The following is a 144179-nucleotide window of genomic DNA, read 5'->3' as shown; positions in this document are numbered from 1 at the left end:
GCTTGCCAACCACTTTTACTGGCCCGGGATGAAGACGGACGTCGGTTCCTTTTGTAGATCATGCCAGACTTGCCAGGCAAGTGGCAAGGCTGGAGGGAAGTGAAAAGGCCCTCTCCAGCCTTTTCCAGTAGTGAGCACCCCTTTCGAGCAGGTGGAGATAGATATTGTGGGGCCACTGGACCCCAGGACAGCCTTGGGCAACAGGTTCATCCTGGTCCTGGTGGATCATGCCACCCGGTACCCGGAGGCTATCCCTCTCAGGACAACCACAGCCCCGGTGGTGGGCCGTGCGTTGATGGGGATCTTTTCCCGTGTGGATTTCCCCAGAGAGGTGGTATCTGACCGGGGTACCAACTTCATCTCCAGGTATATGAAGTCTCTGTGGGAGGAGTGTGGGGTAACTTATAAGTTCACCACTCCTTACCACCCTCAAGGAAATGGGTTGGTTGAAAGGTTCAACCGGACCCTGAAGGGCATGATCATGGGGCTGACAGAGCCCATGAGACGGAAGAGGGACTGTCGCCATGTGTTGGGTCAGTTTGCATCTCTGTTCTCCCTGACCCCGGTATCACCAACTGGTGTGTCCATGATGTGGACACTGGAGATAGCATGCCTGTAAAACAAAAGTTTTACCGGGTGGCTGACAATGTCAGGGCCAGCATCAAGAAGGAGGTTTCTAAGATGTTGGAACTAGGGGTGATTGAGCCCTCCAGCAGCCCCTGGGCTAGCCCAGTGGTACTTGTACCAAAAGCTGCTGCGCCAGGTGCCACTCAGGAACTTAGGTTTTGTGTGGACTACCGTGGGCTCAATGCGGTCACGAAGACTGACGCACACCCCATCCCCAGAGCTGATGAGCTTGTGGATTGGTTGGGAGCTGCCAACTACCTCAGTACATTTGATTTAACTTCTGGGTACTGGCAGATTGCCTTAACTGATGGGGCCAAAGAGAGGTCTGCGTTTTCAACGCTAGAGGGGCACTTCCAGTTCCGTGTCATGCCCTTTGGGTTGAAGAACGCCCCTGCCACATTCCAGAGACTGGTCAACCAGGTACTGTCCGGGTTGGAGCAATTCAGCGCCGCATATCTGGATGACATTGCTGTGTTCAGCTCCACTTGAGAAGAACACTTGCAACACCTCTGCGCAGTGTTGAAGGCTCTGCACAGTGCATGCCTCACTATCAAGGCCAGTAAGTGCCAGATAGGGCAGGGTTCAGTGGTGTATTTGGGACACCAGGTAGGAAGCGGCCAGGTGGCGCCCCTACAAGCCAAGATAGATACCATCCGGGCTTGGGAACCCCCCAGGACCCAGACAGAGGTGAGAGCCTTCTTAGGACTCACTGGGTACTATCGCCGTTTTGTCAAGGGGTATGGCACCATTGTTGCTCCCTTGACAGAACTAACTTCCAAGAAGTTACCCAAGAGAGTGATTTGGACCAGTGCCTGCCAAGAAGCTTTTGATGCCCTGAAGGAGGCCATGTGTACAGCACCTGTACTCAAGGCGCCTGACTTCTCCAAGGAATTCATAGTGCAGACAGACGCTTCTGAGCATGGATTGGGAGCAGTGCTCTCACAACTAAATGATGAGGACTTGGACCAACCTGTAGCTTTCCTTAGCAGGAGGCTACTTCCCAGGGAACAGAGGTGGAGTGCTATTGAGAGGGAAGCTTTTGCTGTGGTCTGGGCTCTGAAGAAGCTGAAACCCTACTTGTTTAGGACTCACTTCCGGGTTCAGACAGACCACAGGCCCCTTAGATGGTTGATGCAGATGAGGGGTGAGAATCCTGAGCTGTTGAGGTGGTCCATTTCCCTACAGGGGATGGACTTAACGGTGGAACACCGTCCCGGTACAGACCACGCCAACGCTGACGGTCTGTCCAGGTTTTTCCGCCTTAGTGATGAGAACTCCCAAGAGGGTGGGTAGTTTTCCCCACATTTCAGCTGGAGGGGACACGTGTTGGACCTGGCATCTTTTGGCGTGGTTACCCCTGACTTTTTGCCTCTACCTCCTGTATTTTTGATGCTATGCTGGATGTCGTTTTTACTGGTATAAATGCTTTGGGCACTTTGCCACTGCTGATCAGTGTCAAAGTGCAAGTGCTCCCTAGGGAAATTGTGATGTAATTGGCTATGCATGTTTGGCATATTTGTTCTACCTGTAAGGCCCTAGTAAAGTGCACTGAGAGTGACAGGGCTGGTAGTACAAATGCTACTAGTGGGCTGCAGCACTGATTGTGCCACCCACAGGAGTAGTGCTAAAATGATGTCTTAGGCCTGCTTGCAGTGCCTATGTGCAGTCCAGGACTGCCATGTCGACCTGGCCAGTGCACCCACTGACCAGGCCTTATCCTTCCCTTTCTGTACATGTAAGGCATCCCTATGGTGGCCCTAGGTACCCCCTGGGCTGGGTGCAGTGTATCTGAAAGGTAGGGCATGTACTGAGGTGTGTAACATGCCCTGGTAGTGAATTACAGCCATTGTCGTTTTTCACTGCTGAGAGGCTATCTTGCCCATAGGACAGAATGGGGGAGGCTGTTTACATGCCTATCTTCCCCTAAATGCAAGATAGAAAATCCAAGTTTGGTATCTTTGTGTTCAGAATTTATTTATACATCTTTTTAGAAAGATGGTTTTTAAATTCACTGTGTGAGAATGGCACTTTTTAGAAAGTAGCTATTCTCCTCTTTAACCTTCCTGTGTGCCGGTGTGCAGATTGGCTGACTGGTGTCTTGTGATGGGCTAGGTGGCTCCAGGAGTCTGGATGAGTCAGCAGCAGGGTGAATAGGGAGATCCGCTCTAGATGGGTGGGAGGAGTAGCCCTTGGGTTTGAATAGGGCTGCATTTGCCAGCACAATGCCGCCTCCACCCCCAGCTGGCCAGGCTGAGGACTCTGCCTCTGCCAGTACAAAGAAGGCTCCACCTCCTGCTGAGCGCCTAATGACCCTGCCCCTCACTCTGAAAGGAACGAGGTGCTCCAGGGCAGAACATACCCAGGAACCGGTTTGAGCAGGGGAATCCCCCCACTGAAACAAAGAGAGACAAAGACTTGGAGGTGTATAAGAAGAGGACCCCAGACACCTAAACTTTAGATCACTGTGGAACTAAGAAGGAACCTCTGCCAAGGAGAAAGCTGGAAGGAACTGAAGAGGAGAAAACTGCCTGCTTGCTGTTTTGCTTTGCTGCCAAGGAGAGGGGGAGGACTCTGCTGTGTCCCCTTCTTTAGATTCTGATCTCCAAGGGCCTGAGGAGAGCTGGCTCCCTGTTAAGAAGTCCCAGGAACAAAAGGACTTCACCACCAGCTCCCCTGGAACTCTGCTGAGGGGGTTCTGACCTGCCTTGGAGTGCTTGCCTAGTCTGGGGACCTCAGGAGGTCGTTTGGCTGTGTTTGGGAGCTGGAAAGCAGAAAGCGTGAACAAGAGTAACTGGTACCCATCGCATCATCCGGTTGAGAGTCGCAAGATCGAGAGTGCGAGAAGAATTTCATCGCAGCGTCATCGCAGCACCCAGAGACCCCGCATCGGCGAGTGCGTCAAGCATCATCACGGTGCGCGAAGATTTCTGACACTGCGAAGGTCATCGCAGAACCAGTTTGCAGGCTGCAGAGTCCCGTCCCGTGGCGCATCGAGGGTTGTGGCGCTAGAAGTCAATGCTGCGCCGCGCATCGCGCCGCATCGCGCCGCATCGAAGATCGTCACCATCCACGGTCGTCGCACCGTACCTGTGTGTGAAGCTTCCCCCTAAGAAACCTACGCAACGAAAGCCAAAGTCATCGCATCCTCCCCCTACAGATTGGAGCCGGCGCATCCACCTCTGCTGCGTGAAGCAGGGCTGCTGCAAAGCCTCCCCAAGGTCTCAGGAGTATCGCAACACCTTTGCCATCTTCATTGTTATAGCTTTTGGGAACCTTAGCGCAACTACAGGTACTGTTGGGCACGAGAGTGTCGCATTTTGTGCATTGAGAGTCGCATTGTGCAGGACCCTGATTTTTACATCCTGGAGTACTTTCTACAAACTCTTGAACTATCTTTAAAGTAACCTTTTTAATTGTATGGTGGTTTTTCTGTAGTAGTTGGTCTTGTGAAGTTTTTAGTAAAGATACCTTATTTTTCTAAAACTGTTGTAGAGTAAATCTGTGGTGTTTTCACTGTGTTGCTGTGAATGTTGGTACAAATACTTTACACATTGCCTTTGATAGCCTAGACTGCTCAGGCCAAGCTACCTAGACGGTGAGCAGGGGTTATCTTAACAGTGTATCCCCCTTTCCCTGACTAGAAGCAAGGGTCCCTACTTGGACAGTGGTACCTACCCTGCCAAGTGGAGACCCCCAGATCTAACACCTGCCATAGGAGTGACTTATAGGTTTTATATGTGTGTGCAATGGTAGTGATATAGATAGCATATACCACTGTAAGGGGTGCAAACATACCCTTACCCAGGCTGCAGTAGAAGACCTGTGGTGCCAGTTTGGAGTGCTTCCAAGGGGTGGCATAATACATGCTGCAGCCCCTGGTAGGCCTTTGAGGTACCTATGCCCTAGGTACATAGTATACCATATACTAGGGGCTTTTAAGGCACTCCAGAATCCAATTAGATATGTACCTAATGTACATGGAAACCATTTTAGAGAGGAAGCAGCTAGGCTGTGGTCTTGATTAGCACAGCCACAGCCAGACTACGGTCGAAAAACAGTGAAACACCAGCAAAAAGTGGGGGTTCTCATGTGAAGCAGATCCTACTCTCCTACAGGGATGATATGGAATGGTGTTAAAAAGGGTGCTGCATCCAAGTTTGTGCCTGACCATATATCAAGAGGGTGGATGAGCTCACAATTCGCGATGTGTCTGTGGTGATGCAAAGAAACCGATCTTTTCCTCTGAAGGCTGCAGAGGGCAAGCTCATTATCTTGGCACATAAAATCCATCTCGTTTAGACCATAACCATGACCAAGAACACCTCATGAAAAATGTTGTTGGCTGAGGCTACAGGCACATGTCACAGTTAGGATTGTTGAATGCAGAGTTTTCAAGGAGGGTGGGGGAATTGAGAATTCACAGCATGTGCAGGACCCAGGAGTGCTCAGGGTAAAAGTTTGTTTGAACTGTAGTGGCCCATTTAGGGGTTTGCCAAAGTATTGTTATGCTGCTGTGGCACTAGTTGTTTCAAAATGTTATGAGGTAGTGTTTTTGAACTCTATAACTACTTTCAGCACTATTAAGGTGTATACGGATATTTTTTCTATGGAGGGCGTGACTTCATACATCATTACTGACAGAGGCACCCTGCTTGTCTCGATTGAGATGAGGGAATTTTTGGATGGTTTGGGAGTCAAGCAGATCAAGACTCCTGTGTGCAACCTCAAGGCTCATGTTCAGGTTGAGTTAGCTAAGGAATGTTTGAAGGTGCAATGGAACTGACTGTGAGGAATGGATTGAAAGTAGGCTATGCTGTGAAAGGTCCGGCTTAGGCCTATTGTACTGCAGTCAATGAACAAACAAAAATATCTATATTTGCTCATTTATGAGGAGGACAGCAGGTTTGAACTTGGTTCTTTACTGGTCGAGGGAACTTGTGAGTGTGTAAGGGTACAAAGTTTGAAGACAGAACTGCACTGATGAGAGAATTGAGTGAAGGTTAAGTCAGGTAGACTCTCAGCTGGATTCTCCAAATTTAGATTACCACGAGAATTTAAGTCAGCTTCTGGAATTTGGGTGGAATTGGGCAAAGGTGAATTTGAGACTTATTGCACTGTATAAGAAAGGTGCTGTATGTTGTAAAGACACAGACATTGAGAGGAGTTGTAGTGGTTCCTTGATGATGTCTGATAGTGAGTTGACGGGTGTTGCGGTCAGTGAAATTGAATCTGCAGTTGGGCTGTCGGGTTGCAGGATGCCTTCTGGTGCTGTCAGTGTGCCCGGTGGAAGTGGCAGTGTGCTTCCTGATTTGCGTAGGGTAGTCTGCATGGGTCATGACCATGGTAGGTCATAAAGGCCACCTGTCTGTTTTGAAAATCATGTCTCTTGGAAGATTTGTTTTTATCTTCTTTCGTGTTCCTTGTGTTGTGGAGCAGCATGTCTAGTCTTAGAATTATTTGTATCTTAACCATGTTTTCCCCTATTTCACTTCATATAGGTTCGACTACATTGCATTCATCTTTGTTTTGTACTTTGTGTTCTTACTGTTATTCTCTACTTCCGTTTTCCACTTCCCCTTGAATATTGAACAAAGGAAAGCTGTTGTAGCTTTAAGTCATGCCAGAATGTTCAGTGTTTGAAATTCTATGCATCTTTCTTTCAGTGGTGTTCTCTGTCCTCTAGGAGGCACTAAGGGCTCTTGCCAAAATACAGTATCTTGCCTGTTCTGCCTTCGTCCTGTTTTTGACTACAACATTGTATCTTCTTATACAGGTGACACTTGAATTCCACCGATGTGTGATAATTACTCAGGCTAAAATTAAATTATATTGAAGTAACTAATCATATTTGCATATATATTCATATGTGAATGCAAATTGATATTTTCCTAATAAAATTGCAATTATATTGAGGTAAATATATTTCTGTACTAGGAATGTTTCATCACTGACAATTGACCATTTTTAAAAAGGGCAACAAAGATGACCCTCAATGCTACCGCCCTATTTCTTTGATAGATGTTATAGCCAAAATCCTGGGAAGAGTAATCCTGAATCGACTGACTGAGTGGGCCGAGGATAATAACATCATTTCAGATGCCCAGTACGGTTTTCGGACCGGTAGGTCCACCAGCGATCAATGCCTGAACCTATACATGCTGGTCGCAAAGTATACCAAAACCAGCAACGAAGCCATGTATTTGGGGTTCATGGACTTGGCCGCTGCGTTTGACCATGTCAATAGGAATAAGCTATGGGTAATGATGAACCAACTCAGAATCGACCCAGGGATAATCTGCAGACTGAGGGAATTGCATAGAGAAACCTCCGCCAGGGTACGTTATAACAAGGATGGGGGACTGACAGAATCCTTCAGCTGTACAAGTGGCGTGAGGCAGGGATGTATTTTAGCTCCTTTTTTGTTTTCGTTATATATTAATAATTTGAAACAATCTCTTAATAATCTAAATACAGATTGTCCAAGGGTAAGGACACGTAACATCCCAGTGCTGTTGTACGCAGATGATGCGGTTCTCCTGGCACGAACCCCTAAAAGTCTGCAGATCCTTATTGATGGGTTCGTCAAATTTATGGAGGCGATAGACCTGTCTGTCAACCTAAAAAAATCATATGTAATGACAGCAGGCCACAAGCCATGGATTGGCTTCACTTACAGAATTGGCACCCATACACTGGAAAGGGTGCAATGATTCTCATATCTAGGTGTGCTCTTCGATGAGTCACTAAAATTCACACCCCTCGTGCAGAAAAGGTGTGGTAAATTGGTAGCATCATCTGGGGCCATTTCTGGTTACGGGAGGAGAGTTGGCCGCTGGTGTCCGGAACAAACAATGAACCTTTATGGCTCAATGTGTTGTCCAACAACCATGTACGGCTCAGAAGTATGGGGATTTATAAATCTCGATGGACTACAAAGGGAAGAAAATAAAATACTTCGTTCAGTATTGAAAGTCCCTAATTGTACACCAGCTCTCATAGTCCACAAAGAACTAGGAAGACCCTACTTAGAGGATCTGATCAAGTTTAGACCAATCCTGGCTTGGCTTAAAATATGGACGAACCCGGAAGCAGCACTGAGTAGGTTGATTATACAAGATTGCCTTGGTAGAGATAAACACCTGAATATCCCATGGGTCAATTATGTTAAGACTAGCCTGGAAAGTATGGGTTACCAAGAGCTGTACTTAAACCCCTCACTGATCACTGCTCAGGATAAGCTTAACCTGAAGAGAATTTTCATGGAATCAAGAGTATCGGGCAAGATTACAATAGAAGGGAGCAAACCTACAGTGAGTATCTACAGTAGGCTTGAAACCACTGCAGGGATGGAACCGTATCTTTGTGTCCTGTACAATGCCCAAGAAAGGTTTTTAATGTCACGTTTTAGGCTCAATTTTTTACCTTATTTGTTATCTGATCCAGCTGGTTTTAGTAATTCAATTGAGCAGAAGGGTGCCTGCGGCTGGGACAATAGGTCTCCACAGGACACCCTTCATTTTGTACTTTTATGTCCCATATACACAATCCCAAGACGTAGATTCTTAAAAGATATTCTAAAAAAGGCAAGGTTCACTCGAGCCAAAGAGGCACTGACCTTTCTACAAAGGGCTAGTGACCCGTTAACATTATGTGCGGTGATAAGTTTCTTGAAATTTGCACTCAGACTCAGGACAACTAGAGGCCAGCATTAATTATGAACACTGTAGACTTGTCAACTTGTTAGTTTTAGCAAGCTACCAACAAGGATTTCCTGTGACTAATGAATTATTTGCATGTACATAGATTCATTCAATGTTCTGTATATTGATTTAATACTGTTTTAATTGTATATATGTGTATTCTTTTATGATGGTTTTTAACCACCGAATAAAGAACTATTGAATTGAATTGAATTGAGTTGACGGGTGTTGCGGTCAGTGAAATTGAATCTGCAGTTGGGCTGTCGGGTTGCAGGATGCCTTCTGGTGCTGTCAGTGTGCCCGGTGGAAGTGGCAGTGTGCTTCCTGATTTGCGTAGTGTAGTCTGCATGGGTCATGACCATGGTAGGTCATAAAGGCCACCTGTCTGTTTTGAAAATCATGTCTCTTGGAAGATTTGTTTTCATCTTCTTTCGTGTTCCTTGTGTTGTGGAGCAGCATGTCTAGTCTTAGAATTATTTGTATCTTAACCATGTTTTCCCCTATTTCACTTCATATAGGTTCGACTACATTGCATTCATCTTTGTTTTGTACTTTGTGTTCTTACTGTTATTCTCTACTTCCGTTTTCCACTTCCCTTTGAATATTGAACAAAGGAAAGCTGTTGTAGCTTTAAGTCATGCCAGAATGTTCAGTGTTTGGAATTCTATGCATCTTTCTTTCAGTGGTGTTCTCTGTCCTCTAGGAGGCACTAAGGGCTCTTGCCAAAATACAGTATCTTGCCTGTTCTGCCTTTGTCCTGTTTTTGACTACAACATTGTATCTTCTTATACAGGTGACACTTGAATTCCACCGATGTGTGATAATTGCTCAGGCTAAAATTAAATTATATTGAAGTAACTAATCATATTTGCATATAAATTCATATGTGAATGCAAATTGATATTTTCCTAATAAAATTGCAATTATATTGAGGTAAATATATTTCTGTACTAGGAATGTTTCATCACTGACAATTGTCTTCTTTTCTCACTCACAGCGTTGGCAATTATTCAGCTGCCTGTTCTGAAAAGAGCAGGTCTGCCAGAATTTACAAACATATAAAAGAGAAAATGACAAACGTATTCTTGTTTGGCTATGATTGATGTGGTTTCATATTCAATGTTCAGACGTAGCCACGTGCTGCAAGGACTGGGTCACTATATGCAGTGCTCTAATGAGACGGAGTGCGAACACTTGGGGGCTCTGCGGGCAAGGCTTTAATCAGGGAGCGGGAAAACTACAAGACGGATGCACAGAGGAATCAGATCGAAGCAGAAAATAACATGCTCAATTTAGCCTCTAAGGGTGGGTTGAACAAACCTTGGTGATGTATTGCAGCGTTTGCTGACTCCAAGTACAAGCTGTACGATGTCTGTTTCCGTCTGCAAATACAAATCTCTCACTCAGCAGGCATAATCAGAGCTAAGTTGAGGGGAGAAATAACAGAAACTCAACAGCCCTTAGCAGCACAGCATGGCATAGAGGGATTTTAGATGCTGACATTTTATCTTTATCAGTATTAAAATGTATGAAAACATCTGAACTTTGGAAGTGCAAATATGAGTATGAAATGCAAACTAACACAAAATATAAATGTACAGCAATTGCTCAATAGGAGCGTGCAGTGTTCCAGTTTTCTCAATAAAATACATGATATACGTTTATTAAATTAGCTTTTTTTCTGGGAAAAGCGACGGTGCTACATTGTAAAAGGAGTATACAGTCCACGATGCAAGTCAAACAAGCCTATTGATGTGTGCTATTGTAGCCCACCTTCTGCTCATGTTTTATTGACAACAGTCCAATTTTATTTTTCCTAGGTCAACCTGACGTGAGCTAATCTTTATTCAAATTTCTCTATAATGACACAGAAATGTTTACAGGAATCAATTTTTACAATACAATTTCTTATTGGTTGAAACATATGGTGACTAAAATATTTTTAAAGTGGAGAAACCCATCGAGTATCAGAAACCATCAGCCACGCTGCTTGCCTCATTTGCTTCGCCTTATTATTTACACCATTTGATTATCATGCATCCCAACCATTGACCGAAGGAATTCCATGAATGTATGACAGAAGTTGGCACCTGACGACTTAAAGTTCTTGAAATTTAACTCAGGCAAGACACAGATGGCTTATTTGCCAGGCTGATGAGTTTTTAAATACTCTCCCCATCAATTATTTGGCTTTCACAACTTGACCCTTCTTCTCCCTGTAGCGATGGTTTGTAATTTAGGGTTTTATTTGCATGCAGATATTTCCATAATTAGTGAAACCTATCAGTGGTATGCTTTAACCAGATGAGGGTTCTGCGAAAATGTCTTCCCGTCTTCCAGCCCAGATTTGTGCTAGTATTGACCTTAATACTAGTGTGTCTTGACTACTGCAACTCTCTTTTCTTAGCCTCAGGCATCGGCTAGTTGTCTCGGCTGCAGCGTATTCAGAATGTGACAGTTAAGCTTGCTACTCAAAGCGCCATAGCTCCTCATCTACACTAGCTTCATCTACACTAGCTCTGGATGCTCAGCAATGGCTACCGGTTTCCAAGCATATTGCACTCAACACTCAGATACGTATTTCAGTTCTTCAGACAATATAACCCTCTGTACCTGAAGCAGAAATTCATCAAATATGTTCCCAAGCGTAGGCATCGATCATCTTCCAACTTCCTGGCAACATCACAAAATAAAATGATGGACGGAGGTTTGAAAATTTTCAAATACTCACCCCCAGTAATTGTAATTGTAATTGTAATTGTAATAGGTTCTTATATACCGCAAATTGCCACCCTACGGGTATCCTGGCGCTTAGACGTGAGTATGACCGTCATTTGGGCAGACCGGAGTAACAGGAAATTGGAGATCAGTCCTTAGGAAAGAGCCAGGTTTTCAGACTCTTTCTGAACTCAGTCAGGGAGTTGGCTTGTCTGATGCTCTGGGGTAGCTCGTTCCATAGATGTGCGGCAGCCACACTAAAGGCCATCCCCCCCATCCTCTGGCAGTCGTCATCAGATTTGCGTTGGAGGAGCCGAGCTGCCTCTTAGGATTATACTAAGTAAACTTCTCCTGCAGTGGGACTGGGCCCAAATCATGTACTGCTCTGTATACTGATGTAGCGCCTAAAGGTTTTTAAAATTTGTAGGGGTGCATCATATTCACCGTTAGTTGGCACCCGCATATAATCAATGTATATTTAGATGTGTCATGCGAAATGTATTAAGAAATGTATTAGCTATATCGCAACATAGAAGTGTTAGAGATGTGAACACATATTGTGAATGTATTCAGTAAAATGCATGACGATTAGTTTCCGTTCAATGCAATGTATTAGGTTAAACGTTTGACATGATTAAAATTACTCATGTAGGTCGCTTATTCATGTATATGAAAGTAAAAGCACTAATGCTTAGAATGTGATTTAATAGCGTGTTTAACCGAGTAGAGGCCCGAATGCACATATATCGTTGAGAAGAAAGGCCTGTTATTTCTTATGTTGGCTGAATGCGGTAGGCCGCAAATGATTTATTCTGGTAGAGGTTTCGGGCTGCAGTAAATTGTAAAGTTAAAAGATGCGAAGTATTTCTCCATCCCATGATCTCACCGCAGGTGCAAGAACAGTTGGTTCGTTAGTAGAAAAGGTCTTTGTCTAAGAGTTGAATTATGGGGGAAGCCAGACATGGGAGTACTTTGGAATGTGCCAATCGCAACTCCTAGTGCGGACGGTGTCTGGGCCCCAAGGCCAAGCTGATGGACGATGGAGAATGGACAGCTCTGGATGGAAAATTACTGGAAGAAGACCTGGTCGAGGAGGTGTCCCGGAGGAAGTGTTCTATGATTTGGGGTTTTGTATTAGGGACAGCGCCCCGTGGGTGAGACAGAGAAGAGGTGGGCGAGGAGCTAGGAGGAGCACTTTAGATCAAGCTCTCTCTAAGTGAAGACTTCTTAGGAAGTTTCACTTCTGACACCTTTTCACGATTTCTTGGGTCTTAAGGGAATGATAAGCAGGGATGTCATCTAGCATAGAGTAGGGACAGAGAAGCTTTGGATTAATGATTCCTAATGTTGACATTGGTTTGGTAGTTATCTACCTCATGCTTTTAGAAGTTGTACTTTTGTTTATATTTAGTCGAATGCGGATTCTTCGTAGAGTAGCATTTGTGTTAGTGCCTATTTACCTGTTGTGCCTTGTGCTAAGGTGTCTATATCTGCAGATGCTTATGTTGATAATAAAATCCCGAGAGCAATAGAGATTGGATTTCGAGTCCTTAATTATGTCAAATTGCGGAAAATATTCTCTTATAATTGTGTTTGCTCCCTCCACGCTATTGGGCAAGTAAAAAGGTTCAATTGACCAGAGTGGGTTCTTGGAGATAAATGGAAAACAAGAAAATTGGGCCCCAGCACTACCATGCAGAGCGATTTAAAGCAGACCCTTACCTTAATAGGTAGCCAATGGAGATCTCTCAAGGCCAGAGTAGTAGAAGACCTACGTTGACTATTTAGCGCCAACTTTGCTGCCATGGACTGGACTCTCTGCAGCCGCTGGAAGATGTATTGTGGTGCTCCCAAATACAGGGAGTTGCAGTAGTCCAGCCTACTCAGCACTATGTTCCTCACTATAAGGGAGCGAGAGTCCTTTGGTAGTAACGGGAGAATCTGCCGTAATATGCGCATCAAAGAGAAGCATACGCTAACAGTTTTGTTGACCTGCGACTCCATTTAGAGATTACTTCTACCAAAACACCCAGATTGCGCACCGTGTTAACTGGAATCAAAGGTTCCACCTCGGGAGTGAGCCTAAACTCCAGTGGTATATGCTGGGACATCCTAGCAGCAGAGCAGTATACCACCTCTGTTTTCCCCCCATTAAATTGTAGAGAATTTTTCTTGAGCCAACCAGCAGTCTGACGCATATACTCCTGGAACGTATCCATGGATACTGCATGTTTCCCTTCCAGGGAAAGCACCAGTTGGGTTTCTGGGTTGACAGATCTGGCTTTAATCCATCGTTATTTTACTCGCCACGTCACACCAGTTTCCACCCAGTCATAAGCAAATAAATCTTGACCCTGCTCCCCATTTTTTTCTTTTTGTGTGCAGATTTATATAGTGTGAATTCGACCCGAGGATATTGGAGCGCTTCACATGAGCACCAGTTATGTTACACAAGGACACATTCTTTTTTTTTTTTCTGGTAGTCACAGGGTGATTAAGTGATTTGCCCAGAATCACAGGATGTGGAGTCGACCCCGAGGCTTGAACATTGGTATCCCAGCTCCATGGTCGGCATTCTAGCCGTGAGACCACAGTCCAGCCTAAACTGCCAAGCCAGCTCCTCCCTGGACTGGAAACAAGCATCCTGGGACTGGTTGAGGGGTATCACCTATGTTGGTTATGTTAGTTGATCAAGTGTTATGAATGTGTTTTTTGGAGTGTAATGTGCTTTTGCGGGTGGGTTATTTATATTACTTTACAGGTTTTTTGTCTACGATTGTGTACTATGGTCATTGGAAGTTTACATTTTTTTTTAGGAAATCATTTTTGGTTTATAGTAAACCAATGCTTTTAATTTGATTTTCTTTTTCAGTTTTCCTGGAGCGTTAATTTTTTAATACACTTTTACAGGTTTTTGTAATGGTTCCTACATACTTTGGATTGCTTTGAATACATTTTATTGGATTCAATTCATTTTTAAATGTGTTCTGTCTTTTTTGGACAATACTTTTTCATATTTGTGGTGGATTACTATTTTTTAATACTTAGATACAAAAATATCTGCAGCTACAGAATTACATTTATTATTTATTATTACTACATAATTACATTTATTGTAGTAGCTTCGGGTAGTAAATGTAATTTTAAAATGTTTGTGTTAATATTATGTGACTGTTATGTGGAATTGTTTAGTTTATTGTAATATTTTATGTGATGGTTTTGATGTGTTTTTTAAATTTAGTTTCCGATTGTTACATTTTATTTTAAATAAGTGATATGTAATTTTCTTATATCAGTCTTTATTAACACTAGTATTGTAATTGATTTTTGACTGATGTAAACATATTATATTTATAATTTAAAATAAAAAAAGTTTGTTTTGTTCATTTAGAATGTATCATAGTTTTTGAGGATTTTGGTAGTTTACTATTCTTTTTAAAATATTTATTTTATTTATTTGATAAATAACATGATTATACACACATATCATAAATACACAACACATATTAATAAATCTCAGTACATAAGTTCATCAATATTATATACGAGTAGTAAAAAGTTAAGCATCAAAACATCAGGCACAATGTCTAAAAGATAATATAGCAGAATATGTCACTTAATCAAAGATTAAAAAGATAATATAAGAATGGATTAAAATGTGTAAAATCAAACATATGTTGAAGAGAGCTAAAATATTTAGTTTACGACACTAGGCTCGCATCAGGGCCCTCACTAGGATTCCCCTCTACTTCAGAAGTGGGGGTTTGTATAACCGCTTTGGACCTCAGCCACCAGGCATATAAAAAATATCTAGATAAGGTAAAAACAAGCCATTTGGTTGTGTCGGAGCTAAATACACGCAAGGCATCTGAGGGACGGGGGAATGACAGCACCCGGCATGCAGGAATAATCAATTCTTTCCTCAGTGTGACATATACAGGGTAGAAAAAAAGATAATTATCAATGGTTTTGATAGCAGAGTTACAGGACGGGCACGTAGTAGTAGTGGTAGAGTTTGTCCACCTGCTTTTAATAGCATTTAGAGGAAGAGTGCCAAATCTGAACTGTATATAAAGTGCACGTGCTTGTGGTGGTTCTACATCATCCATATACATTTCACAATTAAAACAGCTTTTGACATTTAAAAACTGTGTAGTTAAAGTGCCTAATGACCTAGATTCAGCGCAACCAGTATTAATGAAATTCCAATACATTATTATTAAATGAGGATTCATTTTTTTTGTTATGTGGCGCAGGTTGTCCCACAGACAACCCAACCCTGTTTTAAGGAGCCACCCCTTAACTTTTCCAGACCAGGGCAAAAGACCTGATTTCCTTTGGAGAGATAATAATTCTTCCACAGCATCTTTTACGGGTACTTGGGTGTTACTGGTCCAGTGTCTCATCCAGAACATAAGCACCTTGAGGACAGCACAGTGGGAGATGGATTTTAGCCCAAGGTCGAGGCGTAGTGGTGTGTTCTTTGGGATATTTAGGGGAACTCTTAAAAATTGCTTTTCAGCAACTTCTAATTGTTTGGTATCCTCAAGACCCCACAGTTCTGCTCCGTAGAGTGCTGTGCCCAAGCCTTTGGTCCTGTGTATTTCTATTACGGGGGAAATAGGGCGAAAAGCTGAGCGTTTAACTCTTTTCACTATTGCACAATCCACTTGCTGGAGTGTCAAAACACTTTTCAGGATTTAGTGGGACCATGCCAGATTATCGCTAATTCTAACGCCTAGGTAATCAAATGCCTCGACCTGTTCTAGTAATTGGTCTTCCAGCAGCATGTTCCCCTTGGCCATTTGATAGGGGTTGAAAACCATGTTCTTGGTTTTCATGCAATTAATTTTCAGACCCCAGGATTTACATGCTTTCAAAAAATTTGGTGAAAACATTCTGGATGCCCATTTGAGTTTTGGATATAAGTAACGTATCATCGGCAAACAGGAGTGATTGCATTTGCTTGCCTCCCAGTTTCGGTGGGTAACCTCCACAGTCATACAGCTCATTTATAAGCTCATCCATGAATAAGGTAGGCATAGTTGGAGCCAACACACACCCCTGGCGCACTCCTTTCCCAATTAAAATATTTTCAGACAGACTCCCATCTTGATTTCATGTGACTCTGGCATAATTACCTGATTAAAAGGTGAAGTAGGGCATGGGGAAGGCCCATGTCCCTCAGGGCAGTCCAGAGCCTAGTGCGATCGATGGAGTCAAAAACGGTTTTGAGGTCGACAAACACTACATAGAGATGGCCTTTCTTAAGTTTGACCTCTTTCCAGATGAGCATTAGGAAACAAAACACTTGGTCTAGAGTGCTGGTAGCAGCTCTGAACCCCGCCTGCAAGTGCAAGAGTATGTTATTGTCCTCCGCCCAGTTTTGGAGGCATATTAGAATTAATTTGCTAAAAAGATTTCTGGGACACATCTATAAGGCTGATAGGCCTATAATTAGCAGGGTCCCCTTTTTCCACTTTTTTAAATATTGTGATTATTTTGTCTCCCTTCTACGTTCCCGGGATGTCACCTCCATGTGTAATGGCATTAAAACTAAGTGGAGTAGAGGGCCCCATATATTGGGTTCTGATTTATATAGATCTCCAGGGAGTCTATCTAACCCAGGGGCTTTGCCTGTTTGAAGTGAAGTAATTGCATTCTTGATTTCCATAAGGGAAAAGCTCACTTCTTCAATTCAAACAGACACATCATTGCAATCCCTAGGTTCCTCCTCTGCATCACCCACAGCCTCACCGTCCTCCTCAGAGTATAGTGTCTGAAAATACTCTTCTCAAATATGCGGTTGAATGTGGAAATCATTTTCACTAACCTGATGGATTACCCCCTTAGAAAAAAGATGCCAGAATAGCGGGCAATCCTTTTGCCTGAATGCCTCAACTAGGGTACGCCAACTCTCTATTTTCCAATTACATTTGGCTTCCCTTTGAATGCTCTTATAAGACTTCCTTTTATTGTATATCTTGGTCCTCATCCCCTCCTTTACTGTCTCCATAAGTTCAGCTCTTGCCTTCCTGCATTTCTTGTTAAACCATGCAGCATTTCTAGGTTTTCGCAGAAGTGACTCTTCCTGGCTTCTATAATAGGGCAACATATTATTCGAGAGATCATGGTAGTTGGCTAGAATAGCGTCATCATTTATAGTGGCATTAGCCAACTTCACAAAAATCTGTGCCACCTCTTTATAAACTTAAGGGAGAAGCTTACCATCAGCAACGACATTAGCCCACTTGACTCTCCTATTGTTGTTGGTTGTTACTACCTGAGCCTTTGTTAGATTTTGCTGGGACTTTAAAACAGGTAACCCAGAGAAGCTTAAAAGTAAGGCATTGTGGTCGCTATCATTTCGATTAAGAATGGCCATGTTGCTTACTTGTAACCAGAGATCAAGATCGACCAAGATAAATTCTATTCTGCTTTTAGTGTTCTCCCTCTTGAATGTGTAATCTGCACTAGGGTCTGAGAGAGTCCTCCCGTTACATGCCCACACCCCCTGAGCAAGAGTAAACAATAAAACTTGCTGCGCTACACAGGTGCATCTTTTTAGTGTTGGAATCTGGAGCCTTTTGATGCCTATGGCTTCTTCCTTCTTCAGGACTATTTCCTGCACATAATCCACAGGCTCATACGTTGTGTTAAAATCTCCGGCTATAATGAGGGAGCATTCATTATTGTCGGTTTCAAGGAAATTAATTAACATTGACATGGTGTCTGATGGTTTGTGGGGTCTTTTAACCCCTTCGCTGCCAGGCCTTTTCCCCCTCCTGTGCCACACCTTTTTTTGGCTATTTGGGGTAGTGCACAATGAGGCCCCTGTAAATTTTTTGACCACATAAGGTATCCACGCAAAATTTGCTTCCTTTTATTCCAACATCATGGGGATTCTAAAGGTACTCAGGGTTTGTGGATTCCCCTGGAGGGGTCATAGAAATGAGCCAAAACATAGCAAAATGTTGTTTTTTTGGGGAAAAATGGGAAAAACGGGCTGCAAATGAAAGCATCTGGGGTTTTCCCTGCAAATGTTATCAAGAAAGGGTTTGTGGGGCTGAAATCACCATTTTCCCAGCTTTTAGGGGATACCAGACTTTTGTCAGAAACCCTACATTTTTTTACACAGTTTTGGCATTTTTCTGGGACATAGCCTATTTTTGCTATTTTTTGTGCTTTCGACCTCCTTCCAGTTAATGGTAAAAATGGGTACGAAAGCAATAATGGATCCTGTAAAGCTATACATTTTAGAGAAGTAGACAACATTCTGAATTCAGCAAGGGGTCATTTGTGTAGATCCATCTAGGTCTCTTTATAGAAACTAACAGTTAAATATAGGATAAATTGAAAATTTGTTGAAAAAAACAGCCTTTTGTGTCAACGTTTTTACCTGTAACTTCTTCTAATTATGACAGCTCTCTGAAAGCAATGTACCGTTACAACCGCTGAACGTTACTGGTTGTGGGGATATATAGGACTTGTAGGATCACCAAGAACCCGACGAGCCCAGAGCCAAAAACTGAGCAGCAACTTGCAAAGGTTTTTTATTATGTACCGGGTATATAGTAATTATTCTGTAAAATTGTGTACATGGAAAAATCGGCATGAAAGACACCTATGTATTTCTGAAATGGGAACAAAATATAGAGTTTAGAAACAGTAGATATTTGCACATTTCCGAAATTGGGAATACTCATACTAGCATGAGAATTATCAGTCATTTTTTATAATGACTTCTTTTTTACACAATGTCTTTCATTTGGAAGGCAGAAATGCATCGAAAGTCAATAGCTAATAACAGTTCCTTTACAAATCTGAATTACCCTAAATCTCCCGATAAAAATGGTACCTCACTTGTATGGGTAGGCATAGTGCCCACGACAGGAAATGGCTCAAAACCCAACTTGAACACACCACATTTTCACAATGCAAAATTACCCTTTTTTAGCAAAGTGCCTAGCTGTTGTTTTTTAACCCTAGCTCTGCCGGCACCTAGGCAAACCTAGCAAACCTATACATTTTTGAAAACTAGACACCCAGGGGAATCCAGGATGGGGTGACTTGACTGCCTCTCACCAGGTTCTATTACCCAGAATCCCTTGCAAACCTAAACTTTTGTAAAAAAAAATAAAAAAATTCTCACGTTTCTGTGGTGTAAAGTTCTGGAATTTGCGTGGATCCACAAATTTCCACCCACCCTGCGTTCCTCAAAGTCTTCCGAGAAATATGGTACCTCACTTGTGTGGGTCAGCCTAGTGCCCGCGACAGGAAACGGTGCAAAACGCAACATGGACGCACCTCAATTTCGCAGCGAAAAATGACCCTTTTTTGGCAAAGTGCCTAGATGTAGTTTTTGAACCATAGCTCTGCTGGCACCTAGGGAAACCTAGCAAAACTATACATTTTTTAAAACTAGACACCGAGGGGAATCCAGAATAGGGTGACTTGACTGCCTCCCACCAGGTTCTGTTACCCAGAATCCCTTGCAAACCTAAAAAAATGCCAAAAAACCCACATTTTCCCCACATTTCTGTGGTGGAAAGTTCTGGAATCTGCATGGATCCACATATTTCCACCCACCCAGTGTTCCCCAAAGTCTTCCAAGAAATATGGTACCTCACTTGTGTGGGTCGGCCTAGTGCCCGCGACAGGAAACAGCGCAAAACGCATCGTGGACACACCTCAATTTCGCTGTGAAAAATGAACCTTTTTTGGCAAAGTGCCTAGCTGTAGTTTTTTAACCATAGCTCTGCCGGCCCCTAGGGAAACCTAGCAAACCTATACATTTTTGAAAACTAGACACCCAGGGGAATCCAGGATGGGGTGACTTGACTGCCTCCCACCAGGTTCTGTTACCCAGAATCCCTTGCAAACCTAAAAACTTGCCAAAAAAACCAACTTTTTCCCACATTTCTGTGGTGGAAAGTTCTGGAATCTGCGAGAATCCACAAATTTCCAACCACCCTGTGATCCCCAAAGTCTTTCGAGAAAAATGGTACCTCACTTGTGTGGGTCGGCCTAGTGCCCGCGACAGGAAAAAGCGCAAAACGCATCGTGGACACACCTCAATTTCGCAGTAAGAAATGAACCTTTTTTGGCAAAGTGCCTAGCTGTAGTTTTTGAACCCTAGCTCTGCCGGCACCTTGGGAAACATACCAAACCCACACATTTCTGAAAACTAGACAACCGGGGGAATCCAGGGAGGTAAGGCTTGCGTGGATCCCCCAACGTTTCCTTGCCCAGAATGCCCTGCAAACCTCAAAGTTAGCTGAAAAAAATCACCTTTTTCACACATTTTTGTGTGGGAAAGTTGTGGCATCACCGGGCTGACACAAATTTCCTACCACCCAGCGTTCCCCCGGGTCTTCCGATAAAAACGGTGCCTCACTCGTGTGGGAGGCCCAAGTACCCGCGACAGGCAAGGGCCCACAACGTAGTGAGGCGACATGAAAATTGCCTATCTCAAAATGACCTGGTTTTGCAAGGGGGGCACTTGGTTTTTTGGCCCGGTGCTCGGCGGCCACGTAGGGAAACCTACCAAACCCACACATTTCTAAAAACTAGACACCCGGGGGATTCCAGGGAGGTATGTCTTGCGTGGATCCCCTAACGTTTCCTTACCCGGAATGCCCTGCAAACCTCAAATCTAGCTGAAAAAATCACCTTTTTCACACATTTTTGTGTGGGAAAGTTGTGGCATCGCCGGGCTGAAAAAAATTTCCTACCACCCAGCGTTCCCCTGGGTCTCCCGATAAAAACAGTGCCTCACTCATGTGGGAGGCCTAAGGACCCGCCACAGGCAAGGGTCCAAAACGTAGGGAGGCGCACTACATTTAGGACCCTTGCCTGTTGAGGCGCACTACATTTTGGACCCTTGCCTGTCGCGGGTACTTGGGCCTCCCACACGAGTGAGGCACCGTTTTTATCGGGAGACCCAGGGGAACGCTGGGTGGTAGGAAATTTGTGTCAGCCCGGCGATCCCACAACTTTCCCATTGATTGTTTTGCTTCTATGCTAAATGAGGTGAAACCCACCCTGTGGATCGGTATGGTAGCCCAGGTTTCTGGAAAAAAGACACATATGTAAATGTAAATGTTGTAGACTTGTAAAGTGCACAGCTGCCCCAGCAACGGGGCGTCCCGGCGCTGTAGACCGCTGGGGAACCCGTCCTGGCTATCCCTGTGAGATGGTCCCTTTCTGGGTATCTCCAAGGTGAAACCAGGCATCCCTGGCATCTGTGGGGGGCCGTTGTAGAGATGAGGCAAGCTTAATGCCCAGAGTTACCGAGTGTGTTGCTGGTTAGAGTAGGTACCGAGGCGAGAATTATCGAGTCCGTTTTGACCCTGGTCCACGACCCTGCCGCTTCGGGAATTGAACCCTGGTCCCTGGCCGATTCTCTGCTTACGGGTCTGCCACCTCTAACTAGTGAGCCACACCTCTCCACTGCCACATATGGCAGTTGTCCACAAGTGTACCTCACTTAGGGTCATTAAGTTTGGAATGTAACATTGCAATATTCCATGAAAGGAGGTACAACTGCTGATCAATAGGGGATCCTCCCTTCAGTGTCTATCTTACTTTGTGGCTAACACTTATTGTGGGAGTGGGGTTTGCCCTATTGTCGGATGGTCTAACTAGAGTGAAGATCTCTGATTCAATAGGGTGGGAATATATCTGCACCTCCGCTAGAGAGCCGGCCTGAGTGGTGTCCTGAGGTATCATGGGGAAGTCTTTATGGGGCTCTAGTCAATCTAGTTTATCCATGACTGATAGTGTCTCGAATCTATTGCTAATTGCAAAGGGGCATTGTACGACTGATTGTGTCGTATTGGTCGGGGAATTTGTAGGTAAGTTGGGCCGCTAGATTTAAGATGTCTATTAAAAAAATCCCAGCGGTATTATGCCTATCCCCTTAACTGCACCTCTTCTGGAAATGTTACTCCCACTCCTGATTATAGACCCCGCAAGATCCGGACTTCAACAGTTTATCACAACACACTCTCCGTCGATGGACTTGCATACCATCAGGATGTCATTGTAACTTGAGTTATCATACTCCGTGGAGTGTGATAGTCAGTGACAAACCTTATTTTTTAGCTGGCCTGTAGATTCTTGAAGGTCGGCCTGAAGTACAGGGACATTAGTGAGTATAACAACATAGAGACAACATTCTGGTGGTAGATCCAGGGTATATAGACAGCAGAGGGCCCCTGAATGTAGTATATAGTGGGGTAGGAGGGGAGGGGAATTCACTAAACAGAAACAACAAACCTACCCCTCTTAAATCATAAATGGGTAATACATCCAAGGATCATGATGCGCATTATTGTCCCACAGAGTATATTTAAAAGGATTTATTTTATCAAAAGGAAACAATTTAAAGAGAAAGTGATATACAAATCTGTTCAATTTCAACAATTCCTGGATATAGATATCACAAAAACAGCCCCATTAGAACAAAGTATGACATAGAAGTATCATAGGCAAAAATGCAAATACAAACACATGACAAATATACCAACAATACTTAAAGAGAAGAAAAGAGAGAAAACAGGAACAGATGCATATCTGTTTATGAAAATAAAACTAATAATAGTAAATAAAAAGACACATTTTCAGACATAAAGAAAGATAAATAGTTGACAAAATGCGCCGACGCGCGTTTCGGAATGGACAAGGAGTCCAGCAGTTCCTTCGTCAGGGCTCAAAAAATATAAGTCATCCAGTGGTCAAACGTCCAATCCCCCAAAAAATTCTTCCTTTCTGTATATATATATATACATACAATACGTTCAGGGGGCTTCTTAGTCACACAATATCTGACTATTATATAATTTCAAAAGTGACTGGTCTAGATGAGCCAACGATGGAGCTGGTAGATCGAATCAGATGGATCAAGTATAAATGTAGAGAGAATATAGGGCCCATTAAAATGTGTGGGCCATAAATATCTAGAAATGGAATTTTAGAAGAGGTGCCCAAACGTGAAGGCACTGAGATGTCTACTTCAAAAATCGGTTTAGAGCTTAACGTGTGGACAAGATTCAATCTTGATTCATGGCTCTTAAGGGTCATAGTTTTTCAAATGTGGCTTTCTCTAAAAACTTAAAGGTCCTGCCAGGAATCCCACGCTTGGCTCCACACACCGTCCGTCCGGATAACCGCCAGGGTAGCCTAATGTGGTTGATTATCAGAATGAACCAAAGCATTTGTCTGGTGGGGTAGCTCCCTCAGTGGGCCGTTCCCCTTTTGCTAAGTATTAAGACTCTGGATTTCAGACCTAGGCCTACCACCAGCGACTTTGCTGTCATTTATGTGACCAGTAAACTCTAGGATCCTGTTTTTGGTGTTAGCTTCCCCCAAGGAAATCCCTGCCACCACAGACAGTACTACTGGTTTGTGCATGTCGTTGTAATTCCCCAATCCATTGTGAGTACCTACTGGGCCATTTAATCCCCATCATGCTTGAGCTGCCCGGATGTTGTACAATATCTTTTCATACCCCTTCCAGAGTACATGTAACGGATTTTGTTAAAAGTTCAACGTTATGCTCAAGCTTGTCAAGTCTAGACAAAATTGGTTTGAGGTTTTTAGTTAATATTGCTTCCAGCCGATTTAGCAGAATATCTGTGTCATGTAACGGGCACGGTAAGGTGACTAGTTCTTGCACGGTAACTGGTGCTGGATTGGTGCTGTTAGTCCCTTGCGATATGTCCTGCATCTTTTTCTCGGACTTTATCTTAGCTCCAACTGAGGGTTCCAAATGTTTCAGCTTCTTCTTCCTTTTGGCAGGAGAACCAGGTATCAAGGAAACTGAATGAGGAGGGGTGAATTCTCAGGAGGTGGCAATGGCTCAGTTTTGGATATAGCTTGCACTTGTAAGCAAACAACCTAAAATAAGTATTGTTAGTGGTAACTTACATCACCATGGAGCTCCCACAGGAACCAAAACAGGAACGGCAGAACCAAGAGAATGGGCCCAGCCCAGTCTCATCTGGGCTATGACGGGCATAGACAGACCCGCCCTTGGCCCGGGCACGTCATGGGCGTGCCCGCACACGAGCCGCAAGTTGACTTTATGCACCTCCAGGTGCTTGTGGCAGGCGTTGGTGCCTCCTGGCGTGAAGCGCAAGGGTTTCTGGGGATTGGAGTCCCCACAAGAGGCAGGCAAGTGCGGTGTATGCGGCTCCTGTGCTGTGCGGTCCGCAAGTTGACTTTATGCACCTCCAGGTACTTGTGGCAGGCGTCAGCACTTCCTGGCACAAAGCGCCAGGGTTCCTGGGGATTGGAGTCCGCACAAGAGGCAGGCAAGTGCGGTGCGGTGTATGCGGCTCCATTTTAAAATATGCTTTAGCAGTCATGTCTAAGTAATCTATTCCTTTATAATTTATGATAAGAGTTTGACTTTAAATTGTAGCATATCACACATTCTTTTCATTGTTTCATTCTTAATTGTTGGTAGCTTTGCTCTTTTTGTAATGCTTCTATAAATTTGAAAAGTGTAAGTTGTGCTCTGCCTAATGAGCATTGGAAGGTATTGTGCCATCCCTCCACTGTGTTGTTTCTTTTGGCTCCCTCTGCATAGGTCCTGCTATGGACATTCCACCATGATATTTGGAATTTCGGTTGGCATATGTGCCCCTTGCCAACACAAGTGTCTTCAAAATAGTCTATTAGGGGGCTAGGTTTGTCTTCATTTTGTTGGTAGAAATGCCTCTCTCTTGGTAAATTGTAGTGGTTGGCTACCTTTGTGACATGGACATAGGCTAGTGCTTTCATTTTTATTTCAAATGCAGATTACCTCTTTGTAGAATATTCTACACTAGGGGCTTCATTATGATGTTGGGCGGAATCATTTCAGCCCTAGACCTCATCGGTGGTCCAGACTGCCACATTAGGATGCGACCTAACACTGTTTGGTCGCATTCCTTGATTTTACTATGGGAGCATGCATTTAGGACATAAACCGGCTGTAATGCATGCTCAAAGTGCCTTTCACAAGGTGCAGGGATCAACAGGAGCCTCCAATTGGAGGCTGTGCACCCAAGCGGGCCCTGCTGGGGGCCCCCGAAGATGCTTTCCAACATGGTTTCCATGTCAGACAGGCCGGCATGGAATCCATGTCGGAAAGCATCATTGTAATCTCAAGGGCGGAATGGCCTGCCCGTGACATCACTCGCTGCATTTCGACTGGCGGACGGGCTCTCCAAGCCCATCAGAAGTAGTGTATATATAAAAGGGATATTTTGTCCCATCCATTATCCAAGTTTCACACTGTCTCAATTTTAGTAAGTTATCTGACGTAGAGAATATATGGATTTTGTTTTTCATTATTTAGGTTATCATGTAAAAGGAAAGGTTCTTCTTTATGTGTCATTGTTAAGTGTTCTGATATGTGCATGGTATCTTCTAGGGGCTGGTGAGGTACTGCTGGTGGCTCTTTTAGTTCATGCAATTAAATATTTTAAAATGGGGATAGGTGGTAGTTAGCCTGTTATGTGTTTGGAGACTTTAGGTAGTATACCTGTAAAGAGTTTGCTTGTGGGTTCCTGGGAGCTAGTGCTTGCCTCTCTCATATCTTGCAACATCTCCCTCACTTCTATTTCTGTTTAATTTGAAGGGTGGTTGTGCTCTTTTACATGAATTTTGACATCTTTTTTGTATTTGCCCACCCATAGCATGCATTAGAATGATATTTAGTTCATGTTGGGTTTATAGTTTTTGTTGGTGCAGTTTCTTGGGTGTAGGTGTAGCCCATGTGATTTAGAACTATTTTCCCTTTTGCAAAGTGATATACTTTGCAGCTTCTGTCATTGTATCTGAAAGTAGTGTAATAGTATAAATATATAGAACATTTTAATGATTTTATATTTATTATTTATATTTAAAATAACGCATTATATTTTGTATATTTACATGTATTTTGTGTATGGTTTGCAGCTTTTCTGTTGGGGAGCTGGTGTTTCAATTTAAATGTTAATTTGTTGTTAGTTTCTTGATGTTGCGGTCATTAGGTTTGTTTTTGCTGACTATTTGGGTGCATTTATACTCATGCATTTGTATTCATTTATGTATACTTACTTTTTTAAATCTCTTTGTTGCTTTTTGATATTTGTTATTTTCAGGCAATTTTCACTGTTTTCAGCCTTGGGTTTTTCCTTTAGAAAGTCTTTGTAACATTTTTTGAAGTTGAAAAGTATTTTGTTAATTATTTTTTATTTAATATTTTTAAGTTTAATACCAATTACTGTTGGACCTGGCCCTTTCTGCAGGGCCACCCCCAAACGTTTTGCCTTCCTCCTCCTCTTTTTGCTGAATTAGTTTTTGGTTGGCTTTACTACTCTGGGCACTTTACCACTTCTAACCAGTGCTAAAGTGCATGTGCTCTCTACTTAAAACATGGTAACATAGGCATGTCCATAATTGGCATATTTAATTTACTTATAAGTCCCTAGTAAAGTGCACCACATGCCCAAAGCTTCAGTTTTTTATACATGTACGTAACCCCTAAGGTAAGCCCTAGGCAGGGCCAAGGTCAGGTGAAGTGTATTTATAAAGTTGGACATGTATTGGTAAGTTTTACATGTCCGGTTAGTGAAAAACTCTTCAATTTGTTTTTCACAACTGCAAGGCCTATCTCTCCCATAGGATAACATTGAGATTACCTTATTACATAGTATAAGTGTAATATCCAAATGACAAAATATAGATATAGATATTTTAAGTTTTGCATATAAAGACTCACAATTTAAAATCAATACTTATGGTGAGAGTATGTGGCCTAATGGCTAGGGTGGTCAATCCCAAATCTGGAGAACCAGGTTTGAGTTTTGTCAGTGATGCTCAACATCCTGTGATTCTGGGCAAATCACTTAATCTTCCCATGCCTAACAAAAATTGAATGTGTCCTTGTGTAACGCAACTGGTGCTCATCTAAAGCACTCTGATACCTGATAGCTTCTGGTCATGTTTGCGCTATATAAAACTCCGGGAAAAAAAAGTGGGATTGCCACTTTTAGATAGTTGCAAAAAGAACAATTGATGGACAGAATGCTGAATAATGTCATACATTCGCCCCAGGACAGAGATCTGGGCCTAAATCCATCCTTTTTTTTGCTCCCTATGCCATTCCAGTTCAGACCTTGCCATGTGCAAATCAGTCTTGATCCTGTTCCCCATGGGAACAGTCCAGCCTGAACTGCCAAGCCAGGTCCTCCCTGGGAACAATCATCCTAGGACCAGTTTTGGGGTTTCACCCCTCATCACCCAGGCTAGCTTGACTCCAGTGACATAGAAAACATGGGACCCATGTCTGGGCATACCCGTCCCACTCGGGGTGACAAATGCAAAAAGGAACAATTGATAGACAGAATGCTGAACAATGTCATACATTCACCCCAGTACACAGATCTGGGCCTAAAGTTTTTTTGCTCCCCATTCCATTCCAGTTCAGAAAGTTGGCACTTTCTTACTTTGACCATTCTGTGCCTGCTGCATGTCTCTGAATACACATCTAAGGTAGGTAACAGCTGGGCCTTGTGCATTCCATCTACACATCCACACACAATGGGAGCTTAGGTGTGACTTGATGGGCCTTAATTGAACATTAATTGGATTGATAAGGGGCGGAGCAAAGCACAGACCCACTTGCACCTGAATAAGTTGTGCCCTGTCACCACACAATTGGCCTAACCACGCTGTGCTGTCACTCCAGCCAGTGTGGAGCCAGGGCAGGGAGAGAAGGGGATTCCCTGCACTTCTGCACTTCAAAAATCACTGTCTACAAACTTCTCCCACATTCCAGAACCACGGCACCAAAGTATAAATAGTGAACCTCAGACACTACCATTTCAGCACACTTCTGTACCTTTGGAACTGTGGACTCCTGCATTTCTGTGCTGATTTGCTGCTCCCCCGCCTGGGAGTTAGAAGGACTTGGCCTTCATCTCTGCAACTCAGAACCCAGAGTGACTCCAAGGGCCAACTGATTGTTTTCCTGTTTTCTGAAGTCTCAGGGACACAAAAGACTTCCATCCAACCTGCTCCTGCACCTGGAATCTGCCACCTCTGAGTCTGCACTGCCAGGTGGTACCACCTCAGTCTTGGAACCTTGGAAGTGGGTCTAAGGTGCTCTGCCCTCTGTGGTCCTCATGGAAACCCACCGTGAAGTCCGCAAAGCAACGCCGCGCAGACTGTACACTAGGATTTAAGGACCAGTGTTCAGGGGCCCAAGTGGGTCCCTGTAGCCAGCCCAAGCTTTATCGCGGTTGACAAGAACTTTTGAATTTGTCCCAGTCCATTTTAACCAGATTACCACAGTGTGCGCTTTGCGCTTTTATTCACTATCTTCACCCAAATCTTTAAAATTGCATATCTCAGGATCTACTTATTGTATTTTTGTCGTTTTGGTCTTGTTTTATTTATTAAAATAAGGGCCTCATTACCATGTCAGTTGGACCAGTTTCTGTGCTCCTGTCGGAGGCAGTCGGACCGCCGCGGTCTCATCGGAAGCGGTCGCTCCAGCCACCATATCACAATGCTTGCGAATACACAGAAATTCTAATGCTACAGGCCTTCTGACTCTGCCAGGAAGTTTTGGCTGCAGTGGCATAGGAAATTACCAATAGAGTCAGTCAGAGAGTGGACCACCTTACGAACCACCCGAATAATTACGATGCGCTTTTCTGACAAGCCGACCATGACAGTCCAACCACCTCATCTGAGCTGGCGAAAGGGAGAGATATAAGGCCGACACTCACCTCTTCACAGCTTCTCATGTCCTGTGCCGACATGGAGCCTATCGTACATGACCTGCCACTGCTGTACCTTTGTGGAAGTATCACTTCTTAGCAAATCCTTAGCAAATGAATGCACCGCCATTGAAAAGCGGGGTCGTGGCTTGATCAGCATGAGTGGGGAGTGTGAGCAACATGTTTCCAAGTCATCATACTGGGACATTTTGCCAATACATATTTCATGAGAAGCAGGACATGAGGGGGCTGAAGGGACAGTGGAAAGCAGTGAGAGTTGTGTAGCAGGGCTTGAAGTGGTCTGGGTTCTGCTTGTTCTTAGCACCAGCAGGTCGAAAAAGCAGAGACGAGTTCCATCGGACTCTACATATTTGCAATCACCCTCAGTGTGCCAATTAAAGTTTATCTTTGCAGCAGTACCCCCTTCCACTCCTGCAAATATACCCACAAAGAGACTCCTAATACTCCATTCCCAGTGTTGTCAGCTCAGAACTGAAGCATAATCATAATATTACGCATTTAAGTCACAGTTGTTCCTCCAATAACTGATGTAACTAACAATCATTGGCTTCTTATAGGTGAAATGTAACTTGTTGTATCAGATAACTTTTATGTTGTGCAATGGCAGAAGTAAGAATATATTATTTTTTGCGGTATAATATGCCAATTACAGATGCACAGTTTATATGCTTATAAGCTACTCCTTCATGTATATCAGGAACGCTCCTGTGAAAGACTCCCCATACAGTGATCCCACTCAAAGTCTAGTGGAGAAGGTGAAAAACACAATGACACACAAAAATCACAGCACTGTACAAGTCCACCACAGCATAGAAGACAGAGAGCGTCTGTATGTGTCAGTGTGCGCAGGTCAAACATCACAGGTGAAAATTTGACAGACACTGCATACCATGTAACTGAATGCACACCTAGCCAACTTTGTCCCTCACAATACATCAATCATAGGGTTGCAACACTGCATATAGCCCCGTGGAGCCACAACACCATGGATATATCTAGGGACATTGTATCCCTGGTCCAAACATATTTTGTGGGTCCTTGTACGCACATCACAGAATGTATGTTTACCATTACATCGAAATAATTTCCTCTATGCCCCGGTCAGTGACAATTTACAGGCACACTTTCACAAACTCTATATGTGTGCACATCTCAGACACTGGTATAATGATGTGTGCAATAAACAGCATCTCTAAGCAGCACCTCCTCATGAATAACAAACCTAGCATCTTCTGTGACAACCTCACATTGCTCATTAGCTACACACTGTTGTGCCATCAAACATACATCGGTATGGATGTCTTAGGAAGATTAAAAACACAGCTCTACTGCTAAAGCACTGTAATGGACCTTCCACATCAGCCACATGAAAAAGGAAATCAGGTAAATGGAATTTCCACAAACCACTATCTCATATATTTAAAGGCCACAATGTAAATACCCCCTGCAGAGTTGGATCAACCAAACCAGGTGGACTCCTGGAAGGCAACGGGGTAAGACCACATTTGCACCTTCTTCAATGTCTCATTGTGCACAGGACCTGTGGCATGAGGTATATCAGTGACTACCAATATTGTCACAAAGTGGCATGCACATGTAGCTAATGTATATGTGCAAGTCCTGAAAAAAACCACTGCAGCAACTGCAGTTGTCAGACATCTATTAAAAGTATGTTGAAAGAACACACATGAAAAAGGGTAAATGTGCATCCATTGTACCAATTAGGTATAATAATACAACACCCCCCTATTTGTGGAGAAACAAATATCTACTTTGCACACATTAAACAGATATCCTCCCTACGTCTCAGGTACTACAGCAAACCGAAAGACGTGGACATTGGCAAAGTCAAGCTGCAATACATAGCAGATCCCACCCAATGCGATGTCAGCCCTGATTGGAATTTATCCCACATATCCATCAATTGAATATTGACCCTCGTCCTTTGTAACACCATAACTTACCCCAAGGTCCGACCATACTTACCACTGGAAATGGATCAGCTATCATGGTCAAACAAACACAACTGTAGTCACACATCCCAAATTAGCCAATAACAAAAAGTAGCATCAATAGCAATGCCCTGACAAAGGTGTTCTAAACAAAGCAAGTTGTTAATTACGTAGAAATATTTTGCATCCAAAAACAAAGCCCAAAGGCCAGTTCAAAATCCAGGATGTGGTGCAGCACACTGTTGTGCCACCTAACTTGCCACCCACAATACCTCCAGGGAAACCTCCCCAGGAAGGGGCATCTACTGGGCAGTCCAGGCCCCTCAACAATGTTATTTGGGTGGGCTGATATTGGGATTGGGAGGGCTGGGTTAGTCCTTTGGAGGGCTGGGCTTGGGATTGAGTGGGTTGGATTGGTCCATGGGATGACTGGGCTCATGTTTGGGAGGGCTGGGTTTGACCATATGAGGTAAACGGTAAGCATGAAGGATAGTGATGGGTAGAGGGTGAGTGGGAGCAGTTTTTTTTGTTTTTTTCTTTGGCCTTAGAAGATCTGCGCTGGGGTGGGAAAAGATCCTTTGGGTTTTGGGAGGGCATGGGACAGTTTGTGGACGTGTGGGTTTCCTCTCCTTATGGCCTTGTGTGGCAGGGAGGGGTTTAGAAGTAGAGGCACGTGTTTTTGGGGTGGACTTGGAAGTGGATGGGTAGGATAGGGGTGGGAAAGAAGACCTTTTGGGTTTGGGGGGGCAGCTGAGGCAGGGAAGAGGTCAAGCACAAACATAGTGAGGTCTTTGGGAGACTGGGTAGGAAATAAGGCAAGATGTTGGGCATTGGTGGTAGATGAATGTGAGGTCCGAGGTGTGAATGTCTCTGTGTCTGTTTGGTTGATGAATTATCATGTGCCTTGCTAATGTGTGATGAGTCTGTGGCTGGTGGTGTGGGTGGGGTGTCTGGGTATGTGATGTCGGTAGTGACTGTCTCTGGTGGTGTGGTGTCTGGCTGTATGTGTGCAGTGGCTGTGCCTGGTGGTGTGGTGTCTGGCTGTATATCGGTGGAGGTGGTGGTGAGAGTGGTGAGTGCCTGGTGAGTGGTTGTGCCATCTTTTTTCTTCTTATGTTTGTCTTTGCTTGTGCTGCATGTGAATGTTGAGGTGGATGCATGCTGATGTGTGTGTGTGCTATGTGAAGGTATGGGAATAGAGATCGTAGATTGGGAACAGGCAGGAGGTAGAGCGGAAAGCTGCAGTGAGTTTGGAAGTCAGAGCCTGAAAAGATTGCTGTAGGCCAGACAAGTCAGTGTGAATTTCTTCAGGTACGACACCATCTGTGTTAGCTAGGGGTTTTGTACCTGGTTGGCATTCAGCACTGCAGTCTGATCCACAGAAATCTGTCTCAGGAGGTCAATAGCCTCCACACTCATGGCAGCAGGGGATACCTGGTGGAAAGCAGACTCTCCCCTTCTTAGGGGAGCGGACTCGGACAGCTGGTTGGGGGAGCAGCAGGGAGGGTGGAGATAGAGCGAGGGTGGTGGACTTGGGTGTTATGGATGCCGGTTCAGTGAGTCTACCACCACTATGGAGTGGCCACTGGAGCTTGATGATGATGAGTCATTGTGTTGCTCCACCATGGCCCGCCCATCACCCTCTGGGCCACTGGTTCCCTCTTTATCACTGTGGTAATGGGAACCACTGCGGTCAGCTGCTTCCCCAATGGTCTCAGCCCGGTCTCCTTCGCTGTCCTGTGCTGATGCTGAAATAGGAGTAGAACTAGATTCATTGCAATTGTGCAAACAAACTAGTCAGACATATTATAACACTACTCATTACTCAAAAGCACAGATCACATCATTTCCAAGGATTACTACATTGGTTCAAACATTGGCATGAGTACATGCATGAATGCTACATAACCTGTGCACAGTCACAAATAATGTTGTCATGTGCACAGTCTGCTCAAACTGCATGTGTGACCCTGGCCCAAATCCACTCTCATGTGTGTAGCAGGAAATATCATAAAACTGTCAACCTAGGCCCTTGTAGCATACCATAGTTACCTGATGTCATTAAATGGGATGTCCACATGGAATGAATAACTACCTATCCACACAAGGCCCTGCAATCAGCAAAAGGTCAGATGCCCCTAACCCACAACATGTAGAACTGCTGGGCACCTGCTACAGATGAGTAGCAGCAACATGTGACTGCAGGAGAGTAGGATCTGCTTTACATGTTTACCCACACTTTTTGCTGGCGTTTCACTGTTTTTCGACTTTTGTCTGGCTGGGACCCTGCTCTTCAGGGCCCCAGCCTAGCTGCTTCCTCTCTAAATTGATTGCATGTACTTTAGGTACACTCCAGATTGGATTATGGGGTACCCTTGCGAGTCCCTAGTATATGGTATACTATGTACCCAGGCATAGGTACCCCAGAGGCCTACCAGGGGCTGAAGCATGTATTGTGCGACCCCTGGTAAGCCCTTCAAAATGACACCACAGGTCTGCTACTGCAGCCTGGGTAAGGTGGTGCATGCACCTCTTACTGAGGTATAGGTTCACTATACCTCACCTATCACTGCACATAGTAAGCTATCAGTCACCCCTATGGCAGGCCTTATCAATCCTGAAGGCAGGGTGCTTGGTTATATGTGAGAGGGCGCCCAGGCATGAGCTGAGCCCCTCTGCAGCCTTCAGAATCTCTTCTCCGGGTTTGTCAGTGGTGAAGCCTGACCATATACTCTTAAGTGCATTATATCTAAAACGGTTAATGCTAACTTTGGACTGGCTGCACGGACACATGTCGTGTTTGGTGTCAAACACCTTGGAATCATACCCCCACATCAATTCCTGATGTGAGAATATGATCCCACCCTTCTAGAGGGAGAGACATGGCAGTAATGGTATACCCGGTAGAAACTTAACAGAGCCCTGGCATCACAAAATGGATTCTGCAGCCACAGATATGGGTCTGGCCACCTGCTGCTGACCAAAACTCAGCAGGGGAGGCCTGGACAATAGGTTTCCTGTCACAGGGAGATGTAACCACCTCCCAGATAGGCTTATGTGTAAGGGGGCTGGGTGGGAGCACTGTCTGAGTGCTTTGAAGTCCTGCACTGGGGGCACATTTGGTGTCCCTGTGCATAGTCCAGCTCAAACCGGTTCAGGGGCTTACAGCCCCTGCTCTGGTGCGAAACTGGACAAAGGAAATGGGTATAGCCACCCCTCTTTCCAAACTTACCCATAGGTGGGTCCCCAGAGTTAGTCCAACCCCTTCCTTAGGTATAAGTAAGGAACCTCTGTAACCAGAACTTTAGATATCCCTGGACGAAATTCTGGGCTGAATCCTGGAACTTCGACGCCCTACTAAAGACTAGAGGACTGAAGAAATATCCCTTGGGGTCAAGGAGTGACTCCCCTGCTTGGCAGGCACCAACAAAGCATTTTGCCAGTCTGCATTTCTGAAGCTCCCGCCAGACTCCAAAGTATTTGCAGCCCAGGAAGAGGATTTCCAGACATCTCAGAGCCTGACCTGATTCCCTAGCAAAGCTGAGACCCGCAGCCCTCGTGAGTAGCGTGGAATCGGAACTCCTGGTCACCATGCACTTTTGCAAGTGTATTGACTTCTCGGCGTCTCTTGAAGTCGTGCTTGGGGTTACTTGTAGCCCTTACCTCGGGCAGAGAATCCACTGAAAATTGTTGGCCTAGTCACCCCGAGTGACCGTGGGCCACCATTTTGTGTTTCCTCTTGAGGTTCATTCGCGATCCCTGGTCCGTCGACTGGTGGGTCCCTGTGAAGGCAACTTTGATTTTCCATGTGCTTCTCGGGTTGCTCCAGAAGTGCCCTGACTCCCTATTAAGTGGTGAATCCCTCAGACCTTGTTGGTCTGCAGAGAAGCATCTTTGTGTGCAATCTGGGCACCGACACTGCAGCACTCGACATCCTTTGTGGGACAGCTCGGATACAGCTCCTGGTTGTCCTCGACGCCGCCTGGTCCTCGTGCTGAAGAGTCAAACTTCACCTCCTTCACCTGAAATCATCCGACATTGGTGGGCATCCTCCTATCGCCCTCCTGGTCACTGGTAAGTGGCCCAGACTCTGTCCCCTCTGCTTTCAGGTTCTTCTCGACTTCGATACAGGCTTGGATCTCTTCGGACACTTTGTATCTTCCCGGCAGCAGCACTTCTTTGCCAGCTCCCATTGAAATCGACGACGTGACCCGACACCACTTGACACCTATGCACCCGGCTTCCCTGGGTGAGGTAACACGAGTACTCCGGTGCTCCAGTGTGTGTTGACCCTAGAACTTCCTAAGTCCCAGAGGGTTTGGTCCTGACTTATTTCTAAGTGTCCCTAATCTTTAAAAATCTAACCGCGACTATCCCCATAGCTACATTCAGTTCCCCAAATGTGAAGATTTGGCCAACATGAAGGGTGACTTTTATGGATTATGTTGCATCCCACATATGGTTGGAGCTATTGATGGCTCATATATTGCCTTAATAACACCACAAGTTAGTGAAAAGGTCTATAGGAACAGGAAGCACTTCCATTCTATCAACGTGCAAGTGGCATGTTCAGTGGATTTATACATCTCACACATCTGTGCCAGATTCCCTGGATCTCCCCATGACTCCTTCGAACTGCGGAACAGCACCATACCCTAGTTGATGTCACAACTACTACCGGAGAGGGCCTGACTTGTTGGTGAGTATGATGTGTCCAACCTTTGTATGTGTGATATCTAGTCACATCTTCTGAAAATATGTGACTCATTATTGCACATATGTGTGTCTTCCATCTAGGAGACTCAGCATATCCCAACCGCCCATGGGGAATCCAACAACGCCAGGGGGAGTAGGCTTCAATGAGACCAATTGTAGAACAAAGCAGCCAGTGGAGCTGGCATTTCGGCTCCTGAATGATAGATTCAGGTGTCTGGATAAGACTGGGGAAGCCCTCCTCTACTCACCCGGAAAGGTGTGTCAGATCGCCATGGCCTGCTGCATGCTCCACAACCTGGCACTGCAACGTAAAATCCCTCTCTTAGCAGAGGATAGAGACCAGCAGCTCATCAACAACTTCTTCTCATGAGTGTAAGTATGCGTTGAGATGTAATGACTTTGACTGTTACAGTGACTGTTGTTGTGAAGCTATGAGGAGGATGTTAGTTATGTACAGCTGTGGGAAACTCTGTGGACTGCTGTTTGTGGAAGAAGGTCTTGAGACATGCACACATTGTTGATGTCACTTTGTGTAGGTGACATTTACCCAAATACTGCGTACTCCAGAAGTCGACTGTGGTTGGTGTCATATGGATGGTTTCCTAGCTAATCTATATTTCTGTATTTGTCTGTTGTAGGTGCCTTCACCATGTCATCTTCATTTGGACATTACAGAGTTGTAACAGCAGCAGGTATATGATTCTGTTTTGAAGTATGAAGTGGACATGAGGAATGTAAAGCACTAGAGTTTTGTCTCAGTCTCTCATACCACTATACCTTCAGAGGTGCTCTTATGTACAGGCCTCCGGGCCCGAGAGGCCAATTTCTAACTCAAATAGGCAGCATACTAGAAAAAGGGATTAGTACCAACTCCTATACGATCTTAGTTGATTTCAATTATCATCTTTAAGCTCACTGCGACCCTGATTCCATCAGTCTGCTGGATCTGATGAGGGGAGGAAACAACAGGTGACGGGGCAACCCACCAGGCTGGCCATACGGTGGATGGCATTTTTTCAAACAATGCGCAGCTGTCGTTCACAAGCACCCTCCCCCTGGCATGGTCAGACCACTCGGTAGTGTTGTTTGTGCTCAACATGCCAGACCGCACACCTCCAAAATTAGCCACGAAAGTCTCAGAGAAAAGAGCTTGGAACAAGATAAAAGCCGAAGAGTTACAAGTGCTGTTAACCTCGACCACTACCTCAACTCCCAACGATCTGGATGAGGCAACTAGGTTATACACTAACTGGATAGAAGCTGCAGGAAACAAATTAGCTCCCAAAAATTGCCTTCACAACACTAGGCAAAAACCTTCCTCCCCCTGGTACTCTCAGGAGCTTAGGAAGCAAAAATTGGCCTGCAAGAACCTGGAAAGAGCCTGGAGGAAGGATTACAAGGAAAAGGGTAAAAAAAGAATATAAAACAAGCCTAGCATACTACAAACAGTTGCTTCAAAGCAAAATACAAGAGTACTTTACCAACAGAATTATAACAGCCGAAAACTCTCCTAAAGAGCTTTTCAAAATAGTAAATACTCTGACTCGCCCCATTTCTCCAACTATTTCAACCAGTCAAGAACTGTGCAATACAATTGCTAAATTCTTTTTTGAAAACGTTAACGGCATCTACCAAACCTTCTCAGTTTCCTCACCCAATACTAGTAGTGACTTGGCATCTGATTAAAGGAAAGCTAAATATGACACCCTACTATTAGACAGATTTGCCTCTCTAACAAAATGTGACACCCTTAATCTTCTAGCTAAGGTAAAGTCAGGCTCTCCGTATGATCCCTGCCCTAGTTCTGTATTAAAACTAGCAGCAGATCCAGTCACACGAACTGACCTCCATTTTCAACACAATGGATACAGAAGGATACTTTCCCAGAGTCTGGAAGCATGCATCAATTCTGCCCCTACTGAAGAAACCTAGCCTTGATGCCAATGATCCAAACAATTTTAGACCAATATCCAGACTTCCAATGCCTGCAAAAATCATTGAAAGAAATATGAATGTGCAACTTAACAAATTTCTGCTCGACTCTCAAACACTGTACTCAACTCAGTATAGTTTTAGGGAGGGCCACAGTACGGAAAGTGCGCTGCTCAAATCCACAGAAGAGATTAGAACCATTCTGGACCAGAGAGGAAAGGCGGCATTGATCATGCTAGACCTCTCTGCGGCATTCGACATGGTCCATCATGCTCTATTGATGGACCGATTGGATGAGATTGGAGTCAAAGGTACGGCTTGGAAACTTCTCCGATCCTTCCTTTCCGATAGAATGCAAACAGTGGCCCTAGAACAATTTGAAGCAGAATCTTTCTCTCTTCCTTGTGTTGTGCCGCAAGGGTCGTCATTAAGCCCAATACTTTTTAATATATATGTGTCCTCATTTGCACCCCTAATCGAATCCTTTGGCTTTGCCTTGACGTCCTATGCGGATGACACCCAAATTGTGGTGTCCATTCAACCTGAACCGTTCCAGGAAACGGCATCCAGACTTCGGGACTGTATGAACGCAGTGGGTAGTTGGATGGCACTAAACTGCTTGAAACTCAACTCTAGCAAAACGCAGGTCGTGCTATTCAGTAATAACCCCAATTTCTGAACTCCTGATTGCTGGCCCGAGGCGTCAGGTTCACTCCCCACTACAAGGAAAGTGAAGAATTTGGGAGTTTGGATAGACGACAAATTAAGTTTCAGAGACCCGGTAAATACAGTGGTCTCTTCAACCGCGTACATCCTCAGATCTTGTAAAAAGATTATGCCACTACTACCCAAAGACGTGCAACAAACAGTCGTCACGGCATTAATAATGTCCAGATTAGACTACTGCAATAGTCTATATCTTAAAATCCATGAAGGATCTTTATACAAACTTCAAATACTGCAGAACACTGCAGCCAGACTCCTCACAGGCACGCCAAAGTTTGACTCAATCTCAGCCAAAATTAAAAAACTTCACTAGCTGCCGGTTAGGATGCGCACTCTATTTAAGTCCCTCTGTCTGGTGTTTAAAGCCCTTCAGGGAACGGGACCAGAATTTTTAAAACAACAATTTCGCTGGGATACGCCTCACAGAACACTGCGGTCTTCAGAGGCAAGACTCATAACTGTCCTGAGGCTAAAAAAAGCCACTGGGGGAAGAAGAAGCTTCACTGGGAATGCGGCCAGAGCGTGGAATGCTCTGCCATTATATCTGCGAAGCATGACCAATCTTCTGGCCTTCAGGAAGGCACTGAAAACATGGCTGTTTACCAACTGATCTTGCCTTCCTCTCCCTCACCTTTCAGTCCTCTATAGGCCTTCACACAGCGCCAAGACACCTCCGGGTAGCAGTTGCGCTATACAAATACCAATAACATTAACATGAAATGATCCTGGAAATGTCTGGCACAGACTTTGGGTGTACCACTCTGGTAAAAAGTCAGCTTGCACAGCGATAGGATGGAAGTTGCTGATAGTCCATTGGACTTGTTCGCTGTCGTGTGGTGGTCCTTTAGCAATATGTGTGCCATTATGTTTTCCAACACAATGTTGTTGTTGGGAGTAAATTATGCTAGTGTCTCTTCACATTGGCTAAGTCCTCAATGTGTATGAACTGAGTGTAGATGTTGATGTGTGTCATCATTGTATGCCACAGAGGTTGTGGCACACCACTAACACATGTTTGTGACATTCCACCAGACACAGCAACACTAGATTGGAATGAACCTGTACTCAGAAAGTTTTGTACTGCCATGTTCTGGTTCCTTGTTTTCAATGAAGTGGGATTCCTTTAGTGAGGTTGTCAATATGGCTCCAGTGGAATCCATGAACCAATTGTCATTTGCCTACTCTATTTGGCTCCGTCAGATGTATCCCCCCTGACCATGTTGTTGAGGTCTGCACATGACATTTCTGGTCACTGACACAGATCGTTTCAGTGATGTATAATTTAACTGTGTTTTTGACATTATGCGAGCCTGAGATTGGAATTATGGAATAAAGATGTCATGAGACTATACACATGTATGTCTGTGTTTGGGTGACATAGTTGTGATACTCAGTTGCAGGTTATTGACTTTCCACATGTCCATGCTTACATGGGTAGCTTCTACTTACATTTGGTAATTCACAAGGGAATACCTTCATTATTTCCTAGATGAATGGTGCTACATGAGCTAATGATTTTGTGACAAGTGAATTTATTGCATTGCACAAAGTGAACATATAAACCTTAATATATAGTGAATTAGTGACAACACAGGAGTGTAGTTAACAGTGTTGGTGGATGAAACCATAGCTGTAGGAATCACACGTAGATGATCCAGATTGCGTACAAGCGTCGCAACTTGTGTCATCCCTAGAGGGGGTTAACCTTTTACAAGGGGTGCTCTTTCCGACACACACTGCGGGTCATACCTTAGACCTTATTTTTTCCAATATTAAAAATACTGAAATTGGGTCCCCACTTCCACTTATCTGGTCGGACCACTCCCTAGTTCCCTTTTTAATTTCCCTCCCGACCGCTAAGTTATTAAAAATCACCCAGCTGGTACATAAAAAAGACTGGAAGAAATTGTCTGTGGAATCCCTTAGCCCCATATTGAGGGAGAGTCAGCCTCAGCTGTCTCAGGACCCCAACTTGGGCGCAGTTATCCTGCACCAATGGATTGCGAATGCAGTGGAGGCTGTTGCACCAATTAGATTGGGGAAATCCGCAAGATGCTCACCCTCGGCTCCATGGTTCTCCACTTCCCTGAAAGAACAAAAAAGCAAATGTAAAAAACTGGAACGTCAATGGAGATCAGCTTATTGTGATTCAGCCAAAGTGGTTTATAAAAAAGCTGCAAAAGAACTTCATAAGGCTTTAAAAGCTGCCAGACGGGATTACCTTGTAGCTCGCATCCAGAATGCGGTCCATTCCGGCACAGAAGTTTTTAAAGTAGTCCAATCCTTTTTTAAACCTAAGGCTAGTGAGTTGGAGGTTACCGCCTCTGTCGGACGATGTGAAAAAATAGCTTCCTATTTTGATGATAAAATTTCTAAAGTTTATGATTCCTTCACTCCCCCCGAGGCCACTGCGAAACTGGAAACATCAGCAGTTGGTGGGGAGAGGGCAATACTCTTAAATTTTATCCAGATTACGTACCAGGAGGCGTTAGCAGAAACTCTGAAATGTAGGTCTGGCGCACCAGATGATCCCTGCCCTCCAAAGTTTTGGAAAATGTTAGCTCCATCGCTGACCGAGGGCCTGCACCATATTTGGAATACCTCTTTAGAGACAGGCATTTTTCCCGACTCCTGGAAACATGCAACTCTCCTCCCCCTGAGGAAGAAAGTGAACGGCGACCCAGCCGACCTTAGTAACCTAAGGCCCATTTCCCTGCTCCCTGCCCCAGGTAAGATGTTGGAGAAAATGGTCCAACGCCAACTGACCTCTTTCTTAGAGCGGAATCGGGCTTTACACGACACTCAATCGGGCTTTCGAGCAGGTTTCAGTACTGAGACCGCTCTTCTGGAGGTGGTAGAGTCGATAAAATGGTCATTGGATTCAGGAGCATCGGCTTTGCTGGTGCTCCTGGACCTATCCGCGGCCTTTGATACCGTAGACCATGTCATCTTGGTCCGGAGATTACAAGATGCGGGTCTTGGAGGGACGGTGCTAGCTTGGGTACAATCTTACCTTAGTGGGCGCTCCCAGAAAGTGGCTCTACAATCTTATGCCTCCAGACCTAAGCAAATTAAATGTGGCGTCCCTCAGGGCTCAGCCCTTAGCCCCCTGCTGTTTAATGTTTACTTAGATCCGCTCTTTACTCTGATCGCCAATTGGGGTGTCAAGGCGATTTCCTACGCTGATGACACCCAGCTGGTTTTTCCATTTAAGGAGAGGTCGGCAGACACTTTTAAGAAATTTAAGGGCTGCCTACAAGATATAGCGCGCTGGATGAATGCTAATAAATTAAAGCTTAATGCCGAAAAAACTGAAGTTTTGTTTTTCGGCAGCGGCTTAGCTCCAGAACCAGTATTGTGGTGGCCATCAGAGATGGGATCACCACCAATACCGGGTTCGTGCGCCAGGAATCTGGGTGTGAAATGGGAAGCAAATCTCTCCTTCTCTGCTCAAATTAAGCAGGTTTCGTCTGGCTGTTTTAGCATAATGAAAAATCTACGGAGAATCCTCCATTTTCTACCTGAGGATTGCCGGAAATCCATAGTACATGCTACAGTCACGTCCAGGCTGGACTATGCCAATAGTCTATATCTTGGCCTCCCCAAATATGCTATAGGACGTCTCCAAATGATTCAGAATGCGGCTGCGAGACTGGTGCTACGAATACCTTTCAAACACCATGTCTCTCCGTATTTGAAGAAGCTCCACTGGTTGAAGGTGGAGAAGCGAATCCAATTCAAGGCCATGATTCTGGCGTATCGAGCCTTAAAAGGAAACTGTCCGAATTACCTTAAGCAAAGACTGAGCATATATAAACAAAATCGGGTGCTACGATCTAATTCTCAGACTCTTCTACAGGCCCCTCGCTTTGTGAGGGCCCGTTTGGGAGGGAGGACTTTCACAGTGGGTGCAGCATTACTGTGGAACACCCTTCCAGAACCCCTGCGAAAGGCAAACATTGAATCTAGTTTTAGAAAAACTTTGAAAACATGGCTTTTTTAGTTCTTTAGTCCCGTTGGTTGCAACTCAGCTGCTTTCAGCGCCGGGACACCCCTATTTGGGGTAGCCGTGCGCTCTATAAACTGTATTAATAATAATAATTGTCTGAAGTCCAAAGTCCAACATACTCATCCCATCAGAAATGATAAAGTATACAGAAATAGTCAACAAGTGAAAGCGTTGCAATCAAAGGAGGACATTAGGGGTGATGTTTCTTACTGGCTGTGGTGGGTGCCTTTCCAACTGAATTTTATTGGACGTCCGTGCCCATAAGGGTGGGGGGAGCTCCACTGCTGATGGTGTAGGGGTGTCTAAGGAGTCTTCCCTTGATAGGGCCTACCTTCCTGAGGCTGCCGCAGATGTAGAAGTGTCAGATGTAGTTGGACTATAGGAAGGGGTAGGTGGCGGGGGAAAGCACTGCAGAGTGTGGTGTTAATGTCCCTCAGCACCTCAATGAGCTGGCCCATGTTGTTGTTGTGGGAGTCCAGCCTCTAGTCCATGAACCTCTGTAGCTGCTTCATCTCCCAGAGTTTCTCAGGTACCTGACCCATGACTCCTTGGGAGTCCTCATAGGTCCCAGGACTTGGGAGCTGTTGGCCTGGGTGGGTATTAGTGGCACCAGTGGCCTCACTTAGCAGGACCACACTTACCATCCTACCACCCCTGCCCCATGGCCCTATGGTCATGGGCCAGCCTGCACCATCCCACTGGCTCCTCCATCCTCAGTGAGTGTGTTGTCAATCCTCACCTCTGGTAGTGGAAATGGGTTGCAAGAAATGTTGCTGCCGGTGCTAGGTCTAGCAGTTGTTGGGACAGAGGTTAGGTGAGGTGTTACAGCTGGGATGGGAGGGAGGTATGGTTATGGGCATAGTGAGACTCACTGTATCCATCTGCCCAGGTTGCCCAGCTGGGTCTGGTTGGTCCTCCATATCCAGGTGTCCAGGGGATTCTGCTTTCACTGAAGGCTTGACCCAGGGGGGAAGGCGGAGTATGGGCAGTACTCTGAGTTGTGCCAGATGTAGTGCCGGATCGACCTGTTCAGACAAAGATTAAAATGTTATTGTTGTAAGAGTGGTATGTACATCCACATCATTTGGTACACGGTGAGTTCAGGCCTGGGACGGACAAAAGGGTTGGATTTTGACATAGTGAATTATTCCCATTGTGTTTGACTCATATGCGAGTCATTGGGAGACGTCCATTACATGAAGTGTTATTGGCCTGATCATTTGCTGTACTGATATGCTTTATGTTGACATGAGGGATGGAAATGGCATCTCCCAATAACTTGAAGCCAACACAGTGTAAAAGTTACATGCGTATTAGTAAATTCCAAGTCCTAGGTGTGTACAATACAGGCATTCCCATTACTTGTAGTAGATGTAGCACTGGTAATCATGTGTACTTTGCAGTGCCAATGGGTCCACAGCCATTTCATATCAGCTTGGTAATCTTCACACCTTACTGATATTTCAGTTACACACTTGTCATGATGTCACTAATTCCTCTTTCTTTTCACTTGTGGAGACCAGAGGAAATTCATGCTGAGTAGGCAGACACGTGCCTGAGCAGAGCATTGTGTGCATGGTGCTCAATCCATTTCACCTGGGGATCAGTGGTGACATGGCTGACAAGTGAGTAAGCAAAACAATAATGATGCCTCCTGATCACAGTTAGAGGTAGCGTGCCTCATGGTAGTTGAAGTTATTTTAATCTCTCCTACCCCACAATGGCTAACTGGCTGTGAGGTGAACCTCAGTGGTGGCATGGCTGAATGGCTGAAAAGTGAGTATGGATAAACAGCACTAGTACATCTTGTTAAGTGTTTAAGCAACAAGGTCTCATAGTAGTTGTAGTCATTTCAATCTCTCCTATCCCACATTGGAACAATGGTTATCTGGTTTTGAGGTGAACCTCAGTAGTGATATGGCTGAAAAGGGAGTATGGACAAACAACACTGGTGCCTCTTGTTAAGTGTTCAAGCAACAGGGCCTCATGGTAGTTGTAGTCATTTCAATTTCGACTTGCCAACACTACCAAAACTGGCTTGTGTTACATACCTGTTTGCAAAATATAGTTGTGGTGGGCTGTACTGTTAGAAATTTGCACATATAATAGGTCCTGGGATGATGGTTTGATGGTAAGCATAATGGAGGCTGATGCATGTGAACTTAAGTGCAGGGCTACTGATTGTAACTGGTAATCATATATCTCTGATATTTTGGCTAATGCATATAGAAAAAGTAGATAGGGAACATGATTGCAAGAGCTGAGATGTGTGCACACAGCACATTGATATGTTGTGACAGTTGGTGTGATGATACTTATCAGTCTCCATTCCCCCAGGTATTTCTGTCAAGCCCTCGGAATGCAGGATGGTGTGCCCCTTCTCCTCCCAGTGCGTGAGTTCCAATGTTGGGTCGGGAGGACCACTACCAGTTTTCTGGGCAGCAAGTTGGTGCCTGGAGACCAGGTTCTTCACCCTCGCCCTCATGTCATGCCACCACTTCCAGATATCCTCCTTAGTGCGCAGTCTGGTATCTACATCTTACTTTGTTGAATATCCTGTCCCACATTTCATTATTCCTAGCGAGAGAAATGTGTTGGTCTTGGGCTCTAAAAATGTGTGGCTCCAGTCTATGTCAGAAAAACATGGATTTTTGGCTAGTGACATTTAAATTAAATAAAGTGAGTGAGAGTGAGTGATGAAAATAAAAAAATGCCTTTACACCAAGGACATATGTAGAAAAAAGTAAAATAAACGTGTGTGTGATAGGACTGTGTGAAAAGGCTAACTTATGTGACCGCTAATGTTGCTCTGAGTTGCTGCGCTGCTGTGTAGATCCTGGTCTGGGATGGGGTGTGTTTTACAGTGTGATTTGTTGATGTGTCCACTTTGGCAGTGGCGATCACCTGTGTTGTTTTTTCCTGCATCCAACGTGCACTGCTGTGGTGTTTCCCTGAAGCAGTGGTGCTGCGGCCTAGCGCTTGTGTGAAACCACTGACAAGGGACCGCCAGTACAGTGGTTTCGTTGTAATCTGCTCAGCGGTGGTAGCACAGACTTGAAGGGGTCGTAGTCGCTATCAGCAATATTTCGGACCGCTGCGGCCCGTGAAAACATTACTCTGACCGCTGCAGCCCATACGGAGAACACGACGAGCACCACTGTTGGCCTTTTGGCCTGCATGGATCATAATCTGGTGAGGGTAACTTCACAGCCTCACCAATCGGAGTTGGACTTCGGCCCTGGTGGTCAGACAGTCAGTCCGACCTGCATGGTAATCAGCTCCTAAGTTCTATTTTTCTAACTAGGTGTGGTATCTGTTTGGTGTTTTCACTGTTTTGCTGTTTGAAGTGTTACACAAATACTTAACACACTGCCTCCTAAGTTAAGTCTGCCTGCTCTGTTCCAAGCTACCAGAGGGGGAGCACTGGTTAATTAATGGTGTGTATCTGGCTTAACCTGACTTGAACTGTGGTTCCTGCTTAGACACGGTGCCTATTTCTGCCAACCAGAAACCCAATTTCTAACAATTACGTTTTAATGCAAATACAAGTTTTACTTACTTGATAAATCCAACAGTTTCCTGCAGCGTTTGTTGTTTTTGAAGTAGTTTGTTGTTTAAATTAATGTGCCTTTTATATTGTTGATTCAATTGTTTGTTTGATTTTATTGGTTAAAGTTTTTATTTCAATAGTTGGTTTAGTTTTAGTGTGAATTATTTTTGTTTGCTTGGTCCTATTGTAAACGCTGATTTAAGCATTATTTTTGTTGTACAATATATAGTTTGCTGCTTTTAAATATAAGTGGATGTACATATGTATATTTAGTAACATACAGGTTATAGTTTAAATGTTTCTAGTTTATGCTTATATTTTTAGGGGGTTGCATTGTTATAATTTTTTTGTTATTTTTTGGGGGGGTGAAAATAAAGTGTAATATTTTTGTTTAAGTATGTGTATAACATGTACTTGTTTCATGTTAAAAGTGTTTTTTTCATACATTTATGAGTGATTAGTTGGTTATTTTGGTGATATTATTCCACTGTTATTGTGTGCTTTGAAAATGTTGAAATATTATATTTTTATTTACAGGTAACAATATTTTTGTATCTGATATTTTGGTTTTCTTTAGTTAAAAAGGGATAGTTTTAACAACGTTTTTGTTCTCAATATTTGTGCTTGTATGGGAAGTCGATATTTTTTTGATTAATATTTGATTTCTGATATTTTTGTGTTTTGATATTGTATGCATCAATATTATGTCAGTGATTCCTTGAAGTGTGAGATTTACAGGCACGCTACTGACAGCAGCATCTTCCATTCCTGTGCCTCACAATTGCCTTGGTTGTTGCTAATGTTTCAATGTTTTGCTGGCATGCAGAGCCACCTGGTAGACTTACAAAATCTGCTAGAGTGACACAGTGGTGATTTCTGTGTGAAGAACCTCATAGGACCCTGATTACAAAGTTAGCACAATTGGGGTTCTGAATTGCATCCAATAATTAGTGGGTACACAATTTACAGATAACTCTTAGGGCCTGATTTAGAGTGACGTGGATCGAGTCCCATCGTGGCTTTTTCAGCAGTGTTCCTGCCCGCCAGCTTGGCCATCAGCACTCCCTATTTAGATGTCAGCTGGTCCATAAATGAAAGACCACCGGCCCGCCATCACTGCCAAGAAATCTTGACTGCGTCGATGCCTGTATAGGCAAAAGCGGCTGTTGAAGGGAAGATCGCTAGTTTCCCCACCGGGCCAATCACGATGTACCATCCCACCAACATGGAGGTAAATCATCCACACCTGATTTGGCTGAATGGAAGGGATATAGGGCAGAAACTCACCTTTTCTCACTTACACACTTCCTGTTCCACCATGGATCTGATCTTCCAAGTCTTGCTGCTTGATAACAAACAAAATCAACACCGCCATTGATGTAATCAACGATAAGCTACACTCTTACCCTGTTACCTGATGACTTGTCTGTTAACATATACACAGCACTCATTTTTGTTATAAATCTCTCTTACAAACAATAGCATATCAATGTCCAATGCATATGTCTGTAATGTTGATATTTAAGACATTTTAAAAAACGCACCTGTATGATGACATTGTATGTATAAGTTTGGTGCAGGCTGCTTTAAAAAAATTGACACTTGCCCAAAAAATGATATCCACATAAAAATCAAAAAGTCACCATAAAGGTGTATTTGAAGAAATTCCTAAAATTCCCACATTAAAAACATATGCCACTCACATCATAAGGATAAGTGCACTGTAACATGACATAGAAATTGCATTAGACAAGGTGTAACCTTCACCTTAGAAATTAAGTCTGTCACAAATTAGAAGTGTGCAAGTCCTGTACTGTATTCAATTTCAATAGTCGCAAAATATTTCATACCAATCAATCAAGGTAAAATAAACTTACCTGTGGTAACATATCCAAATAACATTTGTAACATCAATTAGTTGGTGCAAGTGGCCATAGTATGATCAATGCCTATACCTAAATTCAAATGACCATCACATTCAACGTTAACCAGTGCATGCACTTAACAAAGTAGACATTAAAAATATCAGTTGTATTACCTGCCATCATGGTAAAAAAATAAGCACTTCACATTTTACTCTGAAACATTGATAGGAATAAAAGATTGCTAAGGAAAATTAATGCCAGGACTAATTTGGGGAAATCAAAAGTATGTGTTTATTCAACAAAATGAGATAAGGCTCACAAAAGATTAATTAAGTCAAATGGCAGTCCATAAACCAAAGCATCTGCACTATTGTCAGTGGTACAAAGCTTGCCTCCAAAGAAACTGCCAAAGGGATCCTCCTCAGGAACGGGCATCTGGTGAGTAGACCAGGCACGAATAAGATCTTACATAGGAGGGGGAGTTGGGTTTGGGAGGGGCATCCTTGGGTTGGGAGGGGTGTCCTTGGGTTTGGGAGAGGGGTGGTTTTGCAAGGGATACTCTTGCATTTGGCAGGGGTGGATTGGGATGTGGAAGAGATGGCTTTGCATTTAGGAGGGTTGGGTTGGGGTGCGGAAGGGGTAATTTGGCATTTGGTAAGGGTGGATTGGGATGTGGAAGGGGTGAGTTGGGGTATGGAGGGGTAGATTGGAATTTGCTAGTGGTGGGGATGCAGTTGGTAGACTTCCTGTCGTGTCCACCACCACTAGGCAGTACTCACCGGAAGAGGCCTCTGACGAAGATGTTGAGTTGCTGGCCACCTCTGTTTTACTCCCCTCACCCTCTTTGCCACTGGGTCTCTCGGTGTCTGTAGTGTCTGCACCCAAACCACAGTGGCCAGCTGCTTCCCCACCTGTGTTGGCACCTTCGCCTGCCCTAGATGGTGATGATGACTTATACAATACGTATATTGAATCTGTGTAAAAAACACTGATCATGACCTTTGATCACAAAACACTTTCCAAGTTTTCAGATTTCACCTGCTTCAAGGGTCTCACACTGTGCTTCTGCAATAGCATATGCTCTTATATGTACGCAACATTTTCAGAAGACATTTGGTCACAGTTATGTCAATTCCCATGATAGCTCCTACATCATGTATGATTGTGTCTCTTAGCTATTATTATGTCTCTTCAGGAACTGTTTCAAACTTCTAAATGTTTGGACTTTGTAGTTTAGAATAGTGAACTGATGTCACCAAGTATATCAACCAAAAATACATTTATACAGAGTGTTAACAAGGCCCTAAAATCTGCATACTTTTCATTTTCATTAAGTAAAATATGGATAAATGTGTCTCAATGAATACTGCAATGTTGTAACAGTATAAGCATAAATGAAAGCAGGTTACCTTTGTTTGGGCATTTGCAAATGGTAACACTTACTTCGAGTCACTAAAGTATATGGGCCCGATTCACAGAACTAACTTAAGACAAAATCATAAACGTATTACTTTTGGTATTCACAGAAGTTAGGATTTTGTCTTAAGTTTGTCTTAAGACAAACTTAAGACAGACTTAAGATAGACTTAAGACAGACTTAAGACAGACTTAAGATAAACTTAAGACAGACTTAAGACAGACTTAAGACAGACTTAAGTTAGGATTTTGTCTTAAGTTTGTCTTAAGTCTGTCTTAAGTCTGTATTAAGTCTGTCTTAAGTTTGTCTTAAGTTTGTCCTAAGTCTGTCTTAAGTCTGTCTTAAGACAAACTTAAGACAAACTTAAGACAAAATACTAACTTCTGTGAATACCAAAAGTAGTAAGTTTAGGATTTTGTCTTAAGTTAGTTCTGTGAATCGGCCCCCATGTCAATTGTCAAAAATTATAAATGAATTCTGTACAGAAGTAGCTTAGCAATTTATCACATACTAAGTAGCGACCTATGCTGTTGAAGACAGTCAAAAATAAATATTTGGGTGGATTGACAAGTGATGTCTACAGCATAAGTAAATACATAGCCCTTGAAACATTTTTAATACACTTCCGTACAGAGCAAAAACATGCTCACATTTCACTCCTAATTACCTCTAGTTATTTGAAGTTTGTTGTATCTTTGTGAAATTGTTTACTAAATATGCTGGGTTTCACTGTTGTCAAAGGTTGTAGAACATCACAGTAATCATTACATACAATGATTCATATACAATAATTACTTCAAAGATTTAAATGTATATCACAATATGCAACATATTACCTCTTGATGCATTTCAACATTTGCCTAATGAGTCATGGGTTTGGCCTGCCTCTGAGTTTTCCTGATGGGATACTCCATTATATGTGTGATGGAACATTTAATTTGTCAAATCTCTTAAACTTTTTCATTTTTCTCCATCATTGATTTTTCCTCTTAACATGACAAAGGACATTGAGAAATGGGTTTGGGTATGTGTAACTCTGTCACCAGTCCATACACATTCCTGTCTGTGTTCCATCAAAACTGCATGCCTATCACAATATTTGTCCAAAAAATGACTGGCTTACACACATATTTGTGAAGAGGCAAGACATCATGCCAATCTGTCTCTTTTAACATGTATGAAACAGTATTTCTGATGCTAAACACATTTATGATATTTTTTGATGTTCAAAATGTAGCCATCAATTCTAATGTTACTAGTCATACTGGATCACATGCTCACTGCTGTTTGTGTTGAATCCCAACTTACCAATGTGACTTTGGCACATCCACTGTAAAATACATGCCTAGTATGCTATGTCACATGTAATATGGCTACCAGTACTTCATCCACAACAGTGAAGGAGCATAACACGCCACACAATAAAGACTATTGTCCTGTTTGGCACATCTGTCCCTCATAAAATCAAAGAACCTATAGTATATGTGGTATGTAGGCAGCCATGTGTCTGCACAGAACAGTCCTTTAGTTGTCAAAAGGAACCAGGTGTGATCCTTTCCACATAATTAATTGTCAAACCACATATATAAATTAACCCTCCCTCTCTTGATCTCGCCCTTGGAGAAGTAGTTTTAGCGCCAGGACACCTATCGGGTAATCGCGCGCTTTAAAAATCACCATAACATAACATAACATAACATAATCATACACATTGTTCTACACTTACACCTTAAAGAACTCTTCTTGTGTGTTGGACATGGGTCATCCTCAATGGTGATGGGAAAAATTCTAGCTGGAACAAAACATTTGGTAAGAAACAGTACTGTCATTGCAAACTATAGATGCAGCACTTTCAACACAAAGGGCCAGATGCATAAAACAAATGTTTTGTGATTCCCTAATTACAAAGCTTTGCGATTTGCAATTAGGGCAGTGCAAAAAGGCATGCATGAAAGTGTGGATTACACTTTCTGTGATTCATAAGGGGTCGCAAATGACCTACCTCATGAATATTAATGACGTAGGAATCGCAAAAATGACAGGGATGGTGGTCTACTGAGATCAGCAGACCTCCATGTTTGTGATTGCTTTTAAATAAAGCAATCATTTTTTGTGTAAAGCAGCCCGTTTTCCTTAAATGAAAATGAGATGCTTTACAAAATGATAAAGATTTCTTTTCATTTTTAGGGCTAGCCTGTAACAGAGCGCATGCGCTGTTCTGGCAAAGACTTCATGTAGGGGCTTTCGAAAACTAACCTAAGAATCTCACACGCTCGTGCGTGTGCTTTTTGTTTTGGCCCATGCTATTAGCCTTTGCGTGTGTCTTTTTAACAAAAACAGCACGCAATTGGACAAAGGCCTCTCTAAGTGCCGTGAAATTCTGGATTGTGTGTGCTCTATAAAATACATAGCCAATGAATTCCATTCCCCAAGCGCAAACCTCGCATCTTATGTTGAATTGAAGGACCAGAAGGAGTGAAGGGACTTGCACAAGATCACACTGTTCGTCGTGGTTCTATTACAAGAGATATACAACATACAATCCCTGTCTGCTAACACACTGTGTGACTGACTGCACATCACAGGGACAGCCCCAAGTGACTGGTTTCGGGTTCATTTCTCGTCGCCAGGCCACGGTTTTTACTCTCTTCATTATCTTTTCACACGAGTTACTTCAATTTGTTTAACTGAATATAAAGACTATAACTCCCAGAATGCACCGATTCATTATCTGCATCAACTCTCAGCCTCCACGAGCTAGCAGAGACCCCTTAACCCATCCCCCTTGAGCTCCCAGTGTGTTCTTTCCACATTCCCCAAGGATGAATTAACGTGATTTATAAAGCGCCTTATACTCAAGGTCACGAGGAGCCGGTGTTTGAAAACATGCTGGCGCACAAACAAATCAACTGCCCCTCCCCCCCAGCTATCAGTGTGCCTCTCACTCCCTAACATGAGCCGCCTCCACTGGCTATCAGTGTGTTCCTATCCTGAGCTCCCCTCCCTCCCTAGCTATCACTGTGCCTCTGATACGGCATCATGGCGCTATAAAAGCATGCTTCTCCCTCCCCACCTGAGCTGCCCCCCTTCCCTCTCGCCCCCACCCCATACCCTCAGCCTGAGCTGCCAGGGCCCGCCCTTGCACCCCACACGTGGCTCCACCTCTTGCTTGGCAGCTCCTGCTTTTATCCAAACTAGACTTTCCAAGTCAGGGTGAGGCGGGAAGCCTGCCGTGGGCGTGTCTCATCACTGCTGCTACCGTGGCTACCCTTCTGGCACGTCCGTCCCTCTACTGCCGTGCAGCGAAGATAGCTCAGTGGGTTCACCTCTCTGCTGGAGACAACTGTATGCAACCGGAGCCCTGCATGTGCTTAGAATGTGGCCGGGCGGACTCCTGCTTTCAACATGTGCTAGTCGATAAAGCCAGAGGAAGCAAGTGTGGTCGTGGGAAGGCTGTTTGTAGGCACTTTACAACTTTGGCCAGGTTTAGTTACACAAAAGACTAAACTTTTGTGTGTAAGGTGACATCCCCTTAAGTAGGCCTCTGCTTACTCCGACCCTGCCCTCGGTCTCCACCCCCTCACGAAATGTTGGTCTCCATCACCTGTACTTTACGGTCATGGATTATCAGAGGCCCCTCTACTGAAATGAGGAGCAGCCCCATGCTTCATATGTAAGCTGGTGGCGGCAGCACACATACACACAGTGGAGGACCGAAGAACTTCCACCAGGTGGCGACACCTCCTTTAACCCTGTGCACACACCTGAACCGGTGCTTGGAACTTCCCTGGCGAGAGATGAAGCTTCCGGTTTCAACAGATCTGGACCCCTGAGTTCGGGCCTCTGGCCAGTCCGGAGTGCAGTATACAGATGCCAATAGCCCCGCCCCCATGGCACGTCAGCGAGTCCTGGCTCCCCAGCCAAAGGATCTTTGCTAGCACCTCTGCCCCACTGGCTAAACTGTGACGACAGACCCCACGGTGTGGTAAAAACGTGTGAGACGGGAGCTCTGAAATACCGACGAGGACGCGCAACGTTCCCAGATAGAATTACACTGGCCACGAGTGTGTGTGTGTGTGTATTATAGTGCCTTACTATGCAAGCGCTGTAATTGCGTCTAGGGCTCCAAAAGTGGCTAGGACCCTTTGACTTTCTACACGCTTCCTTATTTTAAAGACACATCTTTCCAAGCTTGGTTTGAAATATAAAATCGTTTTAGAAAGTCGCAGCTTTGATTGGGTGTTGAGTTGTCGTGTGTAAACACACGCGCCATCCTGCTGTTCTGAGTCTAAAACCCTTACACCCCCTGGAGCAAGCGCTGCATGCTACTCTCGGAGAGTCAGTGAGAGCACGTCACTCATGCCAGTAGAACCCTGTGCCCCCCCAGGGCACCACCGGTGAATGACCGTGCCCACCACGGACACTGCCCAGTAACCACTGCCTGCCCCAGAACTCACAGATAGCATTGCATGGCTAAGGAACAGAAGAGGGACCACTGCCCTGCACAAGCAGTGGGAATGCATGCATTCCTCCCCCTCAAGCACCTCGATAGAGGTGGTGTGATGTGTGGGAGCTGCAGGGCTGGGGGTGTCAAGAGCTCTGCACACCCTGGTTCTCACTGGGTAACTCTGACCCACACTGATGCAATATTCATGTCTTAGGGTGGCTCAGCGAGCTAAGCACTGTGGGTTGACCACCACCCTCTGGCTAGCCCAGCGCCAGTGTCCCTCGGGAGTAGACACTGGCCCGCACCTCCGCTGTGCAGGGCAGATGGCTGGCCGCACGCAGGGCTGGACACCGGACATAGGCACGCTTCTCTGCAGGACCTGGGGCAGTCAGGTTTTACTAGGCAGTACCCTTGGTGGGCATCACCGTTCACCCCTGGCGTGGCACAGTCTAGGGTGGTACTGTACATGCAATGGACAGTCTATACAGGGAATGGATAGTCTGCACAGGGAATGGACAGTATGCACAGGGAATGGACAGTCCATGCTTCTCTAGGTAATAATGGACAATCTGCACAGGGAATGGACAGGCTGCACTGGGAATGGACAGTCTGCACAGGGTATGGACAGTTCATGCTTCTCTAGGGCATAATGGACAGTCTGCACAGGGAATGGACAGGCTGCACTGGGAATGAACAGTGTGCACACGGAATGGACAGTCCATGCTTCTCAAGGACATAATGGACAGTCTGCACAGGGAATGGACAGGCTGCACTGGGAATGGACAGTCTGCACAGGGAATGGACAGTCCATGCTCCTCTAGGACATAAAGGACAGTCTGCACAGGGAATGGACAGGCTGCACTGGGAATGGACATTCTACACAGGGAATGGACAGTCTGCACAGCCAATGGACAGTCCAGGATTCTCCAGGACATGCTGCAGGTTTGGCTCCAGATGCACGTGACCCAATAGTCAAACAGAAATGTCTTACAGCCTCATGCATCAAGCCAAAATCCAGTCGGTAAAATACCGATTCGCTAATAGCTCCCGGTATTGAGTTAAAAATACCCAATCCCAATGCATCAACCCAAAAGCAAAAATCGCTATTTAAGGAATCCTTAAATAGCGATTCCTTAAATAGCGATAGCATTTAAGGAATCCTAAATTGAGATTCCTTAATTTAAGGAATCTCAATTTGGGATTCCTTAAATGCAATGCATGAAAGTTAAAAAATTAGCGAATTCGCTAATAGGGGGAGCAAATTACCATGAAGATGAACTGCATGGTAATTTGCTAAAAGTTTGAAAAATGCACTTTTGTGCATTTTTCAAAGTTTCATGTTGCGCACACACATGCCCTTAGAGCATGTGTGTGTGCAACATATGTGCACATATCAATTTCAGGGGTGCAATAGGGTGTCATTTTGACACCCTTGCACCCTTGAAATTGCATGAGCAATTTGCGAGAACCTACTGGTACTCGCTATTTGCTCATGCAATCTCCAATTCATTCCTATGGGCCTGGAGGCCCATAGGAATGATTGGGATGGCATTCCTTAATTGCTACTCGCAATTTGCTAGAAGCAATTAAGGAAAGTTAAGGAATCGCTATTTGAATAGCGATTCCTACATGCATAGCCTTTTGCTATTCCTTATTAGCGATTCCTTATTTTTCGCTAATAAGGAATCGCAAATGGCATTGTTGATGCATGTGCCCCTTAGTTAGTTTATGAGAAGGAAAGAGAGGGCAGTAGGAATAAGTGTAACAAGCATTTGCAATGAAATAGGTATCGCATTTGCGAGAATTTGAGCTATTGGCATTGTAAATGACAATACCTTTTATTTCTGTCTTTTGAAAACCTGAAAGCGGTACGTAAATAAGCACTTTGTACTTGTAGTCTTTGCTTACGACAAACAAGTCTCACAGTAAACGAGGCGCAGTTACTGCCAGCCTTGGTTCTCGTAAGGAACGACTATAAGTAGAAAAGTGCATGTTTACGACAGCTTCCAAGTTTTTAAAACACATACATAAAAGGCATTGTCATTTTCAATGCCAATAACTCAAACTCTCACAAATGCGAGACCTATTGCATTGCAAATGCTTGTTTAAGAGCAGGCAGTGGTCAGTGGGACCACTGCTAGCTCTCAAAAATGTTTTTACAAACATTCCCAAAGGAGAAGGGGTCCCTTGGGGACTTCTTCCCATTTGCGAATGACTTACCACCTACTTGAAGTACGTGGTAATATGCACATGTTTTGTGACCGTATTCACGGTCACAGAACATTCATGCATACTGTTAGGATTCGCTATTTGGAAGGGAAGCCCTAAACATGCCCCTTCCAAATAACAAAATGCAAACCATTTTGCGATACAGTAACAGGTTACCGAATCGCAAAATTGGGTTTGATTTTGCGAATCAGCCCCGTTTGCATGGAGAAAAATGCTTGATGCATCTGGCCCAAAGTACTTTAGATTTGTCACAATCACAAACAAAAACAGCCGCAGGGAAGGTGAAGCGTCGGTTCCTTACTTCAGGGAAGGTGATGCGTCAGTTCCTTACTGAAGGGGAGGTCAAAAATCGGTTTCTTACTCTGCGGGGAGGTGAGCTCGATAAATAAATCATTTTAAAAAATCATATTTTTAGAACTTGGTGGGTTCAATTCATTCCCCCATAATTTGATTTTCTCAAAACTAGAAGACAGAAGATTTAGATACTTGATAACTTGGGTATCTGGGGCAGAAGGACTATTTATAAATTCATTTAACTGCACTGTACCATACTCATTCCCTTGTTTCCTTCCACAAAAAATTGATGATGATGATTTCCTGCTCATCGCCCTCATGAATATTGCTCGTGTTGTGTTTATCACACCTTTCCCCAAATCCCCTTTCCCTTCCAATCGTCAAACCTCTAACGCTTTTCCCCCGGACTGTGTGATTTGATTAGGTGTGTCTTAATATACAACAAATAGATCACAAACTTGGTGGGGTGGATGAGGTTTAATGCAACATCAACTCACTGCTGGATCTTCTATTGCCTGAACAATAGCTCATACCAGCCCCACTTATCCAACCATGAACAACATCATTCCTTAATGTCAACATTTCAGGCCTTCGTTATGGATAAATAAAATTCTGAACCTTGTCAACTACAGAGTACAGACTTTGAGTACATTTTCCCTGACTTAAGAATTTCATAACTTTGGTTTTTAAATCCCATGCTCACCAATGCTCAGAATAATTTACTATTGATTGTTTTTGTTATAATATGTGGTATTATTTTCTTTGATGTATCATGGTGGTAGAAGTCTGTCCTCAGTCTTTCTAAAACTGTAATATACATGTATAAGCATAACCTACTAAATCTCTGTTTTTCCTTCAATTCATTGCCTGTGAATCTTTTGATTAATCCTGCAGTTGGTGATCACCGAGGTGGGAGTGGGACCTCATTGTGATGCCTTCCCTGTTAGTGCACTACCACTACCATAAAGAAGGCACCCTTTATGTGTTGGAAGACTGACAGTGGGAGTAGCCGCCAGCCATCACTTCATCTATTCAGGCAAGAGAACTATGGGGTGAAGTGAACTACTTTACTTAGTAGGTAACTAACTTGTACTGCGGTTGAGATAGCTTAAATGGTTATTGATGTTTCTGCAGGCAATATAGAAAATGGCAGCATACCCTCTTAAGTGGCATACACTGTAAGAAATAGTAAAGACAGGCTGCACGAAAAGGCATTAGAGCAAAGTTGAAGTAAAACCCACACAAAACGTCAGGCATATAGTAGATTATAAAAGATTTCCCTGTTACTAACATATATATCATAAAATCCACCCACAGCAGGCCCATCCCTCTCCCACATTCTTTCCCCATCCCCAGTGAATGTCCAAAATAAATATAAAGCATGTCCAAATTGTCCACAAATTACCCACTCAAATTCCCACTCTTTCCACCCACAACTCCTTCCCACCAAAGCAAAAAAATTAAAAAGAGCTAGAAGAGGACATTCTCCAACAGAGTCTAGATGTTAGATGCAGGCCTCGGGGTGTGCCATTCAACGGCCCAAGTGCGTCTGTTGCTGCACCTTACTCCCTATTTGTGGCGGTGTGGGCGAGCAATAAGGCTTTATCAGAGGGTAGTGTTAGGGATTTGTTGTACACACTCAGGCAAGAAATGATGTCACACACTCAAAGACTGAACTCAGACCAATTTGTTTGTTATCAAAAATATTATTTAGTTATTTTATTTTCTAGAACCAAGCCAAGCCTGGTGCAGGTAAGTGAAATAAGTAAGTCAACAGTTCATAATTACTTTTTAGTTACTTTACAGATTACTGTGCACATTACTTATTGGATTACTTTTTAAGTTACTTTTGGTAATCAGTGTGATATGCCTAGATATCACACTGAAACATTTCTTAGACAAAAGATAAGTAATTCAGTTTTTATACATATGCAGTTTTTAAATATGTCATACAAACCAACTCCACACTAAGAAGAATTTTCAAAGAAAAGCAGTCCATATAATCCTATGGGAGGAAATGAAGTTGACGGTTTGCAGGTAAGTACTTGTTTGTGGGAGTTGTTATTCTGGGGTTTGAATCAGTGTTCCCCCAGGGTCAAGGCTGCATTCTCAGGACACCCTCAGTGGCACTAGGGTGGCTGGGTGCAGACTGCTGAGGCCCAATGGTATCCAATGGGTGGATAAGGGTCCTCCGGTTGGTGGCTGCTCACGAGCAGGCCACAAGGTTGTGCGAGCAAAGCTCCCGGACTTAAGCTCAGGGCAAAGGGGATCCAGTTTGGCACACAAGGTGCACCCACAGCGGCACATGGGCGGCTGGGAGCAGGGGGCTGTTTTGGTATCGGGTGCCCTGTTGTTTTTAATAGAAGTTGCCAGTTTTGGGTTTTGGCTGCAGGCTTGGTCCAGGACAACTTCTGGGAGGAACCAACAGCTGGGCAGGTAAGTTGGAGGGCTCACTTATGTAGGTGCACCTCGGGTTCTCTTCTCCAGGGCGCAGGGCAGCTGGATGCAGGGGTCTCTTTTGAGGTCGGATTTTACCTTACCGGGCCACTTGCGGTTGGTGGGTCTCCGTGCAGAGGCTACAGGTGACATCAGGGAATCCTGGAGGAGTCACCCCACAGTGGACTCTGACTCTGGAGCGCTGGGGGACCAATGGGCTACTTGGATTTGGGCCTTAGGTGTCAGGTGCAGTGGTGGTTCCAGGGGTCAGTTTTCTTTGTCCTCAGCAGTCTCAGAGTCTGTTTTTGGAGTATCTTTTAAACAGAGCTGCTGTCTTTGTTGAATGCAGTCAGTCCTCCCAGGGGTTCTGGTGGTTGCTGGCTGCAGGACAAGGCAAGTTTGGTGCAGGATATTTGGAAACTGCGGACGGGCCGGTAGGGCTGGGGCCAAGTCAATTCTTCTCAGCAGTCTCCTCTGCTGGGCATCTTCTTTTGCCCTTCTTCTTCGTAGGTTGCGAGTATCTGTCTTCTTGGTTCAGGGCATCCCCTTAAATACTGTATTTAGGGGTGTTTTAAGGGTCTTAAGGAGGGTGACTACACCCTTGGTGGGCTCACCCCATGTGGTGGAGTGTGCACAATCCCAAATCCTGATTGGAGAGGGCCTGCCATCTCCAAGATGGAGGGCACTGACGAGTGGGCTTCAACTCGCCTTGCCCACCTTCGGGTTGGAGTTGGCAGAGGTGGGCACACCTTCTGGACTGTGCTAATTATTCCCGCCTGTCTTTTCACTGAAATGGAGGGGAGACAGGAAGGGGGTCTGCTCCTGATAGCAGGAGAGGTTGGGGATCACGTTACAAAGGCGGCAAGGCATTTGAAGCTCCTCTGTCACAGATGGCTCTTCCTGGCCTGGGGATGGAGTGACTGCCCAGGAAAGGCTTTGTTTATGGGCTCGGGGAGCAAAGGCTCTCACCCCAGGGGTCCACAAACATGTCTCGTGGTGGCAGACTGGTGTGTACCTGTCAGGGAACCCACCAAAGAATGGTCGTTTTTTTCAGGGGGCATCTTTAAGATGCCCTCTGAGTTCATTGTGTAATAAATCCCACAGTGGCATCAGTGTGGGTTAATTATGCTGAGAAGTTTGCTTCCAAACCTCCCAAAAGTCAGTAAAGCCATTATGGTGCTGTGGAGTTTGTAATGACAAACTCCCAGACCATATACTCTTTATGGCTTTACTGAACTTACAATGTCTAAGAATGGACTTAGACACTGTAGGGGTACAGTGTTCATGCAATTGTACCCTTACCAGTGGTATAGTGCACCCAGCTAGAGGGGTGTCTTACCTATACAACAGGGAGTGGGTTGCAGGCATGGCACACAGGAATGTGTGCTACGTCGACTCTTCACTTTTCTCTACACCAAAACACATATCCTGCAATGGCAATGTGTGTTTTTAAGGTACAGGACCACTGAAGGTGGCATATTATGTGCTGCAGGCTTTAGAGGCCTACCCTGGTTACAGTGCCCTTGGTACCAATGGTTTGGGAAAGAACACAGGCCCCAGGAACCTGATTGGCAGGGACCCACATCAAGTCAAAGTGCATCTACAAAAGAGCAAACTATCGCTCCTTTATCATCAGACACTGCTGGGCACCACATTATTAGTTCTGTATGTCAAAGTACATCAGAAATCTGGCAAAAAGTGGAGGGGTTACTGCAACAGAAACCCAGCTTCCTAAAAAGCGCGCTAGCTAGTGTATTGGGCACAGATTTGCTACTCTCTGCAGTCTGCAGCTGAAGCATCTGAAATCGACAAAAAGTTATCTTTGATTCCAATGGCCCTGCTCTTCTCTAAATGCATTTCAACTCTACCCTGACCCCAAAGAGGCAAATGATAATTAATATGTTACACGCGTCATGTATAACATGCGGATAATAGATATCCTGTCTGTTGTAAGTGGAATGTAGAATAAATGATGCACTGCAGAACAGGGAAAGGAATGGGATTTTATCGGCAAGTGCCACATCATCAGAGAGTATTCCATCTGCAGAACACAACATCACAGACACTTAATACCACTTTACTTCCTGGCCTCACCTTCAAACCAAGTTATTTAAGTCAAATACATTTGCTTGGCAGTAAGGGAAGGAAACTTGACTTAGGGACTGATTTAGACTAGACTCATAATGCGGTAGAGGCTTTGTTATAGAATAGTGGGGGGGTTTCAATTATGTAGCTTAGTCTTAGTCAGTCAGTGAAACTGAATGTTGATGAATGTCAAATTTGAACAGGCATAAAACTATTATGGAAGTCATATGAACCACTTGTCCCATAACATGTGGCACATGCCATAAATGACTTTTTTCAATGTTTCTGGTAGGCTGGCACACAAGAACTTAACAACAAATAAAGGAATGTGGTACTAGGAGGTGAGTGACTGAGTGGGCACTTGGAGGGAATACAAAAACACCCTGTTTTTATTTTGGTTTGCAATCCAATGAAAACTTTGTAAATGCTACATTAGCAGAAGAAGATGCACATTATACAGCCAACACTGCAGGGCCGGATTTAACCATGCTATAGTTGGGTCGGGTCATGGCTCATGGGTTGTGACTTGTGAAGTACCCTGTGCAGGGTGTTCATGGGTGAATGATGCCTGTGATCTGCAACACCTAACAAATACAGTGGGTATAGTAATAATTGTCAATAATCATGAAATGTGACTTACCATCATCTGTCCCTGCCATGGCAGAGGCTCCCCCTTCAGCTGCTGCTGGGACACTGGTGCTTCTGGCCCTGTCACTGGTGGTCTGTGCAGTTAGAAAAAACATGACACATTTTAGAGCCAAGATACAATTCCTTCTTTTAATTCTTTTCAACAAAATATGACAGCAACACAAGAATACAGTTCAGCTTGCAATAGCTCCTCTCGCACCTAAAATATCACTTTGGCATTTTGCTGTTTGACGATGCTAGAAAAACAGTAGTGTAGTCAACCGTAATAAAGGGGCTTAGAAATGATGATTGTGAGTCATTTAAAGCACAATGAATGGATAGAATAAATTGGTCAATAAAGGAAATATGGTTTTGGTTGGAAAATGCAATGGGACCATCCTCACACTACTCTCCTGCCATGCTGCACTGTCATTGAAACTGCTGGGATTCAGAACAATACATACAACACAGCAAATGGGGGATCACAATATACATGGCCAATCTCTCATCATTTGAGCATGAGCAAGAAAATAGAAAACCTTCCTAATAAACAAACATAGAAGAGCTTGCTAGCGTCTGCAAGCTCTGCAATCGTCACAGTAGCCTACCTAATCTAGTGACTAAGGGCCTGTTTACAATTTGGTGGCCTTCATGTGAGCCGCCATGTCTTCGCCCCACAGGAAGACCACCAAAATAGAAGTCAGACCATCAGCTGGATTATGAGTTTAATCCTGGTGGGCGGTGTCTGCAGCAGAGCTCCCACGACGATGCCTTTCTAAGGTGCTAAGGAGAGCCATAGAAAGGCAGCACAGTGGGACTGCCGAAGCATGTTGCTGAATGGGAAAAACATGCACCATGCATTTTTTCCCGGGCAGGAACGGGGGGATCAGATATACAGGGGAGCACAGCATGTGTGCCCCTGGTGCACCCTCATGCACAGAGGTGACATGGGGCCTGTAAGGGACACCTGAGTTGCCTCACAGCCACTCTTTCATGATGGGCTCACCCTGCTGCAGCAGCACTACCAGCATATTGCTGCCTCAGACCACTGTGCCACCGCCCCAAGATCAGGGATCCCTGGTGGTTGCAGTGGTCCAGTGGTGGTCCAACCACCAAACTCATAATACGGTGGGTGGACTGACCGCCATCGCGACTATGGACACAGAAGGACGTCAGCTACAAAAACAAAAAATATAGAAAAAATTATAATGCAGGGGTGATAAGTAACAAGAATAAACATCAAATAGAATGATGAGCATTTAATAAAAGTCACATTATAAGAGGAAGGTGGAAAAATGTTGTGAATGGAGAGAGGGAAAAGTTAGAGAAATAAATAATATTAACAGGAACTTACTAGGGCAAACAGAGCCATCAGCCTAGACTGCGGCACTGGTCGTGACACCCTCCTCATCCCGACTCTCTATTGCCCTTTTCTTGCCCTTGGGTGCTGAAGAAATAAAGAAGATAACAAAAATAGATTAGTGGTACAATTAATCTCCTAAAAATTATTTTGACAGGAAAAATAATATATTGACCTTTCTAAAACTGAATGCCTATATTATCTAGTTGACCTGTTCATAATTTCCAAATTCTTACCTGAGCCGTATTCTGAAATTTCGAAACTACATTTGGAAAAAGTTGATCTTTGCTTCACAAACCTAACGCCCTTTGCTGGGCCAACTCAGTTAATTTCCCTTTTCAATGCATAGATGCATAATTTGCATACCACATCACTGGAAGATTGGTTGGGATTGTATAAGCTACATAAAAGACACAGAGAAAGCTCACTCACTGATAACATATTACTACTACTACCATAGTCCCACTGTCTTAGTGACAGGAGGTCAGATGAGTCAGCATAACTTCTTACATAATCAACTCAAGAGAGCGTCTACAGTAAAGAGGAGAACTAGGTTGCATCGAACACCTGGATCGCTCAAATTGGAGCACAAAATATTCGTAATGTTACATTAAGTGAACTTAACTTACCTTGGAGTATGAGCAACATGCTTTTTGGAAAACAATGCATTATAGGATCGGACACAACAAATTAGTAATAATTTGACTACTAGTACTCACCAAGTCCCGAAACCTGAACACGCCCAGCAGGTCAAGCAGGTCCCTCTCCCAGTCCAGGATGTCAGCCAAGAGGTACATCAACTGCTGCTGGGTGTGTTGAACCCCAGTGTGTTTGCGGACACAACTTCACACCCTCCACCATAGCAGCCAACGCTCCTGCAGGCCATACACACTCCCAGACCTGACGTCTGCTGCTAGCATGGAAGGAAAGTAGTACTACACAAGAAAACGGAGTGCACCCACCTCCTCCTCACTAAATATGGTGCAAGGCTGCACTCCCTGGTGGCGCCAGCGCCCTCAGAGTGTGTGGTTCACTGCACTGACGCTGCACCTCCCACATTCTTGCATTGTGCTGGGTGAAAAAGAAATAAAGAAAGACAGCTGGAAGATAAGTATTAGACTACAGAGGGATAAATGAGGAAGTTTGGGGAAGTTAAGAGGAACGTAGTTAAAGCCACAAAAAATAAAATAGAGGAAAAAATGTAAACTACACCAAAAAAAATACGCACACTGAAGAAATAAATGTAAAACAGGGGAGAATAACATAAATAAAAGTTGGGATGGCACAGATATAATTAGGATTGAGAAGTAGGCCCAGCACCATGCGCAGACTAGGGAATTTAAAATAGCTGCATGTGAGTGACTGTGTGGTGCTGTTTGTGCACGCATTGCTATGCATAGCGCGCTGATTTCACCAATCAGAGTGAATGGGTGACCAAGCACAACTCTGCCTGCTCACACGGAGTTATGCCAAGTTCACAGAGTCTTTTCTTCACTCTGTGGAATTCCGTGGAGTGGAACTCTGTGAACTCCACACACCCCTAGGGGTAATTTGTTAGGAAGGGCAAGTTTACGGAAATTCAGGGCAAAGGTGTTTGTTGAACAAAGTTTTTTTCACATTAACTACTGTGCTGAGTTACATTGATTATCTCTGATTGTTTTGCGAAAACGTGTCCTCCAAAAGTTGACTTTGTAATGTGTCTATTATGTTATGTTTGATTGAAAATCTTTTTGTTTTGATCTATTTTAGGTTCTTTCACCATGTCATCTTCATTTGGACATTTCAGTGTTGTAACATTTGCAGGTATATGGTGCTGTTTTGAAGTACAAAGGGAGCATGGATTGATCCTCGGAAAGACAGACACAGAATTTGGGTGTACAAAGTGTGTACCTAGCCATCTTGCACTGTTATTGAATGGAAGATTTGAAGATGACATTGGACATGTTCGCCGTCGTGTGTTGGCAATAAGGCAATATGTGTGCCATCATTCATCATTAGCTCAAACCATATATGGTAGTGGACTCAAATCATGCTAATCTCCCTTCACATTGACAAATGTGAACACTGGCACCAAGTATTAGTGTCATGTATGGATTGCTAGTGAAAAGGTTGACAGACAATTATTAGTCAAATGGAATAAACATAGTAGTAGATGTTTTAATGGTATATTTTTTGGGAGTCATGGTTAGGATTTTGAGAAAAATAATATCTACTTGCTAATTTCCTATGTTACACTTTGATTTTTATTATTGTTGAGTTATAATGCAGAGAAACAAATGCATTGATAGAGTCAAAATATACAACACCAATCTGTGAGTTTTTGAGTTGGGAATTTATTGAGGTAAACATGAAGAAGTTAAACAGGGTGAAAATGCAAACGCAAACCAAAAACCGAAGAAGTCATTCATGGTGAAGGAACCCAAAATTGTTTGAAGCCCAATTTCCAAAATACAACTGGCCTTAGAAATGTGTCCAGAAATAGTCTATGGAGTGAATTCTAGTCACAAACCGGAGAAAATTAGGTTTGGGGTTTCTTGCCAATGGTGGCAGAGGTCTTACCATCCTCACCTCTTGATAGTTTGGATGGATGTCTCCCCCTAAGGGTGAGGGGGTATTCACAGATGCAGTACCTGGGGTGGCTGTAGGTGGTTCTTCTGGTGGCAGGCCCTCCTCTCCTGTTGCTGTGGCAGATGTAGATGGGCCGGATATTGTAGGACCACGGAAAGGGGTAGTTGGTGCTGGGAAAGCCCGGTACATATGGGTGTAAATGCCCTGCAGTACCTCAGTCAAGGAGCCAATATTGGAGTTGTGAGCCTCCATCTGATAACTGAGCACCCTCTGCAACTGCTTTATCTCCTGGAGCTTAGTGAGTATGATTGATGTTATAGTGGTAGGAACACAGGAAGTAGAAGTTTCGGTTAGCTGAGGTATTACACCTCGAGTGGGAGATGTCAGTGTGGGCCCAGTGAGACTCACTGGAACCATTTGCCCATGCTAACCAGATGGACCAGGATCCTCATCATCATCCATATTACCAGGAGTGTTGTGCTCACTGAAGGCTTAATAATTGACTGGAGTGGAGGTCTCTTCAGTAGCAGATTCCTGGCCACCTGGTCTGGCAGTTGGACCTATTGAGAAAATTATAACATTGTTATTAGTAAAATTATGTATTATACATCCAAATCATTTAAGACAAACAATATAGATACCTAGAAGTGAAAATGTCAGAGATTGTTATGAGGGAAACAGCCTTCTCAATGCAGCTTGAACTACATGTGGCTGAACCACGCAGGTGGTAGCATGCACAGATTAACCATGAATATGCCTTACACACGCATATACGTGGTTAAGGCATATGGCGGTCCAGTTGATGCTGCTGCCAGGTGGAAGAGCAGGAAACAAGAAGAGGAAAGATCGGGATGAGGTGGAGAGGTAAGTCAGGTTTTGAGGGGGTGAGGGGTAGTTTGTAGGGGTTGTGGGGTAGTTTTTAGTGCTAGGAGTGTGTCAGGGTAGTTTACAGGGACGATGGGAGGGTCAGGAGGGCTGTCATGGTTAGGATTTTGAGAAAAATATTATCTACTTGCTAATTTCCTATGTTACACTTTGATTTTTATTATTGTTGAGTTATAATGCAGGGAAACAAATGCATTGATAGAGTCAAAATACACAAGACCAATCTGTGAGTTTTTGAGTTGTGAATTTATTGAAGTAAACATGAAGAAATTAAACAGGGTGAAAATGCAAACGCAAACCAAAAACCGAAGAAGTCATTCATGGTGAAGGAACCCAAAATAGTTTGAAGCCCAATTTCCAAAATACAACTGGCCTTAGAAATGTGTCCAGAAATAGTCTACGGAGTGAATTCTAGTCACAATCCGGAGAAAATTAGGTTTGGGGTTTCTTGCCAATGGTGGCAGAGGTCTTACCATCCTCACCTCTTGATAGTTTGGATGGATGTCTCCTCCTGAGGGTGAGGGGGTATTCACAGATGCAGTACCTGGGGTGGCTGTAGGTGGTTCTTCTGGTGGTAGGCCCTCCTCTCCTGTTGCTGTGGCAGATGTAGATGGGCCGGATATTGTAGGACCACGGAAAGGGGTAGTTGGTGCTGGGAAAGCCCGGTACATATGGGTGTAAATGCCCTGCAGTACCTCAGTCAAGGAGCCAATATTGGAGTTGTGAGCCTCCATCTGATAACTGAGCACCCGATGCAACTGCTTTATCTCCTGGAGCTTAGTGAGTATGATTGATGTTATAGTGGTAGGAACACAGGAAGTAGAGGTTTCGGTTAGCTGAGGTATTACACCTCGAGTGGGAGATGTCAGTGTGGGCCCAGTGAGACTCACTGGAACCATTTGCCCATGCTAACCAGATGGACCAGGATCCTCATCATCATCCATATTACCAGGAGTGTTGTGCTCACTGAAGGCTTAATAATTGACTGGAGTGGAGGTCTCTTCAGTAGCAGATTCCTGGCCACCTGGTCTGGCAGTTGGACCTATTGAGAAAATTAAAACATTGTTATTAGTAAAATTATGTATTATACATCCAAATCGTTTAAGACAAACAATATAGATACCTAGAAGTGAAAATGTCAGAGATTGTTATGAGGGAAACAGCCTTCTCAATGCAGCTTGAACTACATGTGGCTGAACCACGAAGGCGGTAGCATGCACAGATTAACCATGAATATGCCTTACACACGCATATACGTGGTTAAGGCATATGGCGGTCTAGTTGATGCTGCTGCCAGGTGGAAGAGCAGGAAACAAGAAGAGGAAAGATCGGGATGAGGTGGAGAGGTAAGTCAGGTTTTGAGGGGGTGAGGGGTAGTTTGTAGGGGTTGTGGGGTAGTTTTTAGTGCTAGGAGTGTGTCAGGGTAGTTAACAGGGACGATGGGAGGGTCAGGAGGGCTGTCATGGTTAGGATTTTGAGAAAAATATTATCTACTTGCTAATTTCCTATGTTACACTTTGATTTTTATTATTGTTGAGTTATAATGCAGGGAAACAAATGCATTGATAGAGTCAAAATACACAAGACCAATCTGTGAGTTTTTGAGTTGTGAATTTATTGAAGTAAACATGAAGAAATTAAACAGGGTGAAAATGCAAACGCAAACCAAAAACCGAAGAAGTCATTCATGGTGAAGGAACCCAAAATAGTTTGAAGCCCAATTTCCAAAATACAACTGGCCTTAGAAATGTGTCCAGAAATAGTCTACAGAGTGAATTCTAGTCACAAACTGGAGAAAATTAGATTTGGGGTTTCTTGCCAATGGTGGCAGAGGTCTTACCATCCTCACCTCTTGATAGTTTGGATGGATGTCTCCTCCTGAGGGTGAGGGGGTATTCACAGATGCAGTACCTGGGGTGGCTGTAGGTGGTTCTTCTGGTGGCAGGCCCTCCTCTCCTGTTGCTGTGGCAGATGTAGATGGCCCGGATATTGTAGGACCACAGAAAGGGGTAGTTGGTGCTGGGAAAGCCCGGTACATATGGGTGTAAATGCCCTGCAGCACCTCAGTCAAGGAGCCAATATTGGAGTTGTGAGCCTCCATCTGATAACTGAGCACCCTCTGCAACTGCTTTATCTCCTGGAGCTTAGTGGGTATGATTGATGTTATAGTGGTAGGAACACAGGAAGTAGAGGTTTCGGTTAGCTGAGGTATTATTTACACCTCGAGTGGGAGATGTCAGTGTGGGCCCAGTGAGACTCACTGGAACCATTTCCCATGCTAACCAGATGGACCAGGATCCTCATCATCATCCATATTACCAGGAGTGTTGTGCTCACTGAAGGCTTAATAATTGACTGGAGTGGAGGTCTCTTCAGTAGCAGATTCCTGGCCACCTGGTCTGGCAGTTGGACCTATTGAGAAAATTATAACATTGTTATTAGTAAAATTATGTATTATACATCCAAATCATTTAAGACAAACAATATAGATACCTAGAAGTGAAAATGTCAGAGATTGTTATGAGGGAAACAGCCTTCTCAATGCAGCTTGAACTACATGTGGCTGAACCACGCAGGTGGTAGCATGCACAGATTAACCATGAATATGCCTTACACACGCATATACGTGGTTAAGGCATATGGCGGTCCAGTTGATGCTGCTGCCAGGTGGAAGAGCAGGAAACAAGAAGAGGAAAGATCGGGATGAGGTGGAGAGGTAAGTCAGGTTTTGAGGGGGTGAGGGGTAGTTTGTAGGGGTTGTGGGGTAGTTTTTAGTGCTAGGAGTGTGTCAGGGTAGTTTACAGGGACGATGGGAGGGTCAGGAGGGCTGTCATGGTTAGGATTTTGAGAAAAATATTATCTACTTGCTAATTTCCTATGTTACACTTTGATTTTTATTATTGTTGAGTTATAATGCAGGGAAACAAATGCATTGATAGAGTCAAAATACACAAGACCAATCTGTGAGTTTTTGAGTTGTGAATTTATTGAAGTAAACATGAAGAAATTAAACAGGGTGAAAATGCAAACGCAAACCAAAAACCGAAGAAGTCATTCATGGTGAAGGAACCCAAAATAGTTTGAAGCCCAATTTCCAAAATACAACTGGCCTTAGAAATGTGTCCAGAAATAGTCTACGGAGTGAATTCTAGTCACAAACCGGAGAAAATTAGGTTTGGGGTTTCTTGCCAATGGTGGCAGAGGTCTTACCATCCTCACCTCTTGATAGTTTGGATGGATGTCTCCTCCTGAGGGTGAGGGGGTATTCACAGATGCAGTACCTGGGGTGGCTGTAGGTGGTTCTTCTGGTGGTAGGCCCTCCTCTCCTGTTGCTGTGGCAGATGTAGATGGGCCGGATATTGTAGGACCACGGAAAGGGGTAGTTGGTGCTGGGAAAGCCCGGTACATATGGGTGTAAATGCCCTGCAGTACCTCAGTCAAGGAGCCAATATTGGAGTTGTGAGCCTCCATCTGATAACTGAGCACCCTCTGCAACTGCTTTATCTCCTGGAGCTTAGTGAGTATGATTGATGTTATAGTGGTAGGAACACAGGAAGTAGAGGTTTCGGTTAGCTGAGGTATTATTTACACCTCGAGTGGGAGATGTCAGTGTGGGCCCAGTGAGACTCACTGGAACCATTTGCCCATGCTAACCAGATGGACCAGGATCCTCATCATCATCCATATTACCAGGAGTGTTGTGCTCACTGAAGGCTTAATAATTGACTGGAGTGGAGGTCTCTTCAGTAGCAGATTCCTGGCCACCTGGTCTGGCAGTTGGACCTATTGAGAAAATTAAAACATTGTTATTAGTAAAATTATGTATTATACATCCAAATCGTTTAAGACAAACAATATAGATACCTAGAAGTGAAAATGTCAGAGATTGTTATGAGGGAAACAGCCTTCTCAATGCAGCTTGAACTACATGTGGCTGAACCACGAAGGCGGTAGCATGCACAGATTAACCATGAATATGCCTTACACACGCATATACGTGGTTAAGGCATATGGCGGTCTAGTTGATGCTGCTGCCAGGTGGAAGAGCAGGAAACAAGAAGAGGAAAGATCGGGATGAGGTGGAGAGGTAAGTCAGGTTTTGAGGGGGTGAGGGGTAGTTTGTAGGGGTTGTGGGGTAGTTTTTAGTGCTAGGAGTGTGTCAGGGTAGTTAACAGGGACGATGGGAGGGTCAGGAGGGCTGTCATGGTTAGGATTTTGAGAAAAATATTATCTACTTGCTAATTTCCTATGTTACACTTTGATTTTTATTATTGTTGAGTTATAATGCAGGGAAACAAATGCATTGATAGAGTCAAAATACACAAGACCAATCTGTGAGTTTTTGAGTTGTGAATTTATTGAAGTAAACATGAAGAAATTAAACAGGGTGAAAATGCAAACGCAAACCAAAAACCGAAGAAGTCATTCATGGTGAAGGAACCCAAAATAGTTTGAAGCCCAATTTCCAAAATACAACTGGCCTTAGAAATGTGTCCAGAAATAGTCTACAGAGTGAATTCTAGTCACAAACTGGAGAAAATTAGATTTGGGGTTTCTTGCCAATGGTGGCAGAGGTCTTACCATCCTCACCTCTTGATAGTTTGGATGGATGTCTCCTCCTGAGGGTGAGGGGGTATTCACAGATGCAGTACCTGGGGTGGCTGTAGGTGGTTCTTCTGGTGGCAGGCCCTCCTCTCCTGTTGCTGTGGCAGATGTAGATGGCCCGGATATTGTAGGACCACAGAAAGGGGTAGTTGGTGCTGGGAAAGCCCGGTACATATGGGTGTAAATGCCCTGCAGCACCTCAGTCAAGGAGCCAATATTGGAGTTGTGAGCCTCCATCTGATAACTGAGCACCCTCTGCAACTGCTTTATCTCCTGGAGCTTAGTGGGTATGATTGATGTTATAGTGGTAGGAACACAGGAAGTAGAGGTTTCGGTTAGCTGAGGTATTATTTACACCTCGAGTGGGAGATGTCAGTGTGGGCCCAGTGAGACTCACTGGAACCATTTCCCATGCTAACCAGATGGACCAGGATCCTCATCATCATCCATATTACCAGGAGTGTTGTGCTCACTGAAGGCTTAATAATTGACTGGAGTGGAGGTCTCTTCAGTAGCAGATTCCTGGCCACCTGGTCTGGCAGTTGGACCTATTGAGAAAATTAAAACATTGTTATTAGTAAAATTATGTATTATACATCCAAATCGTTTAAGACAAACAATATAGATACCTAGAAGTGAAAATGTCAGAGATTGTTATGAGGGAAACAGCCTTCTCAATGCAGCTTGAACTACATGTGGCTGAACCACGCATGCGGTAGCATGCACAGATTAACCATGAATATGCCTTACACACGCATATACGTGGTTAAGGCATATGGCGGTCTAGTTGATGCTGCTGCTAGGTGGAAGAGCAGGAAACAAGAAGAGGAAAGATCGGGATGAGGTGGAGAGGTAAGTCAGGTTTTGAGGGGGTGAGAGGTAGTTTGTAGGGGTTGTGGCGTCGTTTTTAGTGCTAGGAGTGTGTCAGGGTAATTTACAGGGACGATGGGAGGGTCAGGAGGGCTGGGGGTCAGAGTTTTAGGGCTCAAGGCAGGGGACAGGAAAGGGACAGTTTAAAGACTGAGGGGGCAGTTGGGCGGGGGTAGGTGGGTTTAGGTTTTAGGGGATATGGGCTTTTTTAGGGCTCAGGGAGGGGGCTGGAGTCAGAGTCGTTTTTAGGGGGCTAAGTTGTAGGGTTCAGGGCAGGGGACAGGATAGGGGCAGTTGGGAATTTTAGGCCTCAGGGAACAGAGGTGGAGGTAGATTATTTGGGTCGGGGGTCGTTTTGGGGTGAGGGGGTTGGAAAGTTTTCAGGGCTTGGGGAGTCGGGAGTTTTAGGTCCCAAGGCAGGGGACAGGAAAGGGACAGTTTTAAGGCTGAGGGGGCAGTTGGGTGGGGGTAGGTGGAGTTAAGTTTTAGGGGGTGGTGCAGTTGGTCTTAGGTAGAGGGAGGTAAGGATTTTAGGTTTAGGGTGTTTTTAGGGTTTAAGGCAGAGAGGTAGGAGTATGATCTTTACCACACATGCCCATTTAACAAACATGCCTTTACCACGAAATTGTGTGGTAAAGGCATTCTTGGTAAAGAAGTGGTCGGGGTTTTGACTGCTTGGTTAATTCATGCATTATTGAGACATGCGTTGTTCCATCAGACATCCTTGTTATGATGATAGCTTTCATTGGTATTGAACATATTACCTTAACATTTAGCAATTTCAAACATAGCAACTTCAATTAAGCAGGTCATGGGATGTCCTGAAATTATTATGAACCATTCAACCCAACACAGTGGATAGGTGAAATGTTCAATCAACAATTACAAGGCATGGCTGACTTAAAAACAGAAATTTACACAACTTGGATGAATGTTTGGCATTAGTCATCATGTGAACAGTGCAGAGTGAATTTTTGCAATTACCACTTATATTCAGCATATTAATTTTCATGCCTTACAGTTTTTGGGTCAACACAGTTTGGTTTGTGAAACTCATTACATCAATTCAATTGGTTGAGAAGAACAGGACAGCATTCAGAAAACAACATAAACCATTTTCAGGAGAGAGCATTGAATTGGGATTGAACACTGCATGACACTTTACCATATGTTGAAATCTATTAGACAATAGAGAATGAGCAATATGACAAAGCAATATTCTTTTGACAAAACAGATGCAGGGTATCATGGTAGTTGTATTCATTTCAAAGACAACTTCCCAACACTTGAAAATGGTTAGTGGAACATACCTGTGGAAAATATCCAGTTGAAATGGGACAGACACTTACAATATGACATACATATAGGTAATGGGTTATTTAGTGTTGTAAACATACCATCATGCACCATACCATCATGTGACATGTATTGAAGAATGACACAACACCTGTAATCGTAGGTGTAACACAATACATTCACACAGATAATCTATATTGATACTTTCTAAATTGTAACTTACCAACCTCCACTCCACCAGTTATTCCCGTCAAGCCTTAGGGATCTAGAATCTGCAAGAGCTTTTCCTCCTAGGGCATGAGATATAAGGGGGGCATGGGAGAAACACCACCAGCACTCTGGGCCTCCAGAGGTCATTCCATCTCTTCCTAATTTCCTCCTATATGCGCAGTTTGCTAGCTACAACATTCACTCTGTCAACTATTCTGGACCACATTTGCCTTTTCTGAGATAAGGGTGTATTTTGAACTTGGGCTCCAAACTATTGTGGCTCTACTCTTATGATTTCTTCCACCATGAATCACAATTCCACCTCAGGAAAAACGTGGATATTTGGAGCCTAGAATTTTGCAAAGAAATATGATTGAATAAAAAAGTAACCACAAGGTAATAAATGAAAGAAGATAAAGGGACAAGAAACAGGGAACAGGGACACAATAATCTCACTTAACTGGAAAAAGCTTTGCTAGAAAATGTTGTGGTGCAGTGGAAGGGCAAAGGATCATAGTCTGAAATGGAGTGTGTTTTATAGTGTGCTAAGCAGGTGTTTTCATTTGGTCAATGGACATCAGGTGTGTTCTACTGGCATCCATCCAATGGCCACAGTGATGGTGCATTGTTAAGTGCGTACCGCAACAGACTCCCTCCAACAGGGAACTGCCGCCTGCAGATTACCAGCACAAGTGTGAAATATAAATCTGCTTGGTGGGAAACTGCCACCCTGACGGCTACAGTGTTTTATTCACCAGCATTGAAGTCTGCTGCTTTGGAAGTGGTGTAACACTATGTCAACACGGACGGAGATTCAGCCTGCATGCTTCTAAATACGGCGCGCGAAAGACCATCAACTTGTTGGACTACTTAGGACCACCACTGTGGCATGTTGGTGGTAAGACCATCATGTGGTCCGTCGGCTTAAACTGCCGACTTTGGTGCAGGAAACCAGGGTTCGAGCCTCAAGGTCGCGTCCACTACCTGTGATTCTGGGCAAATCACTTAATCTCCCCTTGCCTGAATGTGTAATGTAAATACGGTGCTCGTGTAAAGTGCTGCAATACCTTCGGGCCCGAGTTCGTGCTATATAAATATGCAACAAAAAAAAAAGATCAAAATCAGGTCCTTAGTTTCAGACCTTGGAATGAAGATAATGTGGCAATGTGCATATTTACTCTCCTTCCAAAGTGCATAAAACAGAAATGTGTCGTAATTTCACACCTCATCTTCTACATGATTTACCTGACACCAATTGAGAGGGAAGACATCTGCACTGGGAGAAGTTGGTAATTGGGGTTTGGGCGCAAAATGAAAATACAGGTAGAATTGTAATCAGAGCCTCGAGGTGCAGCACAATACTTGTGGTTATCAAGTTAAGATGCCATCTGTTTTCCAAGTGAAAGTGCACTTGTATTTATACAGTTGTCCTAGCGGTCCCATCCATTTGCTTATGTGTACCTACAGGCACCCAACCATCTACTTACCCTTGTTTACAACCACACAGCCATGAAATCATCCACATATCAAGCTAACTGCATCTGCCCATGTTTGTTTCCTACTATACGTGTTTATGTGCTGCGCGTTGTGTGTGTCTGTAAATGAATGCACATATAGGTATTGTCTCTTTGAAGATTGGTGCTTCTAAATTTGTTTTCTGTTTGTACATTCAAACATACCGAGCAACATTTGGCCCTTACAACAAAGAACATATACTCCTAAAATAACCCAGGAATATTGGCTTTGCCAATGCTCGTTAGCAATATTTCATTTTTTTGTGTTAAATGTGTTACACACTTTCAATATGCTACACTCTGGTGCAATTTGATTAGTGCAGAGCAAATATGTTACATTTAAACATTACATGCTCTCATTACACTGATCAACACCAGCAGAAACCTTTGCATTTCTACCTCTGACTAACCACAAAGAGAGGTACATCTTTTAGTCTATAATTTGAATGCAGGGAGTAAAACACAAATCTAAGCGGCATGTGAGTGTGTTATATGTTATGTCTTATTCGTGTGTAAATGGGATGTCTTTTTCTCTCTTTTTAACTGAGCTATCACATTTGTCAACATTTTATGATATTTCATCAGTTCATTCCTGGGGCACCTTTACATATTTTTTTGCAAAAAAACACCATGTAATCCTGCCCTTGAACAGCTGCCCCCAGCGAGCTTTTGAGAGCACTCAACATGGCACTACAAGAGCTGAGCCTAAACTTCTCATTCCACTTAAAGTGCCCTGCCTTTCTTTTTTATAAAATGACGAGAAATTGGCTCTCTACTATCCTCGACCTTTTAAACCCCTGAACCGTGGCTGCCCACGCCTTAACTTTGCTTGTTTAAATCGGAAGCTGCAGCCTGGCTGTGATCCGCTCCCAGAGGGGCCGGGGGATTTAGCGCTTCTGAACGGTTAAGCTGCCCCTCCAGTGTTCGCGCTCATCACATTATTCAGCCCAAGACTACGAAAGCTGCCAAGCTCCATCTCCCAGCAGAGAAGCAGCTGACTCGCTGTACATCTCTCTTAGAATAGTCCAGACAGATAGAAACACAATGCACATATAAATGAAATTCCCGAAATCATTTCCCTTGAACCAAAGTTCAAATCTGGTATTCCTGCGAAGTAATGAGCTTTCGAACTACAGACGTTCCGGCTGGAAGAAAGCGTGTTTGCAGCGCCGGTGTGAGGTTAGGCCGCAGATGATGACCTAGCAAATCCTTTTCTGTCAGGCAGATTTAGGCCTCGTGCCTGAGTGCACTGGAACAGGCCAGGTGCACGCGGCCGGGAGACGTGTGGCTCCCACCACCCCAAGCACAACATAGGACTGACTCGAGTACCTCCTCGCAGGCTGAGCCAGGTCGTGCTCAACCCAGACCCAATTGTGTGTCTTTTGCAACCCAGACATGGAGCATGACAGTCAGGCCCCACAAATATATTTTTGAAAAACAGAATAGGGGATTTACACGCATGCCTACATTCAGAATACCATAGTCAATAGAACATACACATTGGCCTAGCTACCAATCTAAAAGCACCCTCCCAGACTTTTCAACCTAGTATGATCAGGGCCACTGGAATTATACGGCAGAGGAGGACCACATTATGCGACAGGGTTGACTAATCATGCGGCATGAAAAGACAAATTATTTAGCGTACACATTTTGTGATAGCATTACTTCAATATTTTGTACTTTTTACGCATGATAACTCTGTGCAAAGATTTTACCTCCTTAGTATTAGTTTAACAACCAACCTTTGTAAACGGCCTTCCATAGCACAGGAAAATATTTCACATGTCTTGTAGCTTTTCATCTGTTTGAGCGAGAAATACATTTTTTTTTGGGTTAATATCTGCACACTAGGGGCGCGGCCACGCAAGATGGCTGAACGGATGTGATCCGTGTCGGCTCCGTTGCCTGGGTGCTGTCTAGGGCAGTTATGGAGCCCCAACGTAACGCCAAAATTGCATGAATGGGTCCCTGAAGAACCGGATATCAGAGGAGGTCCAGGGGGAGTGCTTGCCGTGTGCCCAATCAAGAGGAAAGCGCCAAAGTTGAAGAGGAGGGCCGCGAGCCAAGATGGCGCCGTCCATCAGCGCAGTCTGAACTATTCACTAAGATGTAACCATACATGGTGAATATCAAAACACCAATATCCCTTTTCTTCATATGTGCCCTACTAGCAAACAAACAAAGCAGCACTTATTACAACTTCATAAACCACGTTCAACATAAAGCAAACTACAACCCCCAAAAAGTAATTGTAGACTTTAGGCAAGCCATAAATCAAACTATTTTAAAAATGTATCCCCACCCAGCCATAGAAGGCTGTACTATCATTTCAATCAAAGCATATGGAGACACCTCGAACAATCTGCCCTGAGAGGGTTATTACGATGATGGTCAGCAGGACCACCATTTACGAGGGTAGGAGACCGCCCAACAAGAATGCAGTGCTTCAACTGCCGCATTTGGATGGGACCGCCGTGTTGGAGGTCAGAAAGTGCTCCTTTCGAAGGCAGCTTGTATGGTGGCCCAGGAAAAGCCCTGCAGCACAAGCTACTTTGCACAGGGGTACTTCCTGTACTTCCATACACAGTGTGCCATGCACCATGTGGTGGTTGGTACACAGTGCTTGGAGCTGTGTGTGTGAATACTACAGACACACCCTATGCCCCTTTACAGTGGCCCACAATGGATGGGAACCTGTTTGAGCCCCCCCAGTCCATTTCAGACAGCCTTTCATGTCTGTTTTACCGACATGAAAAGGCTAACGTAAATCAGAATTGTTATCCCAATGGCGGAGCAGCCTCGGCACTGGCGCCATTCAAGGGATACCAACAGCCAATTTGCATTTAAAATAAAAAAAATGGTAAACACCCAAAATATCGATTCCAAAATATCGACTGCCCAGAATATCGAAGTTAAAATATAGAGTGGACAGAATATCGACTCTACAAAATATAGATAGGTCAGAATATCGAAATTGGGGTACAAAATATCGATTACCAAAATATAGACCTTAAAAATATAGATTACCAAAATATAGACCTTAAAAATATCGAATACCATAATATCGAATTTTAAAATATAGATTACCATAATATCGATTTTTTTTTGGTGTTATGTATGGTAGTATATGTGTTAAAATGATGTATTATTGTTGTAATGTCTGTTTAATTTATTTAAACAAATGAATGTTATGTAATTTAATTATTGCGTAATTTAATTCCGTAGCGGGTTGTGGGTTTATAGGGGAATAGGGTGGGAAGTAATTTAATTATGGTTAATTAAATGTTAATTACATTTATATGTTTTGATAATTAATTAATTGATAATTAATTATTAATTGGTAATTTATTTTGATTAATTGGTAAATAATTTATATTAATTGATTAATTGATAATTATGTTAATTGTATTTGTTATTAATAGGAGCGGGTTGTGGGTTTGTAGGGGAATTGGGTGGGAAGTAAATTAATTGTAATAAAGTAAATAATTAATTTTTTATTTATGTGTATTGATAATTCATTGATAATTAATTAATAATTGGTAATACATTTGTATTAATGGGTAAATAATTTGTATGAATTGCTAAAGAATTTTTATTATTTGCAAAAAAAAAATTATTAATTGATTAACTGATAATAATGTGAATTGTATTTTTTATTATTGGGAGTGGGTTGTGGGTTTGTAGGGCAATTGGGTGGGAAGTAAATTAATTGTAATAAAGTAAATATGAATTTTTTTATTTATGTGTATTGATAATTGATAATTAATTTGTAATTAATTATTATTAATTGGTATTAAATTTTTATCAATTGATAATTAATATTTTTAAATGGTAATTAATTGTTATTAATTGGTAATTATTTTTAATTAACTTTTTATCAGTATTGATAATTAATGTCATCTTATATTTAATTTAAATCATTACTTTCCCTACTTTTGCACTCTCTGGAGTGGGAATAGTAATTTTTACCTCTACGCTATCCAACGCTTTCCCTACTGTTGCACTGTTTGGAGTTGGAATAGTAATTTTTACCCCTACGCTATCCAACGTTTTCCCTACTGTTGCACTCACTGGAGTGGGAATAGTAATTTTTACCTCTACGCTCTCCAACGCTTTCCCTACTGTTGCACTCTCTGGAGTGGGAATAGTAATTTTTACCCCTACGCTATCCAACGTTTTCCCTACTGTTGCACTCACTGGAGTGGGAATAGTAATTTTTACCTCTACGCTATCCAACGCTTTCCCTACTGTTGCACTCTCTGGAGTGGTAATAGTAATTTTTACCCCTACGCTATCCAACGTTTTCCCTACTGTTGCACTCACTGGAGTGGGAATAGTTATTTTTACCCCTGCGCTATCCAACGCTTTCCCTACTGTTGCACTCTCTGGAGTGGGAATAGTAATTTTTACCCCTACGCTATCCAACGTTTTCCCTATTCTTGCACTCACTTGAGTGGGAATAGTAATTTTTACCCCTACGCTATCCAACGTTTTCCCTACTGTTGCACTCACTGGAGTGGGAATAGTAATTTTTACCTCTACGCTATCCAACGCTTTCCCTACTGTTGCACTCTCTGGAGTGGGAATAGTAATTTTTACCCCTACGCTATCCAACGTTTTCCCTACTGTTGCACTCACTGGAGTGGGAATAGTAATTTTTACCCCTACGCTATCCAACGCTTTCCCTACTGTTGCACTCACTGGAGTGGGAATAGTAATTTTTACGCTCTCAGTATCCAACAAAATCTCGACTTTTTTAAATTACTTATATTATGTTTACATTTTAAGCTATTTTATATTATATTATGTATGTTTTATTTAATTGTTTTTAATATTTAATTAATTTTATATTATTTTTAATACATTTAAAAAATTCGATATTTTGGCTAACTATATTTTGACAGTCTATATTTTGGAATCGATATTTTAGTACTTACCTGTTTCTAGATAGGGAGTCGATATTCTGTTCCTCGATATTTTAGTGTCGATTTTTTGTATAGTCGATATTTTGTCCCTCGATATTTAGTCACTGAACAAAAAAAAATATAGAAGCTAGCCTATCTCCCTGTCACAGAGGTATCTATCCACTAAAATGTACTATTGCAAGGTCATTTCTACCAACATAATGAAGGCAAAGTAAGCCCACTAATGGATTATTGGATTATTTCGAAGACAATTGGGTTGGCAAACCCAGACACAGACACCAACCTGTATTCTAAATACCATACTGGAATGTCTATGGCAGCACCTTGGCACAGGAAGGCAAAACAAACAATGCATTGGAATAATGGCACAGTAGAACCAAACCTACAGTCTATACATTTAAATAAGCATTACAAAAAGAACAAACCTACCAACAACTACAAATGGAGCAATCTGTTAGCCGAATTGCCCTGTTCACGCAACACCAACATCCTCCTGAGAGCTTGAGCTGGGTGGTATTAGAAGCACACCAACAGATTACACAAATAGCCCTCTTCAGGATGGAACAGAGATGTGTTTACCGTTTAGTCATGGAACATCAACATCCTCCTGATAGCTTGAGCTGGGTGGTTTGAGAAGCACACCAACAGATTACACAAATAGCCCTCTTCAGGATGGAACAGAGATGGGCTTACCGTTTAGACACAGCTGACTGTGGCCTGAATGATGAAATCCCTTGGGGCTTCTTGAATCACTGAATAACCACTATACCGCGCCTCCTTCCCTTCAAACGCCATCTGAGATCAGAGCGTTAATTTCATACTGCACCCCTGACATGTCCTGGGCTACACAAGCCTCGTCACCATTGGGTACATCGCTGGCATCCAGAGCAACTGTTACATTGACACTCTGAATTCCACATTTAGGTGATGATACATGACATTATTGGTAATGACATCCTCACTACTTTCTTTTGGGTACCTATTACATTGCAGTGATCCACAGGTTGCCAAACCCCAATTACACGGCTTCATTTACCTAAGGGAGCCAGCCTTAAGTCAACATTTGCACCGCACACTACCTTATTCAAATAGGTCACTAATATCACACAACCTAATTGTACTTTTTAACTGCATTTTGTCAAATGCATTTTTATTTTTATTTTTGGGCTACAACATACTACTGATGTATTTTCCCTATAAAACCTTATTTACATCATGAAATGACCTGGGTTTTTTATCGCATTTCATGTGGACATAATGCGTGGCATTATAGCCATACACTACAGTAATGTTTCACCTGTCCACTCCAAGATGGCCGCCGTGTTCACATAGTCACATGAGCATGCTTTTTCATCACATGACGCCCAGTGCCTCCAGCTGAAGCCACTCGGCTTTCCCGCGCGCACCCCGGCGTCTATTACGGAAGGTATTTAACACGTCCACCCATGAAGATGAGGTACCGTCCTGGATGCAGCGGAGCGGGGCAGGTCTGCCGGCGAGCTCCTAGTAGGAGCAGATAAGTTAGTATGATTAATCGAAGGCGACTCTTTACGCCTGCAACGTATGGTGATATTGGGGATGCGATGCCTGCACCTGCATTGTGCCCATCTGTGGAGCGAGAGCCCCGCCTTATCCTGAGACCAATTTTGATGGGTTGCCCTGAACATGGCTAGGTCGCTGGGGGTTTACAATAGTGGCCATTACATTTGGTCTTCCCTGTAGCCACTGAAGTTGTGATGGGCTCAGTACCTCCCTGGGTTCACGGTGTGTGACCACGATTTCCTTTTAAATTGGATTTTGAAGAGGATGCAACAGCACCCAAATAGGTTACACCCAGGTTAACCACAATCCTCATGTTGCTGATTATGTACTTGGATTAGACAAGACGCTAAAATCAAGACTCTAACCCCTGACATTTCGATGTGTGTCTCCTCCCACCACTATATAGACACCACTCATTATGTCTTTTTAGACTTTGCTGCAACTGATGAGGCAGCACTCAATACCTAACTAAGTGAGTCTACACAGCACTCACCAACACAGTTTTTTCATATGTGCTTAGCCAATTATAGGGGGTTTCTTTAAGTCACTGATTGTTTAATGTTACACTGATTGCTTAATGTTATGCATGATCAGTACTGTGTTTTTACATTAGCAACTTGAACACATCACAGCACCAGCATCTTATGTGAAATTTACCTAGACTGTTGTGTTCTTTCTTGTTCTACATGTTGCCTCTTTTTTCCAAGGGCTATGTCCCAGGGAAACAACTAGTGGTAGGTAGCGTTGCGCCTTGCCACCCATGTGTAGATAGTTTTTTAATTCACACGGTCCTGAAGAATCGCCAATGATCACTCCTTGACAATATAGGGCGAGAAACATGTTGACCATCTGGGAGTTGAGGATATTTTTTGTCACATTATAACAAAAGAGTCACCCCTCCCTATTGACTTTTAACCAGGTTGGGTCCCTCGCAGAATAAATTTACCACAGAGGACTCCGTTTTACCATCACCTTACACATCTACACTCACATAGGCCCCTCACGCCCACGACACCCTTAGGGCGAGGAACAAAAGACCTCCGATAAAGAGCCCCTTTAGGGCATTGCAGCGCCGGCCCGATGAGGAGCAGGCCCATATGAGGAAGCATGACACCTAGCTTGCTGGGTGTGAGAGGGCCCTAGTTCCGAAAGTAGGAATCCCCCTCCTCACAACCTTTAGTACACTTTTTTTTTTTAAGCTCAACTTGTGAGTGGTTAGTACATCACTTAGGAACTTTGTGCTCTCTTTTTTGTGAATTGAGTGTAGGGCATGTACGTTGGACCTACTCAAGCCCTTTCCGTCCCTCCATATTGATAGATTCCGTATTATAGTAAGCTGTCTCCATTACAGGATTCCCCTGAAGCCCCAGTGTGCTTGACAGACAATTTAGTGATCCCCATGAGAGACAGCAGCATAAGTAAGTTGAAACAGTTGGTGGTTTGAGGCAAGGTGCTAACCTGGGTCAATTGGAGGAAGATGAAGATTGAGGCTATGTCAAGATTTAAGTATTATCAGTTGACTGTATAGCTAAAATCTCAAGAGTAGATTAACCACAAAACAAGAATAGTGAAGATGGAACTACAGGAACCCCAGTCAAGGAAAAAGGAAGTCTACACCGGGTACCAGCATCACCTAAAGGTAGTAGAGAAGAAGATGAGACCACCTGGGAAAGATTCTTCCCAGACTCAAAATTGGAAGAATTTTGGCAAGTATCTTTGAATATGCTTTATTCCATAGTCAAATCAGCTGCACTCAGAAGAAACCACTTTTTTATTGTTCACAGAGTTCATTGGATTCCCCCCCAAAATCACTAAAAACCACAAGAATGAGGATGTTAGATGCAAGAGATGTGATTTCCAAGAAGCAGATGATGTCCATATGTTTGTCGACTGTCCAAGCCTGAGGGTTTTTGGCAAAGAGTGGGTAAGATGACATCCGAAATTTTGGAAAAGGCTATGGAGGTATGCCCAACAATGATATTCTTTGGCCTGTGGGGGAAAGATGTTGAAGAAGAGGAGTTAACTGCTAGTCAAGCCACACTATTCTTTTATGTAATCCTGCTGGCAAGAAGGAAACGTTGTAGAAAGTAGTGCCTGTCAGAACCTCCTACTTGGTGCGGTTGGTGGAGGTCAGTAAAATATGTCTATGAGTTGGATGTTTAGTGCACTAGAGAAGAAGGAAAAGTTACATTCTGGGCATCAGTTGAAAGCTGGTTTAAGAGCAAAAGCCAAATCCGAATATTATACCTCTTGAGTCAGAGGTGGTATAGAAATATGTATAGGAGGATCAATTACTGATTCCTGACTAACCCTGATCAGTGGAGCAAGAGGGGCGGCTACATAACATGCTCACCTGAGGTGAAATGAGGAATACAAAAACAATTTACCAAATTGGAGACCCTGTTGGACACTGAAAGGGTATCATTTACTATTCCCACTTCCACCTATACCAATTTGGGGAAGGTGCTGGACAATAAAAGGATAACATTTATTATCTTCATTCCCATCTGTACCAATTAGAAGAAGGTGTTGGACACTAAAGATGTGAAAAATACTATACCCACTCGAATCTAAACCAATTTGGGCATGATGTTGGATACTAAAGAGGGGATAGTTACTATTCCTACTTCAATCTATACCAATTAGAAGAAGGTGTTGGGCAGTGAAGGGGTGACATTTACTGTGACATTTACTATTTCCACTCCAATCTAGCCATACTGGGAGAAGGTGTTGGACGCTAAAGGGGTGGCATTCCCACTCCAATCTAAGGCTATTTGAAGGTGCTTTCTAAAGAGGTAAAATATACTATTCCCATTAGAATCTATAACATCTTAAATAAGGTAAAACAAATTAATCATTTTATATGCACAGTCAATACTCCATACGCACGCACAATTTTTAAACTATCAAATAAATTAATATTACATTTAAATGCAAAACCAAAACTACAAACCTATATATTTCTGTTTACATATTAGCATACAAAAAAATATTTTTCCTACTATTAGTAATTGATATACATGTTAAAATATATAGTACCATTCCTAATCTATAAACCATAAAATAAAAAATAAAATCATATTCCATAATTAACAATCATAAAATTAAAAAAAAATGACCAACCAATTTTTCATTTACAAAAGTTGAAAGTAAATTTGTAATATTTAAATACATTTTCATAACAATTATAGAATTTAAAATTGTAATGTAAAAAATGTAATTCATATAATTTGTTTAAAAAAAATATTTTTGAATTTCTGTAGTATAAAAAATATGTTTGTTAATTTTTAATAATATTAATATATATTTTAATTCATTTTAAAACATGTTTCAAAAATATTAATGACACAAAATATATTTTAAATATTGTAAAATATTAATATGCATATCATTAAAATAATGACATTGTCCCCTAAAAACCAAATATCCCTTTACTAAAAAAAGTATAAAACCATTGATACACTGCTAAAAACACAAATAAAAAAGTAATAAACATACAGAATTAAACTCACTACAATAAATGACATACCGATTAAGGTGCCGATTACGATCCGGTAAAAAAATTCCCCGTACGACTCGTATCCGGTCTTTTTACCGTACGAATCGTACAAGTGCCGTACAAACTGCCAATTACGATTCGCATGGTAAAAAGTCCATACGAATCGCATTGGAAATTATTCCCCACACGTCCTCGGGTCGGAAAATGTGTCCGACACGTCCACGGACGATTTACCGTACAAATGTGAAAAGTGAAGTCCGACCGCGGAATTACGATCCATCCCGTGCGTCCGATGTTACAACCGTATGGAAAAAACACCGTCCGCACCGAACTCCCATAGCAACCATGGAGACATGTGCCCGCATACGCGCCGACCCCCCCCAGCCCCCGTACGTACGCGCCGACCCCCCCCAGCCCCCATACGTACGCGTCGACCACCCCCAGCCCCCGTACGTACGCGTCGACCCCCCCAGCCCCCGTACGTACGCGCCGACCGCCCCCAGCCCCCGTACGTACGCGTCGACCCCCCCCAGCCCCCGTACGTACGCGTCGACCCCCCCAGCCCCCGTACGTACGCATCGACCCCCCCAGCCCCCGTACGTCCGAGTCGTACCCCCCAGCCCCCGTACGTTCGATTTGTACGCCCCCCCAGCCCCCGTACGTTCGAGTCGTACCCCCACCCGTGTATGTACACCCGTGTACGTTCGAGTCGTACCCCCACCCGTGTATGTACGGTGCGTACCCCCAGCACGTAGCTGAATGATGCTGAAAAATACATGTGCAATGACCAACCCAGGAGTAACAAGAAAGCCAGCACTTGGACTCTTTGAAGACATGTGTTTTATCTCTTGGACAAGACTTTCAAAAATCAAGGACTCAATTCTCCCTTAGGATGATAGACAACATTGTCCTGTTTTGGTCTGTGTGCACTGAAACTTATTTATCAACAAGGTAAAGAGGTGTGATACCTTGCTGGTCAATGAAACAATCTATGGACAGTTGAAAAAGCTTAGAGAATTACAAATGTATTTTCTATGTTTATATTTCAATTTAAAATGTGACATGAGATATTTTGCTTTATAATATGACTCCTCTTGGCGAGAAATGTTTTTCCTGACATATGATCATTGATCTTCTATTAACATACAATTGATATTGATATTTAACTCACTATTTGACTTTTACTGTTCAGACATTTAACATTAGTAAGCAATAAATAACATAAAGGCAAGTTTATATTATTGATTAGTCCATGTGTAGAAATAACTTATGTGCCAATAGTACTCAACTAAAGAAACAGATGTTAGGATATATCTAAGGGCCTAATTACGGGTTTGGTGGCACATCGGACCACCAAACCCATGGTTGAGGTGTGGTGGCAGTCGGGGACCGCCTCCACTACTATTACCACTACGGCGGTCAGACCTCATTAGGACCGCCGCAACTGCAGGGGATACCTGATCCCTGGTGGTGGCGCGGCAGTCTGAGGCTGCAACATGTTTGGCTGTGCTGCACCACCAAACATATTACGAGTTTCCTCACCACCAATGGTCTTATGGCAGTGGTCACACCATGAAGATGCTAGCGGTGAGGAAACTAAGGGGCCCTCTTGCATCTGGGCCTGGCAATACTTGTGCCCCCCTGTGTGCATTTACCCCCTTTCCTGCATGGCATGAACTGTACAGTCCATGCCGTGCAGAAACGGGCTTTGGCACTCCCATTGCTGTACCTTTCTAATGGGCACCTCCGTGGGACCGCCAAAGGACTGCCGCCAGACTTTGAGGAAACTCATAATCTGGCGGGTGACTGATGGTTGAGTTTGGCAGTGTGGGAACAGGGCTCTGGTGTGGCAGCCCACTCGCACACCCTAAACCTATTCTCAGTCCCTAAGCATCATGGACAGACAAGGATATATATTTTACTGTAATGAGCACTGGAGGACCTTCCACTATTCAAATAATTAAGTTTTGTTTGGTGATAGTAATAATTTTGGTTAAAATGTGAACAATGTTTTACATTTAATTGTAAATTCTTGCCCCTCTAAAGGAGGCAGCACTGAAATAAGAACATCAATTGCAACAGCAGGTGATAAACGTTTGGCATTGAGGACTCGTCACCATTTCCAGGTCTCTAGGCTACCAGGACAGGACAGTTGAGAAAACAGTAACATTTCATGCATAGCACCTATTCAGTTTTACAAGTCATGTGCAGTTTTGTTCCTCCGCACAATGCTGCCTGTTTACTAAGGTAAACTTACATATGAGTAAATCTACATGTGTTTACTCTTACACTTTTGAGTAACTTTACTATTTTTTTCTATTCACCCTTTACATGTATAACATTACTCAAAAGTGTAGACTTACATGTTCCTACTCCCAAAACAGGAGGTGGAGCTAAATGTACAATTATATGTTACTACAGCCAAAAAAGGGCATTAATAAGATCAGCACCACAAATTTTCAACTACAGATAATGCACTTCCAGCTCTTAGAAAATAATAGAGGAAGGAACTTCCTTTAGAACCAAATGCTCTTACACATTTGAGTAATTTTACTACTTTTGGATGTTCACCATCTACAAGTGTAAAGTTACTAAAAAGTGTAGATTTACATGTGTGTACCCCCTGGAATAGAAGGTGGAGCCAAATTTACAAGTTTCAGTTACCATAACAGAAAAGGAGCGGTGGTAAGTCTAGCACCACACACGGTCAATCACTGATAGTGTAACACTTCCAATGGAAAACAATAACGGCAAAAAAAATAATTCATTTTGACTTCAAAAAATATATAAATTAAAAACATATTCTTTAAATTGCTATTAAAAAATATATATATATATGAACAATAAATATTATTTAATGGTAGGATATTTTACTATTTATTTTATTTAAAAATAAATGTATCTAATTTTTAAGAAAGAAATTAAATTAATTTCAATTTTCTATCCACAACTGTAGTTTTTAATACATTATAAATACAAAGATTTTACTTTGGGTGGTAATTGTTTAAATACATCTTTGTAGTGAAATTTAATTTAATGTTTCAATTTACTTAATAATTACTTCATATGTCTGCCACTGGACGGAAATTTACTCATGGTAAAGTATAGGGAAAAGTGTAAAACTAAAATGTCAAAATTTAAAAAATAATAACAAATATATTTATGCAATTGAATGTAAAATATTAGTGTTAAATAATTTAGGGTCTCATTACGATGGCGGTCAAGTGTCCGATTGCCATCGTTTCGGGAACAGGAACGTCCAACAAGGAGTTGGCGATCCCGACAGACCAATTACCACATGACGACCATGCAGGTGGTCATAAACATGCCTTTTTCTATTGTGGCTTGTGCTGCGGCTCGGAAAAGGGCCGGAGCACAAGCCACATGAAAATGGGATGTTTTTAAACAAACATGCACCGTGTGCCAGGCATAATGTGGTGCTTGGCACATGGTGCATGGTTGTTTGGGGGGCACCACATGTGCCCCCCGGCCCTATAACGGAAGCCGAAGAGGGCAGGGCCCTGCTAGGGGCCGCCAAAGTCCCTTTCCATCTGCCTTTATATGATGGTCGACCACCATGTATAAGCAGAGCTAAAGAGACATTCTAATCCCTACAGCTGCGCCTCAGCAGGCACCACACCCGTTGTAGGGACTAGGCACTGACCGCTGCACGAACAGGCCCCTTGAGCCTGTCAGAGGTGGCAGTCTTTTCCCCAGACCAAATCGCTCCAACCACCAGCATTGTAATCTGGCGGTCGGACCAATATCATCGAAGGCCTGTAAGTGGCGGTCCTCCCGGCATCATAATCGGGCCCTTAGTGTAAATGTAAAACAATAATAAAAAAGTTACAGCAAATGAATTATGAAAAAATCCCACCTAAAGTAAAACTATTCATAAAAGTGATGTATAGCATTAATTAAACATAGTAATTAATAATAATTAATGGTCCGTAATGCTTTACATGCAAAAAAATATTAAAATATAATAAATGTAAATAAAAAATTGGTTTAATTTAATTTATTTTAATTTGACATTTTCTATGGGGTTATATTTTAAGTCCCTAACTCCATTATTTTCTATGTGAGGGTGATGTAGTATAGGTGGTTGACCATATGTGGTGCTAAAAATACCCCAGATCTGAGCTGGAGTACATTTATGGCTATAGTAACTTTTGAAGTAGAGTTTGTGCATAGGAATGGGTCTACTCTTTTGTGGGTGGGTGCACATACCACACTAAGCTACTCGTTACTTCTTCCTTAACCCCTCCCATTTCATAATAAGTATGACCCATTTTTGCCTCACTGTCCTCTGTTCCTCCCACATTTTCTGCTGCAACATATGCTCATGTGTGCAGAGCATCTGCAATCAGAACAGAGTTCTGCACAGAAAAAGATACAAGAGGGGTTACAGAACCTTCGAACACAGGTTTGTGAATAGCATCTTGTAGTGTGTTAGCAGTACTATTGTAAAATGTAGTTTGTGAATAGACTTCATTGCCTCCTAACAAAACTATGGGGAAAAGCTGAAGAATGAGCAATAATTTAACAGAGGGCAGAATATCTGCTTTTTACCTAAATCATTGAGGTGCATTACAGAAGTTGGCCATAGTTCTGGGACACCAGAAATATTGCTTGTGCTTTACCAGATTGGTCCATGACGCAAGATGGCACAAAACATTTTATTGGCTGTTTTGAGAAGAGTACTAAAAGATTTAGGAGGGTAGCATCCCATCTAGTGTTTAACCTTGCATTTGAGTCCATAAAAGGACCACAATTAGAAAGTTGTCAGGTTTAGTAGCAGGTAAAAATATTTTCTTTAATGCAGTTAGACATGAATATGACACCATCTTTTTAGTCTGCCTGATGAGTGGTTTGTATTAGGGAAAATCACCAACGTCCTCTCTAAACACTAAGGTGCCGATCACGATCCGGTAAAAAATGTCCCCGTACGACTCGTATCGGGTCTTTTTACCGTACGAATCGTACAAGTGCCGTACGAACTGGCAATCACGATTCGCATGGTAAAAAGTCCATACGAACCGCACTGGGAATATTTCCCCACACGTCCTCGGGTCGGAAAATGTGTCCGACACGTCCTCGTACGATTCACCGTACAAACGTGAAAGGTGAACTCCGACCGGGGAATCACGATCCATCCCGGGCGTCCGAATGTACAACCGTATGGTGAAAAGACCGTCCGCACCGAACTCCCATAACAACCATGGAGACGTCCAAACAGGTGCCCGGTACGTGCCGTACCCCCCCCAGCCCCCGTAGGTACGCGCCGACCCCCCCCCCCAGCCCCTGTAGGTACGCGCCGACCCCCCCCCCAGCCCCCGTAGGTACGGGCCGACCCCCCCCCAGCCCCCGTAGGTACGCGCCGACCCCCCCCCAGCCCCCGTAGGTACGCGCCGACCCCCCCCAGCCCCCGTAGGTACGCGCCGACCCCCCCCCCAGCCCCCGTAGGTACGCGCCGACCCCCCCCCCAGCCCCCGTAGGTATGCGCCGACCCCCCCCCAGCCCCCGTAGGTACGGGCCGACCCCCCCCTAGCCCCCGTAGGTACGCGCCGACCCCCCCTGTGTGTACACCCGTGTACGGTGCGTACCCCCCCGTGTACGCTCGAGTCGGACCCCCCCGTGTACGCTCGAGTCGTACCCCCACCCGTGTATGTACGGTGCGTACCCCCCCGTGTACGCTCGAGTCGAACCCCCCCGTGTACGCTCGAGTCGTACCCCCACCCGTGTATGTACGGTGCGTACCCCCCCGTGTACGCTCGAGTCGAACCCCCCCGTGTACGCTCGAGTCGGACCCCCCGTGTACGCTCGAGTCGGACACCCCCGTGTACGCTCGAGTCGTACCCCCACCCGTGTATGTACGGTGCGTACCCCCCCGTGTACGCTCGAGTCGAACCCCCCCGTGTACGCTCGAGTCGAACCCCCCGCGCTGGGGGTACGCACCGTACATACACAGGTGGGGGTACGACTCGAGCGTACACGGGGGGGTCCGACTCGAGCGTACACGGGGGGGTACGCACCGTACATACACGGGTGGGGGTACGACTCGAGCGTACACGGGGGGGTCCGACTCGAGCGTACACGGGGGGGTCCGACTCGAGCGTACACGGGGGGGTCCGACTCGAGCGTACACGGGGGGTTCGCACCGTACACGGGTGTACACACGGGGGTCGGCGCGTACCTACGGGGGCTGGGGGGGGTCGGCGCGTACCTACGGGGGCTGGGGGGGGGTCGGCGCGTACCTACGGGGGCTGGGGGGGGTCGGCGCGTACCTACGGGGGCTGGGGGGGGTCGGCGCGTACCTACGGGGGCTGGGGGGGGGTCGGCGCGTACCGGGCCACCTACTCTGGTCGATTCGCGCCGTACTTCGCTTTTGCGGCACTTTTTGGGTGCCGTGAAAATATTGCCGTCCGGACTGCTGTCGGTTCGAATCGTAATTCCTGGTTCGTGAAACGCTGCCTGAAAGCGTCCCGACGTCACGTCGCAGCATTCCCGGATCACATTCGTATGTATATTTTCGTCGGTCGGTGTTTTTTACGATTCGTACGGAAATGGTGTTTCCGTGCGAATCGTAATTCCATGTTTGTAAAGTTTTACAACCGGGTACGAGTCGGACGGGGAATTCGCTCCGACCGACGGTTCGTACGCGGTTTTTACCGGATCGTAATCGGCACCTGAGTGTAGATGAGGGCCAGACTCCTTGCCTAGACATAAAAGATCCATTTGTTCAAGATGTCTGTGGACACTAGATTCTAAACACTTAAAACACCTCTGTAGGACAACAAAGGCACATCTCTGAAACAGCAGGTTGATTCAGCATTTCTGATAGTGGGCTATCATCCAGTACATTTCATTTGACTTTTGGACTGCTAACCAAAATTGTCATGTGTCCCGGTTAGGCCTTGTAGGAAACGTTGCCATTTTTACATGTACACAGATCTTTCCTAACATTGCCTTCACTTTCCACATCAACTTTTGACACATATTTGCATTTGTGACACTTGGGTTTGTTTCCTGGAATCACCGACCTTGCTTACATGAAACAACTTTGCAGGAACACTATGATATTGCCTTAGCATTGTGTACAGCTGTGGTCCAATTAAGTAACAACGGTGGGGCCAGGTTGGGTGGGTTTTGAGGGACGATGCCGAAGGAATATTAAATAAATAATACATTGTCCCTCTGCATCGTCCCTCAAAATCCCCCCAACCCACCACCACCACCCTACAGCTGTTACCTGCATGAACCGCCGCTGATTGTGTACAAGGCCAACACGTATGTTGTGCAAATTAGTTTGGTATTTTGTCCATGTGGCAACACAGCTATCTGTAGAATACAAACTATGGCAGCTTGATCACAATCTTGGCCCAAGGCAAGAATGCCTTTTTCTATATATAGACACCTGTTTCTGGGCATAGTCTGAGGAGGCACTTATGCTGACTTCGAGAGGTCCCTACATGCTGAAGCTTTCGCTCAGCATCTGACTGACATCTCTGTGAGGGGTGTCCAGTTCATGACCAAGATGGGGTCCTATATTCTTACCCACCAGGTAATGAGGTTGAATCATCCCGTAGGGTTCTTTTTGGCAGAACATACGCACTCACCCTAGACATGTAGGTTAGGGTTTTGCATAGTAGGAGTACACCAGATTGTTATATTATTTCACATGCTTCCATCTATACTCTGCCTTATCACAATGGTAGAACTTTTTGTTCTGTTCACTGTCCTGACGCTTATTACAACTTTCATTTGCTTCTGTTTATTGATCATTGCAGCACATATTTTCTATACAAGAATCACTTTGATTCAATAAACATTGAAAACATCCCTTTGTGAATTCTTTGAATATTTCTCTGAACAAACGAGAGCATGAGTGCATGAGCGAAAGGTTCTAGGTCTGTCACCAAGGTTCCTGAGGGAACGGGGTTTCAATGTTCAGTGGTTGCCGGGACTGTTTGCTCCCTGACTAGGTTAGGTGGGTTAGGAGGGAAAAACAAGGATAAAACAAAATCACTGGGTGGGTGTCTAACAAAGGAATCCACTGAGAAAAGTTATAATGTCCGAACCGTGATATGTGAAATGGCCTGACAGGTATGATGATACTAATACACGTTCCTCTCGTTCCTTTCAGGATTCATCTGATAAACGTTCAGAGAAAGAGAATGGTCAGAGCGCAGATCAGAAAAGCAGGTTAAACTAAGGAAGGACTCTCAACACTCATCTGACTAGATTAGTAAACCAGAAGAAAAACCGAAAACATCTTATCCTCAATTCAAAAAGAAGAAGGTAGTCAGACTTAAGGTCAGGCATGCCCCAGATATTGAGGACTCTGCTTCTGAATGGGGAATGGGCATTGAAAATGCTGGACAGTGTGGCAGAAGTCACAATAGTTTGCTAGAAATTGATGGACTGTCAGGTGGGAGTAGAGCTGAGTGAGTATATCATGGTGGAAACACCAGACACCAGGGTAAGTGCTGCACAGCATTTAGTCCAACTACAGTTAAAGGGACACACCCAGGTTTATTACTTTCCTATTATGGGAGGAACTCACTCAAGGATACAATATTCTTCTGGCTGTAAAGGATTGGCCACCTGATTTCGTAATGGATTTCCCAAATGGGGAAGCAGTGACTTCACCCGCCTTTTCCGAAATTGCTCCAGAATCAGTTAAACAGTCATACTCCAAGGAGTGGGCTCTAGATCCTGCGTTATACTACAACTATGTGGAGTGGTATGATGGCTCACCTTATCATGACATTCTATTGAGGACGACCCTACAACCTCAAATACAAAATCCAATGAAAAACAAAGCTATTTAAATCCTACAACAACTTAAACACCAAGGTGTAAGAAAGTTGCTTCTCTTCAATGAATGATCCTTTATTTCCAGTAATGAAAGCAGATTATTCATAGTGTTTAGAATTAGATTACAGACATTTAAGCACAGTTACTTGCACATTTGCAGTAAAAAAATGCAACCAGTGCTGCACTGATGAATAACATTGTGCGGAAAAAATACAAAACAACACTAGATATCTCAGATTGATTTTTCTGCAAAAATGTAGTGCCTATGAGCAGATTTTTGACAGCTAGGTTCTCAGAAACATTTCTGTTGTTTACTTCAAGGGTATAATTAAAAGCCCTGGGCTGTTTTCAGAGAGCTACTTGAAAATTTTGATGATGAGGCATTGTCCTATGTTGATGACATATATTTGACAGGCAATGCCCTAATGGAACACCTGACCAGAGTGGATCACATAATCTTGGGCTTTGCTCACATGGGCTATAGAAGATTGTCTATCTCAGTGTTCTATTTTTGGGCTATGATTTGTCAAGTGAGTGTGAAAGCCTGGCACCCTATTTTTGTTAGAAAAACTTGCATTGCTTTAACTTCTAACAACTCTAAAAAGATTGCAATCCATATTAGGGTCCCTAAATTGTGATAGAACATACATTTCTCATTATGCAGAATGGGTAAAACTATTCTATGATTTATTACGTCCAGACTTCTCAAGTACACACTGGACGCCGGAACAGAGAGTGATGAGTCTGTGTTGTCTTTCATACAGCAGTGTGTGCTATCCCACAAAATGGAGCTGACAACAGGTTGAGACAACAAGTTCTGCGATTTCCAACTCATAGATATGGTAAATACTGTCGTCGAAAATACAGATGCAAAGGAAAATTTTACAAAAGATGACGTTTTGGATTCCTACAACCTGTCATCTAAGAGGGAACAGTCAGCAGCTTTTTATCAGCAGTGAGACATGCCATGCAAATCACCCAAAAATACATACATCCTCAGAAGAATAGATGCTTTCAAGTATATCAATTACTACAACCTTGCCATTCTGAAGATGTGGAATGCAAATGTGGATCTGCACTTTGTTGCAGACAGCTCCATCGCTGTTGCTTGCTACGTGACTTCATATATAACAAAATAGAATGAACAGAGATGAAAGAGATATTGATGGACATTTCTGCAGAAAAGAGTCTTATCAAGAAATTGTACAGCTTCAATTTGAAAATGCTTTCACACAGAGAACTAGGTTCTTCTGAATGCTCGGACAGGTTGAGCTTGACTAGTTTGTTCTCCAAGTCCTTGCAATAAGTTGCAATAGACCACTAGAGTATTTTCCAGAAATACAGTATCTCATAGAATTCGAACCAAAAAGTAGAGACATCCTAAAAACTAACATGCTGGATACATACTACCCAAGAAGGAGTCCTCCTCTTCAAATATATGTACTTCAGCACTATACATATAGAAGTAATCTAACTGAAAACATAGAAAAAGGAAGATATGCAGTACTTGAATGTGATGGCTGTTGGGTAAGACATGACAAAGGGAAGCAAATTAACCACAGAAAGCTAAGTTGCCAGACCCCAGAGAGAAGAGAGTTCCAATTAGAATGACCATAAACATTTACTTGATTTGTTACTACACTACTATCTTTACTAGATTAGTAAACCTCTAACCTAAAAATATAGCATACAAGTGTCAATATATGTTTAGTACTACTACCAAATGTTCGCCAGAGATGGGTCATGGCAGATGAGCAACTTTAAAAAAAAGCTACAATATCAGTTTGTACAGCTTACAATCAATTATTTTTTGCAAATATGTTGATTATTATTCCAAAATATCTCTTCAGAAACCAACTTACACCTATGCACTCAACCATACATCCATTCAAAAACTCACACCCCCATTCACAGACACACTCAGACACTCATGCACCCTCTTATGACAAAATGTATAGACTCATTTAGCCAGTTACAGAGCCACTAAGACTCTCATGCACTCACTACCAAACCCACTTTGACACTGCCATACCCAATCACTGATCCACTCAGACACTCACATACCCACTTGCAGACCCAAAGAGACTCTCATGCTCCCACTCACACACCCAAAAAATCACTTAAGCAGCAACTACCACACTCACAGAAACTTGGACACACCCACTGACACACGGATTGAGACACTAGCACATTCACTGACACACCTACTAGGAGACTAGTGCACTGACTCACACACACTCACAAAGGTTTCAGGTAACATAGTTAGAAAATAGAATTTATATTTAATGAAATTCACAGCAAAAAATATTCATGGGTGGCCTTGCTGGGAGCCATGATGGAGTGGAAGAACAAATGTGCATAACACTTTACACATATACTTTCAAGTTTCAGTGTATTTTATTTATACTTACAGGCTCATATGCCCAGCATTACATGCACTCTCACAACTATCCTGCAACTCAGATACCTATCTGGCAAAGGATACAGGCACTTACACAGCAAGACAGACATTCACAGAGGCACTAAAACATTCCCTCCCAGGTGCACAAAGCTCTTAGGCAACTAGGTCTAATGGAAGCAGTGGCACACAGATGCACATGCCCCAACGCTTTGTAATACACCAAGTAAGCAATCCATGCAGCTATCTCCATGCACGTTTAGAGAGCCATAGTCTCAGTAAGAGAGGCAGTCATATACCAATATACTTACTTACAAATGCAAAGACAGACCCAAGTTGGAACAAACACATTCATTCAGATATATACTGAGGAACTGATATTAACAAATTAGCTATGCAGACAACATTCCCTTTGAACATGTCTCAGGCCTGCTATTGGAAAGCCTTTGTGTGCAGTGTTATTACTAGGTATTGGTGCCATCCTAACACACGCAAGAGAAAGAAGGAAGAGAATGGATGGGATCGTCTTATTAGAAAGATAGAAAGGTGTTTAACCAATGAAATCCTTTTGTGTTTTGGTCACATGGGATGTACGACTCCTTTGCGGTCCCGACGAGGCTCTGCTGTGAAGCCGCAAAATACATTTTAACAACATCCAAACTATATATCAGCGAGAATGATACTAGTTTTGAAAGTCTAATAGTAAACCTCTGACTATAAACAAAAGTTTAAATATATATATATATATATATATTCCATACGTAAACACCCAACACTTGGAGGCGTTAGAAATCGATGACAAGAACTTGCTGCACCAACTGAACCAATGTAAGAAGCAACGGGGCCTCCAAGTGTTGGGTGTTTAAGTATGGAATATTGGCGGCCTGCCTCGGTCGCGGAGAGCCCACCCTTCGGAAGTGCAGGTTCAGTGCCGTCACGAGTACGGCATCACAGGAGCTTTGTGTAGTTCTGTCCAGGATGATTTGGCATGGCAGCGCTTGCGGTGTGATACAGCTACCCACTGTGGAACTTTGATAAAAAATGCTGAGGAATTGGGCAGTTACCTACTAAAGGAACACTGATATGAAAACTGCAAATACCAGTGTGCAATGCGCACACACGCCCACTGGGCGGGACAAGTGAATTATTTAATTGTCACCTGCTGAGCTGCCCTTCTCTATGAACAAGGGCCCAAGGATGCCTGAAACGCGTTGGAAATCGATGAAAAGAACTTGCTGCACCTGCTGGAGCGGGTTTTATTTAAAAAAAAATTGTATACCCTCTCCATTTTGCATGTTTAGATTAATAAGATTAATTGATTAATAGTAATCGTATTAATGGGTTTGCTGTGGAATTTAATCAACCTTACTAATATAAAGAATACACATGGGAATTGCATTTGCATGGCCTAACTAATACGTAAACTAAAACGTGTATGCATATTGATTATAGATAAATAGAATATTACATGTTATATGTTGCTTTCGTGATGTATTCGTGATTTGTGCTTTCTTAATGTGAGTATAACCCGCATTGTCTGTTGATTTTGCTAGATAAATACACACACATATGGGTATTAGCGAGGGAATAACATTTTATTAGTCATTTCCATGTATTAATTACGTTTTTGTGTTCCTTTGCTTAAGTTGACCATTTGGTGGCCACAAAATGGCCGACATCCCTATTTGCCGAACACAACCCTATTGGGAAGGTCTGTGGGTGAAGTGCGCATGCGTCACCATCAGCAGCAGTGACCTCTGGACGACCCTAAACTCGACTGTACCCACCAAGGACACACCGGGCTACCAGCCAGCTGCCCTGAAAGGGCAATAAAAAGATACATGTGTTCACAAAAACATGAAACTACATCTAAAAAGAGACATTATCCGTATGGGAAAGAGGTGGAACGGATTTCGTCAGCCAATCCCGAATATTCAAATTATTATTTGTAACTTTTTGGAATGTAATTTTACTATAAAAATGCCATAGAATAGAGAGGTAGTTACGCAGACGCAGACTCAGATGCTTAAGAGGCGAGACCCTTCAGAAGATTTTCGATTTCCTCACGTTATGCTGACAGAGAGGACATTGACACTGCAGGACAGCTGTTTTCCAAAGACTCTGACAGTATGAGCTGATGACCAAGATTTTGACTTAGAGGACGACTTTTAGCCAGAATAGGTAAATATGATGGTCTACTGCTTGATTTAACAAAAATTCGATTGCCAATTAGTTAGATAAAGATTTAAGATTTATTACAAGAACTGTGTTGGGTCGTTATTATGAAAAGTGTATTTATGTAAATAAATTAAGGATTTTTTTATCACCTTAACCAGCAGCTAAGCTGATCCATTGCCTATCCATGAGATGAGTACCAAAAAGGTGAAGTTAAGGCCTTAGTGAATAGGGAAGGGTATTTTCTCTCATTACAGCGAATGGAACAATCACCTCCTTAGAGAACAGATTAATAGTGAATGAATGTTGGTGTTATGGGCCCCACCAGCGAATGTAGTGATTGAGTGTGATCTATGATCTGTGACGAAGGGAGGGATTTTGCATTCCGCGCTGCATCAGTTTTTCTTGGTAGCAGAGATATGGTTAGCTACTGTTTTGGTTTAGTGATCATTGCTTGTGAATAGCTTATTGATTTTTGATTATTGATTGGTATTGGTTTATGTACTAACACTCTATGTTGAGTTGCGTCGAGTTATATGTTGTTTGCATGGCTTCTGGGATGTAGGAAGTCGGAAGTTTGTAACGGTTCCGTAGTAGAACAGAGGTAAGCGCTGCTCTCAGGAAAGACGGAATTGTTGTTGACCTGTAGGTACACAGGGAAAACGTGTGACAATTGAAGTTGCACGTCGCATTGTTTGGGTCCAATTCGGTAGCATCGTCGTGTGTTGCCAATAGAAATATTTTCTGTGTAAAAGAAGTGTGTATGATAGCGAAGGTTACCTGTGAAATGTTGGTCTTTAAGTACCAGGAAACCAAATGGCATACCGATAACGCTTATCACTGAAAAGGTAGCAGGTATTCTCTGAGCTTGTTAGAAGGACAAAGTAGAGGTAAGCGCTGCTTTGTTAACATATGTCATAATTCTGTAGTAGGACAGACTGTTCGCTGTTCTCGGGAAAGACAGGATTCTGTGCGAATGTACGACATTTTTCCTTGTATGAAAGTGTGGGAATGAAATAGCATTCGGGTTAATTGTGAAACTCTGGATTTATTTCTTAAATACTAGAGAAACGGTTAGCTAATGCTTGTTAGAGGGGTAAGGTAGAGGGATGTGCTACTTTATCAACGGAAGTAACGATTCCGTAGTAGGGCAGAGGTACACGCTGCTCTCGGCAAAGACGGAATTCTCGTGAGAAAGGTCTATTGCTATTCTTTGGTTAGCGGAGCGGACAATGGAGATGTTTTAGTGTTGTTACTAATAGATTTGTAAAGTTGCAAAAAGAGTTCACTGAGCGGACTTGTAAAGGAGGGGTAGACAGGAGCAGAGCTGCTGCAGCGGCTGCTGACGTCAGAACAACCGCGCTGGGATTGGACAGTTGGTCAGAACTGTAAAACGCTCCAGATTGGTGCGTTAGTGTAAAGCCGCTCTAGGATTGGAGAAGTACAGGGTGACGTAAACGCTTCCCATTGGTGCGTTAGTGTGAGTCGCGCTGGGATTAGAGGACAGAAAAAGTGACGTAGACACTCCTGATTGGTGCGAGTCGCGCTGTGAGTGGACAGAATAGCGGTACAGTTGTAGAGAGACTAGTGATACACGGAAACCAAGAAAATGTATTACCAGCCGCCAGACAAAGAGAAAAAGTCGTGGTTTGGTAAAATAAAAAAGTGGTTTAAGAAAGTCAAACAGGTCAAGACTAGGGAAGGACAGTTATTTCCTCCACCAAAAACCCCCGCATCTTTGATGATTGCGAAATATGGGTACCACACTTGTATTTGGTTAGACAATTGGGTAAAATATACCAAGGACGATGGAGTCTTGGCATTTCCAGAACATGGTTCCTTTAATTTGGCCATTTTAAGAAACTTACGAGAAAAGATGACATATTTAGAACCAAGACCTAGACCGACGCAGTTTGAGGCATTGACAGAATGGGAAGACGAAATGCATGAACGAGAAAGACAAAGGAGTGGTAGAGGATATAGACATCTATTTGGTAGACCATATGGACATGAAACGCATGAGGATCGAATGAAAAGATGGCGGAATGCAAGTATGACTGAGGGTGTGTTTCCTGTAAGAGCGGTAGGAGAGAATGAAGGAAGAAAATGTGTGGAAAAGAGGAATAATGTGGAATCAAGAGGTTACGGAGCAAATGAATCAGATGATGATGTGCTGGATGATTTGTTTTATAAAAATCCACCATGGTACCGACCAGACCCAGAAATGTTGACACCGAGTGCCCCAATGAGAGAAACATTACGAATTATCAAAACTGAGACTATGTCACCAGATTTAGGGAAGAGAAACTCCATTAGAGAAGTAGAGAAGTCAGAGAATAGAATAAATAGTGAAAATTCAGCAGAATTGGCCAAAACAACTCTAGAAATGACAGAGAAAATAAGAGAATTAACTAAAAATCTAGAAACTGTAACAGTTCCAGTGACCATAGATTCAGTAATGCCCATTTTTGAGAAGCAAAAGGATAGTGAACATTGCTTGACAGTACCATACCGGAACCATAATTTGGTTGAGAATTCAGAACAGAGACAAATTGAGAATCCATGGGGACAGACAATAAATATGTTTGAACCAAGTGTTTCAAATAATCCATTTATAAATCAGAGTTATGCCGAAAAGAGTAGAATGACAGTAGAAACATTATTGGAACCCCAGAGAAATCCAGAACAAAGTAGTGTAGAAAACCCAGTAGGACCTTCTGTGGAAGAACTAAGTGAATGGTTAAGAGGGTTCCAGAAACAAGATAAGGAATCCCAGTCAATTGATGTAGCCAAGTTACGGATGGTATTGGAAGAATTAATTGTAGGAACCATACCTGTAGAAAAATTGAAAAATTATCGGGATAAGGAACTGTTATTCCTGTGTAAGAGTGTGACATGGAGAGCGAAAAACCTACATGAAAGACTGGGGGAAGTTGCAAATGAAATGGGAATAGATATTGATAAGGTAAAAGCCTTACAGAAACCCTATCGAGTTGATTTTACTGAAAGGGACATTGAAAATCTACACACCACAGGACAGATAGGTCAGATTAAGGACATAATCATTTTGTTGTGAAAATGGGGAGATGTGGATAAATGGAGAAGTAAATGGTATAGAAAGCGTAATGAGGCTTCAGAAAAGTCAGTTTCGGCGTTTCCTGTTAGAGAGAAAGAAAAGACAGTGACTGAATACCCCATGAGGGAGATTCCAGGAAGAGGATATGTACACGTCCCATGGACAAGACAGGACATTTTGTCATTTACGAATGATTTCCCTCGACTACGCGAAAAGCCCCTCGAGTGGTACCGGCAGGTAGACAGATTTGTAAAATTGTCGAAAGTACTATGGATAGATCTGAATAGTGTATTTGATATAATAGTACCGGCAGATTTGTGGACAGAGTGCAAGTTGATGATCAACTGGCCAACTCAAGAGTACCCTAGGGATCCTAAGACAGGAGCTCCGGACCCTGAGGTAATGAAGAAGTATGAACAGGTGATGGTATTTTTTAAAAACAAAGTGCCCCCTAAAGAGACAGATTGGGTAAAAATTCATCGAACACACCAGGAAGGAAAAGAATCAGTACATGCATACTATGAGAGGCTAATTCAAGCTTTTAAGCAGTTCAGTGGACATGAGAACCTGAGTGATAAGGATTTGAGTCATTTCGTATACAGATTTGTATATGGTTTACGCCCAGAAATTGGTGACATGATAAAACAGCATACGGTTGATTGGCAGAATAAGAAAATAGATGAAGTATTGAGACATGCTAAATATTTCAGTGACGAAATTGAGGCCAAACAGCGAAAATTAAAAGAAAAGGCAATGTGGGCACAAGTGAAGGTAGCTGAAAGGCAGGAAGCTCAATTGGTCGAACAAGCAAATAACCCAGGAACTAGACCGAGATTTGGCCCAGGAAAAGGGAAAGGTAATATAGAAGAAGCTAAAAAGAAGTTCCCATGCCATAATTGCGGTAGGTTAGGGCATTGGAAATCCGAGTGTAAATTTGCTCCAAGTACTAATAATGAAAATCCATCATTGAATCCGCAGGTGCAGAATGAGGTGAGTGGTCAACTGCAGAAACAGCAGCAGGTGGTTACCTCACAGAATCAGGTGCCAAAACCACCTTTCCCGCAGAGCAGAAACACTCAGAAGTATAGTAATGAATCGGGATTCTACAATGAAGAACAGGTAAATAAACCGCAACGCGCTCGCGCTGTTTCGCAGTATTGGCTGCAACGCGATGAGAGTGACTCGGAAGGAAGCTATTGACGGTGCCGAAGGGAGGAAGAAGAGTGCATACTTGGCGCAACTCTAGAAGTAGACCAGACAGGACCATTTGTAGATGGGAGGGTAAATGATGAAGATATCACTTTCCTAGTGGACACTGGTGCTACTCGATCAACTGTTAGATCAGCTGATGCTAAGAATCTTCCTATTTCGGATGAAACAATCCAAGTAGTTGGTGTGTCCAACAGACAGATAAAGACATTCTTGACAGAACCAGTAAAAGTTAGTATAGGGAAATTTTAAGAAATGCACCGATTTGTGGTGTGTGACACCAGTCCAGTAAATTTATTAGGTAGGGACCTGTTGTGCAAAATGAATTGCAATATATTCTGTACTCCAGATGGAATAGCATTTGAAACACCAGATGAGCATGTACTATATAAAATGATCATAGCTAACAGAGAAAGTGAGGTTACTGAGACTTATGCTGTATTCAACCCTGATGAATTACAAAAAGAACTGAGAAACTCTGTAAAGGCAGAAGTTTGGGATTTCACTGGAGAGGATGTAGGACTAATGAGAAATGTAGATCCAGTTAAAATAACTGTAAAAGAAGGAGTAATGTATCCGAATGTTCCACAGTACAGATTGACACCTGAGATAATTGAAGGGGTTACTCCAATAATTGAGAAAATGATCAAGCAAGGAATCCTAAGGGAAATAATGAGTAGTCCATGTAATTCACCCATAATGGGACTGAACAAGCCTAATGGAAAATTAAGGATAGTACAGGATTTGAGAAAGGTAAATAAAATTGTTGTGTCATGTTGTCCCATTGTGCCAAACCCATCAGTGATTTTGTACCAGATTCCCCATGATGCGGAATGGTATACAGTAATTGATCTATGCCATGCTTTCTTTTCTATCCCATTACATCATGACAGCCAGCAAATTTTTGCATTTCGGTTTGGAGAGAGGATTTTGGCATGGTGCCGAATCCTACAAAAAGCCCCTCAATATTTAATCAATTGTTGAAGAAATCATTGGAAAGTCTGCAAATGCCCGAAAGTTCAGTAATAGTTCAGTATATCGACGACCTTTTGGTAGCGTCGAAAACACATGAAGCTTGTGAGGTAGACACTATAGCACTACTAAATCATTTGGCAGATGGAGGACTGAAAGTGTCACCAGCAAAATTGCAGTATTGTAAGAAGGAAGTACAGTATTTGGGACATAAAATTGAGAAAGGACTGAGAAAAATAACAATAGATAGAATCAGAATTATAAAAGGAATGAGAGCCCCCATGACCCAAAGAGAGGTGAGAATGTTTCTGGGAATGGTAGGGTACTGCCGTCAGTGGATTAGTAATTTTTCCCTGATCGCAAAACCCTTGGTACGTTTGACCAGGAGTGATGTAAAAGATCCCCTGGAATTGAACAAAGAAGAATTGGCAGCATTCAAACGATTGAAAGAGGGCCTGTGTGAAGCACCAGCACTAGGCATGCCTGATTATGAGAAAGAGTTTGAGTTGTATTGCAGTGAGAGAAATGGATGTGCACTTTCTGTGTTGATCCAGATACATGGAAGGTTGAGGAGACCAATTGCATATTTTTCAACAATGCTTGACCCAGTGGCTGCAGCTTTACCTGGGTGTTTGAAGGCAGTGGCTGCAACATGTCGAAGTTTGGAGCAGAGTGAAGGAATCGTGATGGGATATCCCTTGAGAGTGTTTATACCTCATGATGTGGCGATTCTTTTAACAAGGAGTTGTACTCAGTATATGACACATAGTCGGCTGACTAAGTATGAAAAGGTCATATTAGGTGAAACAAATGTGAGCCTTGCGAGGTGTTTGAATGTGAATCCTGCAACTTTGTTGCCAGATGCTGAGAATGTGGAAGTGAGAGATGAAGCAGATCATGATTGTTTGGACGTGCTTGAGTATTGCACAAAACCACGACCAGATATAAAAGATGTACCCTTGCCAGAAAGTGATTTTGTTTTGTTTGTTGATGGGTCATGTTTGAGAACAGATGAAGGAGTACTAAGTGCAGCATATGCAGTATGCACGGTTGCAGCAGTGATGGAAGCATCTTACCTGAAAGGAGTGAGGTCAGCTCAAGTACCTGAACTTGTTGCTTTGACTAGAGCATGTGAAATTGGAAAGAGTGTGAGAGTGACTGTAATGACTGATAGCCAGTATGGCTTCGGGGTTGTCCATGATTTTGGCCAAATTTGGCTACAAAGAGGTTTCCTGACCTCAAGTGGAACCCCTATTAAGAATGCTGAAGTGCTTGGAAAATTGATTGAGGCGATACAGCTGCCTAAACAATTGGCTGTGGTGAAATGTGCTGCCCATGGTCAGGGTAGTGATTACATCACTACCGGGAATAGGTACGCCAACGATATGGCACAGTATTGTGCACGGAATCAGTATTCAGTCAATCGGGCAAAGGAAAAGGAAATGCTCAGTAATGTTTACTAACGTTGTGGGAACTTGGGAAGAAGTGAGGCAATTGCAGGAAGAGTCAGGAGATGAGGAAATGAAACAGTGGATACAAGCAGGATGTGCACCAAGAGAAAAGGACCGTGTGTGGGTCTATCAAGATGGGAGACCAGTAATGCCTGATAGCATGATGTCTACCATGGCACATATGTATCATGGCCAAGGACTCATAGGGAGAGATGCTATGATCAGTTCTTTTAAGCAGACCTGGTACAATCCAAAATTCAGACTTGTAGCAGAAAGTCTATGCCAGAGATGTCTAATATGTCAGCAATACAATCCTGGAAGGAAGACAGTGGTGAGTCTAGGAACCATAGGCCGAGAAGGAGGGCCTTTCACTAGAATGCAGGTGGACTTCATTGAAATGCCTCCATGTAACAGATTGAGGTATGTTCTGGTCATAGTCTGCCTATTCTCCAGGTGGGTGGAAGCATTCCCAATAAGAAGAAATGATGGGATGACAGTGGCTAAGCTACTTTTGAGAGAATTCATCCCTAGGTTCGGGTTCCCAGTGACCCTTGAATCAGACAGAGGAGGACATTTTCATAATGAGATTGTAAAATTGATTAGTGAAGCATTGAATGTACAACAGAAACTACATTGTGCCTACCGACCAGAGGCTTCTGGTGTGGTTAAACAGATGAATGGTACAATCAAAAACAGGATTGGGAAAATGTGTTTAGCCACAGGTATGAAATGGCCTGATGTCTTGCCTCTAGTACTAATGACAATCAGGGCGATACCAGACAGAACTACAGGGTTAAGTCCACATGAAATAATTATGGGACGAGCAATGAGGTATGTGTACATTTCAGTCAACAAACTGATGACAATAACTGATGACATGGTGTTGGAATACTGTAAAGGCCTGGCTGACGCAGTTCATTCTGTGTTTCATCAGGTTGGAGCGGATGCCACCACCCTTGAAAGGAAGCCAACCCATGATCTGAGCCCAGGAGACTGGGTAAGGATAAAAGTCCACAGAAGATGAAACTGTTTGGTTCCAAGGTGGGGAAAACCAAGACAAGTTATTTTGACCATGACAACAGCTGTGAAGTGTGCTGGATTGAAAAACTGGATCAATGCCAGTCATACTTTGAGGATACCAAATCCAGTGGACAGCAAAGATAAAGAGTACTATGACGACTCAGAGTCAAGTACTGAATCAGAGAACGAAGAGCCAAAAACACAAGAGAACTCTGAAAGGGGGGAAACAGAACTGAATCAAAATTTTGTCCCCAGAAGTATCTCTCTGAGAAGGAGATTGCAGATTTCTGATACCAGTTCAGATTCTGAAAACGAACAAGGGACACAAGGTCCTCAAAAAGAACACAGAAAGAAAAAAGGAAAAAACAACGAAGAAGCAGTAAAGGAAATTCGAGAGGAGGAAGTTTCAGATGAAAGACCAAGAGAAATTCCACCTGAAATAAGAGATCCAAGTGAAAAAGGGACAGGTATAGAGAGAGAGAGGGACAGATTGCGGAAGACCCCCGAGGAGGTGTCGGGAACTGCAACATCCAGCTAGGTGAAGGGACAAATAGCCAGCAGGAAGATTGCGTGTCGGAGACCCGAGGAGGGACAGAAGTAGAGAAAACAAAACAAGTGGTGGAAAAAGAGGTTGTTGAAAAGAAAAAGCAAGTTGAAACAGAATCTGAAGAGAGTGAAAATGAAATACATGAAGGTCGAGTTCTAAGGAAAAGGGCTTGGAGAGAAGAAAATAATAATAAAGAAAATAAACAGAAAAGAGTTAAAAAAGATGAAGTGTGGCCAAATAGAGTAAAGAGATTGAGATATCGTCTGACACGAGTGAAATCATCGAGAGCAGATCAGGTGAATGAAGTGACAAGCCAAGAAAAATTGAAAGAAGAAACAACTGAGAATAAAGAAATTAAAAGAACAAGGAAACCTAACCAGAAGTATAAGTCACCGGAATGGACGTACGTGGCTCTGCCTGAAAAGGAGGAAGAGGCAGATAGTCAAGGAAATCCAGAGGAGGCTGTACTGAAAGTGGTTGAAGAAGAAGAGGAAGCAGGAATCCTGAGAGTTATCTTATCCGACATCGGAGAAGACAAAACGGAAGATCTGGAAATTCTGTACTTGGATGAACTGAAAGAAGTGAAAAACGATGAAATGCCAAACTGAGAAAAATCTAGAAAACTACTGATGAAAAGAATAACAAATTGAGTCAAAAGATAGATATTGGTAGAACCAAGTAGGGACTTAGAGCCTAAGGTTAGAAAACAAGTTGGGAGAGTAAAAGAGGCTAAGTCAAAAGACACAGTCCAAAATAATAAAGATGGCTAACATAGATAATAGCAAAAGTAGATGTACATTCAGGAAGAGATGGTGTAAAATGTGTTGTTGTTGTACAGGATTATTAATGCTTCTATGGAGCATACTTGCTCTTTTGATTTCTTTTAAGGTTACTATAGATACACTAGAAGGACACACTGAAAACATTACTAACATAAAGAAGATTCCAAAGGTTGTTCCGACTAGAATAGATAATAAATATTTACATAAAGATAGGTCTAATAATGATTTTTCAAATAATGTGTTTTCAAAGTTATTGTATGAATATGTAAAGACTATGGACGTAAGGGACGGCTACGTATGCATGCAGTTACCTGCATCTGTGTCAGAGGGAGTGACTTATCATCACCTTCCCGCAACGTATGGAATAGAATGTAGTGTGATTGCTAGCTTATTTTATGAGACAGGTAAATTAGAATATTATTTCTCAGATGTAGATAACATTTTTGCGCAAGTACCTGCTAATAACAAATTAAACAAAGTGAGACCTGCTAAGGTATTAGGTGAATTTTTCTTAGAAACTAAGGAGCTAACATTAGAGTATATATTTAAAAATAATTTGACTTGCAGTTTGAAGAAAGAAGAAAAGACATTCCTAGACATGGTCGAGGAAAGGAGATTGAAAATGCGAGGAAAAGCAACTGAAGGAAAAGGGGAGAAAACAGTCTGGGATGTAGGAATGGAAAAAACATATGAAGGGAGAGTCTAATCCAACTTTGGCTTTAGATTGGCCTCAGAAAGGGAAATTGTGTATAAGAAGGAATCAAACGGCTTATGACAATCATTTTCTAGGGAATAGTGAGTACCATGATACATACCGAATCATGGGTGGATGGGGATTTAAAGGTGGAAGAGATCCAGTTTTCCCTGGACTTTATTTTATCTGTGGGAACAGGGCATATTATCATTTGCCAGACCATTGGTATGGCACATGTTAGGTAGGCCTGGTTTTTCAAAAAATCTTTCACATGGACAGAGGTCAAGATGGTGTACATAGTTTAGGTAATCATTTAGTACGTAGTAAAAGAGAATCTTGGGCAGAAATTATAGGTGACATTTTTGGAGCATTGATACCAGCAGTGGGAATATCTCTGAATGCGAACAATATTAGGAGATTGTCAACAGTTGTGGATCACTTGTCAACAAGCACTGCTGGAGGATTTCTATTGGTTAATACTGAAATGGTTGCCATGCGTGCTATGGTAATGCAAAATCGACTTGCCCTTGATATATTATTGGCAAAAGAGGGTGGAGTCTGTGGAATGCTGAAAGTTCAACATTATTGCACTTACATTCCAGATGAAAGTAAAGATCTGAAAGTTTACATTAAAAATATTACTGAATTGCATGACGAAATTGTACCACTGGAGGTTGAAGGTGTTTGGGAAAAGATTGGAAAGAAAATAGCTGCTATTAAAAATTTCCTAATAATAATAGGTAGTACATTTATAGGTAAAATATTGTTTCCATTAACATGTGTGATTTTTATATTACTAATATTAAGATTAGGTTGTATGTGTTGTAAAAACAAGAAAACTAAGAATAAAATAAAAAGAGAAAAACTAAAAAGAAAAGCAAAGGATCCAGATAGAGACTTAACAGAGATAACTTTAGAAGAGTGGAAGGAAAGCATGTATAAAAAGGCAAAAAGAGATGAAGAAGAAACTGAATTATGAATAAGAGCAAGAATACATTTTGAGTTTCCGTAAAAGAGGTAAATAAATTTAGTGTTGGTGTGGTGATAAAATCACCAAAGGGGGGATTGCTGGAGCGGGTTTTATTTTAAAAAAAATTGTATACCCTCTCCATTTTGCATGTTTAGATTAATAAGATTACTTGATTAATAGTAATCGTATTAATGGGTTTGCTGTGGAATTTAATCAACCTTACTAATATAAAGAATACACGTGGGAATTGCATTTGCATGGCCTAACTAATACGTAAACTAAAACGTGTACGCATATTGATTATAGATAAATAGAATAATACATGTTATATGTTGCTTTCGTGATGTATTCGTGATTTGTACTTTATTAATGTGAGTATAAACCGTATTGAGTGTTGCTTTTGCTAGATAAATACACACACATATGGGTATTAGCGAGGGAATAACATGTTATTAGTCATTTCCATGTATTAATTACGTTTTTGTGTTTCTTTGCTTAAGTTGACCATTTGGTGGCCACAAAATGGCCGACATCCCTATTTGCCGGACACAACCCTATTGGAAAGGTCTCTGGGTGAAGTGCGCATGCGTCACCATCAGCAGCAGTGGCCTCTGGACGACCCTAAACTCGACTGTACCCACCAAGGACACACCGGGCTACCAGCCAGCTGCCCTGAAAGGACAATAACAAGATACGTGTTCACAAAAACATGAACTACATCTAAAAAGAGACATTTTCCGTATGGGAAAGAGGTGGAACGGATTTCGTCAGCCAATCCCGAATATTCAAATTATTATTTGTAACGTTTTGGAATGTAATTTTACTATAAAAATGCCATAGAATAGAGAGGTAGTTACGCAGACGCAGACTCAGATGCTTAAGAGGTGAGACCCTTCAGAAGATTTTCGATTTCCTGACGTTATGCTGACAGAGAGGACGGTGACACTGCAGACAGCTGTTTTCCAAAGACTCTGACAGTATGAGCTGATGACCAAGATTTTGACTTAGAGGACGACTTTGAGCCAGAATAGGTAAATATGATGGTCTACTGCTTGATTTAACAAAAATTCGATTGCCAATTAGTTAGATAAAGATTTAAGATTTATTACAAGAACTGTGTTGTGTCGTTATTATGAAAAGTGTATTTATGTAAATAAATTAAGGATTTTGTTATCACCTTAACCAGCAGCTAAGCTGATCCATTGCCTATCCATGAGAGGAGTACCAAAAAGGTGAAGTTTAGGCCTTAGTGAATAGGGAAGGGTATTTTCTCTCATTACAGCGAATGGAACAATCACCTCCTTAGAGAACAGATTAATAGTGAATGAATGTTGGTGTTATGAGCCCCACCAGCGAATGTAGTGATTAAGTGTGATCTATGATCTGTGAATAAGGGAGGGATTTTGCATTCCGCGCTGCATCACACCGACCGAACCAATGTAAGATTCTGGCTGGCAGAATAAAGTAATTTTACACGAAAGCATTGGGGCCTCAAAGTGTTGGGTGTTTACGTATGGAATATATATATATATTCTTGCTCCAACTGCACCTAAGACTAGCGCACTCGTGGACGGGTCCTCATAACGCGGAGGTACATCCATGTACAATGTGCGCGCTCACGCCCTTCTCGTCCAACACCAGCTGGTTTGTCGTCCAGCATTCTCACTGTATTCACTTGTCACCATCTGATCTTTTAAGGATTTAGATTTTTTTATAGGTTATTTCTGGATACTTTTACATCTGTGATCCTATAACAGGGTCGCATCTAATAAAGTGCCAGTGCTTTTTTAAAATTAACCTTATCTCCTCATGTTTTGTATTATACATTGTTATGAACCTATGCGTATTTCATTCTTTCTTTTTCTCAGCTGTGTTTGATGGCTCAAATAATAATTTCTCTCTATTTAACATCCTTCCTTTCTTAGAGGCACCTTCCAAAATTTTTGTGAGGTAGCCTCTCTGTAAAAACCGACTCTTCATTTCTTGTTCCATAATTTCATAATCTTCCACAGTGCTACATGTTCTTCTTGCCCTGTAGAACTCTCCAAACGAGATACTCCCAATGAAGGGTGTAGGATGTGAACTAGTCACGTGGAGTATTGAGATATCAGAAGCCGGCTTTCTCAAGACCGAGGTATCCAACTTATCTCCCCTCACCATCACTCTTACAGCTAGGAAGTCTATGGTTGTTTTACTGTAGTGCCCCACAAAATTCAGATTCAACATATTCTTATTTAAATCCTTGATGAAACAGACCACATCTGTTTCCGTGCCCTGCCACAGCACGAAAACTTCAATAAACCTTAACCACAGTAAGACATTTTCTGTCCATTGTTCCAACTCCGGCACTCTGAGCACCTGCTCCTCCCACCATCCAAGATGTCAATTTGTGTAACTGGGGGCGAAGCAGGTGCCCATTGCCGTCTCTTGTTCCTGTTGGAACAATTCTTTACTGAACATGAAAATGTTCCTGGTAAGGCACCACTCCGTCATTTCTAGTACCATAGCATTATGCACCTCAAATATCATTGGTTTTGTTTTTAGAAAATGATGTGTAGCTTTCAGACCATCTGTATGCCTTATGCTGGTAGAAAGGGTTGAGATGCCGAAACTAACCAATACAATATTATCCCACCATTTCACATCATAGATGTGTATGAGAAACTCTGCAGGGTGAGTGTTTTAACAATAGGATTAAGAAAAAAATCAATATACTTTGAGGCATTCTCAAAAACACTGTTGCAGGATGAAAGTATCGGTCTTCCTGGTGGGTTAAAAATGTCTTTGTGGACTTTTGGCATCTTGTAAAATACTGGAGTGACTGGATTGTCCTGTTTAATAAATTTGTACTCATCCCAACTTAATTGATTTTGTTCTTTCCATTCTTTCAATCTCTCTGAAAAAAGAACAATCACTTTTTCATATTCTGTTGATGTGATTCTTTCATAACATTCTGTATTGTTGAGTTGTTTTAAAGCTTCTGTCTTGTAGAGTTCCCCCCCCCGAGGACCACATTCCCTCCTATATATGAGGGTTTTACTGGGATTCCTTGTTCTTTCCTGATTTTCCCCACGACTTTATGGATTTGTGTCTCTCTGGGATCCATTCGTCTTTTTTGATCTCCCATGTTTTGATACAGTTTCCGCAGATCCCCTATTACATTTTCAGAGAATATGTCAATATTATCTCTTGCCATTTGCTGTGTGAATCTTGATCTTGGATGAAAAGGTGTTCGATCTTCATCACTAAGTGTCAGTGAAGTCGCATCTCCATTCTTCCAAGCTCCTCATTTGGTGGGCATACGTTTTCATTGTTATTTACTAGAGAACACATATCCTCTAAATAGGAATGTCTGATACAGTTATATATATAATGTGATCAAGGCCCTCTGGGGCTGAAACGCGTAATGGCTGCTACATCGCTGTACTGAGGGGAAAATAAACGCATTCTACCGTCAATTTGATGTGGTCTACGCTCCTTTGTGTTCGAAGGATTGAGAAAACTTACGAGGAGTTTGTGGATATATATATATATATATATATATATATATATATATATATATATATATAGATATATATATAGGACAGGCCAAACAAAGGTGTGGGTGGAGCAGCGCCGTGAATGCAGAGGCATCTGAAGAAGGCGGTCAATGCCGAAATGCATAATGCCTTACACTCCTATTAAAAGGCTTCAAAATTGAACTCCCCGAGTGGCCTCTTACCTTTCGTGATTGGAGGGGTGTGTTTGGATATTTTACACACTGCCAGCGGCGTGTTGAAGAGGCCCCATTCTACTTAGTGGCCGAGAGCTTCGCTGGCTCAGCTTCGCTGTTGTTTTGTTTAGCCAAGGGATTGGTTGCTCTGGCCCGCCTCGAAGTGCGGATGAAAGGAAGGGCTGCTGTTAGGAGCAGCTTGTGACTCCACAAGGAGCCGGAATCATTGTGTCCCAACTCGTGGCCCACCAGGAGTCCGCATGAGGGGCTTGAATGTTAAGGGGACCCAGGAAGCCAAAGGACATTATTTCCAAAACAGGGCCATCCGCCTTTACGATTCTCACCTTTACCCTGGTGACATGGACACAAACTTTGTCTTTCCCACGCACAACCTATCCCGACCAAGTGAATTCTGGGACCTGTGCTTAAGATCCAAAACAACAGAGGGCGTGCATACAGGTGATTGTGGGACTGAGCTCTCAAACCAGTGGGAGCACGTCAGGACAAACAAAGGTGTGGGTGGAGCAGCGCCGTGAATGCAGAGGCATCTGAAGAAGGCGGTCAACGCCGAAATGCATAATGCCTTACAGTCCTATTAAAAGGCTTCGAAATTGAACTCCCCGAGTGGCCTCTTACCTTTCGTGATTGGAGGGGTGTGTTTGGAAGCACCGCTTCGGATATATGGAAGTCCGTGGAATGGAACGAATCCATATCGCGCAGCACGGCGTTCTACTGCAAATGAGCTAATTTTTCTGCTCCCTACCTACTGAAGCAATTACAAATAACTGTAAAGAGAGACATTTATGCATTGAACCTACTACAGGATATTAAATACTAACGCACCTTAAAAGGACTACAATTCCCAGCACACCACTGTGCTAATGAATGTTGCCACGCCCACTGAGGGTAAATATACTAAATAAAGGCATTTGAAAATGAAGGTGAATGATCAGTGCGTTTTTGTCAGCCCATGATGAAGAGGCGTAAGAGCCTCGAAATGCGTCGGCAGAGGCAGTTTATATATATCAAGGGAGTTGGATAATGAGCAGCCGCGAGGCTTGTAAACCGGATGGTGAGAGCGCTGTGGAGTGACCTCTTGTTGCTTTTGGGCACTTTGATCTACATATATATATATATATATATATATATATATATATATATATATATATATATATATATATATATATATATATTCGTGGGAAAGTTTCTCCGCTAAACGCCGCACACCTGCACATTAGCGTCGGTGCCTGCCGTGGTAGCGGCAACCACAGAAATGAGTACAATTCAATCCACAGGTAGGAAAGAGGCGGCACACCGTCCTGGTGTTTTAAGGTGTCTTTAATCGCTCACAAAACACCAGGACGGTGTGCCGCCTCTTTCCTACCTGTGGATTGAATTGTACTCATATATATATTCACTGAAAAAAACATAGGTTTCACACACGTTATAGTTAGGAATTAGCATTTAAAAAACCTTGCAAATTCACTGAAAAAACCATAGGTTTCACACATGTTATAGTTAGCGGAAATTTTACTGATAAAAAACCAATGAAATTCCCCCGTTATAGTTAGTGCAGGCAACTATAACTCACGCGACCGCAATCCTCTGCTGATGCTAATACTGTATTTAGACACTTATTTGCCCATGTCTTCTTCCATACATTTTTAGCTATACATATATTACAAATATTTTTTTTTCATAAAGACACATATGTCATCAGCAGAAGATTGCGGTCGCGTGAGTTATAGTTGCCTGCACTAACTATAACGGGGGAATTTCATTGGTTTTTTATCAGTAAAATTTCCGCTAACTATAACATGTGTGAAACCTATGGTTTTTTCAGTGAATTTGCAAGGTTTTTTAAATGCTAATTCCTAACTATAACGTGTGTGAAACCTATGTTTTTTTCAGTGAATTTGTACGGTTTTTTAAATGCTAAGTTACTTTACACCATTCGTGGCGTGCGCGCCCACTTAACGCAGTTCGTTCCGTGCGCGCACGGTGCGCTTCGCGCACCGTGCGCGCACAGTGAGCACGCGGTGCGCTTCGCGCACCGCGCGCCCACTTTACGCAGTTAGTGCCGTGCACGCACGGTGGGCACGCGGTGCGATGACAAAGCAAGAAAGCACGTCAACAAATCTGTGCCATTTACCACAACAACTTGCGTTATGACATGAAAGACATTTATAGAGGAGATGGTGTGCACTTCAATGATGAAGGGAACAGAGTCTTCCTCTTGAACCTTAGACTCTGCATCGGTACTTACTTGTAGGTACCACTTTTTAGAGCCCCCTAATATCTAAACACTTAAATCTGATTTTCATTTTTTTTTTTTTTTTTTCTACCGTACGCTTACCGTAAGCTTACCGTACGCGTACCCCGTGATTTTTTTTAAAATCAATAAATGTTTTTTTTGTACTTTTGTGTCCTTCTTTGACCCCCTTACAAATGTTAGGGGGTCTGTAACTCTCCTCATTGCCCCCTTTCCTTGTTTTCACTCTTTTTTTTCAGAGTGAAATACACAAAATGGCGGCCGCCGCTTCCTGGTTTCGGCCGATTCGAATGTTTACTAAGATCTAAGAGCCAATCAGAATCGCGCTCGCGCACGCCACCGTACGCTTACCGTAAGCGTACGGTAAGCGTACCGTAAGCGGGCTCAGATATATATATTGATTTAAAGGCTATTTTCTCAGAATCTACTGAACAGATTTACACCAAACCTACAAAAGGCACTTCCTTGACCTAGGGACTACCTCTCTGCCAAATTTTGAGTAATTCTGTTCAGCCGTTCGGGCTGTAGCTCGTTCTAAAGGTCCTATGGAAAAATGCATGGGAAAAACGCGTTTTGGGACCCCCCTTTTATCTCAGCCCCCGCTTGACGGATCCCCCCGAGACTTTCAGGGTAGGAGCGGAGCGTAGCGCCCCACCTATTTTGAGAAATTCGCAAGGATTCGTCGACCGGCGCCAAAGTTATTCAAAATAGAATGTTGAGGTTTTCCTATGGAAACGTGGTCCTAACTATAACTACCTACTGGCGACCGCCAGTAGGTAATATATATATATATATATATATATATATATATATATATATATATATCCAGAACAAGGTTGCCCTCTTAAGAGTGAAGCCACATAGCCAGAGGTAAGGTTTCAGCGTTTTAATAAAGGTGAAAGCAGCAGCCTGCACGTCAGGGCAGTGTCTTCCTTCTTCAAAAGCCCAACGCGTTTCATGCTCGTTCAGCACTTGATCACGGGCCGATTTCAAAAGGCAGTCACAGAGTCAATTACCCGCACCTGTTATACACAGTGACGCTCGCCTCCGTGGGCGTGGCAGCATCAGCTGCCTGATGGTCCTTGTAGTGCTGGGGCAGTTTTACTTCAGTGAGTTTGCTCGTAGAGTGCCAAAATAAAGACAGATAAAAACCCCAGTGGGTTGAAGTACATTGTCCTGAACATTGAAGGCTGTACTCATTGCCTGCACATTACGCTCCTCCAACTCCTAAACGCTGTTGTCGGTTGGCGGCAGCAAAGGTCCGCATGGCGGCAGGGCTTCACTCGCGACCAGGCTAGCCGCCATCAAATCCAGAACAAGGTTGCCCTCTTAAGAGTGAAGCCACATAGCCAGAGGTAAGGTTTCAGCGTTTTAATAAAGGTGAAAGCAGCAGCCTGCACGTCAGGGCAGTGTCTTCCTTCTTCAAAAGCCCAACGCGTTTCATGCTCGTTCAGCACTTGATCACGGGCCGATTTCAAAAGGCAGTCACAGAGTCAATTACCCGCACCTGTTATACACAGTGACGCTCGCCTCCGTGGGCGTGGCAGCATCAGCTGCCTGATGGTCCTTGTAGTGCTGGGGCAGTTTTACTTCAGTGAGTTTGCTCGTAGAGTGCCAAAATAAAGACAGATAAAAACCCCAGTGGGTTGAAGTACATTGTCCTGAACATTGAAGGCTGTACTCATTGCCTGCACATTACGCTCCTCCAACTCCTAAACGCTGTCGTCGGTTGGCGGCAGCAAAGGTCCGCATGGCGGCAGGGCTTCACTCGCGACCAGGCTAGCCGCCATCAAATCCAGAAGAAGGTTGCCCTCTTAAGAGTGAAGCCACATAGCCAGAGGTAAGGTTTCAGCGTTTTAATAAAGGTGAAAGCAGCAGCCTGCACGTCAGGGCAGTGTCTTCCTTCTTCAAAAGCCCAACGCGTTTCATGCTCGTTCAGCACTTGATCACGGGCCGATTTCAAAAGGCAGTCACAGAGTCAATTACCCGCACCTGTTATACACAGTGACGCTCGCCTCCGTGGGCGTGGCAGCATCAGCTGCCTGATGGTCCTTGTAGTGCTGGGGCAGTTTTACTTCAGTGAGTTTGCTCGTAGAGTGCCAAAATAAAGACAGATAAAAACCCCAGTGGGTTGAAGTACATTGTCCTGAACATTGAAGGCTGTACTCATTGCCTGCACATTACGCTCCTCCAACTCCTAAACGCTGTCGTCGGTTGGCGGCAGCAAAGGTCCGCATGGCGGCAGGGCTTCACTCGCGACCAGGCTATATATATATATAGGTTTCAGGCATGTTATAGTTAGGAATTAGCATTTAAAAAAACTTAGAAATTCTCTGAAAAAACAATAGGTTTCAGGGGCGTTCACTCGTACAAAACCATTGAAATTCCCCCGTTATAGTTAGTTCAGCTAACTCTAACTCGCGCGCCCGCAATGCACTGCTGATGACGTCACATATTACATCACTCATGACATGGTCAGTGACATCACTGATGACATCACTGATGACATCTCAAATGACATCACTGATGACATCATCCAGTGAATGTGTGTTTTTCAGAAAATTACATATGTTTTATATATGTATATCTCAAGGTCAATGAAAGAATAAATGGGTATATAAGTGTCTAAATGGATGATTTGTTTTTGAAGAATAGATTGTATAAACTGACTGATGAAGTGTATCTTAGTGAATACATGGCTTAGTGAGTAATGTTTAAATATGTAAATATCTGTATCAGTCTCTCACTTTGTGTATAAGTGGCTGCATTGGTTGGTGAGTAGCTACATGAGTGTCTATATAGGTTATTAGTTGGTTTTTTGAGTATCAGTATGAGTGTCTGAGTGTCTGTATGGTTCGGTGGGGGGTATTACGTAGTGCATAGGTGCATGAATGAGTGACTCACTGTTTGTATGTGTTAAAGACAGCATGTGTTCAGGAATGTATGGGTGGATGAGTGTGTGCATGGGTGTGTTAGTGAGTGAATGACTGTCTCAATAGTGTCTTCATGAGTAACTACATATGTTTTAAACTAGTATATGTGACTATTGGTGTATATAAGTGAGTATATGTGAGAGTGAGAGATTGAAAGAGTTCCTGTATGAATAAGTATGTGTTTCTATCAGTGATTGTTTAAAAGACAAAGGGGCCTATGCATCAACAATGCCATTTGCGATTCCTTATTAGCGAAAAATAAGGAATCGCTAATAAGGAATAGCAAAAGGCTATGCATGTAGGAATCGCTATTCAAATAGCGATTCCTTAATATTCCTTATTACCGAATCGGTAATACCGAATCGGTAATAAGGAATACCTACCCATTCATTCCTATGGGCTTGGAGGCCCATAGGAATGAATGTAAAGCCAGTCTGTATTAGCGATTCGGTATTACCGAATCGCTAATAGCGGGAGCACTTTCAAGGGTGCCAGGGTGTCAAAAGGACACCCTGTTGCACCCCTGAAAATGATATGTGCACATATGTTGCACACACACATGCTCTAAGGGCATGTGTGTGCGTAACATGAAACTTTGAAAAATGCACAAAAGTGCATTTTTCAAAGTTTTTGCAAATTACCATGCAGTTCATCTTCATGGTAATTTGCTCCCCCTATTAGCGAAATCGCTAATTTTTTAACTTTGATGCATTGCATTTAAGGAATCTCACTTTGGGATTCCTTAAATGCTATCGCTATTTAAGGAATCGGTATTTAAAGAATCCCTATTTAAAGAATCGCTATTTAAGGATTCCTTAAATAGCGATTTCTGCTTTTGGGTTGATGCATTGGGATTGGGTATTTTTTACTTAATACCGGGAGCTATTACCGAATCGGTATTTTACCGACTGGATTTTGGGTTGATGCATGAGGCTGAAAGTATGTGTAAGTTTCTGTAGAAGTAAGTGTGGTGGTGTGTGTATAACTGTATATGCAAGTAAATGGATGTTTGATTCTTTATTAGCATGAGTGACTATGTGTGTGAGTAACTCTATGGATGAGTGGCGTTGTGTAACAGGATGTATAGGTGTATGAGTACATATGATGAGTGAGTACATGTATGAGTGACTGAATAGGACTGTTGGTGAATGAGTGGATGTGTATGTGGATCTTAGAATTACTGAATAGGTTCTTGTAACTGGTATTGGTATGTCCATTATTTTGAAAATTGTAGTTTCTATTTTTGAATGTGTGTATCAAAGGTTATATTAGGGGGAGAGGAGGTCTGCCACTCTATCAAGGATGATGTCATCAGTGATGTCATCAGTGATGTCATTTGAGATGTTATCAGTGATGTCATGAGTGATGTCACTGACCATGTCGTGAGTGATGTAATATGTGACGTCATCAACAGTGCATTGCGGGCGCGCGAGTTATAGTTAGCTGAACTAACTATAACGGGGGAATTTCAATGGTATTGTACGAGTGAAAAGTCCAGCAAACTATAACGCCCCTGAAACCTATTGTTTTTTCAGTGAATTTCTAAGTTTTTTAAAATGCTAATTCCTAACTATAACGTGCCTGAAACCTATGGTTTTTTCAGTGAATTTCAAAGGTTTTTTAAATGCTAATTTCTAACCATGCCTACAGAGATAGGACATGTGAAGAAAGAAGAAAAAACGCACAGAAAGAAAAAAAAGAAATGCAGAAAGAAGCAACAGAAGTCCTCAAAGACGAAGAAAAGTGCAGGAAGAAGGATAACGTGCAGAAAGTACAAACAGAAGAGCAGAAAGAAGCCTGTTTTCAAAATCATCCTGTACCCTCAACTTTTTCAGACGGATACTGGTGGTAACTGACTCTGACTATCCAGTCCTAGAGCCAGTGCTATGTTAAAAGACACTCAGAATACAGTGAAAACACCTACATACACTCGGGAACTCTATGCTTTGGGGTCCAGCTGTGATTAGCATGACCTCCTCAGTAGCCCCCTAGTATATAATAGGGCAGGGGATTAAAACTACCTCTTAAAACGCGCCACAGGGCGTGTTTGCACACGTAACCTCAGGCCCTGTGCCCTCCCTTCCCCACTGTATAAACACACCCTATGGCCGTTTTAAGTTGGGAGATTAAGTCCCCTTGAATCCTGAGGGTCCCTAGGGTCCAACTAGACCACTTGGTATCCCCAGTAAGCGCCACAGAGCTGCGTTGCAGAGAGATGTAAAAAGGGGCATGGCCTAGACCACCTCTCTGCAACGCAGCGCAGTGACGCTTACTGGAAGCACCTGGTGGGCTAGTTATCCCCCAGGGGCCCTCAGGATTGAGGGGGAATTATTTCCCCAACTTACAACTGGCCAGGGGGCACGTTTGCAGAGTGCTGCAAGGAGGGGGCATGGCCTCCGGCGCGATGCCGGTCTTTTATTTATTTCATTTTTTTAAGAAGGAGGGCTGTGTGGCTCCCCTTCTTTTTCTAATTTATTGGCCCTGGGGACCCCATTCCCCAGGGCCTGCACCCTAATTTTTTTTGTTGAAAAAAATTAATTTGGCCCTCCCAAGGCCTTAATCGGCCCTGGGGACCCCAACCCCCGGGTCATGGCCTTTTTTTAAAAAAAATCTTTAGGAGGGGGCTGCGTTGCCCCCCTCCTCAGGCCACTTATGGCCCCGGAGTCCCTATCCCCCGGGGCCAGCCTTTGTTTTTTATTATTTAAAAAAAATATATATTTATAGAAACACCTAGGACATGCTGGACAAACCGTATGTACCTATAACCAAGACGATTTGCGTAATATTCATTAAAATGCATACAATTAATCCACGTGGAATGTATTTACACCGCTAGTGAAGCTCTGACGTGTCTGACGCCCTACCGTGCCTAATCCCGGTGCCCCCGCCAGTGGGTACTCTCCAAGTACACACCCTTGTTGTTTATTTATACAAACATGGGTAGCTATTGACGGGCACATTTAATACACACGCACACCAAGCCATTCAAAGGGGATTCAACAAAAATTTGACCAAACTATACAAGAAACCCCCTCACGGTTAATAAAACACACATCAACCGCCGGATGTGTAATACTTTTTATTTTACTCTCTGGAAAGGAGACAAACCTCACTTGAGAGTCACAGCGTGCTCCTGGCTGAGCCCATTGCTGTGTTACACCCACCAGTGCCCGCCGAGTTCCACACACCTCTGTGTTGTATTCCACCAGCTAGTGCGTATGCTATGACACTCTCTAGCCCATGTGCACTGTAACACCACCCCGTGAATATGTCATGCCACACTTGCCTATGCACGGGTTATATTGCCCCATCTAACATGCCTTCCTCGGTGCCTATGTTATAACGCCCAGCGCTATTCCATACATATTACAATCTGGGATCCATATCTTTGTCACAGTGCATATGCAACGTTACACTCCCCAGCACATATTTTATATCACAACTTTAGAGACTAGTTAGGTTACACAACACTGCCCTGTGCATATTAAACTCCAAGGCGCATATCGCATAGCACGCGCTAGTGCGTGTGCTGTCTCGCGCTCTCCAATGAATCTGTCATTGCGCACAATGGATTGCATATTATATTTCACGCCCCGGTTTATCTTATATCACACTTTTTGGTGCATAGTTTATACCATATACTATATCTAGTTTTCATTTTCAATCGTGCTCTCAGGACTATGTTCTATATAACACTGCGTCCACCTACCCTTTTCACGGGCATTACATTTTGCGATGGGGGTGGAGGGTCAGGGGGTGTTTCTGCCAAGTGAGCCCGGAGTCACAGTCACAAACGTCCTCTTCTTCCTGAATAAAAGTGAGATTATGCTGCATACTTGTTCATATTTTAAGTAGTTCACACAGACACACATTTTAAAAACAATAAAGTTCCTAATACCCACCTTCTCTGAACAGTTAGCTTGCTGCCCCATCCACCTCCTCCCTATCCTCTGTTGTCTGAATCCATGGACTAGCCTCCTCCCTCCTGCCATGCATGGTCTGATGTGCTGCCACTGCCCTCCATTTAGCATGATGTACCAGTCCACTCCTCCTGCCCTCCATTGCCCAATTCTATGGACCATCATTGACCTCCTGCTTAAACTCTGTGCTTAGCTTGCTGCCCCTATTCTCCTTCCCCCTGCCCTCCGATGTCTTTGTGCATGCCCCTGCTCCATCCTTTTTTCCCACCAGGTTTCATGGACCTGCCACTCCTATCTACTCTGAGTGTTCTGTTGAGCTGCCACTCCCCTCCCACCTGCCTGGCATTGTCAGATGACTGTATCCTGTCCCTGCCACCTCCACCCTGCCTGTCCACATGCCATGCCCCTATCCCCTTCCTCCTGTCCTCCATGGTCCATTTTACTGCCCCACCCTTCTGCCCTCCCTGGTCTGTTGTGCTGCAACTGCTCCTCCTGCCTGCCCCGTGCAGTCTGTTTGAGGCCCCTTCCCCTGAACTCTCTTGTCTGTGCCCAGGTCCTGACCCTCCCTTCTATCCTCCATGGTCCTTTGTGCATGCCCCGCACCCTCCTTCTTGTCCATCATAGCCATTGCGCTGCCACTAACCCTCCCGCTTGCCATGCATGGTCTTCTGTGCTGCCATGGCCTCTCCCACCTTCCCTGTGTGGTCAGCTAGCTGCCCCTGACCCCCTCCCTCCTTCCCTCCATGGTCTGTGTGTATGCCATCATAGTCTCATTGTTGCTCTCCATGGTGTGTCTTATTTCTAGTGCCCATCCTGCCTGACCTCCCTGGTCATCTTGCTGCTCCTGCCCTGCCCCCTTGCCCCCAGCCCTCTGTTTCCATGTGCAGACCCCTATTCCCTCCCTCCTGGCTTGTCTGTTCCATTGTAATGGCCCTGATCCGTCTCTCCTGCCCTTTATGGTCTGTTATGCTGCAGCTTTCTCTCCTGTCTGTTCATTATGGTCAGCTAGCTACCATTGCCTCTTTCCCCTCTGTTCTCTGTTGTCCATGTGCATGGTCCTGTCCCCTCCCTATTGCTTTCTATGGATTGTTGTGCTGCACTCCTGTCCCGCATGCCCTGTGTGGTGTATTGTGGTGCTGCAAACCCTGATGCCTGCCCTGTAGGGTCAGTTTGGTGCACCTCTCCATGTCCCTCCTGTCCTCTGTTATCAGAGTCCATGTCCCTACCTCAATTCCTCCTGCCTACCATGATCCAATGTACCATACTTGCGAACATTTTGAACTTGGTAAGAGGGAGATTTTGAAAAAAAACTGGGGTATTGATTTTCCCCTTTGAGTTACATTGAAAAAGAGGAGATTGTAGACAGGAGACAGATCAAATAAAGCCCATTTGAGCTTAAAAACATTGGACGTTTCCTGGCTGAAAAGGGTCTGTTGGCATGTATAGTTGTACTACCACTGCCTCTTCTTTCTGCCCACAATGGTCTATTATATTGCCACAGCCTCACTTGTCAGTCCTTTATTATTGGTTTATTGCCCCTGACCCCCTTTCCACTGCCCTCCATAGTCTGTTGTGCTGCCACTGCCCTTCCTGCCTGCCCAGTGTGGTCAAATTGTTGCCTCTGCACTCTCCTACCTGCCTTCAATTTTCAGAGTCCGTGCCCCTGGCCTCTGCCTCTCAACAGTATCCCAATGAACAACTAGATTGCTAATATTCTATATTTATTACAAAAGTGTGGAACGCCTGATGTCATCTTGATGTAATCAAAACTGTAATACCTAGATCATTTCCTTTAGAAATTATATATATGAGAGGGTCTTATTTGCATCAAAATTATGGTTAGTGCTCTAAAAAATTAAAATAAGGATGTATTTTCTGAGTTTTCAAATAGCGACAATGAACTTTTAAATTATTTGTAATCTTTATGTTTTTTTGTCCAGTTGACCACTTGATTACATGTTGCACCTAGGGGTGAGGATGTGGTGTTACTTCCAAAGCTGCAGACTTTGCAACTGGGGAACCAGGTTGGAGTTTCTGCTTCAGCTCAACATTCTGTGATTCTGGTCAAATCACCTAATTTCCCCATGTCTACAACCAAAATGAATTTGATCTTGTGTGATGTAACCAATGTTCATGTAAAACACTCCAATACCTGACAAGTCTGCACTATATAAATCTGCAAATACACAAAAAATAAGTGTTTTGCACACTGCTGTCATTGGGCTACATGTGGGCTACATCTGGGTGATATTTGTGCTACATTTGGGCTCTTTTGTCTCTGGTGGCCATCTTGGGAGATTTATTTGTTATGAAGTTTCCTAATTTCCTCATTTACTGCAGTCTCCTCAGTAGGAAATGCTTTCAGTTTTTTACTTTGATTCCATCAAGAAGGTATTCAGATATGTCACACATTTGCCATAAATTCTGAATGTTAGCACTCTAGTTGCTCATTAGATCACTGTAGTAAAGCTACTGCTCACCACAGAAGTCTGCTGCTGGTATTAAAAGTGCATGTTTCAGTCTGTATATCAGAATTTTTTAATGAAATTGAAGAGGATTTAAAAAGTCACTCAAAATGTGCCCTAATTTTTCTTTCTGCAGCACTAATCATAATTTCTATGGCAAAATGAACCCCCTCATTTTGTTCCTTTGTAAATTAAATGTTTTAAGTGTTACCACTTTATTCCAATCAAGATGGCTTCAGGTGTGCCATACTTTTGTCATAAGTAGGACTCTTAGCGCTCTAGTTGTACTTTAGAACACTCTGGGAAGCTGCAGTAGAACACAAAGGAATCAACTGACAGTCTCTGCCCTTGTTGGATGTACATGTTTTACTGAGAATGTCAGACTTCATTCTCACATGACTGAGAAAGATAATGTGAATTTACAGAAAATATGCTCTCAGTTTAGCTTATAGATAACCTTCCAAACCTCTGTGGGAAAAGCATGAGAAAATAGTTTTCTCTCAAACATGATTCATGATATCACAGCAGAAGGCTTTTTCACATGGTAAAATCACCTTAGAACACACCACAATTCCTAAAATGAGTATGGTACCATCAACAAATGATGTATAATGTAACTAAAGTCTTAAAACCTTCTATTAAATGCAATGCTTTTTAATGAGGTGCTATCATGTATATTGGTCCCAAGATGGCTGCCAACACTTCTTGGATGAAGTACTGACTGCCAATCAGATCTCACGATGAGATGTGTGGTTAGGCTCCGCCCAGATATATCTATCTTTTTAACTCTAATTTTCTCAGGAACTACTGAACGGATTTACACCATTTAAGCAAAAGGCACGACTCTGTACCAAGGTCTACCTTTCTGCCAAATTTGGTGTAAGTCCGTTCAGCAGTTCGGGCTGTAGCTGCGTCAACAGGTCCTATGGGAAAATGCATGTTTTGGGACCCCCCTTTTTTCTCGGCCCCCGCTTGACGAATCACAGTGAAATTTTCAGGATAGGAGCGGACTGGAGCTGGCCAAAGGTTTTAACATTTTTGCAAAGATTCATCAATCGGCACCAACGTTATTCCTAATAGAATGTTGCGAATTTCCTATGGAAAATAGGTCCTAACTATAACTACCTACTGGCGACTGCCAGTGGGTAATATATATATATAAAGTGACGCACGAAGGCAGGCTGCATCTTCAAGCCAGGTGGCAGAGTGCTGTCGAGTGACCTCCTGCAGCTCGAGGGCATTTTGATTGATAAACATTTACACGGCGACCCGTCCGTGAGGAGGAGCACCATCGCTAAGCTGGGAAAATGAATATCCAGCTGGCTGAGGCTGTAGTTTTGAACTGCTCAAGACTTTTTGGCACAGCGCTCCATATGCTGATTGAGCCTGCTGGGGTGAGTCACACCTACTAAAGGAAAAAATAATGCTTTAATTATCAAACGAACATTTGAACTTACCAAAAGGAAACTTCTGCGCTCACATTGGGGACTTCGTGTCCCATAAGGCATTGAAATAATTGCACTGAGCATGCGCCCACTTCGGGCTTGACTAAATAAATTAAACCGGAAATACGATCAGTGTGAGCTTCAAATGATTGTCTGTAGCAGCCCAGGAAGAAAGGGTCAAGTACCTTGAAACGCGTTGGCAAAATAATGTTAAAGTGACGCACGAAGGCAGGCTGCATCTTCAAGCCAGGTGGCAGAGTGCTGTCGAGTGACCTCCTGCAGCTCGAGGGCATTTTGATTGATATATATATATATATATATATATATATATATATATATATATATCCATTGAAAAAAACATAGGTTTCAGGCACGTTATAGGTAGAAATTAGCATTTAAAAAACCTTAGAAATTCACTGAAAAAACCATTACTTTCAGGGATGTTATAGTTAGTAGGACATTTCACTCATACAAAACCATAGAAATTCCCCCGTTATAGTTAGTTGAGCTAACTATTACTCGCGCCCCCGCAAGGCACTGCTGATGACGTCATATATTACATCATTCACGACATGGTCAGTGACATCACTGATGACATCACAAATGACATCACAAATGACATCATTGATGACATCATCCAGTGACTATGTGTTTCTATAAAATGTAAATATGTGTTATATATATGCCAAGGTGTATTGAAGACTGAATGGGTGTATGAGAGTCAGGATGGATGATTTAGTAGGTGTGTGACTGACTATATAAGTGAGTGATTAATTTTGTTCTTACTGAATGCATATGTTAGTGACTAATACAAACATTCACACAGTTTAGTTTGTCAGTTGGTGTGTAAGCGGTTCCATGGGTTGGTGTGTACCTAAATAAGGATCTATATGGGTTATTGATTAGTTGTTTGAGTATCTCTATGGGTGCCTGATGTGTCTGTGTGGGTAGGTGGGGTTGGGTGTAACTGTCCATAAATGTGTGAGTGGATGATTCACTGGGTGTATAGGTTCAAGACTGCATCTGTGAAGAGCTGTATGGATGGGTGAGTGTGTGTATGGGTGTGTTGGTGAGTGAATGGATGCCTCAGTGGTACATGTGTGAGTAACTGCATATGTGAAAGGCAGTATATGTGAGTGTTGGAGAGTATAAATGACTATATGTGAGAGTGAGTGATTGTGAGAGTGGCTGTATGGATCAGTGTGTGCTTGTATTAGTTATTGTATTAGAGTGTAAGAATGTGTTAGTATATATTTAAATAAGTGAGGTGGTGTGGGTATAACTGTACAGGTGAGTAAATGAAAGTGTGATTGATTATTTCCATGACTGACTAGGTGTGTGAGTAACTCTATGAATGAGAGGCAGTGTGTGAGTGTCTGTATAGATATGTGAGTGCATATGATAATGCTGTATTGATGGCTGACTGTATGTATGAGTGACTGTATGGGTGATTGAGTGGATGTGTGTGTAGAGCTAGGAATTAGTGAGTGGATATGTACTAACTGGTATTGGTGTGTTGCTGGTTTTGAAAATGATACTCTGTATTTTAGAGTGGGTGTATCAAGGGTTACATTAGGGTGTGATGACGTGCATCAGATTTTCACATGGATGATGTCATTTGAGATGTCATCAGTGATGTCATCAGTAATGTCACTGACCATGTCATGAATGATGTAATATGTGACGCCATCAGCAGTGCATTGCAGGGGCACAAGTTATAGTTAGCTCAACTAACTATAATGGGGGAATTTCTATGGTTTTGTATGAGTGAAATGTCCAACTAACTAAAACGTCCCTGAAACCTATGGTTTTTTCAGTGAATTTCTAAGGTTTTTTAAAAGCTCATTTCTATCTATAACCTGCCTGAAAGCTATGGTTTTTCAGTGAATTTCAATGGTGTTTTTAAATGCTAATTTCTTACTATAACATGTCTGACACCTATGGTTTGTTCATTGATTTTCAAAGGTTTTTTAAATGCTAATTTCTAATTATAATGTTCATTAAACCTATGTTTTCAAATTATCATCCCATTCTCAACCTGGCCAAAACTGCAATTCTCACCACTTTTCCATCGATACCTTCTGCCAAAAAAATCGCCACAAATGAGAGCCACAACTAACGCTAATGATATGCAAAGTAGGCGTTCCCATGGAGAAAAAATACATAAAACACCACTTCCCCATATTTTCAACGACCAGCCAAATCTGCAATGCGATCCAAAAAGCAGGCAATAAGCTGAGTTAGCAGTAAGAAATTAACATCAGCCTTTAACTGGTGTAAGGAGGTTGACTATCTACACTGTGAATTGAACCCAACTCACAGCCACATCTAAAGACCAACACGTGATACAGCTAAAGATCATGCAGCTCCGACACCCAACAAGGCCATAACACCCACCGCCACCACCACCAGGACCTCCCCCCCGGACGACCCCCCTGTAAGGTTATTGACCTTTATTTTGCCTCTTTCTGCTCATTTCTCACCTTTATCAGACCTTTATCAGACATTGAATCAAACTTTTAGTTTACTAATTTCTCACCTTTATTTTGCCTCTTTCTGTTTGTTTCTGATTTCTTTTTTGCCTCTCTCTGCTCATTGATGTCCTTTATTTTACCTTTTTCTGCTTGTTTCTAATCTCAATTTTTCCTTTTTCTGCTTGTGGCTGACCTTTATTTTGCTGCTTCCTGCTCGTTTCTGATCTCTTTATTGCCTCTTTCTGCTCATTTCTGAACTTTATCTTGCCTCTTTCTGTTTATTGTGAGCCTTTTCTCTGCCTCTTTCTACTTTTTTCTGACCTTTATTCTGCATCTTTCTGCTAGTTTGTGACCTTTATTCTGCCTTTTACTGCTCGTTTCTGACGTCTATTTTGCCTCTTTCTGCTTGCTTCTCACCTTTATTCAGCCTCTTTCAGCTCGCTTCTCACCTTTTTTAGCTGTTTTTGCTCATTGCGGACCTTCATTTTGCCTCTTTCTGCTTGCTTCTCAAATTTATTTTGTCTCTTTCTGCTTATTTCTCACCTTTATTCTGCCTCTTGCTGCTCGTTTCTGACCTCTATTTTGCCTCTTTCTGCTCGTTTCTCACCTTTATCAGTTCTTCATCAGACCTTGATCAGACTTTTATTTTGCTATTTCTGCTCATTTCTCACCTTTATTTTGCTTCTTTTTGCTTGTTTCTGGTCTCTATTTTGCCACTTTCTGTTCATTGCTGACCATTATTTTGCCTTTTTCTGCACATTTCTGTTCTCTGTGTTGCCTCTTTCTGGTCATTGCTGACCTTTATTTTGCCTCTTCCTGCTAATTTCTGACCTTTAATCCGCCTCTTTCTACTCGTTTCTGACCTTAATTCTGAATTTGGCTGCTTGTTTCTAACATCTATTTTGTCTCTTTCTACTTGCTTCTCATTTTTTTTCAGCCTCTTTCAGCTCGATTCTCAATTTTATTTGGCTCTTTCTGCTAATTTCCTAATTTGATCTTGACTCTTGCTGCTCATTTCTGACATTTATTCTTTGTCTTTTTGCTTATTGCTAAAGTTTATTCTGCCTCTTTCTTATTGTTTCTCACCTTTATTTTGCCTCTTGCTGCTCTTTTTTTCCAGGTCTGTGGGGGGAGCCTCATGGTTCCAACAGTTTCTGCTGGCTCTCTGCCTCCTGTGGTAGCTGGCATTGATGCTGTATGGAAGGAGCTGCTGAAATGCAGCTCCCCCCATGCAGGAGCAATCCTTTCATCTGTTTCTCTGCTAGCTTGACAGCGGGAAGCAAAACAGACGAAACCTCAACTTCCAGCAAGTGAGAGCATTTTGTCAGCTCTTGCTTGCTGGAAGCAAAGTGTTTGCTCTGACTTGGTGGGAGTGGTGGGAGCAGTGAAAGCTCCCACCAAGTCACAGCAAACAGCTATTTCCAGAGGGTGGGCACCCTGAGAGACAGCAGGAGCTGGCCATGTGGGGTGTCCCCAGGGCCATTATTGGCTCTAGGAGGGTGGCCGCATATCCCCTCCTTCTGTGAACAAATGTCGGCCTGGGGATGTTGTAGACCCCAGGCTTGTATATGTCCCACCTTTAAAATTGTATTTTGGCCCAGGGAAAGTGGTGGTCCCTGGGTCAGGGGGGTCCATGAGGTGCTCCCATTACTCTCAAGTTTGCCCTTGGGAGGTGGTGGTCTCCAGGGTATGGGGGTCCACAAAGCTCCACTGATTTCTTTACACTTAGCCCTGGGGAGGTGGCAATCCCTGGGGCTTAAAAGAGCCTCAGGAGGAGGGCCTGTGCACCCCAATCCCTTTTTTAATTCTGCATGCCCCAGGACCTGGCCTACCTGGGGACTAAACAGTAGAAAAGTGCTGGAGCCCATGGATCTTGTGTGACTCCCAGCTAAACATCTTTAACAAAATGCTAGAGGCCTAGGGTGTCAGGGTATTCTTACCCTGCCCCCTTCTCTTTTTATTTTGCTTTTTTTCATGGGACTCAGCTGAAGCAGAGTCCCAAGATGACTGCCAACACTTCATAATTGAAGTGTTGGCAGCCAATCACATTTCAGTATGGGTACTGTCAGACCCTCAGAGGATCTGCCTCCCTATCAGTGATGTAATTTGAGATGTCATCCGTGATGTCACTGACCATGTCATGAGTGATATAATATGTAACGTCCTAAGCAGTGCATTTCAGGAGTAAAAGTTATAGTTAGAGCATATATACCTATAATTACTGAATTTCTATGGTTTTGTATGATTGAAATCTGACTATAACATTCCTGTAACCTTTGTTTTGATCTGTAAATTTCTAATGTCCCTGTAACCTTTGTTTTGTTTAGTGAATATCTAATGTTTTTTTAATTCTGTTTCTTAACTACAATGTCCCTGTAACCTTTGTTTTTTTCAGTGAATTTCTAAGGTTTTTAAGAATTTTATATCCTTGCTTTAATGTCCATGTAACCTTTGTTTTTTCAGTGCATTGCTAAGGTTTTTCAAAAACTATTTCCATAACTGTAACCTGTAATGTTTCAGAATGGCTGCATGAGCACACGTGTGGGTCTGTTAGTGGGTGTATTAGTGTGTGTGTTGTTCTCTGAGTGGGAGTCGGAGTGTGTTAGTGGCTATCTCAGGCAATGCATTATTGTGAAGTCAATACCTTGCAGGAACTGGGGTGCATGCACACAGGGGGCACATGTTGGTTCCCCTTGTATGCATCCCCAGGCTGAGGGGGCACAGGGCCCCTTTGTTTTAGCACAGCCAGCCTTTTCACGGAGGAAAGACCCCCATGAAAATGCTGCCAGTCCTGAAATTTGTAATATGCATGGTGGTGCTGCAGCGGCATCACCTGCATGTAATAATGGCCTTCAATGCTGCGTCACCACCAGGGAATGGCAGTTCCCTGGTGGAGCCAGCGGCCAATTAAGGTACAGCTGCCCTATTGTGAGTCGGGCCACCAGTACGGCAGTGGCTGGACCACCACCGCCGTGCTACCATGAGTCTGGCGGCCCTCGGACCACCATACTCATAATTAGGCCCTTAGTATATTTAAAGGATGGACCTATGCTTCCTGGTATTAGGAGGAGGTGTTCTTAAAGTTTAGTTGTCACACTCATTGAAGTTCAGATTTTACTCCAATGTATTTTCAATGTATTCAGCTTTGTTATTGATTTCAGATCATTATCAATATGGATTTTTAACCCCTTCTGTGCCCATGACGAGCTGGACTCGACATGGGCCGCGGTTGCGCTGTGCCCATGACGAGTCCAGCTCGTCATGAACCCCGCCCGCTAATGCAACGCCCGGCACAGGGCGGGGAAAGGGCGTGGCACACAAGGGGTTAAAAGGAACATTTTTGGTTTCTATTTACCCAGCCTAAGAACATAGAATAATTTCCAAATTGCCTCAACTGCAGCTTTACTTGGGGCATGTGTTATGCTTATATTTATAAATGTTTCTTGTCGAGATTTAACTTCTCTGAAATAAACATGAAGTTCTGATTGAAAACTAAATTTTTAAAGAAGAGTCTACAGTTTTGTGGAAAATGTGTACTCATCTGTGTTACTTTGTACTGTGAAATTACTTACTATTCTGTCATTGTGCAAATGTCTACTGCATATTATGTACTACATCTACGTAATAGACCATCCATTTTTGTATTTCTCTTCGCCACTCCTTGTCATTTGTTTCAATGCATTATTAACTGTGTTTATTATTCGTCGCAATTCATCACAAATCATCGCGAAACATAATAATATATTTTTTTGCAGATTACTTAAAATCATTACAAATTGAAACCACACAACAAACCAAAATGATTACTAAAAGCAAAATAGATTTAAAGAAACACGTTGTTAAAAACATCGTACAAAAGGGATAACCTCATGCATTGCGACCAATGGTCCTTTAAAGTGCTCCGTGCCCAGGTACTCCTGAAAGTTGCAGGTGAGATTATGCCAAGTTCTGATTGGGAGGCTTCAAAAAGATTGCAAACTATGCGAAGGTGGATTTGTCGAGGCTGGTTTGAGCAACTTGGGCCCCTTGATGGTAAATAGAGTTATATTTTGGGTGGTGATGGGAAATAACTGCCTAGATCGGCTGACAAGTTCCAGTTCCTTTGTCTGTAGTGTCCGTGCCCGGGGGTGGGCAATTTCTTATCTGACGTGGCAGAATGTACTGATAGTAATTTGTTCACTTGTAGTAGGAACTTGGCGGCCCTGCTGGAAAGCTGGATTGTTTTACTATTTAGTAGTGTCAGCATCACACAGCGGCCAGATCTTATCTTGAGTGCCCGAAATGCAGGGCAGAGTAATTTCTGTCTCAGTTGGTTAACTAGTGGGCAAATACACAGGAAGTGTAATAGGCTTCCATCAAATTGGCACATAGATGACAAAAAGAGTTTGGCCATCTTTGTTTCCAGGGCATGACTTGATCTTTTGAGGGAAAAGCTCCCATTCTGGTAATCAGAATAAAATGCAGAATGGTTTGTGATATATGGCACATAAGATATGGTTGGGGACCATAGTGCCTATAAGAGTTTAGGACTGTCCAGCCGTGCATTTTTCAGGTCATTTCTGCTTTGTCAAGTGACTTGGGGGCATATTAAAAAGGCGGCGATAAAAAATTATCGCCGCTTTTGCGGCTGTTTTCGGCTAATAAGCGGCGGTAATTTTATCGCCTAATTAGCAAGGCCACTCTAATGCGTGAAACCTTGCTTTAACGCAGGAAATCTTAACACCCAGCTTTGCATCTCTAATGACATGCAAAGTGGGCGTTACTGACCTAACATGACAGGAGAAATGTCGCTAAGCGACATTTCTCCTATCATCAAGCCCCACGCTATGAAGCATAGCGGCAAGAAAAGTAGCGATAATCCCTGTTATCGCTACTTTCCTTACGCCTGCTTTAGGACTGACTTAGCCATGATATCCAATTGAAGGTGGATATCATGGCTACGTTTGTGGGGCCCTATTAACAAGCTAACGCCACATTTCGTGAGATTATCGCTGGGTTTCCAGCGATAATCTCACTTTAGCCAGTTAGCACTAGGATTGTTATCGCTTTTGAGATAAGCGTTGCTAATAGCACGCTATCTCAGCAATAAAAATCCACTCTAGCCGGCGATAATTATCCTAGCGCTAAGTCCGCTTAGCGATAATTATCGCCGGTTGTTGCTGATATGCCCCTAAGATTTTAACTTAGCTGCTTTGTTGGTGATTTTTTAAAATGCTGTGAGGCTGATGTTTAACTACCAGGCCTCAGAAAGGTTAAGACATATCAAAACTTGGTGGAGCACAGGTGGCCAGGCATTTTTGCTAGTATGCTGGTTTTCCATTCCAGACCAACTCAGTGCAGCCAATGACTCGGGTGGAGCAGCTCTCATCTTCCAGTACAATTTACTTATTGTGACCATCCTCACTGGGAGCAGGTGAAACATCCCGAATTCTGGGTGCACTTGTGCTTGAGAAGTGTGTCGTGGCAGACTGTAGATGATTAAGAGCCGTTATATCTTTACCCTTCAGGAGTACTGAACCAAAGGTCAGCAAGGGTAGAACTTTTGCTCCGATGATTTGTAGTAAATATAACTGAGACGATCTCCCCATCTTTATTTTTATTAGACAGAAGGCGAAGAAAAGCTTATTAGCTAAGGCTCTTCATTGTCTAAGCAGGTTTTTTAAATTTAATCTGGAGTACATTTCCACCTCTAAGTATTCATAGGTGCTAACCTGATCGATCCTGTTCCCTGCTGCTTTCTATTTAAATTTTGTGTTTTTCGGCAGGAAACAGATGACTTTAGTTTTGCTGTAATTTAAATTAAGGCCAAATGATTCAGTAATACTAAGGGGAACAGTAATTTGCCGCTGCATGCCGATGGACGTTTGCCTGCATAGAACAATATTGTCTGCGTATTGTAAACTGTGCACTGATCATGCGAGTTCTGGTGGATCACTTGAGACGTTTGATAGTAGGGCTTCCAAGTCTGCTGTATATACGTTGAAGAGACAAGGGTTGAGGATGCATCCTTGTTTAAGGCCTATGAATGTGGGGATCTTTCTAGTCATTCTATCCCCCTTACCTATTTTAATCTGTACCCAGGTATCTAGCCATTTTTGCCCATAGGAGGTCCCTTGGGACCATATTGAATACAGCTTTTAAATTGACAAAGCAGGTGTATAGGGTGGAAGCCTTGTAATTTGCCTTTTCGATCAGAAGACTAAGGGCCACAAATCTTGATAGTTGTACTCATGCTGGCCCTAAATCCTGTTTGAGTAGGTGGGATGATGTTTTCAGCTGATGCCCAAGCTTCCAGGTCTGTTCAAAGGTTAGCAGCATAGAGTTTAGCTTTGACACCGATCAGGGCAATTAATCTGTAGTTCGCTGGGTTTGTGTGTGATGTCTGTGAACTTGAAGATAGGGTGTAGAATACTACCTCTCCATGATACTGGAATTGTATTGGTGGTAAAGGCCAAATTAAATAAGAGAGTAAGGTGTGATGTCCAAATCGCCTGATCGTACTTGGATATGGTGTGGGGGAGACCATTTGGTCACGGTGCCCCATCTGGTCTCAGTTTCTTCAAGGATTGCACGAACTGCTATTCCTTCAGCCAGTTTCCCTCTGGTGGGTTCTCTGTGGGCATAGGATCCTTTGTGGTTATGGTTTTCACTATTGTACTATTTATAAGTTGCCCATGGCTGGCTGCTTCGATGTGCGTAATCCAGTCTGATTCTGAGATTCCATGTTATAATGGGCAAAAACTGCTGTTTGCGAGTGCATTAATTTTTGCCCAGAACTGTTTACAATTTTTTGTTTTACTTGTTTGCAGCAGTTTTATCCATATATTTTCCAGAAGTATTTTTTTGACTGCCCAGATTGCCTTTTTGTAGGAACGCCTCAGTATAAAAATTTGGTCTGTGGTGGAATAGCTAAGGGTTGGATCGTTTTTTCGCAGCTGCCTGATTTCTTTGTTAAGAGCTCTTTTTTTCTCCAAAGGGCTACAGTGAACCAGGGTGCCCCTTTGATTGTTAAGTTGAAGGATTGTGGACGGTTGACTGGCCAGTTGGTGACAAGTCCCATTATGAAAGATTCCTCATTAGTCTACATAGCCTGTTGTGTTGCAGTTATTTGGGAGAAGAAAGTGGTTATGTAATTCATTACTGCAGCTGCCATCCTTCCATTCCAGGCCAAACATTTTGGATTGTAAGCGCACAGGTGGACCATTAGGTCATTGCTTTGGGGTGTTCTTTGCGGATATATTAAGAAATCGATCTGCTGGGGAAAGTGGTTTGTCTCCACTTTTGGTTTTATGCAACAGCACAAGGTTTTGTCAAAAATCTCTGAATCTACAAATGTATAAAACAAGGTGGAGCTGGTTTTGTTTGAAATCCTTGTGAATGCAGCTGGATGATCTTGTAGAAAGTGGCCACTGAGTGAGCATAGGCCAATTTCCTCTAGAGTGGTTGTGCATGATTTCCCATAGCGATCTTTTTTTGATGATTTATTATTACCGGAGTTAATGGCTTCATAGTTGTCACAGAAAGTGTTAATGACATTGTTGGGATTTTGTTTGTAGTAAGTACATGTTAAAGTCTCCCGACAATATAGTCCTCTATTGAGAGAATGTCATTTAAAGTGATTTTAAGATTTTTACTAGTGCCGGAATGTGATCAAGTTTGCTCTTCTGACTGGGATGGATACAAACATTGCAAATTACCATATTAGCGTCACAGGTTTTGAGTTGTGATCCTGAGTCCGGGTGTAATCAGAGTTTGAGGCTATGTACACATGCCAGGCCAAGGTCCACTTGATCTTGTTGCCACCGAAGATGGGTTGCTATGTAAGTTGATAGGCCTCCTGTGGCTTTGCCCTCTTTTGATTTTTTTGTTGCTTCTTGTTGATACTCCTTGAAGCCTATGATTGGTGTGTGGTCCTCAGCACAGGTTTCTTGAAAGAGGAGGATGTTAAAGTTTTGGAGGAAAGAGATGAAGTCCAGATCCCCTACCTTGCTTCTGAGTCCATTCACGTTCGAAGAGCAGAGTTTTAAAGGTTGGTTAGGAGATGTCTTCATTGAACCCAATTGTAATCATGCTACTCTCCTTGGAGGGGCGCGGTCCTGGGAACTTTGCATGGAGACTTATCTCAAATGACTCGGAGCTCCGGGTGGTGCTGTGTGGATAATGCGCAGATTTTCTAGGTTAGTGAGATAATTTCCTGCTGGGCCAATAGCGCCCCTGATGGTGCCGACTGATACTGTGCTGGTTTTTTAAGGATGTTTCTGTTGTTGCTTTTTAATTCAATGCCCCAGTTTATGAAGCAGCATCTATATTGCCATACCACCGTGGCTATTTTTAAATTAGACCAGGTGACCACCGTGACTTCAGGGCCTCCCATTCTTGATTGGATTTGAACTCAATGCCCACTATGTTGTATGTTGTTATATGTTTCAGAGATTCAGTTGCATTACCAAGTTTCAGGATTGCACTTCTGTTAAGCATGTCGTGGCGTCCTCTAGAGCTATAGAGGGGAATCATTTCCAATCTGAGCAGGACATCACCATGCACTTTTGAATGGTGCGGACACTGGGTTTGGTCAAGAGTGGTGATGTCAGGGAGTCGGTAAGCCCATTGGCTGTTCCGGGCCTCAGCTTATTTTTTTGCTTCTGGCATTTGGGGGGAGGGATGTAGTCACTCTGGTTTGTAGCAAGGGCTGTTGCAGTCGATTTGGTTAGGCGAGATATGTAGGGTGGACTTGATTCAGGAAAGATTGTGCAGAAATCCTTTATGGTCCATTGGCTAGGCTGGGCCGCTGCTTGTTTTTGTACCCCTTTATTTAGCTGTGAAAGGTTTGTTCACTCTGGTTTGTTGCAAGTGCTGTGAGGGAATACACAGACTAAGTTTGAATCCCAGTGAGTTATGGCATACTCTTTTGAGGCCATACTCTGGGGTCAGGGTTCTCCAGTGAGTGGACTGCCAGGGCAGGCAGGTATGTTGTGATGCTCAGAAGATGCATTTGTTGGAGCAAAGGGATGGCCATTTGGATCACTGGTTCGGGTCCGCTATAACCTTTGCTGATTTTTTTAGGTGGTTTGTTAAGTTGCTCTGGGTGTTTTTAAAAAATTGGGTACGCGTCTAGCCCCTGCTAAGTGCCACTGGCTGTGGTGTTATCAGTGAGGTGTAAAGCTGTTTGCAGATTGGTTGAATTAAATGTCTTTTAGATTGGTTATTCCTGGCTTTCCTGAAGTGTTTACATTCCCTTTTGGTTAAGGAGGATCGCTGCTGGTGACCCAAGTATTCGGATGAAGGAGACGATCTCCCAATTGGAGGTTTGTTCGTTGTTGGTGCCGGTTGGCAGCTTCCTTTCGATGGTGTAAGGTTGGCCTCAATGCCACGTATTAAGGTTCTTTTGGGGGGATAGTAGGGCCGAGCTGTCCAGGCTTGATGTGGGGGATGGTGTTGTTGAGGCTGGCAGCTTCAAATACTTAACTTCCATTAGTATTTCTGACAGGATGTTTGCGATTAATGTTAAATGGTCCAATGTGGTAGAGCATGGGCAAGAATGGTATGCTGTATTGGAATCTTTTTGCACTCGCTTGATTTAAGTATTTAGTTCCTGTAAATTTTGTTCAATGCCTGAGACGTGAGTGGCCAAAATGTTCAATAAGTCCACTTGAATTTCAAGTTTTTCTGAATGAAATGTTAGGACCGATGAAATTGCTCCCTTTGTATTTATAAATGGAACGAACAAGGGTGCTTAGGACAATGGGGAGTGCCGATCTATCTTGCTTTGTGTTGTAAATGAAATGCGTTACTTGCTTGGGTTTTATTGTTTTTAAGCAAGTCTTCAGGGGTATTGTTGTGACTGGGGAGACCATTTTCATGCTGGAGTCTAATTGGGGCGAGCAAGGCATTATAATTATGTTTGAGACCGGTGTTTATGGTTGTTTTTAAAAGGACTGCTTCATCATATTTCTCTTTGAATGAGCTGAATAACAATTCCTGCCACTCCGCTGATGTCGCCAATGATGTTTCTAGTTGTACAATGTTGTGATCATTGTGTGAGGGATTGGGGGCAGGAAAGGTGGTGAGTGAGCTGGCTATTTCCAAAGGTGGTGACTGGAGGTGATCCTTTGAGTATGGCCCTATTTAGCTGGTTGTTTTCATTTGTATGGACTTGTGCTTTAACTATTGTCTGATTGGTGGATATTTTTATTACTTTGTCTATCGAAGAAAGAGGCAAGGTTGTTTAAGGTGGTCTGGACGTTGCCATGCTTTGATTATTTGGAGATTTAAAAAAAACATTAATTTTAAGTCTCCTAGAGGAATTTATTTTTGGAGATTGATCCGATGAGGCTGGTATGGTTAATTCAGCTAGTAAGGAGCAGTCTCCATTGGCTACTTGGGCTGGCTGCTTGGATTTGGAGTGTATGATGTGTTTCTATTTTTGTGGTCTCTCGAATCCTGCCTGCTCTCTTAGAGCCTTCAAATGTGGTGTAAGGTTACTTTTCAGTGCCTTTTCTGCACTAGTCCACTCTTGTGTGCGGGGTTGACTGGGGGTAAGTGAGGTGGTTATGCGACTGGTTCCCTTTCCACCTCTGCGATATTCTCTGTTGTGGGCTTACTGCTCAGGAGTGGCGCAGGGGCGTGGAAGCTCAATGTGTTGTTTTTTTTATAAGAATAACTGCTTCCAGCCCTTTTATAGTTGTGGCCACTCTCTTCTTCTGGAATCCTCTTGAAGTGCTTAAGGACTGCTATGGTCAGACTGAGGTGAAGGTATACCCCCTCAGGGGGGTGGACAGCACGAGGTTGCGCTTATTGCTGGGTTCTGTGGAAAAAAGGTTTTTGGGGATGATACAGTAAAAGAACCGGGAGAGTGCTAGTGTGGGGAGGCCAATCAGGAAGACGCCAGGTCTCCCACAAGCTGCACCCAGACCTAGCTGGCCCACTTCCGCAGGAGCCTGAGTTCACACTTAGCGGACGGTAACTGCTACCACCACGCTCATGCCCCCACCAATCCTCTGAGTGCAGCTACTGTGTCCTACTGCTGACCAACTGAACTCAAGTAAACTGAAGTGCTATAGGCTGTTTTGGAGTGATTTGGCCCCTTTTTTTCATTTGGGGACCGCCGTGCTTAGCTGGGGCCCCAAGGGTGTGGGTGTAGATGGTGGGAGGGTGTGGGTGGTGGGAACAGGGGGTGAACACAGTCACAGGGGTTGTGCTTGCTGTATTGTAATTCCGTGAGCCTGTGAACCTCGCCTCACCTTGCTTTAAACCGGGGTCCCATGGAGGCCCTCAAACTCCAACCGGGCCCTGGTCTTGGCTGGGTTTCACCAGATTTGATCCAAAGGCAGCCTCCCCCTGCTGTAAGGGGGAAAGGAGGCAGGCGGGGTGTGATGGCAGGGGCAGGAGCAGGAGGCAGGTGAGGCAGGGGTGCTGGTAATGGTGCCAGGGGAATACGTACATGGAACGGGAGAGGAGCCTTCTAACAAGCAAACCGCACCTGCCTAATGCTGGCCATCTACGCGCAGCTAGGAGGAACCGCGGCTCTAGCATCGCTGCTCGTTTTGGATTTGCACTCACCTTGTGGGCCCTCCACCACCTTCAAGCACCCCCTCAACACCTCTGCTTGTCCTGCAGGGCACAGAGCCAACTCTAAAACAGCCACTCCCCGCTCCACGCCAATCACTCCGTTGCATCACTTCCTGCTCGGTGCTTCATCAATTCTACTGTGTCACTATCGCAATACATATGTTCCGGTTTCGCTGAAAATTCGCAAAGACCAGGTGTTTAGTAACATACTGTTTAAACTTCCCTAAGTGTAATCATTTTTTAAGAAAACCATTTTTAGATTGTATTTCCCGTTTTCACACTGACGCCGGTAGTTGCGATGATGTTGGTATTCGCAAGAACATGTAACTATGTAAGAAAAAGAACTGATTGGACAAGATGGTTTTCATTTATTTTTTATAAGAAGGCCCCACCCATTTCTGTGTTCTTGAATCTTCCAATACTTTTTGGATTATTCTCAAGATCTAGCTGTCCTTTTCTTATTGCACTGTGTTTGCAGTTTTCCATTACAAATTGTATTCCAACAAAATGGCAACATGAGGAAAAAAGGCAGGAGAAGGTTCCAGTGCAGGCAGAGGAGCAGGGGCAGGAGTTGGAACAAGAAGAGAGTACTGAAAAAGGGCTTACACCAAAACTAAAAAGCATCACTTGGGAATTTTTCACAAATCTTTATAGAAGCCAAGACAGTTGCAAAATTGGTCAAATGCAGTTTCTGTGGGAAGACCCTCACTAGAGGTACCAATATAAAACTTCCATGTTGTACCACTTAAAAATTTACCAATTCAACAGCTTGAAAAGGGCAAGGAAGGAGAGAGATTAGAAGGGACCTTCTACATGTTCGGCTGCCCCAGCTGTCCCAGGAGAGAGAGTTCCCAGTGAAATAGAGAGGCATTGTCACCAAATGGCTCCTGAATTGAGGTGTATTACAATGTGTTGCCTGGTCTTCAGCACAACATTAACAGCTGGAGAGCAGTCCATTGATGCCATCATTGAAGCTGCAAAGCAACATAGTCATTGATGTTTTCATCTGTCCTAGTTTTTTTGTACAATTTTAGTTGTACTTGTTCCAATTTTTTCTCCCTCTCATTCCCATTAAAAATACCCAAAAATACAATCTGTTAAACAATCACAAACAACACAGTTCGACAAAAATGAAGATATTTATGGTTAAAAAAGATAAAGTGCACTGTCTGGGTGAGTGAGTGGCTGTGTAACTGGATGTATAGGTGTGTGAGTGGTTATGTGAGTGGTTGTATGAGTGAGTGAATGGGTGTTTGAGTAGCTATTTGGGTGTGTGAGTGCTAGTGTCATTGGTTGTAAGGGAGAGTGAATAGCTGTGTGAGTAGCTGTATAGGTGAGTGAGTACTACTGTGAGTGACTGTATGAGTGAATAATTGCTAGTGTGAGTGCATGTATGGGTGAGTGAGAAGGTGAATGAGTAGCCAAATTGGTGAGTGTGTGGTGGGGTAAATGGCTGTATGGATGAGTGAGTAGCTGTGTGAGTTGCTGTATGACTGAGTGTATGGGTGAGTGAGTGGTTGTGTGAATAGCTGTATGAGTGAGTGAGTGGTAGTGTTAGTGGATGTGTGTATGAGTGGGTGTCTGTTTGAGTAGGTGTATGGGTGAGTGATTGACTGTGTCACTGGTTGTAGGAGTGAGTGGTGTATGAGTGGCTGTATGAGTGAGAATAGAACCTGTGTGAGAGGGTGAAAGGGTTAGTTAGTGTCTGTGTCAGTTGCTGCGTGGCTGAGTGAATGGGTATGTTAGTGACTGTATACATAAGAGTATGGGTGTGTGAGTAGCTCTATGGGTGAGTGAGTGTTAGTTTGAATGGCTGTATGAGTGAGTCAGACATTGTTTGAGTACTTGCATGGGTTAGTGTGTGTTAGTGTAAGTGGCTTTATAGGTGAGTTAGTGGGCGTGTGAGTAGCTGTAAGCTGAGCAAGTGCTAGTGTAAATGGCTGTATTGATGAGTGAACAGTTGCATGTTTAGGCTTATGAGTGAGTGAGTGAGTGAGTGTGTGATTGAGTGTATGGGTGAGTGAGTTGTTGCATCAGTGGCTGTATGGGCGAGTAAGTGGGTGTGTGAGTGAATGTATTGGTAAATGAGTGGATGTATCAGTGACTATGGGTGAGTGAGTGCATGTCTGAGTGGCTGTATGGGTGAGTTAGTAGCTGTGTGAGTGGCTATATTGGAGAATGACTGTTACTGTGATTGACTGAATGAGTGAGTGATTCCTAGTGTGATTGGCAGTATAAGTGAGTGAGAGGGAGTATGAGTAGATGTATGAGTGAGCTAAATGGTTGTATGGATGAGTGACAGGCCGTGTGATTACTTATATGAGTGAGTGGGTGTGTGACTGGTTGTATGGGTGACTGAGTAGCAGTGTGTAAGTGAGAGCATGGGTGGGTTAATGGTTACATAATGGCTGTATGGGTGAGTGAGCAGGTTTGTAAGTAGCTGTGTTGGTGAGTGAGAGGGTATATCATTGACTGTATGGGTGTGTGAGTATGTCTGTGAGTTATTGTATGACTCATCAAGTGGCTGTGTGAGTGGTCATATGGGAGAATGAGTGGTTGTGGGAGTGGCTGTATAGTCGAGTGAGTCAGTTTGTGAGTAACTGTATAAGTGAGTGAGTGGCTGTATGGGTGATTGAGTAGGTGTGTCAGTAGCTGTATGGGTGAGTTAGTGGGTGTGTCAGTGGCTGTATGGGTGAGTGAGTAGTTATGTAAGTGCCAGTAAATGTGCTGAGCTCCACAGAAAGTTTTAATGACAAAATAGGAAAAGAAACTAATAGCAAGCAATGGCAAGAAGACTTTATGTTTAAAAACACTATGCATGAATATATCTACGCAATATGTCTGTGGTAGAAGAAGTGTTTTGAGACATCTAACAATGTTCAACTGTATCCGCTATAAAAAAAGAAAAATAATTTAAAGATATGTTAGTATTTGATCTTCCAGATTACAAAATCATACCAACATACATTTCTGATACTATAACATTGTATTCCAACATAGTGAAATTATAATTTTCCCTTTTTTGCTGTTCTCAGCTTTCATACTTCTTCACCATAAACAGTGGTCTTTATGAAGCATCCTCCTCAAACAATGGGATCAAAACATTCAATGGATTGCAAACAAAACCTATAGCTGCAAAGTACATCACTAAAATTGAGTGACACTATGCAATACACTCACTACAATTTGTTAATTAATTGCTTTTTCTGAACTTGCTACAGTAATGTAAACAAAGCTATGTTAAAAACAAATCTGAAAATATTATAGCGGGTACGATATTGCAAATAAATATAAAGCACTCTTCAATTTAGGAGACCTTTTTGAAAGCAACACCCCTGGTAGGCCAGATAATGTTTAAGTACTGATGACCCATACAGACAACATCTCTTAGTGCAGTTTTTCTAAAACAATAGTATGCTGAAGTCTGGTTTATGAAACAAAAGTGGTAATTTTTTAGTTACAGATGCAGTTTTTGGTTTCAACGTACAGCTGCTGTAATTGGATTATGTTCATTCAGTTCACAATTTGAATTATACAGAGTAGTATTTAGATGTGGCATGAACTCCTTTATGGAAGATAAATAGGCCGTTGTATATTGAAGAAGACAAAAAAGACATTAGCCCCAATAGGCCGAATAATGTCATAAAAGATCAATGAACTATGTAGAAGAAGCACCATACACCACTTTTTTATCAACAATTTCTACTTAGAACTTTAGTTGAAGGAAGAAAAGATAAGAGTTTGGTAGTTTGAAAGGAAGTTTTGCTTTGAATATTAGGTTGAGGTCATTACATTCCGTCCATCCAGTTTCACTTTTTAAATACACAGTGTAGGGTCCAGAGATTCTATTAATTCCTTCATGAAGGATGATACCTGAAGTAATAGAAAATCTTCATGAAATTGATACTTGTCCAGCTTTAAAGTTTATAATTTGAGTTTCCAATTTGGAACCAACTGCTCTGCATGGCTATAGCCTTAGTATAAGGCACTTTGCAGTTTTTGTTAGGATTAACGTAGAGATAATATCTGATCTACACTTAAGGCAGGTCATACGTAAATATTACTGATCCACTGCATATATCTATAAGGTCTCAAATACCTTAAGCAGAATGTGTCACAGTACTGTCAGTCAATAAAAATTAGAGGAAGTGATACAGTGCGGCACACAATCTCTTATCTGGTTTTTGTTCAATTTACTAGATGTGGTAAATGAAACTGCAATGAGAACAACATTTGCATAGCAGTTGACACCTTAACTGTTTTCCAACTGGTAACCTACAAAAGCTCCATCTTTTTCCAGCTTTCTGTTTTTAACAGCTTCTAGTTTGTCCTTATGTGGGTTTTTTTACTTCAACATCTGTACACTCTTTTGTAATCTTCCATTTTGGGCAGATTATCCATTTCTCATAAACAGATTATAGCCCTAAATGAGGAACATATACACCTCTTAGTTGATTGTATCCTCTTACACAACATGCATCAGCACTAACTTTCTTTTCATCAGAATCAGTAAAATACAAAGTGGACAATGTTCTAACTCATGACAATGCTACATATGACATTCCTTCTTAAAATATAGTACTTCCAATATTTACAAAAACTGCATCTACACTTAAACCTTGTGATTTATGGACAGTTACAGCATACACTAGACAGACTGGGAATTGTTGGTGCCGCACAAATGTCTTTCAGAAGCAAAAAACATACAACAAAACGGCCAACCTGCCTCATTTTTAAAAAAACCTTATTTTATTAACCCTTATCTCGTGGCAACATACAGGCAGCAGGATACGTAGATGTATTACTTGGTTTGCATTACAGGACATTCCAATCCTCGTGCCCCTCTATCCATCTTGTTCCTTGCTGAACAATCTCACCATATGTATGAG

Source organism: Triturus cristatus, chromosome 2_1 (genome assembly GCF_964204655.1).
Source record: "Triturus cristatus chromosome 2_1, aTriCri1.1, whole genome shotgun sequence".
Classification (NCBI taxonomy): Eukaryota; Metazoa; Chordata; class Amphibia; order Caudata; family Salamandridae; genus Triturus; species Triturus cristatus.
Note: the sequence above shows the minus strand (reverse complement) of the source record.